Source organism: Xenopus tropicalis, chromosome 5, assembly GCF_000004195.4.
Source record: "Xenopus tropicalis strain Nigerian chromosome 5, UCB_Xtro_10.0, whole genome shotgun sequence".
Lineage (NCBI taxonomy): Eukaryota > Metazoa > Chordata > Amphibia > Anura > Pipidae > Xenopus > Xenopus tropicalis.
The window spans coordinates 38,298,408-38,403,744 of NC_030681.2; the positions used below are offsets into that span (position 1 = coordinate 38,298,408).

The following is a 105,337-nucleotide window of genomic DNA, read 5'->3' on the forward strand; positions in this document are numbered from 1 at the left end:
GGTGCATGTATGGTGGCTTGATGAGGCGACCAATATTGCAGAAGGCTGCAGATATCGGTCGACTCGTCTATCGGCCAGGTTGTAGGCACCCAAGCAAAATCTACATTCAGGGCTGAATCGGCAGAAGGAGGTAGAATTTCTATTGTTTCTACCTCCATATCTGACGATTCAGCCCCGAACATCAGTGGAGGGTGGAAAGATCGAAATTGCTACAAGTATGGCGACCTTAAGTTGTTTAGTTAATCAGACAGTTTAGAAAATTTTGGTCAGTTAACAATAAAATCTGCACATGTATCAGACAATATCCTTGGGGGACCTACAATGAAAGTCACTTTTGTACGATTGGTGTCTGCCAACTATTTCACGTTCAGAGCATCCTCTGATTTGTATTTTTATGGCTTTTTCCTAAAATTTCAGTCTGAAATCTTACCATGTATGTATGTATCTGATGTTCAAACAGTAATTTTTCTTTTAGATGGCAAGCTCTTTTGGGCACAGCCCTCTTTACCTCTTGTATCGATTACTGGTTGTTTTTTTATGTAAGCCTGTATGATAAGTGTATCCACCCATCAGTGCTGCTGAATAGGCTGGTGCTTTATAAATTCATATTAATGATGATAATAATAATTGTATGCTTTGGGATAGTAGAAATGTAGCACATGAAGTTACTTCACCTCTTGTCTGCAGGAAAGTGTGGGGGATAACTTTAGTCTTAACATCAGTACAGAAGAACATTTATGGAGCTATGCCATGGCTGAACCCAACTACATTAGTGCAACAATCACAACTTTCTCCTCCTCCATTCATTAAGGATGGAATGGAAGAAAGAAAAACTATTTTAACTATTTTAAGAAATGGACAAATTCACACATTAGCAATTTAATATATATGTCAATAGGACTTATGCGCAAATATTTTATAGCTAACAATACGTTTCTTATTAATGCAATAATTAAATACTTAAACACTATTGAACACTTTCTTGCTGAATGATGCCTCAACTCGGCTTGACAAAGGGCCGAAGAGTGTTTCCTTTTGACACTTCATTAAAATCCTCTGTTTTAAAAGTCCTCTGTTTTCTTTCTGTCATCAGTGAATAAGGACCCAGGCAGAGGCTCTAGCCATGCATTCAAAGCAACACAGAGTATGTTTTGTCTGTGTAGCAAACCTATTGATCCTTTTCTGTGAATCGTCCCTTTGACTCTCATAAGGCCCACAATAATGGCAGATTGTGCCCATACCCATTAGATCAATTTCTTAACCAGCAGTAGAGGGGCATAGTCCTAAACTGTTTTCACAATGCATCTGTCTGGACATAAAATTGAATCTGCAGATGCCTGCTCTAGATGTGTAGAACTAGACCTAAGGTGACTCTCAAGTCTGTCCAAATCTGCTAAACAAATGGATCAATGCTATTTGGTCATGTCTTTGGATAGGCTTAGCAGATAATATCTATGTTGAATTATGCTTTGAACTTGACCTTTACAGTATATTTTCTCCCACTGTACTCTTTAAGTACATAGACAATATAGGATTAATATGAATGCCACAATACTAATGAGTAACTTAGTACCACATACACTCAAGAGTAACACACTTTTTTAAATGTGGAGACTGCAAAATATGATTAGCGAATTATAGTTTACTTTGTTGACATAACAGTAAGGTAACCCACACATACCATAAGCATTTAGAAAATAGATATCTTGAAGAATTCTGTAGTTTTTTGGGCAGAATTAGCAACAGCAATCATTACTAAATATAGTGGGGATCATTTCCCCACACAGGGCAAATTTGCTTCTGAGCAGTAATCAATAGCAACCAATCGGTAATATACTGTATATTGCTCATTGTGGCAACTGTCAATGCATAAAAAAATACCTGATCCGCTAGTCACAATAGATATGTATACTTCTATTTCAGTGCCTGTACTCTAATGCAAAACAAAATGGTGTGCATGGTCAAATGCCAAGTACATCAAAGTATGATTTTAGGACCAGCACACCCTTTATAATGTGTCACTTGATTTTTAAAACATTGTACAAAATGTCCAACATTTTGAATATCCAGCTCAGATGGAAGGGGGATAGAGTTGTAACTTAGCCTAGACTATTACATAGGAGGAGCATCTTGGAGACTTTGAATCATCTTTAAAAGGAACATATTGGGCCCGATTCACTAAAGTCCGAAATAAGGAGTGCTATTTATAGCATGCGTTAAAAATCTTATCACTTCTTATTTTTCGCTCGATTCACTAAAAGGACACTTGTCATAATAAAGAAGCGATGTTCTTGGTGTTATTTATCTTGCGACAACATATTTTCAAGCAATATATTAAGCAGCGCACAACATATTACGCAGCACGCGATATTTTACGCAGAGCACAAAATTTTCAGAACGGTAGTCTTCAGAAAGTAATGGTTACGTGGGTAATATATTGCGCTCTGTGTAAAATATCGCACACTGCGTAATATGTTGTGCGCTGCATAATATATTGCTTGAAAATATGTCGTCGCAAGATAAATAACGCCAAGAACATCGCTTCTTTATTATGACAAGTGTCCTTTTAGTGAATCGAGCAGAAAATAAGAAGTGATAAGATTTTTAACGCATGCTATAAATAGCACTCCTTATTTTGGACTTAAGTGAATCGGGCCCATTGTGTCAAGAAGTCTGTGCTGTTAAATTATATATATCAAAAACCAGAGAGAATGTGCTTTTGACTGTAGTATTCGTAATCAAGAGAGCAATAACCACCTTAACTTATCCTTGTTGGATGGGTTCTCAAGCAGCTGGGAGCCTTGCCAGGGGTAACAGAACATATAGAAAAATTGATGCTGCGGCACTGTTTGCAAAGGTGAACTTTTATTCAGGGCGCAAAGACCAGGCAATGTTTCAGCCTTCTCATTCCCTTTCTCAAGCCTTTTTCACCTTTGCAAACAGAAGTGCCACAGCATACTTTTTTCTGTGTGGCTTTTGAATGTTGCCTTTTGCGCTACTTTGCTGAATTTTTCCTTAAATACCTATTTGTTCCACTTACTGCCCGCAACTTTCCGATTCTGAGCAGGTGCCTGCAGCCAATCAACAAGTAGGAGGGCCTGACAGCAGAACTGTGATTGGCTACCCACAGTCTACTCCTGGACAAGGACTTTTAGGACATGCCCTATTTGTAACAGCGCAGAGAGAATTTATGGGAAGCTCAATAAAAGGGTCATTACGTTTTATACCTGACTGGATTCAGGCACAAAATATTTTTATTAATTTCCCCTAATATATTAGCGCAGCATTATAGTTAAACTCACTTAGCAATCTGAACATAATCTTTACTTCCCAATCTCAATAGATGTTTCCATTGAGCTTTATGTTATTCTAAACTGCCTTGTGACTTGGCCATACTGCGCATTTGGCAAAGTTACTTAAAAAGTGGATCTTTGCCAATTTAGCCACCCATGTGCAACCCAGATCCCTAAGGCTCTTAAAGGGTCGGATCTTGGGATAGGCAGAAGTGAGAAGTGCTTCAACTGCAGTCTTCCCTTGTCTGCACTAGAATGAGCACAGCCTTATAGGAAATACAGGCCTGCATTCTCTTGTACTGAAATGCATGAAGGAGCAAATGCAGGGAAATGCTGATGCAAATACTCATCTGTTAGATCCCCAATACAGACCCACGGGCAGGCCCTGACTGGCAATCTGTAGATTCTGGCAAATGCCAGAGGGGCTGTTGTAAGATGTCATAGACAGGCACTATTTATTGAGCTGGTGGGGGGCTGTTTGGGCCTCTGAGTCCTTGAAAAATGCCAGGGCCTATATTGAATCCCAGTTTGTGCCTGCCCACTGGGAGAGGACTGTATAAATGCACTGACTTGGTCCTCTTCAAACTAGATTGTCAAACCTGGCCAATAGATATCTGGCCAACTTTGTGCAGCTTTTATGGACCATCTTAAGCGCAATCTATTGCTTGTATTCTGTAGAAGTATGTCAGATGTTGCCTTTTCTCTTTCCTGCTGTGTGAGTTGGGGAAGTTATCAGGCCAATTCCCCAGCTCCTGCCTCTCTAACTTGTTCTCCTCGTATAACTGCCTGCAGCACTGGGAGGTGCAGAAACCATTCTCTAACCTGACACCTCACCTGCCTCTGTCTGAAATGTGAGCAGCTTCCAGACATTGACAGCCCTGGAAAATATGCAAAGGAATAGCTTTTCACCTTCAGTGTGACCTTTGGCAAAAAAAAAAAGGGCTTAACGGATCGGATAGTGCTTTCCCCACATAGGAAATATTTCTGATTTGCTGTTGATAGTAAAGAATCCCTGGAACAATGTATCTATTCTCTGTATGATGGGATCTTTATATGACTTGCATCTCTTTGTAACTTTGTAAATACAAACTTAAGGGTAGATAAAAGGAACTTTCAGCATGTTGTAGACAGCAGTACTGTAACACTGTTTGCAGTTAGTCTTCATTTTTTTATTTTTCTTGGTTTTTGAAATTTGGATTTTTCTTTCTGAAACTCTCAGGTTTGGAATTTTGTATAGTTACATGGCTATTTTTTATTTTCAGTCCAATTAGCTGTCAAGTTTAACTCTTTCATGCATCCCCCCCCATCATTGACCCACATTAAGGGCTCTGGCACACGGGAAGATTAGTCGTCCGCGACAAATCTCCCTGTTTGCGGGCGACTAATCTCCCCGAGTTGCCATCAGTTGCCATCCCACTGGCAACAATGTAAGTCATTGTCGCCGGTGGGATGGCAATTCGGGGAGATTAGTTGCCTGCGAACAGGGAGATTTGTCGCGGGCGACTAATCTCCCCGTGTGCCAGAGCCCTAAGAAGGAAAAAAAACACGCCTGTAAAAAAACACACCCAGTCCCCTTGTCCTTCCTGCCCTGTTCTCTGTTTTATTCACACTGTTTTGCCTTTGTTTACTTTTGTTTTATGTGTTGTCTGAATGTTAATACCATTTTGGGGATTTAAGAAGGTAAGTGCTTTAATTTTCACCCTTTTTTTTCTCCAGACAAATACCCTAATATTGGGCCAAAAACATTCAGTGAATATGCTTTCACTATTAATCCATTAAGGCTGATCTTGATGTGTGTTTTATATTTTTAGCACTAGAGGTAGACAGAAGAGGCACATGCCTAGGGTGCAACAATGAAGGGGTTCTTGTACTGGTGGTATCATCCAGACCCATAAAACCCCAATATGGCATTGCAAGCCCTCCTTATGGGATCACTAGAGATCTAAAGTAACCTTCCCCGTCACAAACTATTCTCTCCACCATCACAAAACCCCACAGAACTTGGACTAAAAGGCACTAAAGATTTTTTAAAAAAACAGCCACTATGGGGGCGACTTTTTATCTAATGGGCATATATATGTGTAATAATGCATTGGATGCAAGTGTGGGGTCCCTTGGTACGAATCAAGTCCAGGTGAAGTGGCATCAGCTGTCAGCAATACATATACAGTGGATATAAAAAGTCTACACACCCCTGGTAAAATGACAGGTTCCTGTGCTGTACAAAAATGAGACAAAGATAAATCATTTTAGAAGTTTTTCCACCTTTAATGTGACCTATAAACTGTACCACTCAACTGTACCACTCAATAAACTGTACCACTCAAACTGAAATCTTTTAGGTGGAGGGAAGAAAACCAAAAGAACTAAAATAATGTGTTTGCATAAGTGTGCACACCCTCTTCTAACTGGGGATGTAGCTGTGTTCAAAATTAAGTAATCACATTCAAAATCATGTTAAATAGGAGTCAGCATACACCTGCCATGACATGGGCAGCGTCAAGTCTTGACCCTTCCTCCCCCCAAAAACCCGCACCCCCTTCTTACTGAAACTCCGACACCGTATGGGTTTGAAAAGGCCGCAGCCACGTTTATTGTATATAATCAACAGTCATATAATTTTACAATGCCAACATATTAATATATAATCCAATCCAGCGAGATCTCCACCCTTAGCCGCTAAAGGCTGCTCCTATGGAGATCCCTTGCCGCCAGAGACTCCTCCCCTTATCTTTTGTCCTTCCGCTTTAACAATAATTAATCACCACCATCCCCATCCTCTGACCTGCACCACCTTAGCTCTTACTGCCTACCCTTTATTCCTTACCAAAAGCTGCAACAGATTCCTCTCAATAGGGTGGGTGGGCTGTTTCTTAAAATTGGCGCCAAAACCGTCTAACTCCGCCCCTTTTAATACCCCCCCTTCCCTTTACCAATTCCTGCTTGGACTACAAGCCCCATGAACCCTTGCACCTAATACTAATGGATCCTCCTCCTAGCCCTGTCATGGCCCCGTCCCTCCACTTTCCTCCGGTCCTAAAGGGCCTCCTTGACATGGGCAGCATCAAGTCTTGACCCTTCCTCCCCCCAAAAACCCGCACCCCCTTCTTACTCACACTCCGACACCGTATGGGTTTGAAAAGGCCGCAGCCACGTTTATTGTATATAATCAACAGTCATATAATTTTACAATGCCAACATATTAATATATAATCCAATCCAGCGAGATCTCCACCCTTAGCCGCTAAAGGCTGCTCCTATGGAGATCCCTTGCCGCCACGGGCGTTCTGGCGTGACTACTTATGCCTGACGCGCCCTCCCCTCCCCTAGCTGCAGGGCCCTCCATCCGCCAATCCCAAATTAAAGATATCTGTACCAACTTCCGATAAATGTACCCCATCCTGACGATAGTAGCCTGGAAGCCGAGATTCCAATTCCTTATGTCGTACTACCATACCTCCTGAATGTCGTATGAAGGAGCTCAATAATTTATTAACCTTCTGCCTACTTCTTTCCATTGCCTGCACATCCCTTGCCCACCTCCATACCAATCTACCTATCATCTCTGACCATACTATCACCACCCCCGAGATCAGCGATCTCAATTTATCCACGTCCTGTTTCATACTCCTGACCAGATTTCTCTGGCCCATGATTCCCATGTCATTGCCCCCCACATGTAACACCAATATATCCGGAGGTGTTTCCGAATACAATAAACCTGTCACCTTGTTCATCATTCCTGGCCATAATAGCCCCCGGAATCCAAACCATTTCAGGGTAACTTGCCGATCCGTAAAGCCCAGCTGCGTCCCCGTTCCCCGAACTGCGGCTCTCCGTTCGGCCCAGTAGATGTATGAGTAGCCCAATAACCATGCCACCTTCGCGTGACCTTTAAGAAAAAAGAGAACAGCCAACAAAACAAAATTTTCCTTTTTTTTTTTTTTTTAATCCACTTGCCCCCCCCCACCCTTCCTTTATATTAGAGAGGGGCGTATGTAGCTCTTGAAACGCCTCGACTCCCAGAGCCCTATCTTCATAATTGTTTCGTCCCTTAGTCCCGCCCGTGCTGCCTCAGTTGCCGCCCCTATCCTGAAGGAATGTGTCCCGTATTCCTCCGGCGCCTTACCCTTACGCCTTATCTTTTAAGCTCCACCTGAAAACTGTTTAAAAACTGATATCTGGAGAGTGGCGTGCCATCTGTGTGCACTAGTAATGGACCATCTCCCTCTGGCCGTACCTCCAAGTAACGTTGGAGGCTACCACGTGGGCAAACCGCCCCCCCATCTAGCTCACCCAGCTCAATCAGCTTACCTCTTCCCCACCTGTCAGTTTTAGACCTTCTCAACCAAATCTTTACACTTCTGGGTCCTAAAGTGGCATCCCTGACATCCAAACCCCCCGGGTTTGTTTTGCTTTGACTTACCAGCTCACCGATTCTAAAGGCCCCAAAAAAAGCCAAAGCAAAGGCTGCTTGAAACAGAGTTTCGTTATTTGACTTGCAAATTATTACCGCTTTCCGCTGGATACCCTGTAACAGCTCCAGAGACACCGGCCTCCTGCTGTCCTTCGACACCCCTCTCCCTTTTTTCATGCCCTTCAAATGCCCCGAACTTCAAATGCTTTAGTAACATCTTCCCTACCTCGGAGTTTGAAAAGGAACGCTAAGGCTGCCAAGCCCTCTTCCAAGCTCCCTACTGACTTACCCATTTCCACCTTCCAAAAAACCCACCTAAGCAGCGCATCCATTCTGTCCTTTGAATAGACACTTCCTCCTGACCACTCCGCCAGCTGGTCCCATTCCTCCCATACACTCTGGTAAGTCGCCCACGTAGTTTCCGAAAGTGACAATTTCACCAGCCCACCAAGTCTTGAGTCCCGAGCTGCCACAGACCAGCGAGCATGGGTGTTCCAACCCGATCCGCTTTGGGTGCCGCCTGCCAAAATCGCTCCCATTGGGTGCATCAGCGATAATGTTAATTTTCCCAGGGACATGTACCGCCCTACAACTCATATTAATCTGCAGACAGCGCAGCACCAACGCCCTCATTAGTCTCACCACCTCCGGAGAGTTGGCCGACTGCCGATTAATGGACTGTACCACCCCCAAATTATCTGACCGAAACACCACACGCTTGTTAGCCAGTACAGCATCCCACAAGAACACTGCCACCAAAATGGGAAACAATTCCAAGAAACACAAGTTCCTCACTATGCCTGACTGTATCCAATCCACCGGCCATTGCTCCGCGCACCACCATCCATCCAGATATGCTCCAAAACCTCCACCTCCCAACGCATCTGTAAACAATTGAAGCTCCTCACCAAATACCTCCCTGCCTTGAAAAAAAACTTTCCCATTGAAATCTTTAAGGAACCGAGCCCACACCTCCAAATCCCCTTTTACCTCCCGGGACAACCTCACATAATGATGTTTTGCCTTTACCCCAGCCATGGCCAATCCCAAACGGCGGCAAAATGTCCGCCCCATCGGAACTACCCGGCAAGCAAAGTTTAGTTTGCCCAACAGCGACTGTATATCCTTCAGCTTGGCTTTTTTTTTTTTTTCCTTTAAGTCTATACACCCCTTGGGACAGATCCCTTAATTTGTCCTCCGGCAACCGCGTAAGTCCCAAGACGGAATCAATTTCCAAGCCCAGGAAACTAAGGCAAATTGTTGGGCCCACTGTTTTGTCTGGTGCTAATGGAACCCCAAATTCAACTGCCACTTCCCGTAACCCCTCCAACAGGAATGCACATTCCTCTGATGCTGCCGGCCCCACGCAAAGGAAATCATCCAAATAATGTACCAACCTGTTTGATCTCGTTCTCTGTCTTACTACCCACTCCAGAAAGCTACTAAAGTGTTCAAAATAGGCACAAGAAATCGAACAGCCCATTGGTAAGCATAGGTCGATGTATATCTGCCCCTCAAAAGCACAGCCCAGTAAATGCTGACAGTCTGGGTGGACAGGGAGTAAGCGGAATGCTGCCTCTATATCCACTTTTGCCATTAAGGCCCCCTTGCCCGCCCCCTGCACCTTTGCTACTGCCTTATCAAAAGAGGTGTATGATACCGAACAAAGTTCCGGACTGATATCATCATTCACCGACCCCCCCTTTTGGGTATGACAGATGATGTATCAGCCGGAACTTGCCCAGTTCCTTCTTGGGGACCACCCCTAAGGGTGAGATCCGCAAGTTGGCCAATGGTGATTCCGCAAAGGGTCCCGCCATCCTACCCAGCTGAACCTCTTTTGCTAGCTTTTGCCGCACCACCCCCGGATTCTGAATAACCGACTTCAAATTGTCATGAACTTCCCCCCTATCCCGTGACCTGAAAGGTATACGAAAACCTACCCTAAAACCTTCTTGCAGAAATGCCGCCTCTTCTCTCCTACCGCCAGTGAAGCTCGTCGCGATGCTTCCCTGGTTAAGATTGTACAATCTTAACCAGGGAAGCATCGCGACGTGCTTCACTGGCGACCTCCCCTTTTGCAACCTCTGATCCTTTGACTCCTCCTCTCTTAAGGCATCTGCTATATGGGTGGCTGCCATTGCAACCGGAGCATTCATGTTTGAATTTACATGCTGCCTCCCACTTACAATGCCCGTCGTTGAAGGGCCAACACAATCCCAACTTGTGACCCGCCGATGAGGTGCCTGTTTGGGCCCCACCGGCGGGCTGTGGAAAGGGAGAAACCTTTTGTGCCAACATCAATCTCATCCACAGTGTCATATCTAATTGATCCCATCTCATTCCTGGTTTTGCTGCTAAGCGCTGACGAAATTGTTCATCATAGTGCCACCATGCTAGTCCCCCATTTACCCGGAAGGCCTCCCATATCCCGTCCAAATAGCAAAAAAGAGCTGAACACTCTTCAGGGTGTTTTTCTCCCATGACCCCCGCCAGTATGCAAAAGGCCCTAAGCCAATTGCTGAAAGTTTTAGGGATCTTCCTATATCTTTTAGCCCTTTCCTCCTCCTTCTTACCATCCTTCTTATCATCCTCTTTTATTTCCACAATTTCTTCAAGGGGAAGAAGTGAAAATATTTCCACAAATTCACCTTTCCAAATATTTTCCTTCACCTCCTTCCTCAAGTGCACCCCTTCTGGACCTGCAAATGATACATAACAACTCTGCCTCGCCGAGTCTGCTACCCCCCCCAGAATAGCTACCATCTCCTTTTCCCGTGCCGTTTCGCTACCTCTAGCTTCCCCCCTAATGTGGCTCCTGTGGATCCCCCTACCACGGCCGTGGTCTTACTGGCCTCTAGTTGGCTTGACCCCTCATTATCAATTTCTGTCCTGGGCCCACCAATTCCCTCCGCCCATACCCTTTCCACCCCTTGTTTCTCACTCATTCCCCTCCAGGAGGGCCCCACCTGACCTACCTGTTCCTATCCCATGTATTGCTGGAGGATTAGGTGATGCTGGGTTGCCTTGGTACCTCTGCCACCTCTACCACTGTCGCCCGCCGTGTACCGGAACCCTACGCGGTATGATGGGACTCCCTGTCCCCCCCTTGCGCATGCCTCCTGCTGTCTCTCTTCTGTTCCAGTTCCCTGGATCTGCATCTAGAAGTACAAGAGCAACATACCACCACCCTACCTCCGCCGACTGCCACGCTGCTCTGAGACCGTGTCCCATCTGGTCTCCCTATGCCTGTCCCCAGGCTGGTTGCTGGCCAAAGGTCCGTGGAGCCTCCCACTACTTCTTTCCCTCGTGTGGCTCCTTGACTGCCTCGCCCGTAACTCCCTGCCGTGATCCCTAGAACCACTGGTGCGTGCGTGCGGGCCGTCCCACCTCCTGGAACCTCTGCTCTCAGATCTGTCTCTTGTTGATCTCCCCCACTCCCTGCTCCTGTCCCCAGAGCGCCCCCTGGACCTGCTCGCCCTTTCCAAGCCAGGTGTGGGCCTCCGTCTCTCCTCTTCTCCTATAATTCCCATGGTACCATCCTGTGAACTCCCATGCACACTTCTTTCTGGCCTCCCTTCTTGTCTCCGGAATTGGCTAGCCCTTTCCCCCTGCCTGGCTGCGCGGCCGCGTCCGCCAACCGTTCCTGCTGCCTCCATCCTACCCGTAGCCCCCACTTGCCTGGAGCTCCCGGATGCCACGCTTACTGCTACAGTGTTCCCCACAGATCCTGTCGACATGCCTCCAGTCCCGCTCGTCCGTGCTTCTCCAATCTGCTCCCTGCCATTCGAGGCACTCCTCCTCCTCCTGCTGCATGGTGACCCGGGGCTTAGTCGTTCCGGTGGCCTGGTCCTTCGCATAGACCTTCTCCTCGTCTGTTCCTCCACCCTTTCACCAGCCGCCGCGTTGTCTCCCTCCTTTCCGTTAAGCAGTGCAAGCAGCTCCCTCTGAATGCGTTCTCCTTCCTGACCCGCCAGAGCCTCACGTATGCCTTCCAGTACTGCCTGTGCCGCCATTGCCGTCCACAACCTGCTACTCCGCTGTCTGTTTCTTAAAATTGGCGCCAAAACCGTCTAACTCCGCCCCTTTTAATACCCCCCCTTCCCTCTACCAATCCCTGCCTGGGCTACAAGCCCCATGAACCCTTGCACCTAATACTAACGGATCCTCCTCCTAGCCCTGTCATGGCCCCGTCCCTCCACTTTCCTCCGGTCCTAAAGGGCCTCCTTCATTTAAAGTGCCTCTGATTAACCCCAAATAAAGTTCAGCTGCTCTAGTTGGTCTTTCCTGACATTTTTTTAGTCTCATCCCACAGCAACAGCCATGGTCCACAGAGAGCTCCCAAAGCATCAGAGGGATCTCATTGTTAAAAGATATCAGTCAGGAGAAGGGTACAAAAGAATTTCCAAGGCATTAGATATACCATGGAACACAGTGAAGACAGGCATCATCAAGTGGAGAAAATATGGCACAACAGTGACATTACCAAGAACTGGACGTCCCTCCAAAATTGATGAAAAGACGAGAAGAAAACTGGTCAGGGAGGCTACCAAGAGGCCTACAGCAACATTAAAGGAGTTGCAGGAATATCTGGCAAGTACTGGCTGTGTGGTACATGTGACAACAATCTCCCGTATCCTTATGTATGGACTATGGGGTAGAGTGGCAAGACGAAATCCTTTTCTTACGAAAAAAAACTTCCAAGCCAGGCTACATTTTGCAAAAACACATCTGAAGTCTCCCAAAAGCATGTGGGAAAAGGTGTTATGGTCTGATGAAACCAAGGTTGAACTTTTTGGCCAAAATTGCAAAAAATATATTTGGCGCAAAAACAATACTGCACATCACCAAAAGAACACCATACCCACAGTGAAGCATGGTGGTGGCAGCATCATGCTTTGGGGCTGTTTTTTTTCAGCTGGAACTGGGGCCTTAGTTAAGATATACCAGTCAATATTGGCACAAAACCTTCAGGCTTCTGCTAGAAAGCTGAACATGAGTAGGAACTTCATCTTTCAGCATGACAATGACCCAAAGCATACATCCAAATCAACAACGGAATGGCTTCACCGGAAAAAGATTAAAGTTTTGGAATGGCCCAGCCAGAGCCCAGACCTGAATTCAATTGAAAATCTGTGGGTTGATCTGAAGAGGGCTGTGCACAGGAGATGCCCTCGCAATCTGACAGATTTGGAGTGTTTCTGCAAAGAAGAGTGGGCAAATCTTGCACAAAATGTGCCATGCTAATAGACTCATACCCAAAAAGACTGAGTGCTGTAATAAAATCAAAAGGTGCTTCAACAAAGTATTAGTTTAAGGGTGTGCACACTTATGCAACCACATTATTTTAGTTTTTTTGGTTTTCTTCCCTCCACCTAAAAGATTTCAGTTTGTTTTTCAATTGAGTGGTACAGTTTATAGGTCAGATTAAAGGTGGAAAAAGTTCTGAAATGATTTATCTTTGTCTCATTTTTGTACAGCACAGGAACCTTACATTTTACCAGGGGTGTGTAGACTTTTTATATCCACTGTATATATAATATAACAGATAACTCTTTCTAAACTTTGAATGTTGGCAAAAAATAATAATGTGATGTTGAAACCAGTGACATCTATTGATATAATATGTAAGTTTAATGTAATATTTTGTTTGCAAAATAAAAAAATAATAATATAAAGTAAAAGGTATGATTTATAGTTTTGGATGAATATTCCTGTTTGGGGTTACATTTTATTTCTACATTATTTGTTTTCTAATGTTTTATATACCTTATATACCTTAAACTGAGACTGTCCCTTTGCCCTTTCAGAACTGATAATGCTGGCTTGATTGCTTTATAAATGAGCAGTTAAAAGGCAGTTTAACCTCAGCACATTCTATGGTTAAAACATTATTAAGCTTACACTCAGGTAAGGGTGATGACCCACAGGGAGATTAGTTGCCCGCAGAGCTGCCTCCTGCTATGTCGCCCCTGCACTTACCTGGGTGGGGGGGGGGGGCACATTGCAATTGCACTCTCTGTACTAACAGAGTCGAATTTCTGTTTTAAAAAACAGCTTTTTGCCACCTCTAGTTACTTTGGGGGTGCTGACACCTGAGGTAAGTTTCTCAACGCCCCTGGCAACCGTGGGCGAATAATCTCCCTGAAATGCCTTCCTACCGGCAATAAAGTGAATTGCTGGTGGGAAGGCATACGTGTTACTTTATTTTCTGGAAACTGAAGCAACAGTTCTGGGCATCAGCATTTGACACGCATTCAAAAGACAATATACTAGAGCAGGGGTCCCCAATCTTTTTTTTACCCGTGACCTACATTCAAATCTAAAAGCATGAAAAATATACCTGGCGTACCATAAAAGGGCTGTGACTGGTTATTTGGAAGCCCCTATGTGGACTGGCAGCCTACAGGAAACTCTGTTTGGCAGCACATGAGGGTTTTTATACAAACAAACTTGCCTCCATGCCAGGAATTCAAAAACAAGCACCTTCTTTGAGGCCACTAGGAGCAACCTCCACGGAGTTGGTGAGCAACATTTTGCTCCTGGGCCACTTGTTGGGGATCACTGTACTAAAGAGTTACATTTGGAAACACACTTAGATATGTTAAGGGTTCCTACCTTTTCTGGAAAAAACTAGGCCTTGCTATATTTTACTTTTTATCTCCTTTTATTATCATTTGCATCAAGCACCATTTTAAGTGGCAAACCTACTTGTGTTTTGCATTTAATACACCTGTATGTAAGTGTATGGTAATACAAAACTGAAATATATTGTTAATTTAGATGCAGAATGCATCTGAATTAAAGGAAAACTATACCCCCAGAATGAATACTTAACCAACAGATAGTTTATATTATGTTAATTGACCTATTAAAGAATCTTACCAAACTGGAATATATATATATATATATATATCAGTAAATATTGCCCTTTTACATCCTTTCCCTTGATCCTCCATTTAGTGATGGGCTGTGTGCTCCCTCAGAGATCACATGACCGTAAATAAATAATGCAGCTCTACTCTAACTCTGTCCATTAATTGGCTGATGGGGCCTAGCATGTATGTGTGCCTTGGCTTGTTTGTGTGCACTGTGAATCCTATGATCCCAAGAGGTGGCTCTTCAATCTTAAAATTGCAATTAGGATTACCCAATGGCACATACTACTAAATGGATATTTTTATTAAAATTGTTTATTTAGATGAAGCAGGGTTTTATATTTTTATAGAGACCTATATAGCTTGGGGGTATAGTTTTCCTTTAAGTGGTAATTGGCAATGCAGGATTTACTATTCCAGATACATATCACTGATGGATGGTCATATATTGATGCTAAACAAGGAAAAAAACAATGAAATGGGGGGGGGGGGGGTTGGATTACCTAGTGCTGTGCACTGAATGGCTGTTTATTCACATAAATGTGTGCAGGTAAAACCTTTAATTTACTTTGCAAATTGCGGAAGGATTTTAAATAGCCCCCACGTCTTTAGGAATTTAGGGCACACCCTTTAATCCTGCAGAAAATGGCTTAGGCAGAATTAAAGGGGTAGTCCACCCCACCATTAAATTAGCTTTAAGTATGATGTAGACAGCGATAGTTTGAGATAATTTGCAGCTTTTTCAGTAGCTTCATCTGGTTGCTAGGGTCCAAGTTACCCTCACAGCCAGGCAGTGGTTTGAATAAGAGACTGAAATATGAACAGGAGAGGGCCTGAATAGAATTATAGGTAATAATGAAATTGTAACCCTACAAAGGCTGCAGCATTGGTGAAAATTAGTCTCTTTGGGGTCCCACAGTTTACAATCCAGCCTGCCACTCTCTAGCTGTTATTGAACTCTCAGCCAGAGAATTATATACCCTACCACTAGGGTTGCTGCCTCCCTTTAAATGCCAGCCACATATCGAATCCACATCCTGCATGGCAAGTTAGCAATTAGTTTAGATGCATGCTGCATGGCTGCACAGAATTCAGTTCAGTCTGCAGAATACATCTTAATGAATTGCTTACTAGCCATGCAGGATGTGGATTAAATATGTGGCCAGTATTAAAGGGGTGAGGTGGCAACCACACTTGATGCCCTATCACAGAAAGGAGACAAATCTGTGTTATGAATTTATTTGCTTTTGCAGCAAGTGCTTTTCTGCAGGGCCCCAAAAGAATGAAGGAAATTTGTAGTGTTCTCTGTAAGCACTAAACTTGTAAAGGGAACCAAACCCATCGGGTATAGTAAGAGCTCTAGGCTAAAGCCTAATGTAAAAGTGATATATCCAGTCAATTTGAGCTCCAAGCTTTCTCTCCCAGGAATCTATTACTGTGCCTTAGGGATGCATGACACAGGAGCGCTACATATAATTTCACTGATATTAAAGGGGTTGTTCACCTTTGATTTAACTTATAATATAGTAATATTTTGAAATAATTTGCAGTTGGTCTTCATTCTTGATTATTTGCAGTTTTTTAGTTATTTTAATTTTTGTTCAGCAGCTCTCTAGTTTGGAATTGCAGCCGTTATCTGGTTGCTAGGATCCAAATTACCTTAGCAACCAGGGAGTGGTTTGAATGAGAGATTTGTATATGAAAAGGAGCAGACATGAATAGAAAAATAAATTATAAAGAGCAACAATAACAATAAAACTGTAGGTTCACAGAGCAATAGTGTTTTGCTGCTGGGGTCATTCACCCCCCATTTAAAAGCTTCAAAGAGTCAGCAGAAGAAAGCAAATAATTTAAAAAAACATGAAAAATAAATAATAAAGTCAAAGTCAAAAGTTGCTTAGAATTTGCCATTCTATAACATACCAAATGTTAACTTAAAGGTGAACCGCCCCTTTAAATTCATGCAGTAAGGATGAAGAGGGTAAGTTTCACTGCAGGGTGCAAATTTTTACCTTCCGGGCCTGCAACATCAACATTTAATAGCCCTCCTGGACCCGCGGTTCCTTAAAATCAGGAAGATTTGCCAGTCGGCACAGCATTACTGTCCGGGATAGATTTTTGTCTCTCACTGAAATTCACCAACTCTTGGATGCAGAGTAAAAACAGGAAAAAGCACAGAGGATCATATAAAGTCATATAAAGTACCTAGTTCATGTGTTTCACTAGTATTTAGTGTTGTGATACATGTTTGCTGGAGCCTGACATAAATTGCAGGAGACACAAGCTACAAAACATAAACACACTTTCGTATTTCAAAATGTAATTGGTGACCACTGTATAAGATACTCCCAGTTAGAGCTATGCTGCAAAGGAGACTATATAAAGACTATATAAATTGCTCCCTCAGACAACATGACCAAAGCAATTAGCACTTTTCTTTTCCTGACAAACTTAACTCATCAGCTCTGCAATACTTCCCTTTTTTCTAACAGAAATATTGATGTCATTTATGACCTGAAAAAAGAGATAGTAAGCCTAGCAGAGCCTACCTAACAAGCATAAGCTTCCAAAAACTAAGCCATGCATTGGATTGCTGCTGGTTGGTTCCCATGAAAGCCAAACCAGAGGAAACATGCAACCTGCAACTACTGCACACCTCCAAAACATTTTCAGTCAGATTGCCGCATGTAAAGTTTTCTTCCAGACTAAAAGATCATTTCTGGTGCTTTCTCACCCCTGTGTACAAATCAACAAAGCACTGTATGTCATTGTCTTAGGCAACAAAGGGAATTGCCGGTGGAAAGGCCTTCACATCACTTCAGTAGTCCGAAGTTGCGCGAGTTGCCTGCAGGAGGAAACTCCATGCAACTTCGGATTACCGTGAAAGGCTTTCCAGCGACTCCTATTGTTGCCGGTGGAAAGCCTTTCTGGATCGGTTTGTTGCCCGCGATAGCAGAGATCTATTGTGGGGACTCAACCACTCCGTGGGTTCCTGGGTGATTTACATTCTTGCTGGTGGAATGGCATGTTGGGGAGACACACCTACTAGGGTGCAAAGATGAGGTGGTGCCAGACAAGAACCTCTCCTGCCAACCCCTAGTCTGTGCTCCCTTGTCATGACCCTCCCCCCTGCGTGTGCGCAGAAATGCGAAAGCAAGCATTTTTGGCCAGTCTCTGCTCCACTCTGGGTACCTGCACTCAGGTGGAAGCTGTACTTGTCGGTGGAGATATACAGAGCTGCGGAAGAATAAGGATGGACTTCTCTCCATCTGCCTGAAAAACACAGGCTAAGAGTGTTGGAGCCAGCACTTTGGGTGCCCTTGACCTAAGGCTGCTGCCACATTATTGTCCACAATAAATCTCGTTACTTGATTTACTTTATTAGTCGCCCGCAGTAAAGGAGATTTATTGCAGGCAACTAATCTCCTTGTGTGCTAGCAGCCTAGGTAGCCATACACATAGTAATTCCGTTGCACCCTCCATTGACGTTCAGGGCTGAATCATCAGATATGGAGGTAGAAACAATAGAAATTCTACCTCCTTCTGCCGAACCTGCAGAAAGTACTGGCCAAAATAGTGCATTGACAGATTAAATTTAAGTTGCCCAAAATATTATTAGAATGTATATGGCCATCCTAAGTATAATAATACATTGCATTTTCTTTGCTATGGGCAACATCACCGGTGATGTTGGCTTACACACTATAATAAATATGCCCCATAATGTTAGAAGGTAACAGTTTTAGTGGAGCATTAACATAACATTAGTAGAACCATAAAATAAACACTTATGCAAGTCTTTTGGCAAAGGTGTACAAAATTACACAGGTGCCGTTTTTTCAATTGCATAGAATCTGATCATTCCCAAACTTCTTATAGCTTGGTTGGAATTATGGGATTATTTAGGATTGAAATGGAACCTTATTGTTTGTATCAATAGTATTCTTTATCTTGGACCACATACAATTTCCCATGACTGATCTTGTGGATCATGAGTGACTCTGTCGACAAGTTTAAACAGTTACTGCATTTATCTTGTTAATTCATTCAACTCTCTGGTGCAAGCAATAATTGTGCAATGATAGTTAAGGACATGACTCTAACAGCACTGTTCTGGTATTAAAGTCTGCAATGGTTTTTATATTAAGACATATTCTAAAAGGTCACAAAACTCTCAGACCTTCCTGCAGAATATTGTTTAGTTCAGGGGAATAGCTTTGCTAAAATAGATTTATGTTACATCTCTGCACTAACCTGGCTAAAACTTATTATAAGAGAGTTTCATTTCATATCATTCTGCTTAGCTGGCTTCACCCATGTATGCCGTCATATTTGCTGGGGCTGCAGTGCCACACCCCTTTCTGCCTTTTTGTTAGGGACAAGAAAACAATAACAGGGCTTTGAAAGGTGATACATAAGTTTGTGACCAGTCATCATGAAAGACAATGGCATCCTAGACAAGATTAATGCTGCAAGCCAGTAAGACCTTTCGGCGAATGCCACGTGGGGCTGATTCTTGGCCAGCAGAAGTTGGCCCCGGTGCTAGCGCATGGAGCATTTTCCGGCACAGAAATGCACGAGTAGGCATTTTGTGCCAAAATCTGCTCCGTGTGCCTGTGCCAGGGCCAATACAATGGGTCTGGGTGCAGGCACAGGGAAAGGCTGATGTCAGTGTAGGTGCTGAATCTCATGATGATGCATTATATAACTCAATGTTCTCCAACCTTTTTTGCACCACGGATCAGTTTCAAGCAAGACAATGTTTCCGAGGACCAGGGCTGATGGGTATAATACAGCTCATCATAATACAAAATCATTGGGAGACCTGAGCTTGTTTCCCTGCAACTACATGCCCCCAACCCCCTTGCTCTTCTTTCTCCCACTTAAGTGGTAACATCCCCTGATGCTTAAGGGCTCTGGCACACAGGGAGATTAGTCGCCCGCGGCAAAACTCCCTGTTCGCGGGGGACTAATCTCCCCGAGTTGCCTACCCCTGCCATCCCACCGGCGAACATGTAAGTTGCCGGTGGGATGGCAGACGCGGCGGGGCGATTTCCGGAAATCGCCGAAAAAGACTCGCCGAAAAAGACCGCCAACACGACCTATAGGTAGCTTTTTATGTATATTCATATTTTGAAAAGTAGTTTTTTTGTGTCAGTATCACTTTAATGTTGAAGCAATGCTTATAGCTCTGACACTCCATAGTACAGAACAGAGAAGTGCATACTGATTAAATGACACATTTATCAGGTTTATAAATGTTGCCAATTTGTTGGACAATTTTGCGTCTTTAACTAAAAATATCAATCTGCTAGAAATGCATCTGTGCAGCACATGTATGTGAAAAGGTACCTTCTTGCCCAGAGACATTTTAAATTGTATATGCAAAGCTATGAAATGGCATCTCCAGAGCTCATAAACCAATGGTGAGACCTCAGACTGCTAAACCATGACATGCTAAACATTATATTAGATTAAAGGACATGTAAAGTCTATTTCATTGGGGGTACCATAATGTTAGGCACCCCCAGTGACATAGATTGCTAAGTTTTTTCCCCAGGCTGGTGCTCCTGTTAGGAGAAAACCACTTAAACCTGTGGAAAGAAACTGTCTGAGCTCTGTGCATCTCCTTACCTTACTTTCTTATTGCTTTGCGTTCTGTGCATACGCAGTAGAGTAAATCTAGGTGGGTATACTTTACTGCACATGTGCAGAACACCAAGCGCTGACCTGAGGAAAAAAAAACTTCTATTTTACTGGGGAATGCAACAGTTAAACAGACTTTACATTTCCTTTAACACCTATCATTGGTATAATATTGACCTCCTGGGTCTCTCCTTGCAAAAAGAATCATCCGAGGGGCCCCCTCCAGGTTTCATTGCCATCCTACCCCATGCCTCCACCTGTAAACAAGTGGGTACAATGGTGCAAGTGCAGACCATAGGGAGGGAAATGCGGGTTCTTACCCTCTTTCCCCCAGGCCCCCTCTGCAGTTGCAGGATCTGCTAATAGGGTGTAACACCACTGGCACCTGGGCACCCTTTATTTGTATATTGCTCTTCACTGCCAGGTTCTGTAGTCCTCTGTTCCAATATTAAGATGATGCAGGTTATTTTATAGGAGGGGCATAATCCATTCTTGGCCAGTATACAAATAATGGGCTATTTTTAGCTTCCTACAGTTATTTTATTATACTTTACTATTTATCTTTTTTATTTATTGGTAACATTTATTACATTTTCTAGCCCGAGCACAAAATGATTCCAATATTTGGCCACAATTGAATGAGCGACTTTAATAGGGGAGATGCCCATCATGCTTTATTTAGTACTGCAACTGGACTTCATATCTGAAGCTGTGAACCTGCACTGCTGGAATAACCTGGTCACTAGAGATATGTCTGACTGAGTGGTTGTTAATATCTGTTACTTTATAGTACGATTACATTCTGACATTATGGAGGACTAATGTGATAATTTGTTATTTGTGGGTAAAAAGGACGCAATATATGTACATTAACCTTTATTACATTTAGTTATTACAGTTATCCTGTAATTGTTTAGTACATCCTGTAACTGTTTATTGCTGCAAGGTTCTTTTGGTGTCAGTGTGAACTTAAATGAAATCAATTAAGCGTTCAATATTTCTTTTTTTGTGCTAAAGGAGTGCCCAGTAACTATCGGTCATAAAGCAGTTACCAGTGTGTGTCAGAGTGATTTCTAAACCTGTTCTTAGGCTGATGCCACACCAGGCGTAGGGCTGATTTTTTCGGCAAGCGGAAAAACGCTTGCCGAAAATTCAGCCCTATGCCTGCTACTTGTGCCTGCACCCGAATGAATGGGATACGCTCGGGTGCAGGCACATGTAGCCGATATACGCATGAAAACGCGAGACTTTGCATTCTCACGCGTTTTCATGCGTATATCGGCTACATGTGCCTGCACCCGAGCGTATCCCATTCATTCGGGTGCAGGCACAAGTAGCAGGTGTAGGGCTGAATTTTCGGCAAGCGTTTTTCCGCTTGCCGAAAAAATCAGCCCTACGCCTGGTGTGGCATCAGCCTTAAAAAGCAGCTAAAGCCCTGAATAGTTTTTTGCCCCATGTGTAGGAGCAGCTGAACTAATTTCCATGTATTTGAACCATGCATTGAAAGAACTGCTAGTTATGCTACTGATACTCTCCTAACTGGTGCATACAGCACATGGGACGTTGCCATATATTGGCAGTAATCAGGGGCATTTTGGCCCAGAGTGTCACCCTGAGGCAGTCTAGGGGATGCGGCCCCTCCACACATAGGGGCCGATTCACTAAAGGTCGTTAGCGCATGATGCATAGTTTTATGCGTTAAAAAGTGTTCGATAGTTAAGTACCGATTCATCATAGTCATTTCGCATGCGTTACAACTCATATCGCATGCACAAAAATCCTGATTATCGGAAAGCTTCCTTCACATTGAGGTAATTATCGAATATAAATAATACTAACGCATAATTTACAGACATATTTGAAGCGTTAATGTGGCAATAATTACTGTGAAACTTAATGTCTCCCAGGAGTAGGCGTTACTAAACAAAATTGCAGCTGGTGATTGTGGTGACAAGATGGAGTTTGCAGTCGGATTTTTTCAAGTATGTGTTCGCCTTAGAGTGATGCAGCCTAAAGTTTTCAGAGAAATGTTCATTTTCAGAACGGTAGTTTTCAGAGAGTAACGGTTAGTGTGTGCTAATATCGGTGCTATGAAATAACTCATAAATATATTGCATGGTTTAAAATATTGCTTAAAAATATGTCACCCCCAGATAAACGACAATAACATCGCTTCTTAATTCAGACAAGTGTCCTTTTAGTGAATCGATCATTAGTTCTCAAAATATAAGAAGTGATAATATTTTCAACTCGTTTTTTCGGCCTTTAGTGAATCGGCCCCATAGGCTTTTTGCATTAGAGGAATTGCTAGTGCAGAGAGTGCAATAAAAATCAGAATTTGTTAACTTCAGGGGCACTGCCGCCTGAGGCAACTTTCTTAACTCACCTCATGGCCTATTTAGTAATGCAGATAGTGTGCAAATCAGTCTCTATTATCAAACATTAGCAATAAAAATATGACATACCAGTTGGAATGAAAAAAAATACATATGACATACCTAAACGAGAGACTAAACGTTCCACCATGCCATCATGTTTCAACAAAGTACAAAAATAAAATAAAATGTAACTTAATTGTAAATATAAAATTGTATATATAATTGTAAATAACTTAAAATAAAATGTAACTTCTGATTAAAGTAAATCAGATTGCAGGGGAAATCACATATAACCTGGGGACTAATCAGCCAGTGACCTCAAGGCAATGCTTTAAATACTGGATAAATAAAATTAATGGATGTATATAGATAACTGTTTATAAAGTTGCAATCACTACATTATGATTGCTTGCTGCTGTAAGATGCCATAGGCAGTCATTATTCTTTGGGCTGCTGGGGGGCTGTTTGGGCCTCTGGGTACTTGAAATGCCAGGGCCTATTATGAATCCCAGTCTGGGCCTCTGTCACATGATACCTCAATGTTCTGTTTCTTCCCTAGAAGAGTGTAACACCAAGGCATGGGCTACAGAACCCCAAATAATCTCTGTCACAGTATATAAGAAAGTGTAACATGGTTTGTAGGATAAAAGAGACTATTGTTATCGTATGTCCAAAGGTGAAGGTAGGTCATGTTAATTTAAAGTGCACAGGTTTGTTTGTATAAACTGCTCTACTGTTGGTGACGTGTAACTGAATTAGCCTATAATACAGGGACCAAGGTTCATACAATATAGATAAATGTAACTGATACACAGACCAGTTTCACACTGTAAAATAAATAAAACAGAAGACATGTGCATGCCATCTCTGAGAAAATAGACCACATTTGAGGAATTGTGGGTGGGGACATTCAAATCACTTTTAATATGTATCTTTGGCAAACTGTGCATCCAGAGTTGCTGGTTCAATAGTACATAGCTCAGGTCCAGAGTGAGATTCAAAATAGGCCCTGACATTTCAAATACACAGTGGCCTAAACAGCCCCCCCCACCAGCCCACTAAATAGTGCCTGCCTATGGCATCTTAAAGCAGCCTCTCTGGTATTTTCCAGAATCTACAGATCGACAGTTTGGGCTTGCACATAGTGTTTCCCAACAAAACCGGAAAATTATGGACTTATAATGTAATAAGAGATGCTAAGTCTGCTACAGATCTAGTTACCCATAGCAACTAAACAGCAGGTAGCATCAACTGGTCCTGGGTGTCACAAGGGTGTAATTGGCGCACAATACAGTAGTCAGGTTCTGTTCTTTGATGTCTGGATTCTTGGCACATAGTACCAACCTTTTTTGGCTATACCCTTGTATGTGCTACACAACAGATCAACTAGCAGGTAAGTAGGTTTTGCTAAGACAAAAGGTTGAAATTGATGTATGTGTGTGTGTTTTTCCAGCACAGCTGCTATAATACAAAGTCATAAATCATTTTACTGAAAAGCAGTGGTGTAACTGTAGAGGAAACAGAACCTGCATCTGCTGGGGGGCCAGGAACTATAGGGGACCCAGTGGGGCTGAAATATATGTTCATGGAAAATGACTTGCTTCCAAAATTTTGGGACCCAGTGATGTTGCTGGAGGGGCCAAGTCATTCCACTGCTAGAAAGTTCATGTAAGAGAGAGCTCATATAATTCAGTAAACAGATTCCAATATGAATAGCTCATGTTACTCTATAATAAGCAGTTCATATAAACAGTCAGTCAGTTCATTAAAGATCAGTGGGTTTTGGCCTAAGTTTATACCTCATACACCTGCCTGCCCCTGTCAAGCTGCTCAGAGTGAACATTGCTTGTTATGTCTTTAAAGGAGAAGGAAAGGCTAAGTCACTTGGGGGTGCCAAAATGTTAGGCACCCCCAAGTGACTTAGATCGCTTACATTTTACCCCGGGCTGGTGCCCCTGTACAGAGAGAACAGCACCAGCCCGGGGTAGCAGTGAGCGCTTCTTCCTTTTCGCTTGCGCGTGCATGCGCATTAGAGTGAAGAGCTGAACTTAAACAAGAAAGTCGGCTTTTCACTCTACTGCGCATGCGCCGGCAGAAGAGAAAGGAAGGAGGAAGCGCTTCCTTCAGGTACCCTGGGCTGGTGCTTTTTTCTCCTAACAGGGGCACCAGCCCAGGGTACAAGGTAAGCGATCTAAGTCACTTGGGGGTGCCTAACATTTTGGCACCCCCAAGTGACTTAGCCTTTTCTTCCCCTTTAAGTAAGCTCCATAACTTTCTACATAAGTTTCTTTTTCAGTAAGTTAGGTAAGTTTCCACATAAGTCACACAAGTTAAAAAATGTCCATCTAGAAGAGCCCTTAAGTGTAATGCCAGATTCAGTTCACTGCGGACTCCATTATCATCTATAGAGAAATCTTGGAATAACTTTAGTGATCATGCATCATTGCACATATCAGATTCTTCATATATCAGTTTATAGTTATAGGAAACATGGAGCCTGAGTTGTGACACTGGAAAGAAAATGGAAGCGGAATACCCTCACAAATAACCTGTTTACCCCATATTTCCCTTTGCCTATAACACAACCTAACCAAGAAAGCCAGTTGTTCCCTACTGCATGAAAGCAGGCGACCTTATTTATTACAGTTATCTGTCATATCACTGCTTTCTGAGTGGGGAGGAATGTTAAATATCTATGAAAGATACCAGTTTACGTAATTCATAGCCATAAAGAGCAAGCTGTAAATGGTTGTCCTGATACTTTCACAATCTCTTTGTACTCTATCCTATACCTATTCTGCACCAAGGAAGAGCGTCGCTTCTTTGCTCCTTCAACTTTCTGAATTAAAGTTCCCTTTACAATATATATCTTTTTCATGTGTTATTTACATCTAGTCCCACCAAAATATAATGTATTATGCATTTCCCCGGTTTTACATTTTGTCAGATTTGACACTATTTTTTTCTACTGTATCTAAAAATGTTTGTGTTTCATTAATTTACTAAACTATCTCAGCTCAGTAATTCCTGTTAAGGGCTGTTCAGCTCAGTATCATAAGTTATGATTGGTTGGGGGAGTGTGGGTAGGAAGTATATTGTGTGAATATTTGGACAGGCCTACCCCCACAACAACATTTTTAGCTTCAGCTGATGCGCTCAGTCTGTTTCATTCTGTCTCTAGATTTTGTGCAGTTGATTCTTTGTTCGCAGCTGCCATGAAGTCAGTAAGCTATGGCAGGTTTACATTGGTATGGCCTTCAGTGAGCTTAAATTTAAGAAAAGTAGTTAATGGCAAAATTTCACCAAAAATTTGACAAATATATTGGAGTCAATAAAAAAAAATGTATACTACATTGCAAGGGGGGCAATGCCATTCTTCTTTTTTTCAGTGCAAAATAAAACCAAAAAACATTTTATCCCTGGTGAAAACTTACCTGGCACCCAGGTAGTGTCTCAATATAGTGGTGTGCTACCTTTTTTGTACTATATTTATGTATAGATGTATAGTCCATTACTGTTACTAGCTATAGCCAGTGAATCCAGCTGACATTGTTCTTGCATAAGAGCTGCTGGTAAATAGATATTCCATGCTCTACAGGTGTGACAATGACCAAACAGTCAAGTAACCTTTCCCACCATTGGCCTTTTCCATGAGATTAGCCTAGCTGACATGCCATTCATTATTAGTACTAAAGCAGTTGGTGTTATCCCTGGCCTGCATGTCCCCCTGCTGGTTGTCCTGTTCAAGAGTAAATAGAAAGCCACACTATTGTCATACTGCTAAGATGTTTGTCAACTAATAAAGGAGAAGCATGCAGTTAAAGAGGAATTGCTTTAAAAGGCCATAATTGTATTGTCCTAAATATGGTGCTTGCATTGACATCAGAGTGCTACTAAGGTGGTAATGAGTTGTGGACAAAGTGTGCAAACATCTAAAATTAGGCTTGTGGTGTAGCTACTACAGCGAAGTAGAGGCTGATCTACTTTGTCTACCCAGGCTTGGTTATGCCCTGACAAGCACACATGGAGTGGATTTTAGCATAAAAGTGTATACTCTTCAATGTACAGCAGTGAAGAACAGAGTGTGACACTACCCTAACAACTGATGGAGTTATTTAAAGAAGTTGTGGTTTGCGTCTGCTAATGCTCCCTAACTTTTGTTCCCGAATAACTTGTAAGTTAGCGGGTGGGAGGTGGGATCCCTACATGCATCTCTTCACCTGCCTCTAATGAATACAGTGCTGCCCATTGGGGTGGCTGCCAGGCTGTACTTAGGTGATATGGACTGCCCTCTTCACTGATGATTGGTACATGTACAGATGGTTCTTCTGTACTGCTCATGTTCCAATTGCTGAAGAAGGTATCCTCCACTCAGCTCCACTGCTAGATTTGGTGGACTGGGTAGTGTTTTGAATTTTTAATTTCTATATAGGTACCTGTACCCCAGCAATACAACAATTTTACTTAATTGTTTATTACCCATCAACAAAATTAGTGGAAGTATATATGCTGTATATCTCCACATTTTTTTCAGCCTCCTGAGTGCACACATGTGACAGTAACAGTTTACACAACAGGTGTATTTGCTTTTCTGGTTCTTCAGTCAATAATAAGATAGTAAAATCTTTTGTCAGGAGGAACTTCTTGACTAGTGAACTCAATCCCTATTTGTACAATTAACCTCTTGTTTACTATGTTTTTCTACTGGAGGAAGGGTCAGTCATGATCACTTTAGTAATAGTGGAAGCATCAAAGTGCCTAACACATATTACAATCTCCTGGCCAGCACTTTTCAAGCAATAGCATGTATGTGCTTTTCTACTCAACTTTCAACTTACAAACACACACTATTGTCAGGTTATTTCAATATTAGTTTGGGGGTGTGGGTGCAGGCACCTTGTCCACTTTCTATATTTAGGAAAAGGCTTACAAATCCTTAAACATATAGTTCACAGAGAAAATATCTATAAAATCCTTTTAAACTGTTACTGTACTGCAGCTAAGCTCTGTGCAAGATTCCTTTACTTGAGATGTTGTTAGGTGAATAGTACACAATTTCACAGATTTTGGCAATGCTCTCTTATCCAAGATTATTGGGTGGCTGTCACAGACCTTCTCAGCAAGTTAAGACAGAAACTCTCCTTCATGAATCTCCTGACAGGTTTTAAGTCCAAACCCCCATGGCAAAGACTAATCACCTTAGTTCCAACCACACCTAGGTGCCTAATAGCTGCAAAATGAAAGCAACTATCTCCTCTGACCATGCACAAATGTATACTAGGATAAAGCTAGCCATACATGTTCAGATTTAAGTCTTCTTCTGACGAATTTTCGAGTATCGGTTATATGTTTAAATGCAACAACAGTTGACAGACATCAATAGTACAAAGTGACTTCCATTGCAAGTCCCCCAAGGATATCATCCAATACACATGCGCAGATTTTTATTTTCTAACCTGTCTGACTAAACCACTGATCGCCATGGAACGAAAATTATTGGTGCGATAATTCTTAGTTCACACATGGCCTTAAAATTCTCCGAAATGTTATCAGTACATGTATGGCCAGCTTACATTTTGATAAACCCTGACTCATCTGGAATGCATTAGAACATTCCTTGAATTTACAAAAGTACTGAAAACTATACCTTTCCCACAATGAACTGGGGTTCAGTGGGTCTGGGTGGCAAGAGACAGGGCAAGGCTAGCACCCCCTGCATTTCCCTATAGGTACACCAAAGACAACACATATAATTTTGGGAACTTTTTTGAGCCCCAGTTGGGTCAGACATCTTTTCACAGGATTAAATGTGAATATAAAATTGAGATGTACGGGTAGAATTTTCTCATCTATCTTTAGCCCAATAAATCAATAATAAAAACAGACAAAAACAGGAGGTGGTGGTTAAGATGTGCAACCCACAACCAAGGGGGTAGATTGTAAAGCAGTCCTCTTATATATATAATTTTTATAACCTCAGTAGGGGTGTGGAAGGAACTTTAGTGGAAGGATTATTAGTATTCCTCTAGTGGCCTAATTTGAGAGGCAATTCCCAGAGTGTAGTTCTGTTATAGAACCTCAAATCTAATGGGGGTACCACTGTGCTATAAATCTTAACATGTTACATTTCCCAGAAGGAAAAAACTGAATTCTAGTTTAAGTAAATTCAATGTACTTAGAATGCTATGGTTCAATCAGTAACTTGGCTTGTAGATTGCCAACATACAGTTGTATTTCCCCTCTGAGAAGATTTGTACGTCAATAAATGGCAGCTGCAGACAGGTAAGACTTGGCAGATATTTTTAAGAAGTTCAAGACAGCACACAATGTATTGTTGTCCCGCAGGTTTAACTGGACTGTGTGCAAGGTAAGGCAAAGAGGACTAAGCAGCATTCTTCTAGTTTGGCACTATGTAGAAAGAAGATGGAAGGCTGTAGATTACATTTTCAGAGGGTTTATTTGGTAGCTTAACTAGTTATTCATAAAGTGCTTAAAGGAGAAGGAAAGGCTAAGTCACTTGGGGGTGCCAAAATGTTAGGCCCCCCCAAGTGACCTAGATCGCTTACCTTGTACCCCGGGCTGGTGCCCCTGTACGAAGAGAACAGCACCAGCCCGGGGTAGCAGCGAGCGCTTCCTACTTCCTATTCGCTTGCGTGCGCATGCGCAGTAGAGTGAAAAGCCGAACTTAAACAAGAAAGTCGGCTTTTTACTCTACTACACATGCGCCGGCCCACGGATTTTGCCGGCAGAAGAAAAAGGAAGAAGGAAGCGCTCACTACAAGTACCCTGGGCTGGTGCTTTTTTCTCCTAACAGGGGCACCAGCCCAGGGTACAAGGTAAGCGATCTAAGTCACTTGGGGGTGCCTAACATTTTGGCACCCCCAAGTGACTTAGCCTTTCCTTCTCCTTTAAAGGGGACCTGTCACCCAGACATAAAAATAATATTTTTAAATTAAACATGAAACCCAAATTACTTTTTTTTAAATTAACAAATCCATACCCATTATAAATGTACTGAGCTGTGTTAAAGGAGAATGCAAGTCAAAATTTAAAAAGCATACTGCCCAATAGTCCTCCTATTGTTTAGTAAAAATGCCACACTTTTGGCTCACCTAATCAAATATTTACTCAGTCACACTTCACATTTTCTAGAACAGGCAGCCATCTCTAAAAAGGTATCCTCCCTTCCTTTCCCTCCTTGCTTCATACTGCACATGTGTTTCATTCCCTCCCCCCTCCCCTCTGCCAGATCCGCTTCTGATTGGCTGGTAGGCATGTGTAGCTCAGAACAGCAGACAGGATCAAGTTACACACACGCTCAGAGAATAGGAAGGCTGCCGCTGGCACCTACAGGAAGGGGAGAGAGATTTCAGTGATGTCACTGTAGGCTTCACACTGCTGTAGGCTGCCAGCACCATATCTCAGAGAAGCAAGCAGGGATCTGGGAATTTAGATATGCATTAAGTACTTAAAAAGAATGCCTTTAGATTTACTTTTAATTTATATTAACCTTTTATTGTCCTCTCACATATCACATCACCCTCTGCTAGAACTGATATGATCATTTGCTAAAAAGTCCTTATTTGGAGCACGATTTGGATATCACATAGTCATATCTGTAATTTCCAAAAGAAAATTTCAATTTTCCACTTTAAGAAAGGCCCTGGTGGGGCTGAAACTTCAGTCTCCATCAAAATTTTCTGTGGATATTATAAGTCATGAGAAGTGAAAGTTATGCATATATCCTAACTGCACCCAGGCGATGTATACGTGAGTGCCTACCTTCTCATATATGTACATTTCATTTCCAAGAGATGTTCCTATCCAATAATATGTATATATATATATAATTCTGCTTACATGCAGTAGCAACACTTTTGCTTTTAGGCTAATTGCCATAAATGTATAACTGCAAATACAGAAACCTGCATGCTTCTTCTGGGTTGGTGAAATGTATGTGTTATCCCTGTGCATATAGGGAGCAGCTGAATAAAAATGAATGCTTTCTTTCCATGGACCACTTGCCATACCCATGTCTGTTAAACTGTACTACACCTGCCCATCTTATCTCTCCCACTGTTCTCTCCTGTCCTGTATTGCTACTGCTCAGTGATATTCTTGCCTATTGCCTGCTGCCCGTTGCTGCCCATCCCCTGAAGTCATTGCATGTTGCTTATTTATGAGTGCAACATGGATGATAGTAAACACATTGCTATTATAAAAAAACACTGTACTGTGTCAAGTTAAAAAATAATTTTTATTTAAGTGGTATGGGTCCTTTAATAAACAAATGGAATTTATATAGCCATACAAATAATGTCAAAACAATGTATTCTGCTAATTTACTGCAGGGCTCTTAAGGTTTTATAATTCTACAAGGTGTGTCGGTTTTGTATAAATTTCTACTTAAATTCACTTTCTTGTTTTTTTACTTAATCAATCTTATAATGCCCTGGGTGTGCAAGTTGCATTCTTTAGTAGTTCTGCTATGCCATGAGTTTAAAATACACGTTTCAGTGACATTTAACTGATCGGATACACAGAAATAATTTCTGAATTATATGTAGCAGTATGGAACCTGTTTTCCGGATAAAGGGTCTTTTTTTAATTTGGATGTCCATACCTTAAAGGAGCAGTTCAGTGTAAAAATGAAAATGGGCAAAATAAAAACTACCTCCACTACTTCCATCCTGAATCTGACCTGCGTGCTCACAAACTAGCTGAACGGTTATGGCCCATGTGCCCCCCCTAAAGTCACTGACTAACTAAGAGTAACTATTATGTTACACATCTGCCCACTCCAGCCTTTATAGATTACATTTTTGCAATATTTTTTATTTTGCACAGTCTATCCATTTTACCCAGTTTCATTTTTACACTGAACTATTCCTTTTAGTCTACTTAAAAATTATATAACCATTTTTAAAAAAAATTACATTGTTTGATTCAAATAGAGCCTATGGGAGATGGCATTTCTGTTATTTGGAGCTCTCTGGGTAAAGGGTTTTTGGATAATGGATCTCATAGCTGTGGCAGCCCAATACACCACACATTGCATAAATTGCAATACCAATCCCCAAATTCCCCTGCATTATATTGCTTCGTGAGCGCTAGGCCGTGGGCCTAAATTACCCTTATTAAATCCACCATTGGCCATATACATATTTGAAAACCTAACAACTGCAGTCCATTGCACAAATGCACTTTTCCAGATCATTGCAAGCAATGATGACCTCAATAGGTGCCTGTTGTGCATGCCTAAATTATTTTAATTGGAGCAGAGGCAGTGAGCATGCAAAGTAGGAACCTCTTTGAGGTCTTCATAGTTGGAGAGAGAAGTAGTGCTCAGGAAGCAAAAGGGGCGAAGATAGACAAGGAGGTCAGTAAAAGAGCCACAGTTTAACTGCTTATAATAAAGAAACAAAATAAATCTGCATACAGAGAGAAAAGTATGTGATTCTGGGAGCTGTTTAGAGTATTTTGTATGGAATTTTAAAATAAGAGTCTTACTTATCATTAAGCTTTAGTTTCCCTATAAATGGTTATTTATGGAGATGCAATGTCCATCATGATTGTTTGTCAAAATGTAAGCATTCACACTTCTGCACTCCAAAAATTAGGGCTCCAGTGCATTCGTAATACATATATAAATCTGACTGCCTCACGGTTGCTAATCAAAACAATCCATCATTACTCAAACGCAAGAGCAAAACTGAATACCAAAAGAAAAATTAAAGGTGAACTCCACCCAAACACAACATAAGATTTTTTAAGAGTAAACATAATTTCAACCAACTTTGCAATATACATCAATTAAAAAAAATATATGCAGCCTTTTCATGATTTTTAATGTAATAATATGGTTTGGAACAGTTACCTAAGCCCCACCCCCTGTTCTGCTGCTAATCTGGCTGACTACTTTGTAACATCAATGTTTTAGTCCCTCCTCCCCTGTCAGGAATTGACATTTTAGCATATAAAAATGGCATACTCTATCAATTAGAGTGTTAGGTATATTAGAGGTTTCTGTGTTGTGTGGGCCTCTTAAACAAATTTATGTTTGGAAGCCAGAGTTCTCCTTTAAAAACACAGAGCCTATGCCAAGGGTCCCTTGTGGCCTTTACAGCAAAATCTCCAATCACCTTGTGGGTTTGTTTACTGTATATTAGAGAGGCGCTCAACTTATCAATTTTGGATTTAGTCAAATACCGAATCCTTCACAAAAGGTAATGTTGAATACTGAACTGATGTTGACAAAAGGCATATTTTTCTTCAACTTACCCCTCTGCTCCTCAGAATAAAATTTAAATGAAACAATTCAGACTTGATTAAAGTGCATATTCCAGACTTTAATTTCAGTTTGACCATATAGAAATTAAAACATTTTATACATAGCCCCCCTCATTTCAGGGCACCATAATATTTGGGACAATTGGCATTGCATGTGTTTGTTATTACTCATATGTGTTGCATTGCTTCATTAGTGCAGGGATAAGATACTCAGGCTTGCTTCTACCATTTGGAGTGTATAGTTGCTAATGTTCAACATAAGGAGAAAAGCTGTGCCAACAAAAGTCAAGGAAGCTATTATGAGGCTGAAAAACGAGAATAAGACCATTAGATACATCAGTCAAACCAGTCAACTGTCAGGAATATCATTGAGATGAAAGAATGCACTGGTGAGCTCTGTAATCGCAAAGAGTCTGGTAGGCCAAGAAAGACCTCCACTGATGACAGAGGAATCCTCACCGCATTGTCCTTAAATGCCTGTTCAACAGATCAGAAACACTCTTCAGGAGGCAGGCGAGTCTTTATCAGAGACTACTATCCGCAGTAGACTTCATAAACAGAAATAGGCTACACTGCAAGATACAAACCACTAGTTAGCCACAAAAATTGCCAGATTACAGGTTGAAAAAGTAATTAGAAGAATGAACAGATGAGACCAAGATTAACCTGTATCAGAGTGATGGCAAGAGGAAAGTGTGGAGATGAAAAAGAACTGCCCAAGATCCAAAGCTTATCGGCTCATCTGTTAAACATGGTGGTGGGGGTGTTATGGCTTGGGCATGTATGGCTGCCACAGGTATTGGCACACTTATATTCATCAATGATGTAGCTGCTGATGGCAGTTGAACAATGAATTCTAAGATGTATAGAAACATCTTATCTGCTCAAGTTCCAGTAAGTTATTCCAAACTCATTGGAAGGTGCTTCATCCTGCAACACGATAATGATCCCAAACTTACTGCTAAGGCAACATGGGAGTTTCTCAAAGCTATAAAATTTAAAATTATTGAATGGCCAAGCCATCCAACTGAGCATACCTTCTATATGCTGAAAAGGACACTTAAAAGGGGCAAGCCCCTGGAACAAGCAAGAGTTGAAGGTGGCTGCAGTAGAGGCTTGGCAGTGCAGCACCAGAGAAGATACTCAGCATCTGGTCATGTCTATGAATCCAAGCAGTCACTGCATGCAAGGAGTATGCAACAAACATGACTGCTTTAACATACCTACCATTAATTTGTCCCAAATATTTTGGTGCCCTGAAATGAGGGGGATTATGTATAAAAAAGTGTTTCTACAAGGTGAAACTGAAATGTATGTAGATAACTTTAAACTAATGTCTGGAATGTGCACTTTAATCACATCTGAATTGTTTGATTTCAAATTTTACACTGAGGAGCAGAGGGTAAATGAAAGAAAATGTGTCTTTGTCCAAAACATTATGGAGGGCACTGTAAATCCAATATTTTAAAAAAGAAAACTGGCACTTTAAGCTGCCCAGAGCTTTAAAGTCTTGTGATTTTAAGGGTTTAACCAAAACAATTCCAAATCCTGCTAGAAGTGCCCGGACTCATACATTTGCCTAATCAAATGCTGCATTTGGTGTACCTCTAATATAACTAGCTAAATAAGTGTAGCGCAGGGCTGTCAAACTGAAAGACTGAGGGACAAATATTTCACTACAGAGGATCTATATCAGTGATCCCCAACCAGTGGCTCAGGGGCAACATGTTGCTCACCAACCCCTTGGATGTTGCTCTCAGTGCCCCCAAACCAGGTAGTTATTTTTTCATTTCTGACTTGGTGGCAAGTATTAGTTAAATAAAAACAATATGAATTACCAAATAAAGCCCCCTGTAAGCTGATAGTGTGCATAGAGGCTCCCTAATAGCCAATCACAGCCCTTATTTGGCACCTCCATGAACTTTTATGATACTTGTGTTGCTCTCCAAGTCTTTTTACATTTGACTGTGGCTCACAAGTAAGAAAGGTTGGGGATCCCTGATCAATATCATTTTTTCTAGTAAGAAATCATACAGTTAATATGGCATATTAGATGATCAGCCCTACTGCAGGAAAAAGTTGAACAACCATAGAAGAAAGCAAACGGCAAAGTACCACACATTTTAATATCTCCAAATCTAATGTTCCATGCCTAGTTTCCAGTTATGCATAAATTAACAATAATAAGGTGCGCACACAACTGCAATTGCTTAATTTAGTGAGTCATTGGTATTAGCAGCCCAGCACGACACACCCAGCACTGGGCTGATGCTACATTAATGACTCACTGAATCTTAGCACTCAGATTTGTGTATTACACTTTTTTCATAGCATATGCATGACTGAATATATGGAAGAAGGAACATCAGTAAAACATTCAGGGATAGAAATGATAGTAAATCAGAAAGAAAAAGGTCAGAGATAGGGCTTAAACTCAAGTGTCTGTACCTGCTTCCACTGCAGGGGAACACAGTAATAGACTCAGACCATTCTTCCCTGTCCCGCTGTACTCACACAGGCTCTCATAAGTAGGTCACAGCTATGGAAAAAAGGCAGGCACTCCGGTGTTGAGGTAGTTGAATAACAGTCATTCATTAAAGTAAAATCACAAAAGATTTATTGTACTAACACATATAGCAATTAGCCTTACGCATTTCGTACCCTATGGTACTTAATCATAGGCTCATATGTAGGGATGGGCCGAATCCAGGCTTTTTTTGAAGGATTCGGTTTCGGACGAATCCACGGTCCCGGCTGAACCGAGTCCTAATTAGCATACATTTGCATATGCTAAGTAGAATTTGGAAAGGGTTAAATGGCCTGGGGAAAATTTTTTTTCCCAATCCTAGTTAGCATATGCTAATTAGGATTTGGATTCGGTTCGGGATTTTGGCAGAATCCGTCAGGGTGGGTTCGGTGCATTCCTACTTATAAGTGCTGAACACAGGTGGAACGCAACATGCTGTGTTTTACCTGCGTTAGGTGCTTACATGTCTATGTGAGTACAGCAAGACAGGGAAGTAAAGGCTGTGTTTCGCCCGGCGGTGGAACACAAAAGAACGCCATCTTGGGAACGCAGGGCAAAACCTCTGTCTGTACGAGCCCATATTGTAGTAGGGGGATAGGTTATAATAATTGGCAGCTGCCTGGCACCAATACAACACATACAATAAAACTTTTTAAATCATGTGTTTATTTCTTTTACATGGGTTCTCAGTGTTTACTTAATCATACTACAAATCTATCTGCAGGTGGTATTGTGCCTATATGTGAAATTTGCAACAACCCAATTTGCGGGATTCCATTTAATGAGCTGTTACATACCTGGGCATAAATTGGGGCATTTTCTAATATCAAAATCAGAAATTTAAAAAGGCCAAATAAAATGTATTGAATGATGAACATTATTAAAATATGAAGATCAAGGGAAAATACTGTGTGGGACCCATTAACTTCTAATTACCACTGATATGGCTCCTTCCTGGGAATGCCATCTTTTTTAGAAAAGATATTCTTTCTTCCCTGTTAGTAACATTGGCATAAAACTGTAATATTTACCTGCCAGGTGCAAACCCCTTCCCCTTTACTAAACCCAGATATGTGGCTTCCATGTGCTGCAAGCGGGACATTAGCTCTGCCCCAATGGCTACTTCCATGCCCTGCAAATTGCCCCAGCAGCATAACTAGCAAACTCCTGATACCCAATCACAGGAATCTAAATAACCACACGTTTTATTGATCGTGAGTTTCTCTTTATTACGAAATAAGCAAGCTTAGTACCAGTCACATATGTGCAGCCTCTCGCATATACTATCAAGCAGGATTTATACACCCGTTCATCTAATCCCACACCAGACAAAATGCTCCTTCAAAGTAACATATTAGTAAAAGCGGATAACGAAACGTAATTGCACAGCTGTCATACGCTTTACATGCAAACTAATATAAACCATATATTTCCCGCCGGTAACCCACATATTTATCATAAACGTCTCCCCTTTCCCAAAATGGATTCTGCAGCTTCTCTTTCCCAGCTTCCGGTTTGCAGCTGCGCAGCAACTTCTTGCGTTCCACAATCGCCCCGCCCCATCCGGTCCTGCGTTATTGCAGGCATGTCTACCATATCGAAGGTGGTGCTGGGTATCTCTGTGGTGCTGTCTGTGGGTACGGTGGTTGGCGTGCATGTGAAGCAGAGACTGGACAGAGAGGTTAGTAGCAGGGATGTGCTACTTTCGCCGCATGTGCCCTGAACTGGAGCTGAGCTAGCACTTATGCTCTGTCTGCTCCTTGCCCATTATGCTAAATGAAGGTCATGGCAATCAGTGTTATCCTAGCAAAGTAAATACATTGAACCCACTATATTTGAAATGTTCCCACTCCTTATGGTGTACAGTAAGGCTGTATGCTTATTGCACTGGGGCTGAATGGGGGTGCATTATTTCTGATTTCAGTACAGTAACAACTTTACTTGCCCTCACTACATGAGGAACAACCCAGCTCAGAGATGGAATTTATCCCTCAATAAAGATGATATTTTAGCCCCATTCATACATTGCAGTTCAGGGCTCTGAAGTATCTGAAGTGCAATACTGTACAGATAAAGGCTCAAATACGTACATTTAAAGGACATGTAAAGCCTACATTTGCCTACAATGTATATCAGTTGGGCACATCTCCTCCACCCAGATGGCATCATTTGTACTGCATATATCCCCCCCTCCGCTTGCCAGCAACATCACATTTTCCTAAAGCAAATAGCAGCTTTCACCCAGTGGCCATTTTTCCTCTGATACATAATCAGTTACATTTATCTGCAAACAGCATACACACACACAGACCCTTATTCAGCATACATTTCATCAAGAATACAGGCTCAAACAGGCTCAACTGTCTTTAATAAAAGTTTTGCTTCGTTTGAGCTGAGCTCAGGAGAGGAGGTTAGGAGAAAAAAATTGAAGCAGACAGCTAGAGCTGAGTTTCTATGGGAACCAGCAATGCCATCTCTTCACTGGCTGCTGGACTGGAGGGTGTGTTTAGTAATCTGAGTTTAGAACAACTGAGCATGTTTGGCAAGCCAGGAATCAAAGCAAATTCCCAATTGGGTTACAGGAGGAGAAGGAAATCTAAGTGATTAAGGAGATGTTGCAGCCTTACTATTAACCTCTGGACAACCAGAGTGGCAGGTTTTGAAAGATTTCAAAGAGGCTTCACTGCTTAATTTTTTGTGTGTGGGGTTTACATGTCCATTAAACTATTCCAGGCAAACAATGATGGCAGGGTCCTGGGCATGCAGGCCTGTGTGGAACCTTTTATAAAATGTATTTTGTTGCCAGGCATGTTCCTGCAGTACCTTCTCAGTGTTCCTCCTCCCAGTGCTGCAGGTTTGATTGCGCAGCTCACACCTCAAACACGACATTAAAGTTTCTTTTGCACAGTGCTTAATACTTGGGCTGTTACTGTACTTAAACTCTACTTCATTAGACTGCCTGCTTCATGCCATTTAATTGATGAGTTTATAAATATGCAGTTTTTATATTAAACAAAACTTGAATTTATTTTCTTAGTTGCAAACTGAAAACATAACTTGTCTCTTATGGACCAAAGTATAGAGCATTGGTTGTCAAATATTTGCAGTTAAAGATTTAACCTTTGTTCAGGGCCCCCTTAACTAATGAAATGGGTATAGATGTATTGCTATATCATTCAAGGAAGCAAAACATATCCACCACAAATTGCACCCTAGTTGACCTTCAAGCTGGGCTTTCATTTGATTTTCCCTAATATCCTCACTAACCTACATACTTAGTTGCCACCCACTCCAAGTCCCCATAGGGGCCCAGCCTCAAAGTTGGAGAACTGTGACACATTGGAGTGTCAGCTCACATTGTGACATTTATTTTTCAACCAATCACACTATGTCGTCCCTTAAAAATAACTTTTAGCAATAAGGATACAACCCAGGTCTGTTAATCTGCTGGTTTGTGTTACAGTCCGAGCCACCAGGACAGAGAATAGAAAAAGGACAGACACTGCTTTTAATAGCAGTTATTTATACAGATAACTTCCAAGCCATTATAAATTTGTAATAAATGTATATTGCAAAGCTTCTTGAAATGGTTTCTTTTAATAGTTCCAGTCTATGGTCCACCAGCTGTTGAACTGTAGTCCAAAAGAGAGAGGCCCTAGCACTAATGAAATAATAATAATCTTTTTTTGTACCCAATGGGTGTGAGGGTGAATAGGTTGAGCTATAACACCACTGGTTACTTGCTGTTCGTAAGACCCCTAGAGCTTTAGCTGGGTGACTGCCATAGCAATGTTTTTATATATCTGTACCCTTGTTAACTAAAGGGAAACTGCAACCAAACACAACTAAAAGTTTTTAAAAAATGAAAACATAATTTCAAGCAATGTTGCAATATTACATCAGTTAAAAATATGCAGCCTTTTCATGATTTTTAATGTGATAATATGGATTGGAACAGTTACCTTAGCCTGTTCTCCTGCTGATCTGGCTGACTACTTTAAAACTCAAAAAAAAAAAAAAATGTAACAGTAGTCTAATGTCCTCTGCCTGCCTTTAGCCTGCATCCTCCAAATCCCACAATCCCCTGCACACATAATGTCAATGATAAAAGGAACATCACAGTGCAGTGCATTGTGGATTATGTACTACCTGCATGCTGTCTGTATGCTGTGGAGAAGGTATTTATTCATACTTTTGAAGGGACAGATTACAGAGATTAAAATAGTTTTCTTTTAAGGGCACCCTGATATGAAAATGTTGGACAGCATACACGCCTGTGCTATACAATATTGGTATAGAATGTTACCAGTATGACATTTCATAAACTGGTACAATTACACTGTTGTGACTCATGACTCTTTGTATGGAATGGAAGCTGCTGAAGGGTAGATGTTAATAAGTCTGTTGTTGGGTTGCAGAGACTGCGTGACGGAGTAATTCAAGACTTGCAAAGGCAGAGTCGGAAGCAGGAGAACCTCCGCCTACTTCAGGAGCAAATTCATCTAACCAAACAGCTTGAGGCAGAAAGAGATAAAGTTCTTCTCACTGAGGGATCCTCCAAGGCTTAGATATCAATTCTGCCAAGAGTTTTTGTGCTTAGGAATTGATGCAGCACAGTGACAGAACTTTCAGAATGACTTGAGTTTTTTCTCTGCATTTTTTGGACAGTTGAAGCTGGCTCTGAGAAATGCCAAAAGGCCTTAAGGTTTCTAAAGGAAACAAAATATACACACTTTTGAAACAAACTAAAGAGATTTTGTGACTGGATTTTGGGAAATGGATATCTCTCTTACCAGTGTTGATGATGAAGCGACAAGAACATCTGCATCAGAGGGACTGGAGGAAGGCGAAGTGGAAGGAGAGACCCTTCTGCTAGTTGAGTCTGAGGATCAGGCATCTGTTGACTTGTCCCACGATCAGAGTGGGGATTCCTTAAACAGTGATGTTGGCGATGATGTGGACCCACCATGGATGGAGGAAATGCCTTTTTATTGTGACAAATGTCAAAAGTGGATTCCAGCAAGTAAGCATCACTAATGCATACTTAAAGGAACAATAAAACCAAAAAATTGAAGTGTATAAAAGTAACTAAAATATTTACTGTTGCCCTGCACTGGTGAAAGTTGTGTGTTTGCCTCAGAAAGACTTCTATAGTTTATATAAATAAGCTGCTATGTAGCCATGGGGACTGCCATTCAAAGGAGAAAAAGGCACAGGTTACATAACAGATAAAACTCAATTATATTCTACAGAGTTTATCAGTTATCTGCTATGTAACCTTTGCCTTTTTTCCAGCTTGAATGGCTGCCCCCATGGCTACACAGCGGGTATTTACTAGCGAGTTATAAGGAGCAGGTGTAAGTTTTCCCAAATGACATAGGGCCATCTTGCTTACTTTTTCCCAGATGTCTCTAGCACTGTATAGTAAAATACACTAAAGTTTACTTAGGTAGCCCAAGCTGTGGATGGCTGGGAGATAAGTAAAATGGAGCTGCCCTCTTTTTTTTCACTGGGTGCAATTTTTTCCAAAAAGAAACACTGGCCTCCCCAGTGAAATAACCTATTTACAAGTAAGTCTGACAAATTTTCATTAATATATAGAGGCATTTTATAATTTGCATTATATTTCATTATAAATTATCTTATGTAAAGGGTTTACCTTTAAATAAGAGCATTCATTTCTGTGCTGGTGTTATATCAGGGATCCTCAAACTGCAGGCCCCCCAAGGTAATCTACCCGGCCCCCGATGCATCCTCACTGGCAGCGGGGAGTGGGAGGGCACAGCGGGGAGCGGGGGAGCTGGGAGAGAGAGGACAGAGCGGGGGAGCTAGGAGAGGGAGGACCCAGTGGGGGAGCAGGGAGAGGGAGGATGCAGGAGTGGCCCATAATTTGACCCCACAGCAGGAGGGGGTGGCGTAGTTGAGTACTATAGTTCGGCCATGAACTGGCCCTGTTTAAAAACTGTGAGGACCCCGGTGTTATATTGTAACTAGATTTGAGCTGCTGCATGTCTGTAACAAACTATCCATGTTTTTAAACAACAATACATTATTGCTGATTTCATGAATGTGCAGTGTGTAATTTTAGATTGCTACCTATAAAACAATACCACTTTTGTAACTGATAACATTCCTTCATTTATAGGTCAGCTGAAAGGGGATCCTCCGAGTTATCTTAAAGGAGATAACTACTTCAAATTCATATGCTTTGCTTGTTCTGAAGATGGCAAAGAGCAATTTGAACGATTAAGACTAACGTGGCAGCAGGTAAGTGACAATTTCTGTCTAATTCATAATTATACTTTTAAAGGAATACTGTCTTGGGAAAACATGTGTTTTTCAAAACGCATCAGTTAATAGAGCTTCTCCAGCAGAATCCTGCATTGAAATCCGTTTTTTTTAAAAACACAGATTTTTTTTATATTTAAGTTTAAAATTTCACATCCAGGTGCCCGCAGCCATGTGACCTGTGATTTAATAACCTTCGGTCATATTTTACTGCTGAGCTACAAGTTGGAGTGATATCACCCCCCTCCCAGCAGCCGATCAGCAGAACAATGGGAAGGGAGCAAGATAGCAGCTTTCGGTAGATATCAGAATAGCACTTAATAGTAAGAAATCCAGGTCCGGCTTGAGACTCCTCCAGTTACATGGGAGCAGGAGAAACAATAGGTTACCTGAAAGCAGTTCTAATGAGTAGCGCTGGCTCCTTCTGAAAGCGCAGACTCAGGCACAATAGTTACATACCATGCATACTGTACATCATAGATCCCCTTTAAGATCACTGTAAAGTTTGGTTGTTTGCTTCAGCTGGCATTTAAAAGAATTGGCCTATGCTTTGCTAATTAAAAGTGTTAGATTCTAGTTGCATTGCATTTGTTTATATAGTTCTGTATAATAATTATAAACCGTGGACACTGAAAAGTTTTGTTTATACCAGCAACTCAATAGAAAGGCATTAATAGCCTATTATCTGGCAGGTGGTTATGCTTGCAATGTACAATCTCTCCCTGGAGGAAACTGGGCGACAAGGTTATTTCAGATGGAAAGAAGACATCTGTTCTTTTATTGAGAAGCACTGGAACTTCTTGCTTGGAAACCGGTGAGTGACCAGGAAACCATTTTTTTTAATGTTACAGACAGTTATTTTATACTCATTGTTTGCATCTTGCATGGCTAATGCCACGCAGAACTGATTCTCAGCCTGCCAATAAGCGCATATGGAGAATCAGCCAACTCTCTCACTTTTGTGTCTCTATCCAGAGGCACTGCATCAGCCTGGGTTTAGACACACTGAGGGCCATTTATCAATACTAGGCAAAATTGCCTATGGGCAGTAACCCATGGCAACCAATCAAATTGTTGCATTGGCTGCAGCTGGCTGGAAAAAGCAAATCACTAATTGGTTGCTATGGGCTACTGCCCATGGGCAATTTTTCACAATGTTGATAAATGAGTCCTACTGAGTGTATTTCAGTGCAAAAATGCATACTCTTATTTGCTGAGAAAAAGCCCTGTGTAGCAGTTCCCTTAGGAGTGTGACTCGCCTGTATATTAGCTCTATTTTATGCCTTCCTTTGCCTTGCTTCTAATGTTTGGGGTGCTGCAGGCTTTAGTACTTAAGCTGCACCAGTTTTCTGTGTTGCTTTCCTTTGCTGAGGCATTCTCCATAGGATTCAGTAGAGCAGTTTTAGGTCCATGGGGTAATGCAGGCAGAATACTTTTGCAAAGGAAAAATATAGCAGGTTTCTCTCGTATATATGTATGCAAAATGCAGAGAAGCCATGCTCTGCACAAAATAAGCCATTGCTTTACATATTACTGCAATGGGAAAATATTCTGACTTCATTGCTTTGAAGTGGGCAAATTCTCCACATGCAAAAGGGGGTTTGCTCAGGTATACCCTCTTGCCACTGCTCATCTTGCAGCTGGCGTTTCTTGGGATTGGCCTCAATAGAGTCCATAGAGAACATTACATTTTAGAACTAAATACAGATTAGCATCCTGGAGGGTAAACCTTAGAAGAGGTGCTGTGTGGGTCTTTTGTTATTTGTCCTTAAGGGTTAGCATGGTAAATCTTCAATATCGCAGACAACTAAATATCCTAAAAATATCTTCCCCTCGCAAAATCTTTCAGTCGTCGCAAGTAAAACACATTACTCGAGGCAATTCAACTTAATATAATTTAATAGCAGGTCTCATCTTTTCTATTCAACAGAAAGAAGACCTCCACCTGGTGGAGCACAGTCGCAGGATGCCTTTCGGTAGGAAGTCCTTTGTTCTTTAGATCTGGGGCTCAGGAATTTGGTGAACCGGGATGGTGGAAACTGGTGCACAACAAGCCGCCCATCATGAGACCTGAGGGAGAAAAGTATTCTATTGCTTTACAGAAAACAAAGGGTGTGTTAAATTTAGAATTGTGCCCAAATATTGTAAATTGTTTTAAAAAAAAGTTTTATGTAAATACTAGATTGTTTGAATTAAAGGTTTCTTACCTTTACCTTGTAAAAAAAAAAACACAATGCTACCGATTATTACTCTGAGGCAGAGTCTGCCTCTATCTACCCCTACATGAAGTTAAAAATGTTGATGGTGATACAGGTTCTAAATACACTTATTGCTTATTGAAGAACCGAATCCAATTCCCTTTCACCTACTTTGGTTTTCTCTCATGCCCCAAACAGTTATATAGCTTTTTTTTTTATGCGGTGTCTGTGTTTTCAAAAGGGTTAGCTGGTGGGATGGCATTTCGGGCGGCGACTAATCTCCCCGTGTGCCACAGCCCTTATACTTTGTCATGTTATTAGTTTTATACAGAAATTAAAACTGGGAAACTACAAACAAGCCTCTATTTACTTGTACCTAAAGAAATCCTTAATGTATTTACATGTTTCCAGTCCCAGTGAAGACTTCCCTTGATCCGGTTATCACAGTAGAAGGTCTCAGGAAGAGAGCGAGCCGAAATCCAGTTGAGTCAGCAATGGAGCTGAAGGAGAAAAGGTCACGCACTCAGGAAGCCAAAGAGATAAGAAGAGCACAAAAAGAGGCTTCTGGCTTTGTGGATCGTAGTACATCCTCCACACCAGTGAAGTTCTCTAGTGGAAGAAGCCGTCGTCCTGATATTGTGCTAGAGAAGGGTGAAGTGATAGATTTCTCATCCATGAGTTCATCTGACCGAACACCTATGACTAGTCCTTCCCCTTCTCCATCCTTAGATTTCTCTGCTCCAGGGACACCAGCTTCTCACTCAGCAACTCCCAGTCTTCTTTCTGAGGCTGATCTAATCCCTGATGTTATGCCGCCACAAGCACTGTTTCATGGTTAGTGTGGAATTCTGCATGATGGAAATTCTGTCCCTCATGAACGTGGTTTTTTTTTTTTTTCTATGATTAAATATAAATAGATATGCAGGAAATTTATAACAAATTTATGATCAGATGTGGCGACGAGATTCAGTTTGGCCAGATGCTTGGAATTCAGGCAGATCCAAATGCTGCAAAGAGCAACTGAGCTAAGCCTGAACCTGGATTCTATGCCAGTATTTTTGGATATTGCCCTTGTGCATGGTTGCAACCACTGTAGTTTCAAATATTATTATTATTATAAACATTTATTTATAAAGCGCCAACATATTCCACAGCACTGTACAATAAGTGGGTTTTATACATTGGACATACAGAGTAACATATAAAGCAATCAATAACCGATACAAGAGGTGAAGAGAGCCCTGCCCAAAAGAACTTATAATCTACAAGTATACTCATACACTGTAATATTTTAAGAGTGACAATCACAGAATCCAAGATACAGGCATTGTAAAATAAGTGTAGATCTTTATTCCAACACAGCATCTCACCCTTAAAGATGATGTCACACTGGGTGCTTCATTGCCTGGTGGGAAATCTCCTCTCCCATGGGCGATGAACACCACCTTTCCTCTGGGATTCTTTTAGTTGCTGCATGTAATGCACTTTACATTTGGCGATCCCAGGTAATTGCTCAAAAATGTCTCCTTACACATTCGGGCAGTTAACAGGGATCGACACATATAGTGTGTTTTACATGAGGCAACTGAAAAAAAAGTGAAGGGTAAGGTATTGTCAGGGGCTTCATTGGCCAAAGAATAAGAGATTTCTCACCAGGCACCCATGTTACCTTAAGGACCTTAACCTTAAGGGTTAACTAAAACCCAGTTTTAAATATTAGTTCAGTAAATAGGGCTTGTGCTGAACATACCTTTCAGTTTTGGTTGCATAAAAACAGGTTTGCTGCCAAACAGAGCCTCATGTAAGCTGCTAGTCTATATAGGGGCTGCTAAATCGCCAATCAGAGCCCCTATTTGAAACCCAAGGAACATTTTTCATGCTTGTTTTGTTCTCCAACTCTTTCAACATTTGCATGTGGCTCACAGGTAAAAAAGGTTGGGGATCCTTGATGTATTTATTTTTTTTGCATTAAATGGGGCACCTAAAAGTAAAGTCACATTCTCCTTCCTGACCACTAGGAGTAGTTACAAAGCAGCAGTCTCCTTAGAATCCTCTGTATAATGAGCAGCTCTTTATCTAAAAGCCTGACAGGCTGCATCTGGTGATAGTAAAGGGTTTATTTTTGTTGTTGTTATACAGGGCTTCTCAGTGGGCTGCTGGTTTGTTTTGATTTTGAAACTGGAGGTAGATTGTGACTTATACCCTCAGATTTTACCCTGTTTAGTGCACAAAATAACACAATTCATAGATATTTCTTTTTTCTTTAATTTTGTTCAGCACAAGCTCTGTTTGTTGATCTATTATAGAAAAAAGGGGTTGTGTTACAGGCAGCCGATGCAGCCAAATGCTTTGAGCAGTCTCTACTTGACAAGGATGCTTCCTATTCTGGCTTTGTATGTTCTTTAATACCTAGCATTCAGTTATGGATGCATTTTCCATGTGTTCTAATTGTTGGTTGGTTTTATTAACAGAAAGTCTCTGCCTCAGCTGCCTTTTAGTGATGTATGTGTTCTGTCCCACAGATGATGAGGAGCTGGAAGCAGACAGTGTAATTGATCCTGGGATGGAATACATACCTCCTACCAGTGCATCACTAGCTGGTTCCTCGACACCCATATGCCACAAAAAGGTTAAAAACCCCCTACAGATTAAACAAGAGATAGAAAGTGAAGAGGAGAGATCTGAGAGGATTGAAGAAGAATTACCTGAAGATTCCTGGCGGGAAAGAAGGCGCAAGAAGAAAGGGCCCCTGCCCACAGAAAGTGACAAAAACAAAGGCACACAGTACAATGCGATAAGCCTTTATGAGGAAAAACTTCTTTTAAAACGCCTAGAGACCTGCCCAAATGCAGTGGCAATAACTCATGAGGCCAGGAGACTCAGGCGCAAGCTACTTGTCCGTCAGGCCAAGCGTGAGAGAGGGCTACCCCTCTTTGATTTAGATCAAGCAGTGAATGCTGCCCTTCAGCTGGTAGGCGGAGTGTATGGAGCGAGAGAAGGGTCTGTCTCAAGACCAGCACCCTCAGGCCCAGAGTATCAGGCAACAGCCAAAGACTACAGAATCTTGGATAGGTACCAGGTGAGTTAGTAGCACCTACAAATAATCAGATATGATATGATAATCTGTCTGTATGGGACTGTTGTATTATTTCCAGGCTACAGCAGCCCTATGCAGGTAATGTTTTGGCTTGCAACTCCTTTTCCACATCTGGGCGCACTGCCTGTTCGTGTCATCTTGTGCATACTGGGGTCATTACTCACATGAACACACAGAAATGCACCACTAGGTGCCATTCTACACAGATGGTGTACCATGGACTGAAGGACTTAGTGTATTGCATGGGTTGGGATGCATTCGCATTATTATTTATTATGCAGTTACTTTAAGGCCAACTAAAATATAAACTGGACTTTGCCTTGCTTTAATAGTCATAGTTTTAAAAGGCAAATAGGTAAATAGTCCCTCTGACATAGGTGTATCATATATAATATATATATATATATATATATATATATATATATATATATATATAATTTTTTTTTTTTTTTTTTTTAACTTGGTAGTTTAGATAGTAATTATGCACTTTTTTTTATATAAGCCTAGCTAAAGGAACTTACAACATATAAGTAGGGTCTATCTGTTATTTGTCAGATATTTGATATCAATCTCCAGTTTTGAAGATTCCATATATCAAAGACGTTGACCTGTATTTGGATTAGACCATTGGCCATGCATGTAGTTGGCCAAATCAGCCTGAAATACACTCTGGATCGTCCATGGGCAGTTCACATTTCCTTTACTCTGATCTGTAAAACAGGATGACATATCTATTATATATAATATAGTAAACTTGCAGGATCCACAACAGGTACTTTCTTCTCCTTAAGGATGTTTATTTAACACAGGGGTGCCCATTTCAGCATACAAAACACACATCATAAAATAAATCCTGCCCACTGGGCACTACCTTCACACATTTGATGAGTTTCCTCACTAAATTGGGCCCTTTGTAGACTATCCGTAAAAACACAAATGCTTGGGGTCACTCCTGTACTCGCAATACTTCTTTGGGGGAAATTCTCTCATCCTGGCTTTCCTCTCAGTTCCTCAGACATTCAGTCTCTCAGTTGCTTTGCCATGGGCTCCCTCTGATCCTTGCGGTGGCAGGCAGCACCCCAGCCCCTCTGGGAGTTGCACACACAGATAAGTAGCCTTTCTGTTCTGTGCTTTGCTCTGAGAGAACTTTTATATAATTAAATACTTTTACACAGGACAGCCTTCCTGTGGAAAGTAAGATCCAATACGTGAGCTTAACTAGTGTAATCGATCGTGTGGTGTGGTTGTTTCTTCCAGAATACTATAGGTTCCCAGACCAGACCGCAAGATCCTTTAAACAGAGAAAGCATTTTCTGTTTAGTAACATCTCCATTGAAGCTTACATCTAGAACCGCTCGATCAGTGGTGCAGATTGGTTCAACCATTTACCTAGATTAGAAGGAAAGATAGGCTGGCTCATATTAAGTGGCATGGGAGAATGAATGATTCATGCATGGCATATCTGTGCTTCTCAAGAATAAACCTTGGACTCTGTCCAACCACTAAACAGATTTAACTTTTGCAGACGTGTTGGGAGCTGCCAGACCTATTGTTCCGCTAAGTCATGCTTACTGTTTGGTTGAAGGAATTCTGTTTCTCATATCATATCGCAGTCCTTGGCTTGAAGCTATCATAGCTATGGCTCACAAGGGAAACTATAACTTATTTGTATTATCATTATAGTTAATAAAGCAATATGGCTGCAGGGATCTGCTTTCTCTTTATATTTATAACTGTGGGTGTGAACTTCAGTAAGGATACTGTTCTCCTTGTATGTATGTTTTAACACTGGTACTTTGCTGGTAAAGTGGATTAATAGTGTCAAATACAATGTGGATGAAAAAGGGACCCTTGCATGTATAGTATATTCGAAAATTTATACCAATTGGCCATTTAGCACAAAAATATATTAATAAAATATCTGTTTCACATTAGACTGCGCTGCCAGTCACAAAGAGACATCGGCATGCAGCAACTCGCTTTGTGTACAGATTGGGGGGCTGTGAAGACAAGGATTCAGACCTCAGCATCGTCAGCCCCTATACTGCCAGAGTCTTGAAGCCCTACATAAGGTAAACTGCTACTTATTTTACTCAGGTTGCAGATCCTTGGAATAACAGCCATGTTGTAGTGGGCAACAAATATATATATATTTGTAATAAATATGAATTTGTATTAGCCAATGTTAGTAGAAGTTACTTAGATATACCCATTTTTTTTTTTAAATTGTTTAAGTTTATACATAGAGATTCTCTTTGAGCATGCTAGCATGTGTATCTGTATCAGAACAAGTTATACAAGTATAGAGAAGATCTGTGTTCATTTTGTGAGTATTTTTTTGTTGCCAAACTTACGCTAGTGATATGTCTTCCAAGATATTATTAGTTCTCCTTTGCTGTCACCAGGCGCGACTATGAGACAAAGACGCTGAAGCAACAGCTCCTGGCGGAGATTAAAGCCTTTCCACACAGAAATGAGCCTGACTGGCAACCGGAGCCAGAGTCTCCTATCGATTACTGTTATGTCCGTCCAAGCCATATACCCACCATTAACTCAATATGCCAAGAATTCTTTTGGCCTGGTAAGAATGCATGAGGATTGGGACATCTATATGTAATATGATGTCATTATTAATTTGATAGTATTGCCTACAAGTGTCTAGTTTAGGACCCCCAACCAGTGGCTCAACATGTTGCTCACCACCGCGTTTGATGTTGTACCCAGTTGTCTTAGAGTAGGTGCCCATTTTTAAATCTCTGGCTTGGTGGCACAGAAACAGTGTGGAAGCCCAGAGACACAGTTTTACTCCAAGCAGAGCCTTCTGCAGGCTAACAGTCCACTTGGGGCTACAAATAGCCAATCACAGGTCTTATTTGGTACCCCCAGGTACATTTTACTTGTGTGGCTCACAAGTTAGAAAGGTTGGGGATTCCTGGTTAGTTAGTCCATGGTGGCACCCATTATGGAAAGCTGCTAGATTATAGATTTGATTACCTTCAGCTCTCTACAACAACATATAAATGCCTGCTTTTAATGGCACAGAACCTGTTTGGCTTAAAGTTTGATGCCACAGAAACATTAATCTGGGGTGTGCTTTTTTTTTTTATTAATCTGTTGACTGTAAATACCAAATATATAGGAATGTTGGTGCAGAAATCAAGGTTTTATCTCTTTACGTGACCCTGGAAATATTCAGTTTATTTAGTGCAGATGCACACCCTGCATTGGAATGGAGTTTAGGTGTTGGCCCTGTCTGTGTTGCACTTCACTTGGCGAATGGAAGCGCTGCAGTACAGGAGGAGGTAGCAGGCCGGCTTTTGCATCTAATGTGCCCTGAATCGGGGTTCATGTATATATGCTTTCCCCAACTTGCCCTGAACTAACTGGGGATCTTGTCAAATGATGTCAGTATTGCAGCCCTCCAGCGTTCTTATATGAGACATTGTTGGGCACAGTAGATAAGTGGTCACATATTTGGCAGGCCACGTTTAAAAAAAAAAAATCAGTCTAAAATTATAATCCAGATGTGACAAGTGGTATAGAAGCTCATGTCTACAAGTACAGAAAAATATATTCTTTAGCTTCATACACACAGTAATCAAGGCTAAAGGATAAGGATAGCCTGTTTTTCAGCCTCTAGTGCTCCTTAATCAGACTTTGGCACATGTTCTGAACTTTTGATTGAATTCCGTACTGTGCCAGGTCTTACTAGGTGCAGGGCATAGCGGGAGGCTTGGGGAAAGATGCCAGAAAACTTCCCTGGGGCCCAGGGAAATTAAGCAATTGAAGTCACCATGGGTGCCTAAGACCAGGGCTGTGGAGTCGGTAGATAAATTCTCCGACTCCTCAGTTTCTGATACTTCCGACTCCACGACTCCCGACTCCTCTGTTTTTAATATGCTAATGTATTTTATACATTCATTGGAGGAAAGGAAGGAGACATACATGGGTTCACAGTGGGCATTGGGTTCCCTGTAACAGAGGAACACGACGCAGTGGAGCTGCCGCACCTTAACTGTGCGTTACGTCCCATTTAGTGAAGCATACAGTCAATGAAAAGCATGCTTAATGGTCACTCAACGTGTTCGTTTATGCACTGCGTGCATTGGGCTTTATTCTTATAGCAGAGAAGTAATTAATTATGACTGTTTGTGAATTGGGACATTTAAATATGCTTTATTTTTTTTTATTCCCATTTAAATTTAGTAGTCGGAGTTGGTTAATTTTTTGCCGACTCCGACTCCAGGTACCCAAAATTGCCTCCGACTCCACAGCCCTGCCTAAAACATTTCAGTGACTAAAGCTTTCCCTGTCCTTTATACTAAGTGGTACCCACCAAGCAGTTATCTGATATCTGCTATGAATTGGAAGACCTGGGGCAAACTTTGCATTTTTTATTACGTCACCCCATGAAAATATCAGAACCCAGTAGCTACAGTGGATATCAAAAGTCTACACACCCCTGGTAAAATGTCAGGTTCCTGTGCTGTACAAAAATGAGACAAAGATAAATCATTTCAGAACTTTTTCCTCCTTTAATGTGACCTATAAACTGTACCACTCAATTGAAAAACAAACTGAAATCTTTTAGGTGGAGGGAAGAAAACCAAAAAAACTAAAATAATGTGGTTGCATAAGTGTGCACACCCTCTTCTAACTGGGGATGTAGCTGTGTTCATAATTAAGCAATCACATTCAAAATCATGTTAAATAGGAGTCACATACACCTGCCATCATTTAAGGCTGATGCCACACGTGGCGTTTTTACGCTGCGTATTTTCTAATTCTCTGAGAAAAGGCTGAGAAAATACGCAGCGTAAAAACGCCACGTGTGGCATCAGCCTAAAGTGCCTCTGATTAACCCCAAATAAAGTTCAGCTGCTCTAGTTGGTCTTTCCTGACATTTTTTAGTCGCATCCCACAGCAACAGCCATGGTCCACAGAGAGCTCCCAAAGCATCAGAGGGATCTCATTGTTAAAAGATATCAGTCAGGAGAAGGGTACAAAAGAATTTCCAAGGCATTAGATATACCATGGAACACAGTGAAGACAGGCATCATCAAGTGGAGAAAATATGGCACAACAGTGACATTACCAAGAACTGGACGTCCCTCCAAAATTGATGAAAAGACGAGAAGAAAACTGGTCAGGGAGGCTACCAAGAGGCCTACAGCAACATTAAAGGAGCTGCAGGAATATCTGGCAAGTACTGGCTGTGTGGTACATGTGACAACAATCTCCCGTATTCTTCATATGTCTGGGCTATGAGTGGAGGTAGAGTGGCAAGATGAAAGCCTTTTCTTACGAAGAAAAACTTCCAAGCCAGGCTACATTTTGCAAAAACACATCTGAAGTCTCCCAAAAGCATGTGGGAGTAAAACCAAGGTTTAACTTTTTGGCCATAATTCCAAAAAATATGTTTGGCGCAAAAAACAATACTGCACATCACCAAAAGAACACCATACCCACAGTGAAGCATGGTGGTGGCAGCATCATGCTTTGGGGCTGTTTTTCTTCAGCTGGAACTGGGGCCTTAGTTAAGATAGAGGGAATTATGAACAGTTCCAAATACCAGTCAATGTTGGCACAAAACCTTCAGGCTTCTGCTAGAAAGCTGAACATGAGGAGGAACTTCATCTTTCAGCATGACAATGACCCAAAGCATACATCCAAATCAACAACGGAATGGCTTCACCGGAAGAAGATTAAAGTTTTGGAATGGCCCAGCCAGAGCCCAGACCTGAATCCGATTGAAAATCTGTGGGGTGATCTGAAGAGGGTTGTGCACAGGAGATGCCCTCGCAATCTGACAGATTTGGAGTGTTTCTGCAAAGAAGGGTGGGCAAATCTTGCAAAGTCAAAATGTGCCATGCTAATAGACTCATACCCAAAAAGACTTCCCTCCACCTAAAAGATTTCAGTTTGTTTTTTGATTGAGTGGTACAGTTTATAGGTCACATTAAAGGTGGAAAAAGTTCTGAAATTATTTATCTTTGTCTCATTTTTGTACAGCACAGGAACCTGACATTTTACCAGGGGTGTGTAGACTTTTTATATCCAGTGTATGCTGAGAAGAAAATAACATATAAAAGGCAAGTGTACTTAAATTAACCACAATCCGTTACATTTCATTTGGGCTTTTGGTGCAGGTTGAAAGGAATTGTACTACAGAGACCTTATCCGCACACCCTAGTACTCCAAAATTATATGCCTGGTGCACACTGCTGGAGGGATCGGCACCCTCCAAAACCAGTACAACCACAAAAAGCAAATGGCACTCAGGGCTATAAACAAGGGAAAAACCCTTAAAATTTTATTGCGGAGGTGCACCTCCGCAAGAAAATTTTAAGGGTTTTTCCCTTGTTTATAGCCCTGAGTGCCATTTGCTTTTTGTGGTTGTGCAGGTTGAAAGGAAACCATGTGTCTCCCTTAGGCTCTCTGTATAATGTAGCCCCTCCCCCACCATCTACCATTGTGAAGTGATGGAACCTAAATGCCCCTTGCTTTCCATAGTGAGTAGTTCACAGATTCTCTGAAAAGTTCAAGTTCCAGAATCCATCACTTCACAATGGAACAAGGAGAGCCTGTGAGCCTAAGGGATGGATTGGTGAAATGGTTTGTATCATGGTCCCTCTTCAATCTGTGAAATCAGGTATGTCTGTGTAAGGAGGCAGGACTGTGTACAGGAGGCAGGACACTAAAAGAGAAATAAGACTCTTCCTCTCTTCTACTCTCCACCCAATCATTTCTAGCCAGTTTTTTTATAGTGTCCTTCAAAGAGACAGGACCTCCTGCTTCATCTGAGAATTAAATATGGCGCCAGGAGTTGACCTCCAGCAGTAGCTCTCCTACACAGGCTTCCAGGGGATCTTAAGCACCAGGTCCGTTTAATCTTTTATGGAGCGGGCCACACAGAGTCCCTGCATCTCGTATATTGAGAGCAGAAGCTGTTCAGTGCTATAACTCATTACTGGACCCTGCCTTTGGTCAGTGCCTGCCCCAACATGCCTGTCCTTCCGCTCCCCTTCGCACCTTCTCTTTGCTTCCTTTGCTGGTCAGTTTCCTTGCATTCCACAAGTGAGTATTTCCTTATAATCATGCAGGAGGATTATGTCACGGGGCGTGCTTCTCTTATCGCGTTGGCATGACCTTTTTTGTGCCATTTCCCTAATCTCTCTCCATTCTGAAGTGTCATTCTGCTGCTCTTCATCCTGAACTTCGCATTCTACCACTCTCCATCCTGTACTGGCTCTATATTACATTGTATTTGCTCTATACTAATGTACTGATATCATACTGACTTGGTACTGGCACTGCCTTAGTAATTCTGACACTGTTCTACCTTGGCTTTGTCAAGGAATCATATCCCACCAGAGCTACTTACCTTAACTGACACCATTTTTCCTGAACTAATACTGTACGCACTTGATTTCATTCCTCTGCTGGTAGCCGGTGACGCCTTATCACATCACTACTCACACCATGGCAAAGGGCAATCCAGAGGGACCCTCAGGCAGAAAGGTCCTACTGTGTCCTTCTGTTCAAAACTTCCCGGTGTGACTCCTTTCCAGGCTCAGGACTTGCCAGCTCTGGTCACAACTAAGGATCCAGAGGTGGTTTCCAATCCCTTGGTTGCACAAGAAGTTCCTGCATAGGCTCCCACTTCCAGTCAAGAACCTCCTCCATGGGCTATTCAGCTCTCACCAGGCATCTCTAAAATAGCAGCATGCCTAGATAAGCTACTGGACAAATTGGATCGCGACTGATCCGAATCTCTACACTAAATCCCTCAAACACCCTGCATCTCATAATCCTTTAGACTGCAGCAACACTGCTTCCCTCCATGCCTCCAAATCATTGAGTGAAGGAGAAATCTCCTCGGATGACTCTGGTGACACCATCCTAAATATCCTTCAGAAGCAATTGATTCCTTAATTGCTTCAGTCATTATGTGCCTCGACAGAATGCTCCAGAATAGCATCATCCAATTGGTGTGGGACCACCCTGAGAAATGTTTCCATGCCAACTGGCATTTTTAAAGCCCTTGAAAAAAGGTCCACTCTGCAGTCCGTGGAAATATCTTTCCAAGAATACAGCCCTTCAGTCCCAGATTCCTCTTATTTTAAGGATTCTATGGACAAAAAGTTGAAAGGGTTTCTCACGTCTGCCTTCCCATCTGCCTTCACATCTGCAGGGGTATGGTAGCAGGGAGGGTGATGGGTCTTCCTCTTCTAGTGTCCTGCCTCCTGCTGGGAGATATTATACATGCTCCTTGTGTCCCACAGACGTTCTGAGAGGAAAGGATTTAACTGTATCACAAAATCCCCCACTTTTTCGTTTATTTACATAAGCCCAATAAATATTTAGCACTGATGCCAGACCAGGTTAGGGTTCCTGTTGGGGAAAAAGGATGTGTGATGGGCAAAAAGATACAGAGGTTATATTGATTAAAGGAGTTGTTCATCCTGTTAAATTAACTTTTATTATAATGTAGAGAGTGCTAATTCTAAGACAATTTGCAATTGGTCTTCATTTTTTTTTATTGTTTGTGGTTCTTGCATTATTTAGCTTCCAGTTTGGCATTTTAGTAGCTGTCTGGTTGCTAGGGCCCAATATAACCTAGTAACCAGGCAGTGGTTTGAAAGAGACAGGCATATGAATAGAAGAGCGCCTAAATAGAAAGATAAGTAATACAAAGTAAAAATAACAGCACTGTAGCCTCACAGGGCAATAGATTTTTGGCTGCTGGGGCCTGTAACCCCCTTTTGAAAGCTGGAAGGAGTCAGAAGAGGTAGGCAAATAATTCAAAATTACAAAAAAAAATGAAGACCAGTTGAAAAGTTGCAAAGAATAGGCCATTCTATAACATACTAAAAGTTAACATGAAGGTGAATCATCCCTTTAATATTACATGTGGTTACAAGAGGCTGTTCTGACCAACACTATTGTCCATGGGACAGCGGCAGGCAGAGCACCTTTATCTCTACTTGGCAAACACAAGGGCAAATAATGAAGCTGCATTTGCCTCTCCTAGGTGCTAGAGGCTGCAGTAATGGCTGCAGTAATGGCTGCTGTAATGGCTGCTGTAATGGCTGCTGTATTGGCTGCTGTATTGGCTGCTGTATTGGCTGCTGTATTGGCTGCTGTAATGGCTGCTGTAATGGCTGCTGTAATGTATCTGATGTCTTTGCATTTTGGTTTCAGGCATTGACCTCTCTGAATGTTTGCAGTATCCAGATTTCAGCGTTGTAGCGCTGTACAAAAAGGTTGTCGTTGCTTTTGGCTTCATGGTTCCAGATGTGAAATATAATGAAGCCTACATCTCATTCTTGTTTGTGCATCCTGAATGGAGGAGAGCCGGCATCGCCACATTTATGATCTACCACCTTATACAGGTAAGCAGCAATACGAGGTGTGATCCCTTTAAAGGGGTAGTTCACTTTTAGTGTGTCATTGAATTCCTTATTCCTAGCAACTTTGCAATTGGTCTACACTATTTTTTTTAAGTTATTATATTATTTGCCTTCCTCTTCTACATCTTTCAAGCTTTCACAGGGGTAACTGACCCCAGTAACCAAAAACTATTGCTTTGTGTGCTTGCCATTTTATTACTAGTTACCCTTTATTCCTTTCCTTTCTATTCAGTCCCTCTGCTATTTATATTCCAGTCTCTCATTCAAACCACTGCCTGGTTGCTAAAGTAAAGACCCTAGCAACCAGATAGCTGCTGAACTTCCAAACTGAAGAGCTGCTGAACAAAAAGCCAAATAACGGGAAAAAAAACATAGGAATTGAAAACCAATTGCAGATTGCCTCAGAATATCAGTGTCTGTCATACTAAAATAATAATTTAAAGGTGAACTACCCCTTTAATATGGCTAAACCATTTTATCTTTAATGAGGAGCAAAAAAAACCCAGCAACCACCCTTTAATGTTTGCATCTTTTCAGCTCTGTTCTGGTAACTCCTAAAATAGCTCTATACTGTGACTAGCCCTACCCACATTCCCCTGCAAGCAGTTATATGATCCAGCGCCAGAAGTACCGTTTAATTGTCATTTCATTCTTTCAGTTTCCTGCTTGCTGAACCGCCATAAACTTGCCAGCTAAAATAGCAGTTTTTCTCCACCCACCCTTTTTGCCTCTGGCCAATTTCATCATTTTCTATAGAAATAAAAAACATTTTTCTTTCTTGGCAGACTTGTATGGGGAAGGATGTCACCCTGCATGTTTCTGCCAACTCATCAGCGATGTTGCTCTACCAGAAGTTCGGATTCAAGACGCAAGAGTACATTTTGGACTTCTATGACAAATATTACCCGTTGGACAGCAAGGAATGCAAGCACGCCTTTTTCCTTAGGCTGCGGAGGTGATGGAGATACATTAACCTAAATGCCTTGTGGGATATTTGGCAGTTTATTTCAGGGCAGAAAAGCCAATTAGTCTTTTGTAAGCTGCGCCTCACACGAAATAAAAACAATGTCAAAAGAATCATCTGTGTTTGTAAGAAAGGCTGCGACATGCATGGAGTAAATGGACCCTGTAGGAGCTAACAAATATTAAAGGGGAACCGCTATTATACCACCTATCGCTGTAATCTGTTCCTTCAAAAAGTATGAATAAATACCATTTTATATGCTGAAATCCAGCTGCAAAACGTGTTTTCTCTTTCTGCGTTATTTAAAATCCTGGTAGGGGAGGAGGGTCTAAAACTTTGATATTAAAAATTGTCCACAGTTTACAGACTGCATGCAGGAAGTACTTAACCACAATGCATTGCACTGCAACGTTCCCTTCCTAATTGACATAATGTGCGCAGGGAATTGTGGGATTTGGAGGATGCAGGCCGAGGAAAGTCAACTACTGTTACATTTTTTTTATTTTTGAGTTTCAAAGTAGTCAGCCAGATCAGCAGCAGAACAGGGGGAAAGGCTTAGGGAACTGTTCCACACCATATTATTACATTACAAATCATGAAAAGGCAGCATATTTTTAATTGATTTATATTGCAAAGTTGCTTGAAACTACTTTTCAAAAAGCTTGTGTTTGGGTGGAGTTCCCCTTTAAAGGACAAGGAAACCTGAACTCACTGGGGCGGGTGCCAATATTTTATGCCAGTCTGCACAATGGACGCCTGGGAAGTACAGGTAAGATGGCGGCACCACAGTGCAGTGATTTAGAAATTCCCCAGGCTGGTACAATTTTCCTGAAAAGAAGCACTGACCCTAGGAATACACGTAGTGATTTTATTCACTTTGGGGGGAGCCTAATATTTTGCAGCCCCCTGAGGAATGCAACTATCCTTTTACTTTTAAAGGGATAGTTCCCCTTTAAGTAAACATTTTCTATGTCATAGAATTAGAAATTCTTAGCAACTATTCAACTGGTCTTCATTTTTAATAGTTTCATTATTTGTCGTCTTCTTTTTCCTCTTTCCGGGTTTCAGATGGGGGTTACTATTTTTACTTATTACTTATATTTATATGCAAGGCCCTTTCTTATTTATATTCCAGTCTCTCTGTCAAACCACTGCTTGCTTGCTAGGGAAATGTGGCCCCAAGCATCCATATACCTGCCTAAATGTCCATACTGGAGAACTGCTGAAATAAAGCTAAATAATTAAAGGCATGTACAATAAATAATAAAGACCAGTTTGCACCTCCTCATTCACTGCAGTCCAGCCCCCTGCACCCAGCAGGCCCCAGTGCTCCCCTAAAGGGCAACTCTCTGTAGTTCATGTTATAAAATGTCCTATTCTTAATAACTTTTTATAATTCAAAAACTGTTTGCCTTCTGTCTCTGTCTGGCAGCCAAAAACTTACTGCTCTGTGTGGCTACAGTTTTTTGTTTCCTGTTATATTATATAATATACATATAACTACTAAGTATTTGGCTGTACTGATTAATCATTCTCTTGTTTTGCTGAGCTGTGACCTTCAGTCTTCATTTAAGTGGCCTTAGTTTGGTAACATTGGTATCATTTTCAGAAGAGAAAAGGGATCGATTCCAAAGATTTTGTCTGAATTGAACAATAAAGCCCTTCAGTTGAATTGTTGGCTTCTCACTGCTTTCACTTGCAATTTACAAAGAGCTTTAACATCACTGAACATTTGTAATGAATGTAATATTGTAAAGTTGCTGGAAAGCTGATATTTTCATTAGTTATGCTATGTTCCCTTTAAAAGGGTCACTAGGTTCCATTTTGTGGGGTCTCTTAATTGAAGGAAAGCTATACCCCCAAAATATTGGAGGTCTTTCTAAATAAATATCACTTATTGTGAGTTCCAGACTGTGCACAAGAACTCTGACAGGGTTTCAGGTTTTTATGGGCAAGCAGCATCTGCAGTGGGAAGTGGTTGGCTGGATTGGAGTAAAGGTTGCTGCCACTCAACGCTGGAGCTGTAGAAAAAAGTGCTCTGGAGCGATTAATTGTGCTTCTTTGTCTGGGTTTGGCAGACCTGAAAGCATAATGGCTACTGTAAAGTTTCATGGGGAAAGAACAATGATCTGGGGCTGTTTATCTTTAGCCTAATGTCACATGTGGCTGACTCAGCCAATCCACTGGCATTCACTCACTTCTGTGTCTGCACCCAGAGACAATGCATCAGCCTGTGTGCAGACACACAGAGCGGATTTCAGTGCAAAAATATATACCTGTGGTGCTTCCATGCTGAAATATGCTCCGTGTGTCCGCACCCAGGCTGCCGCAGTGTCTCTGGCGCCAGGGGAGGGGCTGTTTCTCATCCTGCACTTAAATACAAAAAGAGAAACAGCCCCGTGTGGCAGCACCATTAAGGGTAAGGAGGGAATCCACATTACTGCTGTCTTTAGCCGCTTATTTGTTCAAAAAGCAAAGTATACACATAAATGAATACATTACCAGAGAATGCATCTGACTTACATTTACCTGCACTCTTGTTGCAGTGTTGTAGGAGTAACTATTACTAATTTATCCAGTTTAATCCTTTGCCTCATTGTTTGTGTCAACAATGCACAGAGAGCTTTGTACAGAATGGGAGTGCTGAGGTGGGAAGGGAAGAACTTAACTGACCTGCACAGAGCTCTGACCTCGGCCTAACTATACAGCCGTGGGATGAACTGGAACACCAATCAGAGCTGGGCTTAATCAATAACCTCACTAAAGCTCTTGGGGCTGAATCATAGTATATATTGCCTACACTGTTTTAACATCTAGTGGGAAGACTTCTCAAGTGTAAAGGCTGTTACAGCAGTAACAGGAGGATTAACTTCATGTTAATAGACTTGTTTTCACAACAAGATGTGGTACAGGCAGAAACCCAGATACTCTGGGTAATACAGTGTATGTACTACTTAATTGGCTACAAACGAAAGTAGAGTAAATCAACTGCATTCTGGCTAAATACAAGTCACTTGCTGGCTCCTGGGAGGTGGTGGAAGCATGCAATGAATTATTCCCAGTGTCAAGTGAATTTAAAGGAAAATGATGTGCAAATAAGGCAAATCCAGTTAAGTGTTAAAAAAAATGGCCGCTGTAGTGTATACATTCTACACAATGGCTGCATCAGCATAGGGATATTTGATTGTACTGATCTTCAAAATAGGAATTTACATAACAATAAAATAAAAGGTCTAACTTAAAGGGATTCTGTCATGATTTTTATAGAGTATTTTTTATTTAAACATTACACTGTTTACATAGCAAATAATTCACTCTACCATTTAAAATTTTATTCTTGAACCAACAAATGTATTTTTTTTTTTTTTTAGCTGTAATATTGGTGTGTAGGCGCCATCTCAGTGCATTGTGCCTGAGTCTATTGTTTCTCCTACTCCCATGTAACTGGAGGAGTCTTGGATTTCTTATTATTTGGGTGCTAATCTGATACCTACTGGGAGCTGCTATCTTGCTCGCTTCCCATTGTTCTGCTGAACTTTCAGTTTAGCAGTAAAGTGTGACTGAAGTTTATCAAAGGACAGGCCACATGGCTGTGGCACCCTGAGAAATTATGAATATGGCTAGCCCCATGTGAAATTTCAAAATTAAATATGAAATAATCTGTTTGCACTTTTAAAAAAACATATTTCAATCCAGGATACTACTGGAGAAGCTCTATTAACCGACGTGTTTTGGGAAAAAAACATGTTTTCCAAAGACAGTATTCCTTTTGTACCAACTGGTGCTTCTCTTCCATGTGAAATAGCAGTACATATTAGCTTGCTTTGTGAGAGACAAACACATTCAGAGCAATTTACATATATGCATAGTAGTACCCAGCTGGCCATACACATAAGGTTAAGAACCCACAGAGCCATTCAGTCCCCCAAGATAGGTCTCTGCTATCACAGGCGACTAATCACTCCAAAATGGCTTTCCACCAGCAACAATGGTAATCACTGGTGGAAAGCCACTTGCATCCCTTAGTTTTCCAAAGTCGTGCATAGTTGCCAGTGGGAGGACACTTTGTGCAACTTCAGAATATGGAAGTGATGCAAAGGGCTTTCCATGGTCACTCCTATTGTTGCTGGTGGAAAGCCTTTTTTAGAGCAGTGGGTTCTTAGCCTAAAGATACATTCATTGGCAAGTGGATCAGGTCTTCTAAGCAGGGCAAAATCAGACCTGTTTCCTGTGGGCTACATTCTGGGCCCAGTGCAGTCCTTAGAAGAAGAAAATAGTTTGTTCTCACACAGATTATTATCCCTAAAAACACCAATGAGAAGTTGATTGGAGTAGACCAGTGCTGTCCAACTTCTGCGGTGCCGAGGGCCGGAATTTCTCTCCGGTGGAGGGCCGCTAATGGAAGCCATTTTTGGCCACTCCCCCATTTTAAAACACACCCACTTCAAACCACACCCATTTTATCACAATGGTCGCTGCAAGGATATCAACCATCATTCATAAGTTAAAGAATGATATAATGTCATATTAAGACACACCCTTAAATCCATATGCCTCCTCCTCCCCTGTGGATAGCACAGCAACCCCCAGCACATAATTACACACCTTAGAGACCATTTAATGGCTATTTCCAACTGCTAACAAACTCCCAGAACAAACCCCTGCCAGGTCCCAGCCTGTCCTGTGCTGCCTGTGGGTGCCATACCCTCCCTGCCCTATGCTGCCTATGTGCCATACTCTGACTACCCTATGCTGCCTACACACAGGCAGCATAGATCAGGCAGTACATACAATGCCTGAGGTGTGAAGAGGTGAACAATGTGGGTGATTACAGCCTGAGCCTGAGGTGTGAACACTGCAGGGGGTGAACAATGCAGGGATTAAAAAGTGTGAAAAACACAGGGGATTACATTTTTAAACAATACAGAGGGATTACAGCCTGAATCTGAGGTGAGAACCATGCAGGGGGCCAGTTAATCTCAGTACTGATACCATTTAAAGCTTACACAAAGTTAAGACATCAAAGCAGCCAGACAGGTGGGGGGCCACACAGAGGGGGGGTCGAGGGCCGCATGTGGCCCGCGGGCCGCCAGTTGGACAGCACTGGAGTAGACAATCCGTTTGGACCGATACACGGACTAATAGGCTGACTCCATTCTGAGAGCTGCCGATAAGTGTAATCACTGCTTCTAACAGAAAAGTGGTGTTGTTGGTGCTTCCTCTCTTTTTTTCCCATTTTGATTTCTAATCGATTCTTCCAAATCAAGGATAAATATCTTTGCTCTACAAATTATATCTTTAATAAAATCACACTCTAAATAACTCCAATTGTAGGGTGACTGCCCTGTTTAGAACATCTCTAGACCTGTCTTCTTAGGCTTGGAGAGCTTGTCCAACATGCCTTGCCCCAGCTTTGATGCAAAAAGTGACACAACTTGGTCATTTCCATTCTTTAGCGCCAGATCATATGCTGTCATCCCCTTGTCATTCTTTGTTTTAATACTTGCATTGCATCTAGAGAAGAAATACATTATAAGATCATATTATCAATGGCTCAGGCAAAACAAGACAGCATTTTAACCCTTCAACTGCCAGTCTAATGTTGCACTTTTACAAAGGGAGTAATTGAACGTGCATGCACTTTGTTATATTGTATTTCCTCTTACCCCAGAAGCACCTCTGTACATTTCTTTCCATCCAAACCAAGCATGACAGCTTCATGGAGAGCGGTATTGTTGTGCCTGTTACAGACAGCAGAGACAGATATGTTAGCTGCTGAAATATCCAGCACGTGACCCACATTGCAAAAGCAGCAGAAGTGGAAAACTTAATTATTATCAACTAAGGACATACAATTTTAAAAGGGATGTGCAGAATCCTAAAAAAATATATGGCTAAAAATACTTTGTTTTATATACTGAACGTACTGTACTGTAACAGTAATGATCCATGCCTTTAAAGTTGCCCACAATGGCTCCTCATTTTAGAACTTGTTAAGATATCTTTTGAGTGTCAGTGGCACTGCACATGCTCAGTTTGTTCTGCTGTTCAGAAGCTAAATTTAGGGATTATCAGAAATCATCAGCACATTAGCAGAAAGTTACATTCCTACAAGATGATGCTTCAGGGCAGATTATTAATTTTGATGCAGAATACGCTGGTTTCTATGATGCCACCTACTACAATTCTGAATTAATGACTTATCTGCTTTATATCATAAGCTCATGTAACTGTCAGCAGCCCAGAGCACGTGCTTCGTTGCTAAAGGGATGTGATTCAGGTTTCTGGTCTAATTTTTTTTTTTTTTAATTTAGTTCCCCTTTAAGCATACAAAAAATATGCCCTTCTGTGTTTTGAGAAAACTCTATATTTCATACAAGTACTTACGGCCCAGACTGCTGTTCAATATCAGCCCCCTTCTGTACAAGCACTGGTATAACTTGGTTGTGTCCATTAAGAACTGCTACTGTAAGAACAGGACGATCTTCATTGTTGCAGCAGTTGGGGTCAGCTCCCTTCAAACAATAACAATTCTCTATTATGTTTGTTCTAACTTTTCAAAAGAATGTAGGAAACATTTGGGTTATAAAGGCTTGTAACCAAAACAATATGACAACCACAAAACCACCTATAACTGGCTTTTGACCACTGAGCAGACTTTGGGGGCCCGGGGGACAGTGGGGCCAGGAAAATGGAGTCTGCTTCCTCTATAGTTGTAGGGGATATGAGGGATGGGGGACATTATCCCGCAGGCTACGTGTTGGTGTCCATATTCTATTCAGGTAATGGCAGATGCAGATGCACAGTATATCTGTGGAGCCCTTGAGTTACTGGCCACTATACAAATCACTTGCAGTGTGATGCCTGTTCTACGAGGCCAGCCTCGCACTAGGTTAATATCTAGTAACTGTAGACAGGTGGTGCCATTGCTTTGCAGACTATGAAAACTGTGACAGGTCTTCCCTATGAGTAATAGAAAAATATCTGTAGAGAAGGTAGCTCTATGCACAAAATAAATCATGTTGCCATTTTCTGTTTTAGGGAGATGAAGATGCGGTTGTAAGGAAATTTGAGACAACCCCAGATGCAAGTGCCTGAGCACTAAGGGGTTGTGTAATTGTGTTCCGTAGTTCTTATTCAATAAGTGTTTTCGTCTGGGGTTTTGGTGCGCTCTACATGTCGTGGCTGATTAATAATCCAGTGCAAGGTACAGAGTGGAGCACTAGCGGGCATAAGGCAGCCCCATACTTAATGCTTCCTCCTTTGTATCCTGCACCAGCTAGCGCTCCCTAATTTGTGAATCTGAATGATGCATGAGTTAGGGGATGGCAAAGGGGCTGCCTAAATGCCGTCACCTGCCCTATAGAATACAGCACTGCTGAACACAAATAACACTGTATTAATGGGGAAAGCACAAGTTGGAGCAAAATGATTTGCACCCAGAGGCACTAATGGCAGGGCAGGGTGCAAAGATTTGGCAACATTTACCCTGTTCTGCCATTAGTGCCTCTGGGTGCAGATCATTTTGCTCCAACTTGTGCTTCTTCCATGAATGCGTCAGGCTGCAGCTGTCTTTTGCACTTTGCTGCACTGTGAGTGTATGAGCCTCGGGTATTTTGGGGTGATTTCAACTTTGTAACAATATAAGTTTATGACTAGATATTAGTTACTTTGCTGCATATCCCAGAGTTTGCCTGCTGTCAGTTTTAGAGAGAATCCTGTGCATTTACACAGGCAAGCGTAGCTATGAACTTTAAATTTACCTCATCAAGCAACTCTTCCACAACTGCAATATTGCCTTCTCCCTTGGGTCCAACTTCTTTAAGGAGTTTTCGATCTTCATTCTGTTACCAGAACATTACAAATGTACACATATTACATTCATTCTATTCAATGTTAATATTCTAATCATACGTACTTAATAATATAATATACATAGCCATATTTATAAAAGAGTGAAAGCAGAGTTCACCAGTCACCAGAAGAAAGCTCTCCAATAATCTAGTGACTCTATATGCCCGTTTAATCCTAAATAAAGAGTGATAAAAATGATAAAGCAATACTTTATTATGGACATTTCTGAATAAAAGTTAGCATTTTTATGTTACTATGAGTGTGTTGGGGTTTTCTTATGTGCCAGACTGCCAGTCCATCTATATATTTATTATCATGGCTTGGCACCTGGATCAAAGGTTTTCACTGGTGAGCTTCTACTTATCTGGCGATTTCTTCCTTACATTGTTCAGAGCTCTCTTTTCACCCTTAGATAAATAAGCCCCCAATACACAAGTGCCTACAACATGGTAATAACCCATAAAATATATCCCCTTGCTTGCAAAAAGGATTAGTACATACAGAAAGCCTCTCTTCTTTCTGCAGCAAAAGTTTGTTCTTCTTCTTTCTTCTTGCTTTGCCATTTTTGCTCCTGGCACTGAGACCATCTTCACTTGCTGCAGGGTAAAACAGTGGTCATATTGAGTGGAAGCCAGAAGTACAGCACACAGGTATCTGGCTAGTAACAACTAATCATTATATTTGTATTGTCATTGTGGGTGAGCTTTGCCACTTTACAGACTATTCTCTCACATATTTATCCATATATTTTTACACATGTGTTCTCCTTAGGCTTTAATTTTCTTATCTGACTTGCTGAATCGAGCCATAAAGAAACATGTTTTTCCAGTCAGGTCTGGAGTAGTTGCCTTTTTGTCCCACAAAGTAAAGTAAATAGTGAGAATGAAGCCTGCATACCAGAACAATGTCAGGCAATTTGCAGTTATCTTACATTCAGAGATTACGGTGTCCATTTGGCTTCATTATACCAGACAGTGCTGTCCAACAGGCAGCCCATGGGCAAGATGTGTTCCTTTAAAGTATTTTTATGGTCCTCTGTCTCCCTAATGGTGGCTCCACAGAGTGCAGTGTTTGACATCAGCAGTTTGATATAATTTCACCCACAAAGCATTTTGCCATCTGACTGGCCCACTACATGGAAAAAGTTGGACAGCCCTAATACAAGATATTACACTGAACATTAGAAGGATTATATTGCCGTTTATTTCTGTGACAGAAAAAAAGCTCAAGTTGCAGGAACAATAAACATAGACCTCCTCCCATGAAACGCCCAATGGCGCGAAGAGCATCAGGAGGAAGTGTCTAGAATGAGATATGCTGACAGGGGAGAAGACATTGCCTTGTGGTATACTTAGTTTTGTAATTTAATGTGTTGTTCTAATATGATTTGCTGTGATACTGTGCACTATTAACACTTTAAGCTAAAGTTAAGCAAGCTTAAGTTACCTTGCGATTTGATCGGGTCTGCTTTAAAAAAAACCCTGATGTTGCTGGATTATATACCTCCCACCATGTTTTAACCACTGATTTCTAGTTGAATGATAATGAGTAAAACAGTCTTAGGTCAAGTTTTTATGATTTTATATATAAGATGGAGGTCTCACTAAAAAATATATTGCATAAACAGCTCATACGTAAATCTCTTTTTTATCTGAATTTTTATAAAAATCTATTTTTTTGTAGTATGTGCTATTGGGTAACCCTAAATAGAAAATCACCATTTTGATATGGTCCTGGAATCATATGATTCGCGGTGCACACAAACAAACCAAGGCACACATACATGCCAGGTTACATCAGCCAATTAATGGACAGAGTTCTGCCTTTTGCTTCCACACTTCTTCCTGTTACAGTTAGAGTTGCATTATTTCCTGTCAGCTGATCTCTGAGGGAGCACCCAGCCCATCACTAAATGGTGGATCAAGGTAAAGGATGTAAAAGGGCAATATTTACTGACATATATATTCCAGTTTGTCGAGATTCTTTAATAGGTCACTTAACATAATATAAACTATCTGTTGGTTAAGTATTCATTCTGGGGGTTCTAGTTTGCCTTTAAGAACTGTTCCTCCAATATGTATTCTAATATGTAACGTTATTACTACAAGTTAATCTTTTTAGACTTTATTTTAAAGAAGAAAGAGAAAGAAAGAATTCAATCTTTATTGCTAAATACCGGATTTTACAAGGAGATCTCTGTAGAAGGGTAAACACATTCAGTTGCAAAACCAGAAAGCACTGGATTTGGTGCACATGTTGCAATGGGCTCCGTATGACATGGGGTTGCTTTCATGTGGCTGAAATGTGGCTAAATGAGTGACAGTGCTGTTGCTTTTAAGCTTAAAAATGTTTTAAAAAGTGTCTTCAAGCTGAAAAGTGCAAGTGCCAGTGCTGTCGCACATTAAATAGAAAGTGGGGATGCTGGTTTCAGGCACTACCCCAACAGCTGGTATACACCAGTGGGGAATGCACACCATGCCCTCACTATGTTGCTTATACATATGCAGTGCTTTGGGAAAGTAAGTGCAGTGTGAAGGAGAGTGCCATTGAGCCCTATGGGAGGCTTTCCTTGGGCCAGGTTGGAGCTGCAGAGTGCCATTGAGCCCTATGGGAGGCTTTCCTTGGGCCAGGTTGGAGCTGCAGAGTGCCATTGAGCCCTATGGGAGACTTTCCTTGGGGCAGGTTGGAGCTGCAGAGTGCCATTGAGCCCTATTGTGGAGACTTTTCTTGGGCCGGGTTGGAGCTGCAGAGTGCCATTGAGCCCTATGGGAGACTTTCCTTGGGCCAGGTTGGAGTGCAGAGTGCCATTGAGCCCTATGGGAGGCTTTCCTTGGGCCAGGTTGGAGTGCAGAGTGCCATTGAGCCCTATGGGAGACTTTCCTTGGGCCGGGTTGGAGCTGCAGAGTGCCACGGAGTCCTATGGGAGGCTTCCAAAATCATGCACAGGAGGATCAAAGTCGGAAAGGTTTTCCCGGCGTTTAAAATTGTTCAATACGAAAAATCTGTGACGGCGACAAAAAATTTGCGCAAGATATGAAAAAGTTGCGACGGCGATGAAAAAGTCGCCATCTTCAAAAATTATCATATGCAATCTGAATTTTTCCCATGTGGGATTCGAACTCATGTTTTAATGAATCGGCCCCTATGTCTATACAGAAGCAGCATCCAACTTTTCTCTTTAATATTTACAAATAAATTATTAGTAAGATTAACAGCAACCACAGCAGAAATGTATAAAGACACAATATTTTGCTATTTAAGAATAAACAAACATACCCACACTTGATGGACTTTCATAATTGTCATTTCTTCCCTCTGTCACAGAGCTCAGGAAATTACTGCCTGAAAGTCTGATTGGCTTTGCAGTGAGTGCATCCTCAATCATACAGAGAAAAATCATTATAGTTGTTATTATTCATTATTAATTATAAAGCAGCAACATTCCCCAGAACTATACACTACAAACCTATACATGACATACAAATCCAGAGGCACAGAGGGCTATTTTCTTTATGGATTTGATACAATCAGGTTGTTTATTTACAGTTTTTTGGAAAGTAAATGCAAATCCAGAACTGATTTCTGACAGCATTGGTATTAATAATAAAGTTATGTCTGCAAATTCCAATAATAAGTTGCATGCAATAAAGGCATAAACGCATGGAGTATGTATTGTTCCCTTACTTTCTAATCGTTATTAAATTAATATTAATTTATCAAAACAGTATAGTTCATCTATTTAACACCTAACTCAGGCCATTTGTATCGTTCCCTTCCCTTCTATCCATTCCCAAAATATGGTTTATATATTGAAAATGTGTAGGTCTTCAATTTAACAGATAATTGAGGCCTGTGTCTATAGATTACAATTTAAACAATTTAAAGTGCAAGGGACAGTCTATATTATTTAAGAGACAGGGAAAGACTTAAGGTCCCCATACACTATAAGATCCGCTCGCTTGGTGATGTCGCCAAGCGAGCGGATCTTCACCCGATATCCCCACCTACGGGTGGGCGATATCGGGTAGCAAGTGGCTTTAAAAAAAAATAATCCGATCGTTTGGCCCTGGGGCCAAACGATCGGATTACATTTGAGGCCATGGGGCAGTCGGTTCAGGGACCGCATTAACGAGCCGATGCGGTCCCCGATCCGACTGGATTTTCTAACCTGCCCGATCGAGATCTGGCCAATTTCAGGCCAGATATCGGCCAGGCAGCTCGTTTCTGCCCATACACGGGCCGATTAGCTGCCGAATCGGTCCAAGGGACAGATATCGGCAGCTTCTATCGGCCCGTGTATGGGGGCCTTAAGGCACTGAGAGGTGCCCTGATATATTAAATCACTAACATATTTCCTAGGCTGGTGATCCTGTTTGAAAAACAAATGCACTGCTAGTGATTTAAACACTGGAGGGAGTTCCTAGCACATTGGCACCCCCAGTATAGCAGGCTTTTCCTTGTTCTATAAGCCTTGGATAAGGAAAAGTTCTTTAACAATAAATCATTCAATAACAAAATAGTTAGGGAACTTTGAGAAAAGTAGAATAAAGTAAGTTATTCAGCATTAAATTCAAGAATGTAGGGTTTAGTTACCCTTTGCTACTACTATTGTACTGTTAATTTCAGCTTTTTAACAGTAACCCATATAATACTGACCTTGTCTGTAACTTGAACATAATTTAACCGTATACTGACTTCATAACCATCTTCATGCATTGTTCCTGAAATAATCTGCAAGAGAACAAGGAAATGGATAGAGTTCAGTCGGTGTAGTGTAATATAATCAGTGTAATGTGTTTTTTCTGAAGGAAACCATTGGGATAGCAAGTAAAAATATGGCAGGTGCAAAACTGGAAGTTGGGTTTTTACCAAAACATACAACTAATGTATTTTTATTCGGCGCTATCGTGTGGTAGAGAAACCATGGCATCTGAGCCTTCTGCCTTCGGAAAATTAGAATTTGGCTACATCCACAGAGCTTTCTTACTATATTTTACATCTTTACATAGCTACTGGCTGTCCCTGAATAATTAAATTTAGTTAAATTAAATAACTTAAATGACATTGAACTGGAGGGGGGAGAGGCAGGCCATGGGTCTAAGTCACAACTTATTCTTCTATACACTTTCATGCAATTTTTACTTACCCTTCCCATTCGAGGATTTCCAATTAAACTTTTAAATTCAGAATTGTTCTGAGTGTAGCAGCGCAGATGAGCGCAAATATGATCTAACTGTTGCCTCCAATAACCTTTAATAAAAGCAAATGTATTCATCACTTTAAAATGTGATTTGAAATTGGGGAACTCCACCCAAACACAACTTTAGCTTTTTGAAAAGGAAACATTATTTCAATGTAATAACATTTTTTTATGTAATATTATGGTTTGAAACAGTTAACTAAGCCTGCCCCCTGCTGATCAGGCTGACTACTTTGAGACTCAAATAAAATGTAGCAGTGTTCAACTGTCCTCAGCCTTCCTTTAGCCTGAATCCTTAAAATCCCACAGTTCCCTGCACACCTGATGTCCATAAGAAAAGGAACGTCACAATGCAATGCATTGTGGATTATGTAGTTCCTGCATGCTGTCTGTAAGCTGTGGAGAAGTTGTTACAGTTTGTAACATCTACGTATTAGTCCCTCCTCCCCTGCCAGGATTTAAAGTAAAATCATGTTGCATGCGGTGTGTGAACCCAACATACAGGAATCTATGTGCCTGTACACACACAGTTGCCTATGCAGAGGCCTGTAATATTGCTGCAGTTGATGTGCCACTGTCACTGGTATGGAGGAAGTCTGTTTTATACTCTCTTTTTTACCCCTGTATCTGGCTATTGAAGTAATATTTGTATTTGCATGTGTAAATTGCAGGAGGGTGACTAGCAGCTGATCTAAGCCTGCTGGTGAGCAGCAAAAAACCCAAATGCAAAATAGCATGAAGTGCTGTGTATATGTGGATATAAACAATAAGCTGCTTTACTGTTTTATGTACAAATGCAGCTTCATCAACACCCAGTCTGGCTCCATTTCTTTACTTTTCTATTGCACATGTTTGCTGTTGAGGGGTGTTGCCTTATGACATACCACAGAAAATCAGCTTTTACTCTGTTCTGTCACTCACACATTTCTGTGCCAGGAGCCAGAAATTCTGGAGGGTGGGGATTGGGGGGCTGCTTTAAAAAATAGCTATAACTGTGTAAGGGTGCAACATTTTTAAGCTATATATTGTCAAAAAAGTTTGTCTAGACGTTCCCCTTTAAGACTTCACACTCTATTTTCTCACCTCTGCCTGGGCTGATGGCTGTGACAAGAGGCTTCCGATCACTCATCTTTTCCTTCTTTTCCTTTTCCAACCCCAATTCTATCTCCTTTTTCTCAATGAGTTTTCCAGATGGGTAGAATAATCCAACTGTCTGTGTGCCTTTGTCTTCCCTCTCTATTTCCAGCCTGGGTTTCGGCAATGAGACTGTAACAGGCTGCCAAGAAGCCCGATTATCAGCTTCCTGAGAACAGGTAAATTATGATAGTATATACACAAAAAAGGAAGGGGGTAGTTGTAGGCGCAATCCAAGGCTAAAAAGTACACTGGAAGTGCAACAGATCTGGCCAAATTAGCTACAAGCACACAAGAGAGGAGGATTGATCAATGCACATCCCTGGTATCTTTGCTAGTGCATACTGGGTGTACTCCAGAAACTGACATGGTTAAAGTAATCCTTTAAATTATAAATGGCAAGTAATCATATTGATAAGTGATCTTACCCATTAATGGTGGATATATTTATTTTTGGGATTTTTTTTGTATAAAAGTTCTACTTACTGAAAATGCTTTGTGTTCTCCAGAAGTTAACATCATGTTATGTAGGGGGGAGTATCTTGCTGGAGGCTCCAAGTACGCACCACAGGAGGCACAGAAGTTGGCCAAGGGATGATTGCTTGCACTACACTTAGAACAAGTGAGGTGACTTATGGGGGAACTAGGCTGAAAGATACAAAGTATTTTACTGATATTTGCAAGCCATAAGGCTCATGATCAACAGGGAGATTAGTCACCTGCACTTAATCTTGGCTACCGCAGGCAACTAATCTCCCTAAAATGCCTTTCCACCGGCAATCGCTTCGTTTTTCCAAAGTCACACGGCGTTTCCTCCTGCAGGCAACTTTGTGCGACACCAGAAAACAAAGACGTATATTTCTTTCCACCCGCGATTCACTTTATACATACCCATAATCCCCAGCAAATTGGCACAGTGGTGTAACATTATTCCAGCGTTATATATAACTACACTGGTTGTGAAGTAGAAACCGGTTATGAAGTAGTGAAGATGGGCAGAGGATCAAAAGAATGTTAGCAGAATATAACATCCCTTTGCAGTGGGAAAGTATCACAGTCCCACTCAGCTATAGCTTTATGACACAACAGGAGACAGGTATGGGGGTCAGGCCAAGACTGGCAATCTGTGGACTGTGGCATCTTAGAGAAGCCCCCTGGCATTTGCCATAGACAGGCACTATTTAGTGGGCTTGTGGGAGGCTGTTTGGGCCTCTGTCTACTTGAAATGCCAGAGACTATTTTGAATCCCACTCTGGACCTGAATGGGGAGTCTCAGTGCTGCATAATGTAGTATATTTGCTAGTATGTTTGTATTTCAACAGAGGGGGTTTCTACTGTTCAGAACTACACAATATACAGTTTCTCCAAACCAGTCATTAGTCAGTGGTTTTTAAATGTTTTTAAGTTTTCAAAAATTTAACAAACAGGGAAAGAAAAAAATGGAAACAACATTAAATAAAGTCCAAGGTCATACCAAGCAAAGGTAAATCTGATGGGGTTACAGCTATAGTAACGTTCAATCACTTGAAAAATAAGAGATGTTTATAATACATGCAGTTTCCTGGCACTGATTGGAATTGACTGTGCAGACTTTTACTTAAATAAAATACCATGCAGCAAAATGTCCCTGATTTGTCATATTATCTCTAAATCTAAAGGTGGGTCTTTCAAACCAATTCGGCAGCTTATCTGGCCATGTATGGGCACCCCAATGGGCCAACCCAACCGATATCTGGCCTAAAATTGTCCAGCTCTCGATCAAGCAGGTTTGATTTTCCTGTCAGATCAGGGACTGCATCAGCTCGTTGATGAGGTCCTCGGTCCGATGGCCAATATACACAACGTTGTAATTCAATCAAATTGGCCTAAAATCATCCAGCATAGGTGGGCATATCAGGAGACGATTTGCTTGTTTGGCAACCTCGCCAGATTGTACCGTGCATGCCCACCTTCAACTCTCTATATAGCTGGGTCTTTAAAGGGGTCTTTTTGACATGAGCTCATTCAGTTGGGCTCAAGGGCAAGGGAGGCTGTAAATAGAACTATACCTTTGCACCACACCAGTCGCAAAATCGTGCATCAGAATGGTTCACACGACCACATTTAGAACACGACTGCATTTTCCCCACTTGGTTGGGAAGAGGAGGAGCAGAGTCTCCACTCCATATTGGCTGTAATATAGAGACATAAAAGCAAAATAAGACATTGAACAACAAATTAACCCCATATTAGTCTAGTGTCTATATGCCATACTTCCTAGTTTTTTTTGTGTCATCTAAATAAACTATTTAATCATAGGAGACAATAAACATACTTTCTATATCCTTATATTATGACAAGTTAATTTATAATTTTGCTTTGATTACACTGGTCATTTCTGCTTTGCAATTTTGTAGGTGGATAGGAGTACTGATCAATAATTCACAGCAGGGTATTTTTATTGTATTATATATATATATATATATATATATATATATATATATATATCACTTGAGTCCCAAACCAGGAAGTGTTTTAAAAAAACTGCAATTGCCACTGCTGTTATAAAGCATTTCACAATAGAAACAAGATATAGTGTATGATGCTTTCCTACCAGATATTTCCAGACATAAGGGGCGATTAGTCGCCATGATTTTTTAAAAAGTTGGTTGCGGCAACTAATAGTTGCTACTAATTGCCCGAGCTGCTCGGATCAGTCGGCACAACTTTTTAAAAAGTTGCGTCTACTAATCACTCTAATAAGAAGCCAAAATATCATGTGGAAGACTATACCTTTTGCATTTCTGGTAGCCGCGCCTCACAAGTCACACAGTAGTTTAAATTGATGGGATTTCCCGTTCCACAAAAACGGCAGAATGTTTTGTCCTTTAAATCATAAAAACAAAAACAGGTTTTACCACATTTAGAAATAACTTCTGTTTTGAAAGATTAATTTCCTTTGAGTTGTTAGTTGACTTATATATATATATATATATATATATATATATATATATATATATATATATGTAATATATTAACCAGAATATACATTTTAATTAATTCAAGTTTGGAAAGCTGTAATAGTCCATAAAATTCCATATGTGGTTGAGAAGTTTGGCCAATTTTGATCATACTTCTTCACTATATATGGCCAGCTGGGGTGTCTTTAGACCAATAATACTGTTATACGGGCAGAGAGAGGATTATTAGCCCTGTCAAAACATTTCAATTCAATCAAAAGGAAGTAGAGTAGGATACAACAACAAAACAATAACAAGGTGGCCATGTACACATCAGCCCCATGCCGACAGGTAATGACACCACCGTACAGGCTTTGAAGTCTGCACACAAAGGGTTATCTGTATGCAAACAGCCTACAGTTAACTAGAGCAGTGCTGTCCAACTGGCGGCCCGCGGGCCGCGACCCCCCTCTGTGTGGCCCCCCACCTGTCTGGCTGCTTTGATGGCTTACCTTTGAGTAAGCTTTAAATGGTATCAGTACTGAGATTAACTGGCCCCCTGCATGGTTCTCACCTCAGATTCAGGCTGTAATCCCTCTGTATTGTTTAAATATGTAATCCCCTGTGTTGTTCACACCTTTTAATATCTGCATTGTTCACCCCCTGCAGTGTTCACACCTCAGGCTCACACTGTAATCACCCCCATTGTTCACTTCTTCACACCTCAGACATAGGTACTGTAGGCAGAGTATGGCACATACAGCCAGCATAGGGCAGGGAGGGTATGGCACACACAGGAAGGGTAGGGCAGGCAGAGTATGGCACACACAGGCAGCATAGGTCAGGGAGGGTATGGCACACACAGGAAGGGTAGGGCAGGCAGAGTATGGCACACACAGTCAGGGTAGGGCAGGCAGAGTATGGCACACGCAGGCAGGGTAGGGCAGGCAGAGTATGGCACACAGAGGCAGCATAGGGAAGGCAGAGTATGGCACACACAGGCAGGGTAGGGCAGGCAGAGTATGGCACACAGACAGCATAGGACAGGCAGAGTGCTGCCTGTGTGTGCCATACTCTGCTTGCCCTATGCTGCTTGTGGGAGGTGAACCTGGCAGGGGTTTGTTGTGGGAGTTTGTTAGCAGTTGGAAATAGCCATTAAATGGTCCCAAAAATGGTGTGTAATTATGTAGTGGGGGTTGCTCTGCTATCGACAGGGGAGGAGGAGGCATATGGAATTTAAGGGTATATCTTAATATGACATAATTCTTTCACATATGAATGATGGTTGATATCCCCACAGTAAGGACCAAGCATTTGGGATTTTGCTGTGCTACCACCATTGTGATAAAATAGGTGTGGTTTGAATTGGGTGTGGTTTCAAAAAGGGGAGTGGTCAAAACTGGCTTCCATTAGCGGCCCTCCACCATGTATGCTAGAGAAATTCCGGCCCTCAGCACCGTAGAAGTTGGACAGCACTGAACTAGAAGGATTGGTGCCTCCTATTTATAGTGCAATACCAGGACCAATGGAAAAATACAAAGGTGACAATTCAAATATATGACCCCCTTTTTGTGCCTTTTATATACTACTATTTTTCCTCCATTTATTTTGGGTCAAAAAGCAAATAAACTGCATGGATGGAAATACCTGGGTGGCATAGTCAATGTATCACTTACATTCAAACTGGCCTGTGGTGTCATCTGTGGCAACAGCGGTGCTTCACAAACGATACAAGATGGTGTGTTCATTGGCACCATGCTCCTGCACTCTACACATAAACCCATCTGCAAGCAAAGTGCAGAGAAACACAATGGCAACGTTTATCTGTAATTCTGTAGTTCACTCCATTTACAGAATGATTTTCTGTAAATATTTCAGCAACCCAGATGCCAATTTATAATCAGCGTTCTTAGCACCCAGCCAAGGGCATTAACCCACACAATTTCTATTAATATGTTTATCAGTGCTTGAAACATTCACCATTCTATAAGTGAGTTTCAAGTTTTATAATCTAAAAAAGGAACAGTATATCCTCTTTTCAATGAATATTTTTTTAGCTGAGCATAATTTTTGCTTGCTACTATTTTAATCATAAAAAATTTACATTTTTACATTATCTCTTGATCTCAACAGGAAGCTACTCTATGTTTTGTCCTTGTGAGATAGATAGTTTGTTTACTAAAGCACAAATAAACCAAAGTCCATTATACAGGGAGATTACCTGTGTTCTCGAAATGTACTTCACAAGGTACAAGCATAGAGTAGCTTTAATTTCTCTTCATGTCAATTCTTTGAATTTTGTAAGTGCTGTCCCCGCTCCAACCACTCCTGTCTCTGTCGTCGTAATTTGATCATTTGGCTCTAAGGCCAAATGATCAAACTAGCCAGATATCATGCACCTTACGTGGGCACATCAGGGAAAAGATCTGCCCCAAATTATAATAATCATATAATGTATGGCCATCTTTTTTTACCTGAGCTCCTTCAGGAGGTGGAAGGCGGTGACCTGGCACTGGTGGAACAGGGTAACCACATTCCAGGCAAAATCTTGCAAAAGGGTCAGATGGACGATTAGCCAAACAGTGAGAACACCTAAAATTGGAAAGGAAGTTAAAGTGCAATATTGCTCCTTAATCTGAAATCATGTAAGCTAATGATAAATATTTGTCAGTTTATTATACTTTGTCTTTTAAAATTAATGTAGCCAATTATATCCTCTATCAAAAAGTATAGCTTTGGGGATAATTTTTGATCAACCGACTAACTTCCTTTAGAATGTATTTTATACATTTACAGATCCACAATGTAAATCTTCATATTGAAATTTAATTTCCTCTTTAAGTGGTAGGCCGATGCGGAGATCTGCCTATTATTGACTTGAATAGGAAACTCCTGCATGAACTCCTGCATGAACCAAAGTTTTTGAGCTGAAAAGCGTAATTACTGGGACTTTCAGGCATTTCCCACAAAAGTCAATGGGACGCAGCAGGAACTTTGAGCAACCTTAAATACTAAACTAGACTGGGCAGCTTTGACTAGCTCAATTACCGAACATATGATGAAAGATTTCTGACTAGCTAACATTTGTTAAGTATCAATACAAACCAAATTAAGGTTTTTAGGATCGGTACAAACAGACTTCACAAAAATGTAAGACTAGAATATATCTAGAACTAGATTGTCTTAAGGGCCAAAAGACAGGGATTATTTTCAAATAAAGCAAATATTAAGACCTTTGCCAGTAGAAATCTTTTGTCTACCCTCCCAGTGTCACATTCATTCTAGCACCCTCACATTGATTTTAGTTGTCACAGGAAGCTGCAATATTCAGGTTCTCAGGGTAAAACACCTGACCCAGTAAACAAAAATCTTCGGTAACCTAAGACTCCCCCCTTCCCATTTTTAAAAGGCTTTTGTACCAAACATAAGTTAAGGGCATAGATTATATGCATAATACTTCTTTCTTTGTACCTATGTATTATTATGATGATGCTAGGATAATAAGTGGGGAAATCTAAGCACCCAATCCATCTATCCAACTTTAGTGATCCTAGCCCTTAGCAGTTATAAGCACCTTTGCTACACAGTGCAGTTTTATGTGTTCAGGTGGCACCTCCTGTATTATTTGATCCAATTCAGCTTTAGTTAGTGTGGCCTTTCATAAAAAGTGCATTTTTCATTTGCAGCCTATTCTAAATAACTAACCAGCTATTTTTAGACATTCCAAGCTTTCTTTGGTGGTTACATTACCAGAAAAGAAGAAATGTCAGTTTTTCTGCTTAAGGATATGCTCCAAGAAGCGAAAGGTTTTTACTGTAGTCACCAATACAACAATAATATGATAAGATCTAGCCAACCATTTGCCAGCCATTAGAGCAAATAAACTGAAGCCAACTATTTGCTCTAAATTAAAAATGATGATAATGAAGAGACCTGCAGTAAAGAAAGTCTATAATTTTGATGATTTGCTGCCATCTACTGGCTGTTATCAATAACTGTACACTAAAGTAGTACAAAATGTTAAAAAAAATGTGTATTTAAAGGGCTGTTGAAGCCTTTATGTGTAAATTCTCACCATGCACCAGTGTTAATTTTTTCAAAACACTTAACTAACACTGGAAATTACACCATCTTAGCCATGGGAAAACTAAATGGGACAAGTTCAGGCAGAGAATAGTAACTGGCATAAAAACTGGTGTAAAAAGCTTTCTAAAAAGTACCAGTTCTTAACATAATTTTTTACATCTTTCTTAATGCCAGGACTGCACACTCTACATAAATTTCACAACAAAACTAAAGCATTACAATTTAAAACAAACTTTAAAAATGATATAGGTTTTTACCAGAAAGAAAGACAATTCATTTTCTGGTGTTTATAAAACTGGACAGATTTGCAGGAAACATTGGTGGGCTTAAGCAGATATATTGGTTAATCATTACATGTGTCACTGTTAAATACCAGAAGTGCGCTGTAGTAATATGTGTACAGTAAAGTGTCTAAAGTAAAGTATCCTACATATAAATGAGCTGAGAAAGCTGGGAAGACGAAATAGAAGACCCCTCCGTTAAAAAAACTCTGCAGGTTGATGAACATTCTGTAGGCTACAGCCCCAAGCCCATGGAAGGGTTGTATTTACAGTCTCTTTTGCAAATATATTGTGTTTTTCCAAGCCACATATGTGTTATTTGTGACTGGATAAAGGCTTTGGCTAGGGGCTCATACACTGCTTGCTTCTAGGTTACATAGTAATACAGTTATTGAAGTAGGATCCAGCTGAGGAAGGGAACTGGACCAATTCAATCCAGTAACCTATATAGATGCCAGAACTATTTTTACCAATCCATTGTAACCAAATTCTTTTGAAATGCTCCTTTTGGTCCTGGCATCCTGCTACAGGCTATGCACAAAACTGCCACCCGTGACTTTGCAAAGTGGCACAAATACAATTCCTTTATGATATAATGAAGCTACCTACCTTTAAATAATAGCAACCACTCATAGAAGCACTTAAGTAAAAAAAGAAATGAGAGTTAAGCTTAAAGAGAGGAAGGTAAGAGGATATAGTTGAGGGACTTTGATTGCAGGCTAGCAATCGGAGTGGTTAATGAGGTAATCAACTACAGGTAGGAAAAAAATTAAAGGAATATTGTCATGGTTTTTTTTTCAGAATGCATCAGTTAATAGAGCTTCTCCAGGAGAATCCACCATTGAAATACGTTTTTCAAAAAACACAGATTTTTGTTATATTTAATTTTGAAATTTCACATGGGGCTAGCCCTATTCTTCATTTCCCAGGGTGCCACAGCCATATGACCTGTGCTCTGATAAACTTCAGTCACACTTTACTGCTGAGATGCAAGTTGGAGTGATATCACCCCCTCCCAGCAGCCAATCAGCAGAACAATGGGAAGGGAGCAAGATAGGCTCTCCTAGTAAATATCAGAATAGCACTCAACAGTAAGAAATCCAAGTCTGGCTTGGGACTCCAGTTACATGGGAGTAGGAGAAACAATAGGTTACCTGAAAGCAGTTCTAATGTGTAGCGCTGGTTCCTTCTGAAAGCTCAGACTCAGGCACAATGCACTGAGATGGCGCCTACACACCACTATTACAACTAAAAAATATACATTTGTTGGTTCAAGAATAACATTTTAAATGGTAATTAATTATTTGCTATGTAAACCGTGTAATTTAATGATACCATAAAAATCACAACAGAATCCCTTTAAGGCAGAGCAGAGAGGCAATTTGTTTTGTGCCCCTAACCTCAGGTGGAGTCTTCTGGTCAGTTAATATCAACAGGTAAACAAATATAACATATTGATACAATACTGAACAGTATTTTGAATCAGCATATAATGGCATCAAATAAAAAGAGTTTATGAAAAAAAAAGATGACAGTGCATGTATATGGGAGAAAACCAACACATATACATGTAGACTCTATATTATCCTTCAATAGGGCCTGCCATATAATGCTCAGTGTACTACCTGAAATGCTAAATGGATAATCTGAATAAAAAATGCATTGTTACTGAACACAAAGGAAAATCACAAAATCACCCCCAACCTTGAAGAAAAGTATCCATGTTATGACATATATTTGAAACTTTGGCACTAATTAGGCCACTTGTTGGCCCGTTGTTGGGCTCTATACCCTTGTTCATACCTACCACCACTTCAATATTGTTATACCCCAGTAAAAGCATCAACTTACTTAAGGAAATCAGTTTCCCTCTGGATTCTCATGATCTGGGCACTTGTCAGACTCTTTCTAACAATCCCTTCCACACCGCCATTCTGCTAAAATTACAGAATAATGCAATGTGTTTAGAGAAGGTGTACACCTATTCCCTTGATAATAATAATGTTAAAGTAAAAAAAATAAATATCAGAAAACTTTGCATCTGTCACTCTTATATAATATTGCCCTCTGTGAAGAATACTTCTGAAAGTCCAAGAACCATGGCAGAGAAAGAGGTGATATGTACAATATGAGAATGCACAAGTACTGTATAACAAGCATGTGCCCTAATCTTTCTATGTGTAAACATGGGGCCCTCTGTGAACCCAAAGAGACATCTTCTTGTAGATTTACAACTTCTAAAAGACCAGAGATATCTCTGTGCAGAGAAGAAATGTAGCCAAAAAAAGGAGCCACAGCTGATCTGTGCATTCCAGCTGGGCTGGTAAAACTGTTTCACAGGTTCCTAAAGGAGTATGACCCTCCATGAACTTGCTCCAAGAACTAAAGCAGGGGCATAACTAGAGGTAGCAGACCCTACCGTTGCAGGGGAGGCTAGGCATGTAATGGGCCCTGTAATGCCCTAATTAATAACCAGTTTTAACATCTTGGTAGAATAGGTCACTTCAGCAATGTTTTGGGGCCCTAAATTAAATTTGCTGTGGGGTCCTGTAACATTTAATTTTGCCACTGAACTAAAAGCTAATTATTTATACCTGTGATCTCTGGGTCTGAGAAGGTGATATTGGTTCCTCTACTTGGCTTGATTTTTCCAAGCGATCATTCATAAATTGTAGACCCTTGAATGACCTACGGTTAGTCCTTCCTTCTTTCACAGGACCTGAAATGATGCAAAAATGGGTAATGCATACGAAGCAGAAAATATTACTAGATACAAATAATCAGAACTTCAAGCCTCTAGAAATGCCACAAGGTACTTGCATTCACTTATCCTATCCCCTATATAATGCATATCAATGCACAGCTCTAAGGGGATCTCCACCCAAAAACTGTTCTTGGCATATTAAAGAAAATGTAATTCTTAGCAACTTTTAAATATACTTAAAATTAAAAAAAAAATTAAACAAAGATTTTCAGTGGTTTAAATTTGTTTTTTTTTATAAATGTAACTGAAAGCTTTTAAACAGTCTCCCAAAATTGCAGACCGTAAAACTGCCCTTTCTTTCTTTTACACTAGACTAGATGTTCTAGGCACATTAACATTAAATCACTATAATGACATACCATTACTTTGTGCAGTTTCATCCCATGCAGATATTCTCTCCAGCGCTTCATTCTTCTTTTTGCTTTTGGGTAAGGAAAAGCTGTTTTCAATATCCTAAAGGGAAATTCATTTACAGTTTTGTATTAGAATAAAGAGAAACCTTAGAAATACCAGCAGAAAGGTGGAGTCCAAAGTACAAAAACAGGTGCAATCTGCCATTTTAAGGCACTTTGAACAGTACTTTCCTGCCTTGAAAAAACTGCTGCCCAGTGATACTGTGCACTGCACCTCCTGCTGAGTTTTTTAATCAGCACAGGCTGCACAGCACAACAAGACCCAGAATGCCCCTCAGTGCTTTTGCAATCCCTCCCTGGGTCTACATTAGGGATCCCCAACCTTTTTTTTTTTTACCCATGAGCCACATTCAATTGTAGAAAGAGTTGGGAGCAACACAAGCATAAAAAAGTTCCTGGGCTGCAAAATAAGGGCTGTAATTGAATATCTGGTAGCCCCTATGTGGATTGGAAGCCTACAGAAGGCTCTATTTGGCAATTACACTGGGTTTCTATGCAACCAAACCTTGCCTCCAAGCCAGGAATTTAAAAATTAGCACCTTCTTTAAGGCCACTGTGAGCAACATCCAAGGGATTGGTGAGTAACGTGTTGCTCACAAGCCACTGCTTGGGAATGACTGGTCTAGATAAAAGACCCCTACAGATTTAGGCTATAATCAAATATTCTAAAACTGACTTGTTAATAGTCCTCTCTGCTCCTTTAGGAGGAGAAAATTAAAGAAAACTAACAGATATTAATCATATAAGAAGTTATGTATAAGGGGTTTTATCTTTATTTGAAACCACGACTAAAACTCAAATTGAAAAAGCACAAATGGAAAAAACTTTGCAGGAAAAAACACAAAAACCACAGCTTTTTGACTTGTTGAAAACAACATGATCTGAAAAAAATTGGTCATTAGTAAATACTCCCACTGGTGGTGAAAAGGATGTATAGCTTCATGTAAGGAGCCAAACTGAAGATAAGCTCTAATAAGGACTTGTGTTATAATCATGTACATGTGCCATGATTTGGCACCAATCTCACATCTTGTTGTAACTATTGTATCATAGTGACATTGGAAGATCAAAATGCTGAAATAGATACTATATGATGTTGTAAAAATAATATTAATGGCATATATATATATATATATAATCGTAAAGCAGAATGTCAGCACTCACGGGGTTTGGTTGATCAGACGAAAAAATAACAAAATATCAAATAATGCAGAGGTGAGGTTTTATTGATCCTACGTTTCGGTTTCTTACTGGAACCTTCATCAGTAGTCCCTGACGAAGGTTCCAGTAAGAAACCGAAACGTAGGATCAATAAAACCTCACCTCTGCATTATTTGATATTTTGTTATTTTTTCGTCTGATCAACCAAACCCCGTGAGTGCTGACATTCTGCTTTACGATTGTATTTTCCTTTTGCTCTGGCACCCGGGTATCGCTGAAACTTTGAAGGAGTGCTTCCAAATATCTGTATTTCTATATATATATATATATATATATATATATATATATATATATATATATATATATATATATATATATATATATATATATATATATATATATATATATATATATATATATATATATATATGCACACATACCCTACAACAAATTCAATGAGAGCCCCTCCCCATTTGGGTCTGATTTTGGACATCCCACCAAAAAAGGAAGCTATAGGATACTGTACCTGCTTGGAAAGATCTTTAAGGAAATTCTCATCATTGTCCTCATCCGATGAATCTAGATCTGGTTGTACGTATTCCACTATGAACACTTTTGTTACTGTTCCACTTTCTCGGCCATCTCTAAAAAAAATTACATATAATATCTGAAAACACTATTACAGTAAGTTCCCACAAATCAACTTCCGAAATCCATACATATTAGCAGCATTCTGAGAGCATCTTTACAAAAAAAGCCTATACTAAAGGTGTTTAAGTTGATTTAGAGTTACACATGGGGGTCATTTACTAACCGTTGGATTTTTTTTTTTCAAATTCGGATTTTTACCTCTCTGGTCTTGAAAGTCTTATAAACCCAACATGGTATAAATTCGAACAATAATGGTTGAGCCGTTCCTCTGTTTGCCATAATTAAAAGCTACCTAAAATGCAGCTAACGAAAAGCACTTTTGGGCAAACTGGCCTGGGTTCATGTTACAGAATACAAGTTTTTAAGATTGTCCCAAAAAAGACAGAAATAAAATGGGACATGGCTGTGTGTTCAGTTTTTCGAAGAACAGACCTACTTACCTACTAACAGCTAGTGCCTTGACAGTTATTTTGCCATCTGGTAACATAAAGGGGCCTTTGTATTTCAATGTATTTTTTTCTCCAAAGCCAACTTTCTTATACAGTTCTGGCTTGCTTCCATCCAGTGTGTAGTAAATGGTCACTTCAGGAGAATCTGTAGAAAGAAGAATACCTTTGACAGGTGCCAGATTTCCTTTTCTAAAGAAAAATATGCTCACCATAAAAGTAACATTGTCTCTTATGAAGCTAACTTTCCTCTTCAAAATATGCTGTAGAGCTGACTGAAATAGAGGTGGCAGCTATTTTAGCAGGATGCTATGTTCAAAGGTTATTGTATTAGAAACTATTGATAACTTTGTCACTCACAAAACCACTACTTGCTGGAAGCAGCGAAATACAAAAAAAACAGCACCACTGACTATGATTTAATTCTAAATTCAAATGCTTGGCAAATGTTGTTTTGACTCAAATCAAACATGTAATTCTGGTGCAATTGTTTAAGGTTGCTATAAGCCTCTCACAGCCCAATTCCCTGTGCGAAAGTCCACATGCAATAGAATAGAGGCAAGCACACTAACATTTCAGTAGGGAATGACATCCCTTCCATTAAAATCCTTTAAATGTAAGATATGTGGTTCAAACAGTGTGTGGCATGCCCAATGTTTTAGGGGGGTCTCTGCACCTGAGAAAGGGGGGCGGAAGCCATCGACAAATATTATCCATGCCATACACTGTTTGCACAGTATAACTTACAATAAAATCATTTACTGGAAGGGATGTAATTCCCTATTGAAATGTCGGGTTACTGATCTCTATTCAATTGTATTTTGAATAAATGCTATTCTTACCCGATTTTATTTCAATTGGTGTATTGGAATCAATTTCATATTTGCTCCTTCCAGGGAGAGGAACACGTAGTGGTATAATCTGAGGTACAGCTATGGAGCCAGCAGTCATTATTTGGGTGAATAGTTCTGCAAAGAAAATAGGAGTGTGAATGTAAGCAGAAATGGAATTAGATAAATTGTTACAGCATTTTTTCAGTACTCTGGCTGAAAAGAGCCCTGTAGAATAAAACAACATACATGGGGAGTTGCACCCATCTTAGATCAGAAGAACCGCTACTTATATGTCAGTAGTTAAGGTTGACATGTTGCCTTGCGCTTGTCCCAACTGGGCGGCACATCATTAAATCAGTGCATAGCCCTCAAGACGTGTGTAGGTATAAGGTAAGGCAAATTATGGCTTGGTGAGTTTGGAGCTGGACAAAAATTTACTAATTTACGTAACTGAATTTCCAAGAATCCAAAACAAGTGGTATATAAAACATATACCAATACTCAGCGCTCTCGGTGGGATGTCTTGTACAAAATCTTCAGTGTAGTTAAGGTGTTCGAATATGCAGCTCCCTCTTAAAGGAACAGTAACAGTAAAAAATGAAAGAGCTTTAAAGTAATAAAATATAATGCACTGTTGCCCTGCACTGGTAAAACTAGTATGTTTGCTACAATAACACTACAACAATTTATATAATAAGCTGCTGTGTAGCCACGGGGGCAGCCATTCAAGCTGGAAAAAAGGAGAAAAGGCCCAGGTTACATAGCAGATAACAGATAAGTTCTGCAGTATACAATAGTGTTTTATCTGTTATCTGCTATGTGCCTGTGCCTTTTCTCCTTTGAATGGCTGCCTCCATGGCTACATAGCAGCTTATTTATATAAATTATAGTAGACTTTCTGAAGTAACAACACAACTTTTACCAGTGCAGGGCAGCAGCACATTATATTTTAGTTACTTTTATACACTTTCATTTTTTGGTGTTACTGTTCCTTTAAACAACCCCTTTGATTGAGAGTTTGATGAGAGTTTTTCTGCCTTGTTGTCTTCTCCAAATTGTGAGTAGTCTGCACTGTGCAGCTTTCGTTCTAAATAAACGTTATCACACTATCCCTTGTTCTCTCTTTCTGGTACATCCTATTGAGGATCCTGGCTACACCTACAATCAAATTGCAACCTTTTTTTATTATGGCCCTTATCCATTGATATCTGGTGAGCATATATTACGCTAGCACAAGTGGGTGTTGATTCACTGTGCACATATCACACTACTGTTACTTTTGCTTTTACAATCTGCACTATATGTGTTTTTGTTTGTATCTTCCATACGCTTCCATCCTTGCATCCGTACACATGTATTTCCAAGAATGCCCATGCTCAATCCTTAAAAAGGACAACACGTTAGGTACACATGCAAGCTACAACTTCATAGTTTATTTTGTTACACCATATTGGCTATAGAACAACATAAAAATTAGGAGAACAGCATCCCCATGAACCATAATTCAGGAGGGAACCCAAAGCACCACATTACAGGGGAACAGCACCCCCATAATATATTTTCTCGGTTTTCCCAAATGGTGTGTTCCTCCTAGACAATACAATGGTTTCCGTACTTAACAAGGGAGATAAATGGGTCAAATGCCAAAAAAAACTACATTACTACTGACAATTCATAAAATAAAATGGACCTTAAAAAAAGTGATGACCAACAGAGGGTCCAGGGGCCTCATTAAGCTCCTTGATGCTATTTGCACTGCACTGTGACAACAGCAAAGCAAACTTACTAAAAATACTAAAAATGTGCATCAGTAGAATAATATTGCCATGAAATCATCTTAGGCAGTTCAAGTATTTTCTTACAATGCTCAAGTCATTGTATACCCTTACCTGTTTTTAAAAGTACTCTGTGCCAGGGAACAAGGGTAATGGCACATTAAACATTTTGATAAAAATGTACCATACATCACAATGGGATTGTGAAGCTTCTGCCATGGCATAAAGGCATTTTGGTTGACTGCATAAGCAAACAAAGATCATGCAAATAAACAGCAAAGATATTTTATATTTGTATTGAAGTGGTGCATCTCCTCCTTGGAGCATAATGACAGCAGCCTAATTTCTATATTTTACAAATATTTGTTCATATCAACATTGCTAATCCCACACCTTATAACATTTATTACACAAAAAAACAATATTTTTACTTGTAAGCTCTACAGGAATTTGCAGACACAGTATATATTGCAAGGAAGAGGGGAAAAAGCAAAACAAAGGTACATAAAATAATATAAGGAGTCCTCACTGAAAAGTAAGGGTGAAGTAAGGGTGAAGACACACAGAGCTAATAGAAGCAGCTACTAAAATAGACAATGCTGATCTACTTACCCTCATTACACACAGAGCTTATCTGGGTCCCGTGGATATCAGGCCTGGCCGCACATCACTAGTAGCCATAACAAGTAGCTGCTACTAAGTATCTCTGTATGTCTTCACCTTTAGGGCAGTTGCACACAGGGGAGATTAGTCGCCTGTGGCAAATCTTCACTGTTGCGGGCGACTGATCTTCCCGACATGCCATCCAATCGGCAAGAATGTAAATCGCCGGTGGAATGGTATATGCATCTTTGCAACTTCAAAAAAACTAAGCGTTCTGTATACCATCCCTCTGGCAATTTACATTCTTGCTGGTGGGATGGCATCTCAGGGAGATTAGTCACCCCCAATAGTGAAGATTTATCGTGGGCGACTAATCTCCCCGTGTGCCACAGGCATTAGTATAAGAAATTATTTTCTTTTTTTCTGTCATTATAAAACAGTACCTTGTACTTGCTCCAAATTAAGATATAATTAATCCTTGTTGGATGCAAAACAATCTTATTGGGATATTTAATGTTTAAATTATTTTTAAGTAAACTTAAAGGAGACATATCCTATAAAAATTAAGAATGTACCAGGGAATTATACTCCTCTAGATATAGAAGGATTGTGCTTTAAAAAGTTGTGTTTCAGATTGATTTATTGAGAAATTCCCCCAAACCCCACTAGCCCCGCCCATGGCTGAATTCTCTGGATGAGCTGGGGAGCCGGCGGCCCTCCATACACTGCATTGTAGGATAGGAACCAATCAGCAGCTAGGCTGACCTGATAGGGAACTGAAGCCTGTCTGTGCTTGTGTGAGTGCAGGGCTGTGATTGGCTCTCCCGCTCCTACTGTGCTTCTGGCAGAGACCGTTAGGGCACGCCCACTTGTCATTTCACACTGGACGGAGAAGTGATATGATCTATAGGGAGCTCCAATAAAGGGGCCATTTTTACAGAGAGGATTAATTTTTAGCACAAAGGGAAACCAGCATCGTATATTATTCATAATTGCCTACAAAATTAGCGTTTTTCCCATTTATCCAATATGTCTCCTTTAAAGCATGGAGATTCAAACTTCGGAAAGATCCCTTATTTAAATGACCCCAGGTCCCGAGGATTCTGGATAACAGATCCCATACCTGTACTGGGCAACCTTAAGTAAAGGAGGGCGATCCAAGGATCTTTTCACAAGTGTATGTAACACCTATTTCAGCTCAATAGCTGCCTTCCCGGACTAGTACCAGTAGAACATGGGTTACACTGTACTCTCTTACCCAGAATGGGCCTTCGCTAAGTGGAAGAGGAAGGTGAGGGTGTTGTGCAACTACACCTCTCTTGCTGCTATGCAGAAAAATGAAAACAGAGGGCGCCAGAGGTTCTTGCAAATAACAAAGTAATAAGTATTTATTGAACATCCACAGGGTTACTCACAATACAGCTTCAGAGGCCATTGGTACATGCAACACATACCGAGTGTATATTCAGACTCACACTCTCCTGCGGGCAGACTGGCAGGAATCTCCCTTCACCTCTGCAACACACCCTGTAGTGGATCCCTCAGGGAATTCTCTATCCTGATTCCCTATTCACTTGGATCCCTACACTACAGGCAATGTGGCCTGGGAGAACTATCTCCAGAAAAACTGCAAATCCTATGCAGGAGCTCATGCTGCTCATTCTAGCTCAACCCTAACTGCCTTACACTCCTAGAGTGTACTATAAAGGGAGCTACACCTGCCACTATCTAATTCCTCATTCACGGGGCCCTGTTCCCCGACTTCACTGGGCCTGGGCCCATGCCCTGGGCTCTCAGCACACATCCACTTTGTCCCTAAGGTGGAAGCAAACAACAGGAAGGTGCCACTCCTCTCCCAACACTATACCAAAGTCAGGCAGGATGTGGTCACTATACCTTCTGACCAATAGCACACATGTTAATGAACTCACTTAGATACATTCCCTTCTGCCCAGCAACTAAGGGAACTGAACCTGTAGGGATTTAAAGCCATAGGGACCATTTAACCCTATGGGTCCCTACATGTACATGGGCAGTTGACTCAATAAGGCCAAATACTCTTGACAGTGGCATAACTACCTATACAGCAGACCCCATGACCATGGGGGGCGGAAGCTGGGCCATGAGGTCCACTGTGTGTAGTTTGCCATCCATAGTCACTTCTAAATGTCCACTTTGCTGGCTCTCATTTGAGCTTAAGCGTGCATGCCGGGCCCCTCCGAAGATATTTTTTTTGTGGGGGTGGGGCCAGACCACTCAAGGTACGCTACTGTCTCTTGACCAAAAACATTGCACTAAGGGACATTGTCACCATTTGTTGGCCACTGTACCCAACTTTCTGCAGTTCAAATGAATACATTAGAAATTGATTAAATGATTTATTGTATTTGTCCTGTCAGCATTTGTACTTAGCAAAACTTTTAATTAGTCAAACAGCCATAAAATGATTCTGAGGCTATAATTCTCCCAGACAATCTGGTGCATGAGATGAGCTTACATACATGTACTGTACATGCTACACCAGTCCCGCTTTATAAAAACGTATAAAATATAAAAATATTTCAGCCACTGAAAAACATGTAACTAGAAGTTAATGGGCTTCATCGAATCACATAGCATTGAGTTCGAAAAGCATAAGTTCGCAAGCTGCAGAGCACTATCTATGGCGAGCAGTAACCTACAGACTCTTCATTAGTCTAAATTGATAGCACCCTGACTTACCTTGATAAAATATCCCACTGTGGACCCCGGCGCAGCCTTTGTCCCACCTCCCGTTACTAGAGACGCGGTGTAGTAAAAACCTGCTTCCTGACGGTGTCTGCCCTTTTCATTGGTCAAGTCTGGCTGCCTAGCAACTAAAGATGCGAAGATGACGCTAATAAACCATCGCCCATATTTCTTCACACTCTCAAAGCGCATGCTCCTATGCATGACGTATTTCCGCAGCAAATGCTACACAGACGACTTGCTGTATTTGGAAATTGTAAAGCGTGAAAATGTTTGGTTAGCGACAACGTAAATCGCGAAGTCCTTTAGTTAAAAGACGTAGTACCTTTGATTTGAAAATATATTGTCCGCTCGGAAGTTGTTCCGTTCCAAACGCTCCCTTTTGCCCGAAAGCAAAATGGCTGCCGATACTTTCTGCTGATCGAGCTGCAGCGCTAGTGCTACCTGAACTGGGGGTGTTGGGGCGACAGTCGTTAAGGGGGACACGTGGGCAAAGGATAGGGACTCAAATAAACATGTCAGAAGCGAAGGTGAAGCAAGAAGGTGGGGAGGCAGCGGAGATAGAGAACAGGTAAGCGGTGCAAAGCGGAGTATGTCTTTGGCGTTTTGGCTATGTTGGTTTACTTTTTTCAATTACATAAGGTTTAAATGAAAGTCCCTTGCATTAGAAAGACACATTGATCAATATAATCATATTGGCAGCATATGCTTACAGTTATAGCAGAAAACTAAAGTTATTTATTAGTTGTGTCACTTGCTGTCACGCATTGACTTGCTCAATGTCTGTCCCAGGTTATATCCAGCCTTTCTTCAGAGCTGTGGTCCCAGACCAGGCATTAGAACCCTACTAGTATTTTGAAAAGCTTCATGGCAATCTCAGCTATACCTTATCTAAAGGACATGACTACACCTACACTGTGGCTGACTGATGAGACATGAACACATTTGCTAAAAGATGTGGGGTTTTTATCTGCAGGAAACCTAAAACTGTAGAGGCCAGTGTATGCCTATAGACACTTTTGCTAAACATCAGCATACTAAATAAGTCTTGTGTTGAGAATGTAATCTTTTTTTATTTTAGTTTAAAAATCCATATTTTTAACATTTATCAAATGTTTTGTAGTTATAAAGCACTAAAATAAAAGTGTTTTGTTTTTCCCCACTATTGTTTAAATGAGAATAATGAGCTGTGTATAAAGCAAATCCACTCTCTCCTAAGATGTAGCCTTTGTTAGACTTTGTGATTAGGAGCAGCCAGTGCTTATCTGTATACTGTTGATTTGTTTTACCACAAATGATGATTTGGCAGAACCAGGAAACTAGAAAATTTAAGCTGTCAGTGTCTTTGTTTAGTGCAAGAAATAACTAAAAGCCATACATTACTTGGAAAAACTATATTTATTGTTTAGCTCATGGTAAAAAGAAATATACTGCCCCTTAAAGGAAACTTTTAAGGACTGTCTTATAGTAAAAAGGGACAATAAAAATATGTGGTTATGATAAAGTTACACCGAATTAAAAAAAAAACAAGTGTGTTTATGCCAGGCCCGGTCTGACAGTCTATGGATTCTGGCCAATGCCAGAGTGGCTGCTGCAAGATGCCATAGAACGTCACTATGTATTGCACCTGTGGGGGGCTGTTTGGGCCTTTGTACATGAAATTCCTCTTTTGAATCTTAGTCCGGACCTGTAGACTGCCTCTGGTGTATGTAGTACAGCATGTAGTACCAAAAAACATCCAACATCTGTCTACCAATGGAGGGTGGCTGTTATTACAGCTGTCCAAAAAAAAAAAAAGCAGCAATGGCTTCGGTTCTTTAAACATCCTCTTTGTTGTTAGTGTGATTTTTAGTCACATAATACTCCGTTCCAGCCGTTTGTTTCTTGCAGTTGTTGGCTCACATAAGGGGTAGCAGTTCTTTCATACTGGACATGATCTAAATATTCTGCATGTGTTGTGCATTCCTTCCACTAACATCAGGGGCCAAAATTATTACAAATAAAATGTTAGAGAAAGTCAACAGTCTCATAAACACTTAACACAGTTACACTTAAGCTTTTTCTAGTTCTTTAATGGTATTTTTTTCTATATATTTAGGGTTATTGAGCTGTGCCAGCAGTTTCCTCATGGTATCACTGACCAAGTTATTCAAAATGAGATGCCTCACATTGAAGCCAAACAAAGGGCCATGTGCATCAACCGACTGCTGGCAACTGTAAGTTCTTTTATATTTGTTTTCTTTTTGTCTTACATAATGTATGTTAAAACTATGGCTATATGGCCCCTTGTTTAGATTGAGATACTGAGGGGCAGTTCATTTTGCAAGCTAGGAAATACAGAAGTAAATCACCAAAACTACAAAAACAATAATGGCAGTAGTGACAACGTTTTAACTTTATTATTGCCTAATATTACTTGCATTATCATTTTGAATTTAGCCCCTTGCATGTCATAAATATTTGATGTTGCCCCTCTGTATGTTCCCAATAGTTATACACTGCAGAATAGATAAATCAAAGGCTTCTTTACTGTGACAAATGCCATATAGGGTTAAACATTAAAAAGTTTGAACATTTTTACAATCCATTTCAGTAGAATGACTTTAGGCCAGAACATGTAATACCAGAGAGCAGTTCTAGGATATTCTTTTTATCAACAATTTTTACCAACAAGATTGCTCGTTGCCTGTATGGAAACAGCACAAATATCTTTTGATACCTATTGATAATCAAGTATGGAATACACTCCCCAGCATCCCCATACACTCCCCAGCATCCTGCAGCTGCCCACCCCAGCATTCTCCAGCTCCCCCCCCAGCATTCTCCAGCTCCCCCCCCAGCATTCTCCAGCTCCCCCCACCAGCATTCTCCAGCTCCCCCCACCAGCATTCTCCAGCTCCCCCCACCAGCATCCTCCAGCTCCCCCACCAGCATCCTCCAGCTCCCCCCACCAGCATCCTCCAGCTCCCCCCACCAGCATCCTCCAGCTCCCCCCACCAGCATCCTCCAGCTCCCCCCACCAGCATCCTCCAGCTCCCCCCCAGCATGCTCCAGCTCCCCCCCAGCATGCTCCAGCTCCCCCCCAGCATTCTCTAGCTCCCCCCAGCATTCTCTAGCTCCCCCCAGCATTCTCTAGCTCCCCCCAGCATTCTCTAGCTCCCCCAGCATTCTCTAGCTCCCCCCAGCATTCTCTAGCTCCCCCCCCAGCATCCCCTAGCTCCCCCCCCCCAGCATCCTCTACATCTTCAGCAACCTAGAGAAAAAGAGCTATTGCTGATGCATGTAAATTGCTCTGTGGATCCACTGACTTTATTCCCTTCTTTCATTTTCAGGGTCAGCTGGATCTGTTACGAAGTGGTGCAGGACTGCTGTACAGGTTGAAGGATCCACAAACTGCTGGGTGAGATTATTTAATAATAATAAATATAAATATATATATTGATATATTATATATACATTGAATTATATGTGGGGAATTAAAGACTGGTACACAAATATGCATTTTCTTTTTCTCTGTTTTGCAGTAAAATGAAGGGTTCAGACAATCAGGAGAAGTTAGTGTATCAGATAATTGAGGATGCTGATAACAAAGGTATGCTCTATAAATGTAATAGGTTGTGCTTATTCACATTTCTTTATCTGTTGTTAGGAGATAGATCCATGATTAATGACAATAGCTGTATGTAGAAATATTATGGCAAGGATGTTACTTGGTGCTTACAAAAAGAAAATGTAAATTGGCCACATTTCTTCTTGAAGCTTAAATGGACTTTATTTCAAATTCTACATCAGAGATTTTTTGCTGTTATTCTATCAAAATAGTTTAAAGTGCTGCATATAAGAGAGTGCATCTATATAAAGAAATCACAGAAAAAACTCTTTGTTTTATTCAGGTATATGGAGCCGAGATATAAGGTACAAAAGCAATTTGCCACTGACTGAAATCAACAAAATTTTGAAAAACCTAGAGAGCAAGAAACTTATTAAAGCTGTGAAATCTGTAGCTGTAAGTTTGTGTGGTTTTCTTAACATTTATATATTTCATATGTAAATGGGACGGGGGATATAACAATCAGAACTGTTGCAGGATTAAAGGAACAGTAACACAAAAAAAAGAAATTAATATAATGTACTGTTCATCATCACTGGAAGATGTTGTATGTGTTCTTCAGAAAGACTACTATAGTTTAATTAAATAAGCTGTTGTGTAGCCATAGGGGCAGCCATTCAAGTTGGAAAAAAGGATAAAAGGCAGACATAGCAGATACCATATAAGCTCTGTAGAATACAATGGTGTTATTAGATATTTAGCCCCATTTCAGTAGCTACCTGCTATGACTACACAGCAGCTTTGTTTATATAAACTATAGTAGTGTTTCTGAAGCAAAACCTTTAATAAGTGTCAGGCAGCAGTACATTATATTTAATTAATTTGATATACTTACATTATTTAGTGTTACTTTAAAGGGTTACTGTTATGACCTTTTGTGTGGGTGTTATTTTGTAAATAAGATACTATTTATAAAAATAATGAACATGTTTTGTTCATGTTTTATGTTGCACAGTGTCACAGGTTGCACTATTATACAGCTGCTATACTGGTCCTTCACTGAGACTACTGTTTAATTTATGGCAGGACCTCTTTCTCTAACAACTCCTTTTATTTATAAGTAGAAGTGGTGTTACATACCCAGAGACAACAGCAAGGCCCTGCAAAATAATCTTGAGTTTCTGAAATTCCAATACCATTACATCCTGCTACTCTACTATTATTGTTATAGATTTTTTTTTTTTGGAACTCTGATATGCTGCCAAACTGTTAAGTAATTGGTGTTACAGTGATTGGGATCTCTATACACCCTCTGCCTTTCCTTGATAATGTTTGGCAAAGCAGCATGAGTGATCAAAAGTAATAGTGGAGATTTCAGATCGCGCAAGCTGCTTTGCCTTAAGTCAGTGTTTGTGCATGTTAGCTTGGGAAGACAGTGCCTTGCCTTCCTGTGCGGACAAGTATATGTACTAAGCTTAGTCAAAGCAGACCATGTAAACAAATATCCACTCTGACTTGTCTAAATTTCCCCACTGCTTTCCTATTGTAGCACAAACCTAGGATGACACTGGGCAAGAGAGAGAGTTTGGCCAACGTTCTCAGAGCAGAAACTACACTGTATTTGTGTAATTCCAGCATGTCCTTTTAATAACAGCAAGCAATACTGCATTGTGCTCAGTGACTACAATTGTTATTCTACGTACTACTAGTCATGCTGTACATTTACCATTTTAGAGCAAAACCAATGAACTTTGTTTGCATTTATCTTGTTTTTATTCTAAAGCTGCAACTATTATGATTGTATTAATACCTATTCATAAAGCACTATACAAAACTGGTCGAAACAGGAGGTAAAGTTGTCCCTTTTCAGGAGAGCTTACAATCTAAAACCAGTCTCTTATTTTGCTGCTTCTTTAAAATACAATGTACACATATTTCTACCCTATCAAGGCAAATAGTGATTTGTAAAATGATTGCACCTCTTTAGCAACATCTTGTCGTTCATCATGGTCCCCTTAAGTAACCTAGCACGTGTGCTTCTCCATCATAGGCTTCAAAGAAGAAAGTTTACATGTTGTACAATCTGCAGCCAGATCGCTCTGTGACAGGAGGAGCTTGGTACAGTGACCAGGATTTCGAATCTGAGTTTGTGGAGGTGTTAAATCAACAATGTTTTAAATTTCTACAAACCAAGGTAAACAGTTCAGCCATCAAGATTTGTGATAGTATTCAAAAGTGTATTTATTTTGCTCTTTTATTTTCCCAAAAAGTGAAGTGTGAGGGCCCAAATGACAATGATTATTAATGCAGCCTATGTAAAATGCCTTGGTCAGGAAAAGCAATAGGACAGCTGCTATTCGTGTGCATAAATGCAAATAGACTTGCAAGATTTATTGTTCTGGATCGCGTAAGTGATCAGCAGTTCTCCAGTTTGGAATTTCAGCAGCTATCTGGTTGCTAGGGTTTTGTTTACCTTGGCAACCAGGCAGTGATTTGAATGAGAGACTGGAATATGAATAGGCGAGGGACTGAATAGAAAGATAACGAATAAAAGTAACAATAATAATAAAATTGCAAGCTCACAGAGCAATAGGTTTTTGGCTGCCAGGGTCAGTGACCCACCATTTGAAAGATGCAGAAGAGGAAGGCAAATAATTCAAAAACTATAATTAAATAAAAAAAGACTAATTGCAAAGTTTCTAGGAATACGACATTCATATTAACTTAAAGGCAAACCACCGTTTTGGGATAGGAGATGCTCTTCCCCTCATTAAATTAAGTTACTAAACAAGGGGTACATATATTAAGTTTGATAAGATCTGGGGAAACTGGTGCAACCAAGATAACCTGGACACATAGCTCACCCCCTTATATTAAGTGTGACTGACCCGACAGAACTAAACACTGCCACCTACATAGTGACAACTGCAATGCCTAGCAATAGTATTCTTGCTTGTACTGACCTAAACTCAACTTGACACCATTCCAATGTCAGTATATTAAACACTGTTTTGTATTTTATTGTTTTGTGATGTTGTAAAATCAATAAAAATTTACCTTTAATAAAAAAAAGGCAAACCACCACAAATGTTATTGACCTGAGAAACTATTATCCTGTTACAATAAAATCACTTCTGTAACAGCACCTACATGAATAAAGCATGGCATAGAAGTATAGAGTTTTGAGCATTATAATCACTGCTGCTGTGTTTAAATGCCATTAGTAGCCTTGTCCTAATATACAATTTAACTGAAGAGTGTCAAAATACTTGTTATGTTATTAAGTTAAAATGGGCCCCATACTGGTTGAATCCCATATTATAATTTTTATAAATTATTTTTAATAGAAAATTTTATTAAAACAAATTGCAATTCAAAACCAATTTTTAGGTTGCAAAACCACTTTCTAATCTTTGTCTCTTGAGAAAAAGGTTAAAAAAAATACTGAATTTAACTGTATTAAATTTAACTGTATGTTTCCAGGGATGGGAAATACCTCTCCATGAATCCTGAATAAATAATATATGCATATGATACCTTGTTTCTGATATGTACTCAACACATACATACTGTAATGGTACTTGTTTGGTGTGCTTTAACCTAAACAGGCTGAAGCAGCAAGGGACAGTAAACAAAACCCCATGATACAGAGGAACAGCTCATTTGCCTCATCCCATGAAGTCTGGAAATACATCTGTGAACTGGGGATTAGCAAGGTGAGCTGGACCTTCTCTTTATATATGACACATGCATTAGTAGTGTGTAACATGAGCACTGAAATGTTCAATGGTGTAAAATATGTTGTATCCCAAATGCCATTTTAAAGTAAAAGAAAACTGTGTTTGGTGTGGGAGGCCCACTGAGCTCTCCTTTTTATACAATTCACTGACCACTATTAAAGGAACAGTAACACCAAAAAATGTATAGATTTCAAAGAAATTAAACTATAATGTACTGCTGCCCTGCACTGGTAAAAGTTTTGTGTTTGCTTCAGAAACATTACTAGAGTTTATATGAATCCTGGTGTGTAGCCATGGGGGCAGCCATTTAAAAGAAGAAAAGGCACAGGTTATATAGCAGCTAACAGATAAACCCTGTAGAATACAATGGTGTCTTATCTGTTATCTGCTATGTAACCTGTGCCTTTTCTCCTTTTTTCCAGCTTGAATGGCTGCCCCCATGGCTACACAGCAGCTTATTTATATAAACTATAGTAGTGTTCCTGAAGCAATCACCCCAGTTTTACCAGTGCAGGGCCACAGTACGTTATATTTCAATTACTTTAAAACGCTTTCATATTTTGGTGTTACTGTACAACAAAAACATCAGCAGCTCGTCTGTGCTTGTCTATCAGCCACTGCTGTCTGTATTTCTTACATATATCTGCATATATCGACACACAGCCTATCATCTAAGACACATGGTGCAGGATGTACAGCATCTTGGGAGAGGTTATCCCCCAGAATGTGCACTCTGCACTATACAGTAGATAGTATGCCATTTTCCAGTTTGCCATGATCCCTTAGTAGAATTACCGCTCAGAATCCTTGCAAAATGTAAACAGAAACAGATCTTAGGGTGCATGAATATCTATGGTCCCTAATAACTAACAACCACAGTAGGGCACATATATAAAGTAGAAATCTATTCTTTGGGGTGTACTTTTTAGGGGTTAAGCTGAATACCGAATCCTCCATATAAATATTGAAATATAAACCAGATTCAAACCCTAATTTGCATATTCAACTGTAACGCAAATAATACATTTGCATCTCTTTAATTAAAAAAAAATGTCCCACTTGTTCAAATTCACTGTGGTGAGGTGCAAGTAATCCTGCATCCTTACTGTTATTTAACAGTAATTAACAGGAGAGAGCTGGACATTTGAGTTACTTATATGATTCTAGGGTAGGGAAGGTTCTATCCCTACACATTCATGTATTTAATAAATAACTCCCTAAAAACCTATTTGTTTTTTAAAGGTGGAATTGTCTATGGAAGATATTGAAACCATCCTGAATACTTTAATATATGATGGGAAAGTAGAGATGACCATAATCGCTGCTAAGGAGGGGACTGTGGGTAGTGTTGATGGACAAATGAAACTGTATAGGGGAGTGAACCCTATCACACAACCTGCAGGTTTAGTGAGAACCCCGTGCGGCCTGTGTCCGGTAAGAAACCCCAAGTTATCATTGTTTCTTAAAAATTTGCTTAGTCTTTGATAGTGTTACTAGGAAATCTGACCTGCAGTGTGGCTTTATCCTGCCTAGTTTCCCAGCACAGTATATGGGAGGCCTGCTGTTTTCCAAGTATATTCAGCATGTTCCATTGCTATAAATGTTAAACTAACCATGGAAATACCTATCCATTTAATCAGCTACTTACAATAGCATTCATATACTGTTACAGTAGTTATCATAGTAAGCTAGGAACTATTGTTCCTAATTTCAGTATAGTTTTCTATAAATATTTGAAAGTTTTTGTAGACTTGCTAAATAGCAAGGAGAAGACAGAATAGCTTCCAGGAATGGGTCACTGTTGCACTAAAGATTACCAGTTGTTATCAGATCTTCTTTCTGTTTAGAAACCTAAATAAAGTGTTTTGCAACATGTTCTTGCTAGGTATTTGACGACTGTCATGAAGGAGGTGAAATTTCCCCATCAAACTGCATTTATATGACAGACTGGCTGGATTTTTAGTGAAAGGAGGCTGGCCTGTTGGACCAAAATCTAACCAGAAGAGTGGTCAGTCACAACAAGGATACATGGCTGATAGTGAAGGAACTGCTCTGTTCTATGAAATGCAGTGTTTGACTGCTGTTATATTTATTTTCAGATGTTTTCATAATTGAAAGCAGCAGTAGAGAACTGTTATTTTTATTCCATATTTGGGATGACACCTATGAGGTATAACATTTTAAAGAAATAAAAATAGTTACCTCATTTAAATGCAGTTGCATTCTTGGGTCAGGTAAGAAGGACATTTGGTAATGTGAACTTACATGTCATACCTTAGGGGTGTGTACCTAGGAGCCAGAGCTCCATTTTACTTAAATCAGCATCCTGTCTATCTCAGAGCCCTGTATCTCTTTAGAAAACTGGAGACAAATTAAAGTGGGTGTAAACTTGCTGAGAGTGCTCTTCTAAACAGCATTTTACGCTAATTTTTTTTTTTTAAACAAGTATTAATACTTTTAACATGCTAAATTGGGAGTTTCAGCTCAGCTAATCTCTCGCTTTTGTTTCAAGGGTTGCCCCACTCTCTCCCAGCTCAGCTTTATAAGTTCCCTACTTGCTAATTATTGGGTCCTGCCAGGGATCATTCATGTACTTGATGCTCTTACTCATCTTCAGAAAAGCCACTCTCAGACAAGGAGCCTTAAGGTGGACATGCAATGAAAGATCTGCTTGGTTGGTGAGGTTGCCAAATGAGAGGATCTTTCACTTGATACGGCCACCATGAGGTGGGCAATATCATATTGATCCGATTATGTGGCCCAAGGGCCAAAGGAATGTATCACATTGACAGGATGTAGTCCTTCTGGGTGGGGACCACAATAAACTGATGCATTTCTAGTCCTGATGGGATTTTTAAATCTGCCTTATTGACATTTGCCCAATTTTCGCCCATATATTTGTCTGTTAGGCCCATCTGAGGGCCCCATGGCAATAAGCTGCCAAATTGATCTGTCGGCAGCTTTAGCAGCCCATGTATGGCCACCATTAGGAGAAAGCTTTTAAGCTGAACGTTTTCCATTAAGCAGTATAAAACTGCATATATCCTGTAAATGGCTAAAATTATGAAATTGCAGAAGAGCACTCTGACCAGGTGGCCATACACGGGCAGATTTCAGCTCCAGACACGAGACCTTTAGACCATTTTATGTATTGGGGCACTCCATTGGCCCTAGCCGACGGATAGCTGACTGAAAATCAGCCAGGTGTCAGTCGTTCAGGTTTGATTTTTTTTTTTAGTTAGATTAGGGACCACATAGGTTCATAGGTGTGGTTCTTGCTCCAACTTTTCATATCGGCTACATTGTAATGCAATTGGTTGACCCAAGCTGGGTAAATTGGCTCATTTGGCAACCATGTATGGCCACCTTAAGTTATTTCAACAGACATACACATCAACTTTTATTTAACATAGGGGTGTCCATCTGTTACAGCTCTGTGCATTTTCTTACAGGAGCACAATAGCCATTTTATGAGCACCATTGAATTATATGTATAATGCCTGTCAAGTCATTTGAAAAAAAAAAACCATGAATTTGGTTGAAAGGAAGCTTGCTGTAGAACTGCAGCCTGCCCTGTACAGTTGCTACCCACTATGGGAAGAGAACGTTATTAATCACATTATGCAAATCAGTTGACCTGCAGCACTTGATGGGAGCATGTTTGTAAAGACAGAAAATCTGGAACTAATCATGATTAAAATGAGAGGATATTTTACAGGCGAAAGCACAAAGCTGCAGGGAAATGTATGTTCCCACATGTATCTGGTAAGCTTTCTAGCAACTGGTACAGCTTACAACATGCCATGTTAATGTCCCCTGGTTTCTGTTGTTTTTTCTTTAACTGAAATAAAAATACAACTCCAAAAAATAGCAATGATTTTTTTTTTTTATAATTTCAACACAAAATCATTGGGTCACAGTGCTGGCTCCTTACAGAGTAACCCTTTCTTAAGGTCCCCATACACGGTAAGATCCGTTTGCTTGGCAAGATCTTCCCCCAATATCCCCACCTACGGGTGGGCGATATCGGGGGGCTTGAAGTTAAAAAAAAAAAAAAATAATCGGATCATTTGGCCCTGGGGCCAAACGACCGGATTATGTAGGCGACAATGGGGCAGTCGGTTCGGCGACCGCATCAACGAGCCGATGCGGCCCCCGATCCGACTGAATCTTTTAACCTGGCCGATCGATATCTGGCCAATTTCAGGCCAGATATCGGTCGGCCAGCCCGCTCGTTTCTGCCCCTACACGGGCAGATAAGCTGCCGAGTTGGTCCAAGGGACTGATATCGGCAGCTTCTATCGGCCCATGTATGGGGGCCTTTAGCCTCACTACAGTAAGACACAATAACATAATAGATATTAACTGTGATCTTCATTTCAGGCAGAACATTGAAACAAATCTCTATCCCATCAACCACTTCTACCTGTGGACCAGGCCCCCAAAAATAGAATTATAAAGTGTGGATGGAAATACATTGATAATTTGCATATTAATTCTGAGAATTTTTTTTAATTCATCATTTTGAGCAAAAGTTTGTTGCATTCAGTTGTCCAGAACATTATCATCCCGTGATTTAAATGGTGTGTATTCCAGTCAGCTGAACAAAAAGGGATAGGATTTGTCCAAGTCTTGGATTTGGTGCATCGCTATTGAACAGTGTACTGTGTTAGTATGGTTATAGGAGACTCTACAAAAGAGGAAAACTTCTGAGATTTGCTAGTGTAGGGCTGCATGCATGTACACATATACCTTCCAAATACATTTTTATGCAGTGAAATACTACCATGTATGCATGACTTAAGATAGCCATATCAATAAAATCCAGTCAGTAAGTTAGGTGCATGCTGCAGGTTGGACTGGTTACTTTGTAGCTCGATAGCTATGCAGTATGCATACAGAACACAAAGCAGAAGGCAATGGATAGGCTTTTCCTCTGTCTGCATTTCTATGCCTAGTGTGCCACTAGCTGTATAAGCTGGATTTGGCTTTTTGTATATTTGATTTAGAAAATGTCAGTGATAGATGCCACATTGTTTATATTGGCTAAGGAGTACTCTACACACCTCTTTCCATTTTATCAGTCTGAGAATCTAAAGAAATCAGTACATTTTTGGGCTGAATTTACTGCATTCTACAGGAGGTCTAATTTCTAGAACTAGTGAGCTTAGATGTTTTTGACCTGTCTTGCATTTAAGTGCTCGATACATTTGCACCATCTTTGCCCTGTATTTGATTTGTATGCCTCTGGAGGTAAGAGAAATTAGTGATTATAATAACATATTTTCTACAAAAATAGAAGACAATACAAAGCATGTAAATGCAGTCAGCTGGGCCTTCTAATTGCATTTTTATTATACCCCATAAACATGGCTGCCAGCTAGGGCACAGACTACAGTTTCTAGCATGCATTAGAATGCAGTTCACATGGTAGATTTGCTGGTCACAGGACAGCAGCACTTTGCACCCTTGGGTTTGTTTAGCACATCCGAGGCAAAGCTCAAAATGTACGTCAGGGCTTTGGAGTAACTGGAAGCCCTGTGTTTTATGCCTATCTAGTTCAGAGGAACCAAGTGCATGGTTCCTAATAAGCCTTTCTCCTACACGAAGAGCCAGGCCAATGCTGAAGGGTGCCCAAGGCAAGCCCCCAGTATTACCCACCCCTGCTTCTTTCAGAAACTCTTCCATCAGCCATCACCACCCATCCTGCTTGGCAACTCTCCCTCATACAAGAGGAAGCATTCAAGGAGTTGATACTTTTTGATGCAAGGACTTGCATATGGGTCCAATATTTACAAATCCTGTGCCCAGCAAAATAGTGGTGTATTGCTGCTCGCCTTCTGCCCCAGTAGGTATGGAAGCAATTGGGCTTGGGCTTGAAGAAAGACAAGTAGGCCCCTACACTATTTGTGAACACATATCAATGGAGTGACTGATACAACATAAGAATAAACTTTGTTATTGTGATATTATCCTATGGTGTTATTTTTATTTGCCCTTGTATCCTGTCTGCTGGTTGGTACTTCCAATGTTTCCTATGACTAACCACCTGCCATAAAGTCATTGTGGTATAAAGTCAGTTACATCATAGTGCCATATTTAGAAACAGTTTTATTGGCAAATTTGTTTCTGAATACCTCAATTGCCTACTGTTCAGGTTTCAGTTCTGTAAATTTAGTTTGCAAGCTTGCTTTTTCTTGTGATTATCTCATGTGTAATCAGTTCTTTTGCAGGCGTCACGTAATCATAATCATACATGTAAGTCGAAACTGCATTCCTTTTTCAGGTTTTTCTTCCCCAATAACCACCAATAATTTGATTTAAAAAAGTAGGAGTGTACCTTTATAGACAGTTATGATGATCACAGGAAAGTGGATTGTGTAATCTGTCATCTGGATTGCTACAACTAAGCAGTTTCCTGTCTTCCTGATGCAAAGGTTTGGCATATGGTTGATCAGGTAGACAAATTATTGGGTGCAGCTGGGCATTTCCCAACTGTCTTGGTACATATTGGTACTAATGACAGAATTAGTGGTAGGAGGAGGACCTTAAAGTGTGAGTTCGGGGATCTAGGCTTTCTACGGAAAGGTCCTTCAATGTCATTTTTTGTGAAGTTTTGCCTCTGCCACATGTAGGTTTAGGAAGCCAGCGGGAGCTTGGGGAGCTAAATTCTTGGCTAAAGTCTTGGTATAGGAAGGAAGGAAGGGTTTGGGTTCCTTAAGCACTGGGCTGTCTTTTCCTTGGGGTACAATCTGTATAGCTGTGATGGATTGCACCTCAATGGAATAGGTTCCGCTGTGCTAGGGGAGAGAATGGCTAAGAAGCTGAAGAAGTGTTGAAACTAGACAAGGCGGTAGGTAAGCTAGTGTATTATGGGGAAGCTAGTGTAGACCTGGCAGTGGGGTTAGTAAGCAGTCATAGGGGCGAAATGAGGGGGGCATACAGTTTATCAGCTAAGGACATCCCTCTGTTTCAGAGAAAACAGGCTGATAGTAACCTTAGTGCTTACTCTTAGTTATGTAATATAAATGTTAGAGGCTGGCCTTACTGACATGCTGGGAGCTTGTCAGGGAAATTAATAGAACTGAAGTTGATTGCATGTGCTGAAAATTATGATATAATTGGTATCACTGAGACCTGGAGGGATGAAACATGTGAGTGGGCTGTGAATTTAAATGGTTATACCCTTTTTAGGAAATACAGAGGAATTAGAAAGGGTGGAGGAGGTTGTCAGTATATAAAGCCAGAATTAAATCCTTGTGCTAAAAAAATTACCAGGGTATGCAGTACAGTTTTGGGCTCTAGTCCTTAAAGCAGAAGGAAAGGCATTTTGGCATTATACTGCCAATAGATTAGCCACAATAGTGCAAGCTAGAACACTATATTTATTTTGCAGAAAGCTTTACCATACCTGAGTAAACAGCCCTAAAAGCACCCTCTGTTTGTTTAAGATAGCAGATGCCATTTTAGCTTGGTCTTAGTAGCTTTCGTGCTGCAGCTCTAACCGCTGGTAGCCCAGATTACACAGCACAGGTGGGAGCGGGAATGGGAGAGAGGAGCAAACTGAGCAGACTCATGCCTGAAGGATTTTTCTGAGAGCAGGAAGTATGATACTTTCTGATGAAGCTTACTTAGTTTTTTCCTTTCCTTCTTCTTTAAAGAGATACTGATATCTAAAATTAAAGTTTTTTTTTTAATTATATCATAACATTGTATTTGCATGAAATGTATAATTTTGCCAAAAAAGTACATTACCTATCAGATCCCTCAGGTTCCATTATGAGGGGGCTG

The 105,337-nt window shown here is 40.7% G+C and overlaps 3 protein-coding genes across 6 annotated transcripts; 2 read left to right on the forward strand and 1 right to left on the reverse strand.

The window, feature by feature from the left end:
• Nucleotides 1–37,053: 37,053 nt before the first annotated feature.
• Nucleotides 37,054–57,668, forward strand: kat14 (lysine acetyltransferase 14). Its single transcript, NM_001079210.2, is given in 11 exon segments — nt 37,054–37,110; nt 39,848–40,452; nt 41,575–41,696; nt 42,410–42,531; nt 43,648–43,829; nt 44,327–44,749; nt 46,438–46,994; nt 48,948–49,084; nt 49,418–49,593; nt 56,217–56,407; nt 57,211–57,668. Coding segments are annotated over 10 exon segments (2,331 nt in total). The 5' UTR covers nt 37,054–37,110; nt 39,848–40,205; the 3' UTR covers nt 57,385–57,668.
• A 3,075-nt stretch (nt 57,669–60,743) lies between these two features.
• On the reverse strand, nt 60,744–90,389 carry dzank1 (double zinc ribbon and ankyrin repeat domains 1). 4 transcript variants are annotated; one of them, NM_001127961.1, is given in 21 exon segments: nt 60,744–62,903; nt 63,056–63,130; nt 63,777–63,904; nt 65,153–65,233; nt 65,745–65,839; nt 68,520–68,619; nt 69,900–69,974; nt 70,390–70,493; nt 71,527–71,746; nt 72,064–72,225; nt 73,626–73,748; nt 74,350–74,442; nt 76,193–76,300; nt 76,991–77,108; nt 80,735–80,820; nt 81,478–81,602; nt 82,007–82,100; nt 83,748–83,865; nt 84,313–84,466; nt 85,161–85,286; nt 88,984–89,196. In NM_001127961.1, coding segments are annotated over 20 exon segments (2,334 nt in total). In that variant the 5' UTR covers nt 85,270–85,286; nt 88,984–89,196; the 3' UTR covers nt 60,744–62,737.
• Nucleotides 90,390–90,609: 220 nt separating this feature from the next.
• On the forward strand, nt 90,610–99,752 carry polr3f (polymerase (RNA) III (DNA directed) polypeptide F, 39 kDa). The gene is made up of 9 exons (NM_203988.1): nt 90,610–90,827; nt 92,355–92,472; nt 93,589–93,656; nt 93,781–93,848; nt 94,150–94,262; nt 95,857–96,000; nt 97,415–97,522; nt 98,789–98,980; nt 99,432–99,752. Exons 1-9 carry the CDS (start codon nt 90,772–90,774, stop codon nt 99,507–99,509), a joined length of 945 nt encoding a protein of 314 aa, NP_989319.1. The 5' UTR covers nt 90,610–90,771; the 3' UTR covers nt 99,510–99,752.
• Nucleotides 99,753–105,337: the final 5,585 nt, after the last annotated feature.

Bases quoted from the DNA above. Each gene is read 5' to 3' on its own strand.
- dzank1 (XM_012962758.3), bottom strand. From the start codon at position 85,269: ATGACTGCTGGCTCCATAGCTGTACCTCAGATTATACCACTACGTGTT. The intron at 81,603-82,006 runs GTATGTCATTAT...GCATCATTTCAG, and splicing joins TGAAACTGCACAAAGTAATG to GTCCTGTGAAAGAAGGAAGG. The intron at 68,620-69,899 runs GTCAGTATTATA...TGTATGATTGAG, and splicing joins ATGTTCAAGTTACAGACAAG to GATGCACTCACTGCAAAGCC.
- polr3f (NM_203988.1), top strand. From the start codon at position 90,772: ATGTCAGAAGCGAAGGTGAAGCAAGAAGGTGGGGAGGCAGCGGAGATA. The intron at 94,263-95,856 runs GTAAGTTTGTGT...TCTCCATCATAG, and splicing joins AAGCTGTGAAATCTGTAGCT to GCTTCAAAGAAGAAAGTTTA. The intron at 96,001-97,414 runs GTAAACAGTTCA...TAACCTAAACAG, and splicing joins TTAAATTTCTACAAACCAAG to GCTGAAGCAGCAAGGGACAG.